The sequence below is a fragment of the Haemaphysalis longicornis genome, unplaced genomic scaffold, assembly GCF_048455015.1.
Source record: "Haemaphysalis longicornis isolate Haplotype H1 unplaced genomic scaffold, Haemaphysalis longicornis Haplotype H1 scaffold_35, whole genome shotgun sequence".
Taxonomy (NCBI): Eukaryota; Metazoa; Arthropoda; class Arachnida; order Ixodida; family Ixodidae; genus Haemaphysalis; species Haemaphysalis longicornis.
Window position 1 is genome coordinate 591553 of NW_027526352.1, and position 143602 is coordinate 735154.

At 49.2% G+C, this 143602-nt stretch overlaps 2 protein-coding genes, 1 long non-coding RNA gene and 1 pseudogene across 7 annotated transcripts; 2 read left to right on the top strand and 2 right to left on the bottom strand.

Annotated features, from left to right (window-relative positions):
- Positions 1–14420: 14420 nt before the first annotated feature.
- On the bottom strand, positions 14421–91408 carry LOC144177961 (nuclear exosome regulator NRDE2-like). Its single transcript, XM_077705520.1, has 18 exons — positions 91128–91408; positions 88722–88785; positions 84628–84870; positions 79414–79581; positions 70177–70394; positions 61292–61505; positions 58286–58382; positions 56205–56454; positions 52004–52276; positions 43644–43918; positions 41080–41337; positions 39444–39584; positions 33397–33791; positions 31209–31403; positions 26447–26553; positions 21074–21192; positions 19210–19281; positions 14421–14772 (listed from the first exon to the last, which is right to left on the bottom strand). Exons 1-18 carry the CDS (start codon positions 91273–91275, stop codon positions 14560–14562), a joined length of 3450 nt encoding a protein of 1149 aa, XP_077561646.1. The 5' UTR covers positions 91276–91408; the 3' UTR covers positions 14421–14559.
- Positions 91409–97554: 6146 nt separating this feature from the next.
- Positions 97555–110701, top strand: LOC144177962 (uncharacterized). Of its 2 annotated transcripts, none has more exons than XR_013323891.1 (5): positions 97555–98530; positions 100875–100942; positions 101560–102055; positions 103483–103779; positions 110470–110701. It is a non-coding gene; the product is annotated as an uncharacterized LOC144177962 (long non-coding RNA). The 2 variants fall into 2 exon arrangements; XR_013323892.1 differs by having other exon boundaries at positions 103486–103779.
- Positions 110702–112755: 2054 nt separating this feature from the next.
- LOC144177963 (tubulin-specific chaperone C-like) lies at positions 112756–131203 on the top strand. 4 transcript variants are annotated; one of them, XM_077705522.1, is made up of 5 exons: positions 112756–112970; positions 113278–113338; positions 116656–116869; positions 123639–123829; positions 125476–131203. In XM_077705522.1, the coding sequence occupies exons 3-5, from the start codon at positions 116723–116725 to the stop codon at positions 126032–126034; spliced, it is 897 nt and encodes a 298-aa protein (XP_077561648.1). In that variant the 5' UTR covers positions 112756–112970; positions 113278–113338; positions 116656–116722; the 3' UTR covers positions 126035–131203. The 4 variants fall into 4 exon arrangements, with proteins under 4 accessions (XP_077561648.1, XP_077561650.1, XP_077561649.1 ...); XM_077705524.1 differs by having other exon boundaries at positions 116665–116869; XM_077705523.1 differs by lacking the exon at positions 112756–112970 and adding an exon at positions 112979–113099 and having other exon boundaries at positions 116665–116869.
- Positions 131204–142113: 10910 nt separating this feature from the next.
- The window catches only part of LOC144177949 (uncharacterized), a 2757-nt pseudogene continuing 1268 nt past the window's right edge, over positions 142114–143602 (bottom strand).

Consider the following 143602-nt stretch of genomic DNA (forward strand, 5'->3'; position numbering starts at 1 on the left):
GGCACAGCACGCATTATATTTTGCACTAGTGGTCATTATGGTTGATGGGGAGGTCAGTAGTCGGGCGATGATATCTGCTCGCAAGACGGCCAGGGAGCTAGGGTTGTAGTCTGGGTTTCGAGACTGTGCACTCTATGTTGAGTATTCTGAACCTGCGCCGAAAGCTGATTAAGTTGGGAGGCGATGGCTTGGAGTTGCTTTGGTATTGGGGCTGTAACATCACCAAGGCTGGCATTTAATGTTTCTCTGGTGACATACTGGGGGTTTGTCTCCATCCATGGTGTCTTCTTCTTGGTTCTCTATTTTGCGTTTCTTTTCGATTATTGGCTGTTGGTCTGGTGGGGGAATGCTTGGAGGTGGGGGTGTTTTTTTCTTCAGAAGTTACCTCTCTGACTGCAGAAATGGATTGTGTAAGAGTGTTAATGGTCTTAGTCTGTTCTGCCATGAACTTCTTGAGCGTTTGTATTTCTGTCCTTAGTGTTTGAATTTCTGCCTGGAGCTTGTTACACTCGATACATTGCTGAGAAGGGGATGGGGGGCGAGCAGCTGGAAAGATAACTGAAGCCCAGCTCACCTGGTTGTGCTTCTCTCCTTTCGCTAGCTGCTTGGCCGGTGGCTTGGATTTGGAGCGGGATCGGGACTATGACCGAGATCGAGACCTCAACTGGGAGCTGCAGCTGGACGAGTTCTTGAAATGAACCGGCGGGAATGGGACCTCGACCGGCCTTCACTTGGAGTTCTGCCGCGGGAGGGCGTCCGCTTCCTCAATGACGTCTTCATCACGGATCCGGAACGATGCTTCGAGATGCTCCTCCTCTGACTGGCATTGCACCTTGTTGATGAGCGAGATTGGCGGAAGCGCGAACCACCACCACGGAGTTCAGGGGAGGGAGAACGGGCCTGTCGGGAAAACTGCTGCTGATGCAGCTGAGGCTTTCTACGATTCACAGGCGGCAGATAGCGTTTGGCGCAAGACTTGTCCGCCGTCGGGTGGGTGCCCCCGCACAAGATACACTGGGGGTGGCATGCAGTCATGCGGGTCCGTTGTTAAAGGGACACTGAAGTGATATGTAAACATTGCGGGATTACTAGCGCAAATTGTAGTCCGGAGTCCCCAGGCCATGTTTCGACCATTCTAGGCGCGTTTACGCGATTTTATTTAGTAGAAAAACTAATTCAAAAATGCTGTCCTCCTCTCTTTACGCTCGCCCATTTTCTGTGGCGTTTTCGTGTGACGTCAGGAGGGGATGAGCTGGCAATTGGCTGCGTTACTGCACGGCTCCCCGGCCTTCAGACAGAGTCAGTCGGCCCAGCGTTTCGTCCGCCGGCCGCCGGCGGGTCGTCGCAATTCGTTCCCTCAGTTGAAACGAAGCCAGGACACGTTTGTGAATGGAAGAATGTGCCTTTCTTTACTTGGTTAGTTTGTACACTGTATCTAGCTCCAAGTCAAGGTCGCTTCACACAAGCGCGCGCTGCACAAGCGCACATGCGACGCTTCGCTGACTGGTACGCCAGTAGGAAAATATAAGGCCTCTTGAAGGCGGGAGAAGAGTCAGCGAAGTCAATATAGGTACTAAGAAAATAAAATCAACTGATATTTTTACCGTACAGCGTAAAACTAGGGCGCGGGAAGCACTTTTTTGCGCTGGGCGAACAAGCACAGCGGTCAGGAGCACGACTACGCATCTGCGAACGCTTTTCCGTCTACGAAATGCAATTGCTAGACGTGAGCTACTCTGGCAACTCGGGCGACGCTTACTGCACGAGCGCAGTACAACAAATAGTCACCTAAGCTGCTTGAAATGCCAAAACTAAATAAAAGTGTAAACCGGTTGTACAATATATACCCTATATTAGCAAGAACTTCGCATCTCGCTTCGTGGCTCAGTGGTCTGGTGTGCTAGGTATGTCACCGCAAGTGTTTTGCGAGTCGCGAGTTCGAATCCCCGCGGGTACGTGCTTTTTTTTTTTTGTAACTCAACTTTTTTGTTTTCCGCCGATGTTTTCTATATTGAGTTCACCTTTTTTTGGGCCGCAACGTTCATGGCTACACGAACTAGTTCACAAAACGCGCGCAGGCTGGCACTGGCGCGCTAGCGAGTTCTCGTTGGCGTGCTGTTGCCATAAGCACCGACTGCTTGCAGGCAGTGGGCGCAGGCCAGAATGAACAGACCCTTGGCCTGGTGCGAACACGCTTTTTACGATACAGGCATGAGGGAGGCAAGCTCCAAATATGGGGGAAAAGCGCATGACATTTGGGCGTCTGCGGGTACGCGGAGGGCGTTCATGCACTGCGTAGGTCTCGGCTAGTGAATGCTACGACTACAAGCCGTCCTGGGAGGCTTATCTTGTGCATTTTACAGCCGACAACATGGCAGAAGCGCGGTACGATGATTACTGAAATATTGAGAATGCCCATCCAACAACGCCATTGGTTATGTTTTACAGAACCGAAACCGAAACCGAAACTTGTTTGATTGCTAACCTTGGGCATCGTCCAATCACGGCGCCCCTCCTCCTAACGTCACAGCCTTAGTTGGTGCGGCCGCCGCAAACCGCGCATGGTAGTTTTTCTTCTTTCGCGCTTTGTAAAATAATTACCGATTTGTCAACCGGATAAACGATGAAAAGTGTGCTAATTTGAGCCGGTCTACGCAGTGCAAGCAAAAACGGGAGCTTGACAAATTCACTTCAGTGTCCCTTTAAAGAGAGCCCACATTTTCCGCACCTCGGCGATTTAGGGGCCATCCTCCCTGTGACCAGTCTCGTTGCATTTGCGGCAATAAGGAACCGTTCTTTTGTAGAGGTGGCAGCGAACCGGGATACCACTGTAGTTGACATAATAGGGAACGCGTTTGCCGCAGAATGTGATAACCATCGTTTCCGTGTTCCCAAGCCTTCTTCTACATGTTAGAACTTCATAACTTGGATCCTCGATGCGATTAAGGACTTTGTCGGGGGTTGTGTCAAGGTCGATGTTATGAATGACCCCTATACAGGAATTGTCTGGAGATGGCGCGTATGACGGAACCTCGTAGGAGTTCTCATCAATTGTTAATTTCTTGATCTCGCTTAGCTTCATGGCTGTAGTTTCACAAGGGGTACTCGCGACAAGGACGTTTTGGTCCCCGTCTATACGCGCATCTTGATGTTGACTGCTCCAACTGGCAGCTTTATTTATTAGCAATTTCTCTGGGCTCACCCTGGCAAGGCGGATACCATTTCTTGGTCGAAATGCCAGCTTCAGATCTTCCGCAGGGAGTGGAGGCTGTCGGGGCCTACGCGCTGCGGGCCGGCTTTTGCAAAGGGAGGGTTTCTCCGACGTTTGGGCCAACTGCTGTAGGCCTCCTACGCTGGAGTTGATGATGATGATGATGATTAGTGGCTTTCCCTTTGAATCGGGGCGTCGGTTGTCAGCAACCGACTTGCCTGTTTTATTACGTTTACTTGCCCTACTCCCAGCTAACCTATAGATTTGCTTCCTCCCTCCCATCTCTCCCTCTTTTCTGTTTTAAACTCATCGCCCCCACCCCCCCCTTATTTTCTCCCTTCGCTGTTCTAAATTCTCGTCCGCATGATTACTCCGCCTGCGTACCCATCCCTTCCTTACTTTTCCTCCACCACCACTCCAGTCGCCTCTTCGTCACCTTGACGACATTTGGCGACATTCAGCGACATTCAGCGCCCCTAGCGGCCGACGCCTCTGGGTAGTACCAGTGCCTCCTCTATAACTGGTAGTAGAAAAGCAGACGACCCTCGCCGCCCTCCATGTGTTTTCAATTACAAGCCAGAGTGAAAGTTGGTTGTGGCGCTTTGTGGCGTGTTTAAATGACTGCACACTGTATGAAATAGCCCTCAAAGTAGCTGCAGAGGCTAAACAAAATAATATCCGGTAAAAGAAGCCGATTTGTCGGCTTTCTTTTGAGCGAGCTGTCACGGTGGTCGCGGCGTGGGACAGTATCGCCAGGTCGGGTGGTTTAACTGTTTGACGACAGTTAGTTTTTTCTTCTTGCGTGCGGTCGACAAAGGAAAGTTCACGAGTAGCATAAACACGGAACGCTGCTCATCTTACATCCTGAGGTAACTGTAAAAGGTTGCTTCATCAGGAACATGCAAGCGAACGCAAGAATAGACCCTATGCAAAATGCGCCCCGCCATCTCACGTCGACTCCGGTAACTAGGTCCGCCATTTTGGTACGGTCGTTTGAAACCGAAACCAAGTAGGAAAACAGGCGGGCATTGACCGCTCTTGGTGATGGACTACAATGCCGGAGCATTGCTGCGTGCCGCAGTGCACGCAACGAGGAAATACCGGTCCAGATGGAGAAAAGGCACGTGAAGTTCCACGCTCTTGAACGAACATTCTGACGCGAACTATGCCGGCGCGAGCAACCTTTGTGCCACGCTGAGCGCGGTGCGCTGGGAGCGAATATTTGTCATTGGTTCGCTAAGCGTGGGATTTCGTAGTCGCTGTCCGGATGAAAAATACAGCTGCGTCGGAATTCCGTGGTTCAGCCTTTGTATTATAAATGAAGCCTGGGCGTGCGTCACCTATTTATGACTGACAGCGGCGCTCGAGCGGGGAAACAGTACCACACGTTGTCAAAATTAGGCTTTATTTCACTCATCCTTGTGGCTCTACGCCCGCTTCATTTCATTGTTAAATGGTACCGCTTAGCCCCTACACGAGCCTTTATCTTACCTAGGCCTGTAAACTTTTCTTGCCGCACTACGCCGTCACGGCGCGGTTGAAAATTTCCTCTGTGGCGGGCGCGCACGGTATCGGAGTATGTTGTTAGTTTTTTTTTTTCGGTGCATTTAGCCGCGTGTCGTTGCGGAAGTGGCGTACACTGTTTTATGATGATCTGACGTTGGAAAATTCGAGTTTCTGCACTTGGTTCCCGATTTGCCGGGCTGACAGGTTTGTTTTCGTCACGTTAACTTGTTGCCCATTGTCATTTCAGCCGCGGTGTATTTACTGTCGAATATTTTGCGACTAAAATACACACTCACTCCTCTAGTTTGTAACATACTGCATGCATGCCTCCGACGTAATTATAGTGCCCAATGATATAGGTAGCTGAGGCAATTTTCAAGTTTTCATAAAAAAAAAAAAAAAAAAAACGGCCACAGTTGCATCAGTCCGCCGCGCATCAGCTTGAGTGCTTTTGCTTTTTTTGTATCCACAGTGAAAATCCAAGTAAATTAGAATACTTCGCTGATTTATAGCGCGTGCAGTATAGCAAACTGTGGATATAAATGGAACAAAGGGAAGCATTCGCGCACCCCTGCATGCAGCGGTCTAGTAAACACGACGTTGCCCAGCCTCTGCGTGCTCGCGAGATGACCACGGCGTGATGTGGCTTGAATGCTTGCTGGTAGCTCATAGGTGACCCTTCAGGTGCCATGCCAGTCCTTGTTTATGTTACTGTGTGTGTGTGTGTGTGGGGGGGGGGGGGGGTGAGGCCAGCAAAACTGAGGCAAAAAACCGATTCCAAAGGCTACGAAGTTTTCTCCCGAGCGCTTGCACGGCACTTTATTGCTGCTCGCATTGCTCCTGCACTCGACGCGCGCCGAACAGACGCATTGGCAAGGGAAGGGAAGGGCCATTTTCTTGCGGGCTTCTCCAGTCAATGTCTTGGACACTCGCTGGCTTGATGCCCTGCTGTCTCAGACGTCCCCACTTGTGGCAGTTGTGCACGCAAGCTCCGGTGGCGCCTCTTTAAAACCTTGGGCTTGCAAGAGGACGAGTAGGTGCACAGCTGCCAGGATGTGACTGCATGCTCCACTGCAACCCGCCGGGCACTCGCACGCTGCCTCCACAATCTCCCCACTGTCCGTCTCAGAGGTGAGGCACACAACATAGGGCCGGTCAATTTTTCTCTGGGAGCGAAAGCAGCTGCTGACCACATGGATGAGGCCCAACCTGCAAGAACAGAGAGAGTAACAGTAAATAGCACTCAGGGAAGAACAGGACTAGTCCGCTACAGTTTATGCTAAAGGGACAGAGCAGAAAGCAGTGGCCGGAAGGAACAGACTCAAAATGACCAGATTTTGTGTCTTGCTTAACACTGTTGCAAGGGCAATAATCTACACCTCAAACAGCAATGATGTCAAAATTGTTTTTCAAGTTCGAGCGTGCAAGTATCGCTGCATGCTTTGTTAATGTACTTTCAAGAGAACCTCACCGTGGGTAATGATACCAGTACCCGCATATTCGTGTTCGTCATAACTTAAGCAAGCAATATTATGATTATCTGGAACTCACTTCCAAAACCTTTCGAGATAAACAGGTAAACATTCTGGCTATACCGATGACCCATCGAATTAAAAAAAAAATTTTTAGTTCAGTGAGTTTGAGCTAACCAGGTTTCACGGTATTATCTGTTCGGGCACACTCAAAACATGCGCTTTAGAAACTACCACAACCACCCCACTGCCAAAAAAGGACAAGCCAGACGCACAAACAGATTTTTGCGGCAGGACTTGCGCAATAAATAATGAAAACACACACAAAAAAGAAAATTCAAGGCGCATGTGCACTTTTGTAGTTGACTTCGCCGCAAAGCACGAATGCTTTGCGGGAAACGCGCGGGCGGACGACCGTCACGGAAAACGGCCGCAACCTTTCCGTAAACATCTTCGCCAAAAATCGTCCCGTAAATTCGATGTACAGCATTTGAAAATACCTAATCCACCCACTAACGGTACGGTCTGGCGATTGTCGCTTTCCTCTTTCAGGGTTACTGCAACAGGGTTCCCGCTACGCATTTACATGATAAACGGCGGTGAACAAAGTGCTATACAAATGCTCATACCGGTTAACTAGCGTCAAGGAAAAAACAAAGATTTACTTACTGCGAGTCGCACGTGTTTGTCCGCACCGATGAAGGCGAGCAATGCGGCTCGGTGGCTAGGCGGCATGCCCTGCTGCGCTGGGCTCGGATGGGTCTCCGGCGCGGCACCACGAGTGGTGTGAGTCCTCAGACACAGTCGGCAGCGCAGACGAGTCCTTCGTCCACAATCCGTGGTCGGGACCCGGAAAACGCAGTCCAGTTTGAGCCATACCGCGTTACCGTCACCAACTCTTCCACAGTAAACAATACGAGACTTCGCGATCGGCGCCCGTACCAATATGGCCGACGGTCTTGTTTACATCAGTGTTGCTAGATCACCAAGCAATTTCGCATAGGGTCTATTGCGCAGCCGACTCAGCTGACACTGCTGGCCTGGCGCCGCCTTTGAAACTAGTGGAAATTTTGTTTCGTATTTTCGCAAACTATATGATTCTTGCGTAAAGTTTTACGCCGCACGATTTACGAACGGCAGGGCACATGTATACTATAGGTGGGGCAATTGCGCCAATTAAATAAACAAATTAAGCGCTAGTAAAGGACGCAAAACACGCACCAAATCACACACCCGCTGCCTGCATGCACAGATGTGTACTTCTATAACATCACATAACACAGCCGCCCCGAATATTTATATACGATCACTGGCTGTGTTGGTTTTCTAGTGCATGGGTCGTCGAATCTGAAAGCCGACACGCCAGTTTTTACTTCAAATGGAGTTGGACAGCGAGACAAGAACAGAGAATTGGCGTCCTCCAGTTTAATTGCCCCCCCCCCCCCCCCCCCATCTTCACACTTCGCCAGATTATTGTCAAATATAATTAGAAATTCGCTGAATTTTTTCTCTGTGCATTCAAAGCTCCCTCCTCCCCCCCCCCCCCCCCCCCGATTTGCCGTCCAGCCCTCCGCCGTGTCGGCTGCATGGAACTCGGCCGTTGCTGACCCTCGTTCTAGGCTATTAAGTGCGAACTGGGGATTTATGCTGCAAGAGCGTAATTAAGTAAAGTGAGAGCAAACAAGGAAGGCGAGCGGCCTCTTAGTTCGCCCGAACACTTTGTTTTACGGCCACTAATTTCGGAATCGCAAAACAGATTTCACGCTTCTGACGGTCGCGGCATTTTGTCACTGATCAGACACGTAACAAAACGGCAAGCTAACGCTGCACCATGTATTCGTAACGGCAACGCAAACGAGCACTGTTTAATGAAAGTGCACGCATAGTGTGCAGCTACGCAAAAGAGCGGCGCACCGCAGGAGGCGAGCATGCGATCCGCCGGACTCGCTGGCTTTTTAAAGCGCGATCATTGCCGATTGCGTCACTATTCTTTTTTGATAGGCTTTTTTGAGAAGTCTTTGTCACCTAGAGTATTATTTTAAAACTAGAAATTTTACTTAAAATTTCACTTCGTACGACTATCGATCGGTGAACCTGCGAGTAGCAGACGCCGTCACGGTCCCGGCACTTTCGTCGGCGCTGTAAACGTGTTTAGCGCTGCAAAGCTTATTCCCCTAATGCCAAGTTGATCGCCAGAAGATATCGGATTCGTCGGGGATGGGCTGGTGTCTATGTCGCAAAACAATCGGGAGTATCGAGCTCATTTTGCTTCTGTCAACACGGGATCCTATGGGACCCGCGCAGCTTTGTACTACCCGGAAGCACTGCCCGGAAGCCGCTTGCGCAGCGCCCCCTGGGCAGCGCAGGAGGCCTGTTGAACGGTAAGGAGTCGCTGCTCTGAGGTCTCGGCGGCGCTTCGCGCGACGGGCGACGAGAATCCAGGTCGCAGTAGTTGTTGCGTCTTCCTCCGAAGGTGGGGTGGCGTCTTGGTTGTCGCGGGTTTCCATCTCTTAATCCTCCGAGCCGGCGTGTGATGACGGCTTCTTCGGAGACGACGCACGATGACGCAGTCGCCATCTGGTACGACGTGACTGTTCAGGTCCGGGATAAGCCACACCACTAGCGCGTCAGGCTTAGCGAGGCGGCCGCCGCTTCGGTAGTTCGAATGGCCGCAAGGTGCAAAACAATGCACTTACGGCATCGGGTTGGGTATCGACGGGCCCCTGGGGACTTGAGGAACACGCTAGCAGCGTTGTTTCAGAACAATATTTCCGCCAGAGTTTGATCCTTAAACCACAGCCGATGCAAAGCACCTTCGATCAGCTCGTCGTCTTCGTCGTCTCCCCCAAACTGACGACGTTGGGGCTCCCATCACGAAGCCGACACGCTGGCAGTGGTTGGCGCGCGCTGCTCTGGCGTGTGTACACGTCATGGTTTTGGGACTGACGTCATGCTGCCCGGGCGCGTGGGGACGGTGGGGACCTCGGCCGATCTGGGCGCGCGCGTCCAGAGCAGCAGCAGTACGGCAAGATTGGTGACGTCAGGTGCTACCTCCTGTCATGGTGGCCGCTCGGCGTTCGTTTTGTCGAAACCAAAACTAACACAAATAAACGATGCCAAAATGAATGTTTAGGCTGCGCTCCACCGTCTAATATATTCCAGTACTCCTTTAAAGGGGCCCTGAAAGGCGTTTTGAGCACACTAAATTGACTAGCGCAATCGTGAGCACACTAAATTGACTAGCGCAATCGTTAGATTGGGTCATCAACATCATCTGTGCCAAGTATTACTCTTTTACGCGCAGCGGAAAGCTCACACTTTTGATGCAAAGTTTGTCGCTTTTTTTTCACCCTTTCCTTCGTGTTTTTGGACGCTGCCATCTTCACATATCTACATCATCGATTCCCCGATGTTCGTCATGAGCTAGACATCCTGCTATTGGGCGGCTTTTTCACGCACTTCCGGCAAAGAGATGAGTCGTCTGCTCAGCGTCGGCTCGCCGGCTGATCTGCCAGCGGAGTGCCGGAGTGCTTGGACATTTTACGACAAACGAAACAAGTGTAAACAAACGCTTAACCGTTTGTATTGAATGCAACAGGGCCATAACACGACATTAATATTCTCTTACTTGAGTACGTACCATAAAGAAAGCGTTGAAGCCCCGTAGCACTTCTTTCTTGCAATCGCAGGGAACGCCCTGAGCCGAATGCCCGGGTTGGACGCATACATTTTATTCAACTTCCAAACAATCCAGAGATGCGTTTCGAACGAACGCAACGTCACAACATGCGTTGCAAGTCCGAACCGCGATTGACAGACGATGGGTTGCCTCCTCCTGCCCCTCGTAAATTCGGCACTCACCTCGCGCGCGGTTTGCGGGGACGAACAGCAAGTCACTTAACTCTGGCGCACAAGCCGAGATGGCTTTTAGCCACGCACACTGCACATACCCCATGCGAGGTTGAGTCGTACGACGCTTGAGAAAGATAATCCAGACCATGGGAAGCACTATCCACCCGCAAAAGCACAACGGCACAACGTCGCATTTCATCGCGAAACAAAGGCGTCCACAACACACACACCATCATCGCCTCCTGTAATGCCAAACGCATCTCGCACTTCCAAATGGGAGTGAGTAGTATGCCTGCAGTGCCCATATGCCGCGAGGTGGGGCCCCAAGCTGAACCGGGATCACGCAACCGTAACTGACTTCTAGAACGCTTTGTGGCTTAATTTTGTTGCCAGGGCAACCTATGTTTGATATTGTCAAAGAAATGGTACTCGCTCCAGCGCGAGGAAGCTCAGAGGAGCATGTTTTGCCAACGTTGCCGCTCTCCACCACGCGTCGCCCCAAGCTGAACTGGCGTTTTGTGCACGGGTTCTGTATCGGTTTAAAATGTCATTTTCACATGCCGCCGGCAGGAATTACCACCGCCAGAAAATAATACCCGGCACCAGCGGGGCCACATCTGATTTGGCGCTTTTTGGATAAACAGTGCGCTGTGCATCCAAGGCAGCGAGCGCAGGATCCTCCCCGTGCGGCTGCGAGTTCGCCGCCGATAAAAAGTCACGCGCCGCCGGTATGAACTTCAGCACCGTACACTGCGAAGGGGCAAGGCCAGGCCGCCGCACACATGGGGCCAGATTTTTCGTTCGCTTTTCCAGCCTTGAGCTGAGTGCGGGATTCATGGTGTCAACAAAGCTTGCCCGTAGCAGACGGCTGTGTGAGCAGCGCAATAGCGGAAGTACGTCACCGCCGAGGAGCGCAGCATCATGGGAGGGAAGGCTCGCTCGCCGTCAACAGCGGAGAGTAAGTTGAAAGGAGGAGGAAACGCGGCGCGACGATAATGCGCGGTTTTTGATTTCCGATTTCTCAGCTAATACTCATCGCTTCAACAAAATTCTTGCGGGAGGAGATTGCTAATACATTGCTTTATTTGGTTACATGTACATCCACGCATCGGCGGAAGGTATTTCAGGACCCCTTTAAGGCCACACTGACAAACAGACAAAGAAATGCCATGGGTGAGAGGTTTGCATTGTAATGAGAGAAATGTACCAGAATGCTTTACCGAGCCATGCAAGAAGAGCAACCGTCAACATCTTGCGATTTCCAGCACGCGCGAGCAAGGTGGTGAGAACGTGCCATCAACAATTTCGTAAACATCGCTACTATAACTGTCACGAGCATAAAGCAACCATTTCAGTAGCAGGAATCCCAACAGATTGCAAACCCGCCAAAAAGGGGCGCTCACCTGAGTCGGCCGACGGTAAACGCTTAGACCACCAGTATTTCTTTCTCTATGCGTGGACGCCCACAGCTTACTGCAAAGCCGTAGCGCCAGAGAACGCTGGAGCCCTTGAACAATGATTGAGCAGGCGACAATCATCGCGGGTTAATGAACTCTTGCATCGACTGCGAAAGCTGAACGCGACTACTTGCATCGATGTGGAGCGTAGGCAGCACTCGGAGAGTAGTTGTCATATTTGACGTTACCTCACATCATCTTGAAAACAGGCGCGGAGAAGACGTTGACCAAGAAAAGAAATACACAGGACGATGCGCTACTAGCAACTGGCAACATTTATTAAGAAGGAGAAATATACAGGGCAGCCGACCAACATAACCCAACTGATCACTGAGATTATCAATAAAAAATACCCCAGACATAAATAATACACCCTATCAAGCATATGTTGTGTGTTATCCCCGCAAGTGTCGTCCCAGAAATGCCAATTCTGCATCATGCAGACTGACCGAAGGATGACTCGCGCACATCGACCCGTCCTGGCTGATTTTCCAAGCTTCCATAATCTCCCTTTGCGTCCTGCCCGTGCCTAAACAACACGCTTTTTTTTTTTCGAAAATGGGTTTACACCCCTGAACCTGGCACTCTTTACAGTGCGGAGCCGGGTGTGTGTAAGGTCTGCCCAACAGCGAACTCTGATGTTCCCGTAGCCGTATGCTCAGGCATCTTCCTGTTTGCTCGATGTAGACCTTGCCACAAGCTAGCGGCAGATGATACACAACTGATTGAATGCAAGCAATGAACTGCATTCCGTGTTTCACATGGCAGCCTCTTTTTTCGTTCCGCCCCGACGTATCGATGTGTCTGCCAATGGCGGAGCATATCTGGCCTACTTTATTCTTCTCGGCAGAAAACACAATGTTCACGCCGTATCAGGAACCCACTCTCTTAATGCCATGACAGGGCCAATGAACATACAGAATTTTTTTCCACTATTTTTTTTTCTTGTGGGGCAGGTTTTGAAACAACCATGTCATTGGCTTGCCTTATGGCACGTCTAATTTTTTCGCACGTGACTGCAATAGCGCCACCCGGAAACTCCGCCTCCTTGAGTCTTTTAACTTGCCAATCAAAACTAGTGCCCATCAAGTGCGCGCATGACTTGTTGAGTGCTGGCCACGGGCATGCCCATGCTATGCTATCCTTAAACAGCCGGGAGTGTTCTGAGCGACAGTTAAGAAGCGGCTTTGCTCTTCTCGGGGTATGCATCCAAGGTATGTGGTCTTTTTCGAAAGACAGGCACACGTCCAAAAATTGCACCTTCCTTCCCTTTGGCACTTCAAACGTGAAAGTCAGTCCCAGCCCGTTCTTTGAAAAAAAAAAATCCCGAGCGCTTTCTCACACGTCTGATCAAAGTTACGGGATTGAACTGACATCCTCATACCTATTCACCTCACGCGCTGAAATAGTGAGTAAATTCCTGCCCTGATGGGCAGGTCTGGGCACGCGTGTTCATTTGCGCTGGGCATGGCTAATGAACAGGCAGCAAAAGTTACCTGGGGCTTTGGAAAAGCAATGATCGTATTGTAAAAGATCATTTAAATGCCCTGAACCATTGTAAAAATGAAGTTACAGCAAGATTTATTAGTCAAAGACTGCTTAGAACTTAATGCAGGAGGGACAAAAAAAATGTTTCATTTGTCAATCCTTTTAGCTTCATTAGCTTCAAGATGAAAACACAGGCATGTGGGTGTAGTCAAGGAGGCGAGGAATGTTGCTCGCTGCTATGAAGATGCCCATGACGGAACGCGACTGCAGCAGCAGATTTCCCTCCAGCACTTAATAGTATGAAACTCTATGGGACTTGAACGGCCAGCCAGAGACACGGACTCCTGGACTGGTCGACCTCCAGGGATACGGAGTCGTGTTAAAGGAGCCATGAAGAGAAAACACAAGTTTGCTTCATCCGAAAAATTGCCTCGTTAGAATCATACTGTGACGGGGCAATCCCTGTTCGCGCCAAACATGCGGTGGGCGCCGCGCCGCTGATAGAAGACTACGAGAACGACAACGCTTGGCCCCAGGCTCGCGCTGCTGCCTAATCCAGTGCTTGCCAGCTTATTCTGACTTATAAATAGCTTCACCTTACGCGTATTTGCCACGTAACAATACTGACACCACTTGTAACAGACTCTTCGCTCAAATAAGCTATACATATAATTAGGAAAAAAGGGAATGGCCACGCGACCAACTCGCTCATCTCCCGCAACAGAACCTATGATGTCATACCAGCCAGCTGTGCAATTGGTGGACGCCGGCAAAAGCACTCAAATTAGGCAGAGCTTATCAGCTTGCCAAACCAGCTATTTGCGGTTACATTTAGGGCACATTCTTTTTAAAGCCCTAAAAATGGTGGGACAAACAAAGGAAGTCACGAAAGCACATGTAAACATACAAGTACTGATGCATAATGCTGTTGGTACTGCGCGCACTATGCTTGGTTTAGCTGCACAGTACTGCGGGGCTTTGGGGTTGTCCCAGACGACACTGGCCGATTGACGCAAGTAGCGGTGTCTTACCTGACCGTATTTGTCGAGCGAGCACTACGCTTCACGAAATGATTACTTTCTCCCTGAACAAAAACAAGCCATGTTTAAATACAGTCAAAAACAAACCAAAGGCATAAAACGGCTTGCCACGGTTTGGTGGCGCCACCTAGGTTCACTAAAGGTAAAAAAGGCTTCCCAATCGGCTGCAGAGCGGTCGGTTCCTGTGATGCCATTGCAGGCCACGAAAACGCACGATTTAGCAGGAAAATCAAAATTTTAACTTACATTAATTAATTTCTCAGTGAATAAAACATCGTTTGCATTCGGACAAGCACTGGGGGCACTATAAAACACGAAATCTTTCTAATAATGCAAACTTGTATTTCGTCTTCATGGCTCCTTTAAGTTTCAAAAAACGTTCATTCAAGTCAACTCAAGAAACTGCTCCGTTATTTTATTACAGAGTGAACAAGTATTCACACGTACATGCCCAACTTCCAGGGAACACACAGAAGCACAAAACCGAGTTCGATATCTACAGCACTCCGTCCCTTGGAGCGAGGTGGTGGGGGCTAACTCGGAGTCTCCTCTGCCTCTGTCTCAGCCTCTGCCTGGGGCACACAGTCTGAGCTGCCCTCCTCCTCTCCCTCTGCGCAAGACGCGTGTTCTCGTAGCAGCTGCAGCTCCTCGAGGGGAGCCCTGAGGCGGATGCCCTTTTCCACCATCATGTCCACCACTTCCTGCAGGCACTCTGGGAAGTGGCGCACACCGTCCACGTACAGCACCTGCACACGGCACGCGATGAGAACGCCGAGAGTCGAGCAGCACAATTCAATACAATAAGGGAACAATACAGTAAGGTGCAATACAGTAAGGTCCCTGAACATTCTCCCTGAAGAAAAAAGTGTATGACAGCTGCATCTTACCGGTACTCACCTACGAGGCAGAAACTTGGAGGCTCACTAAGAGGGTTCAACTTAAATTGAGAATGACTCAGCGGGCAATGGAGCGTAAAATGATAGGTGTAACTTTAAGGGACAAGAAGAGAGCGGAGTGGGTCAGGGAACAAACGCGTGTTAAGGACATATTAGCAGAAATCGAGAAGAAGAAATGGACGTGGGCAGGGCATGTAATGCAAAGGCAAGATAACCGTTGGTCATTGAGGGTAACCGAGTGGATGCCTAGAGAAGGCAAGTGTGGCAGGGGGCGGCAGAAAGTTAGATGGCCAGATGAGATCAAGAGCTTTGCAGGGATAAATTGGTCGCAGTTGGCACAGGACCGGGTTAATTGGAGAATAATTGGAGAGGCCTTTGCCCTGCAGTGGGCGTAGATAGGCTGGTGATGATAATAATGATGATGACAGTAAGGTAACAAATCAGGCCACATTTTGTTTTCAGGGTCACAATAAATACGTTGCGCATTCATTGTCTTCGTGGAAGAAAACTGACTTTCATAAACAAAGCACTGAACAGTTTGCCACCACCAACTATTTAATTAATCGCCTTTCCTACAGCTTCATACTCCAGCTTTTCAACCTACCTCGTATGATTTCCCATGACTGACACCCCAATATTATGTCCAGCATCCTTATTTGTTATAACTGCGCCTTTCATAGTACAACTGTTTTCCGTACTGTGCAAATTTTCCAGGGTGTACAAACCAAATGAGGCTAGCAGTATACAAAAAGCTCTACTTGGCCCATAGTATTTGTGAGAGAGCGAGCTTTACCCGCCCAAAAGTAGCGAGCTTGGGCTCTCTCTGCCGCGATAATCGGCCAGATTTTGTTTCCTGGCGGCTTCTTTGGCCACCTGGACAAGGCATACTTGCTTCAGAGGACTGGAGCTGCAGAGCAGGGTTTCTTAGTGTTCTAGATGTTTAATGTCTATCGGGGGTTGGGGGTCTTGTTCGGTGTTTTTTTTTTCTGGCATTTCTGCATAATGTGCATGAGGTCCACGCAATGGCTGCAGTGTTTGCATTTATCTGACAAGACTTCTGAACGCAAGTGACTACAGGCCATTGTGTTTGGGTAGGTACTGGTTTGGAGTTGTCTCTATGCCTGAGCCTGTGTAGCATTGAGTGTGCGGTGGGGAGTGGAAATTTGCAGAAGCAAGGTTCACAATAGTCTGTTATCTTTTTGTACCTGCCGCAGTGGCTCAGTGGCTAAGGCGTTGCGCTGCTGAGCACGAGGTCGCGGGTTTGATTCCCGGCCGCAGCAGCAGCTTTTCTGATGGAGGCGAAAAGCAAAAACGCCCGTGTGTACGAGATTTCGGCTGACGTTAAAGATCCCCATGTGGTCAAAATTAATCCGAAGCCCTCCACTACGGCGTGCCTCATCGCCTGCGCTGCAGCGGCGCGTTAAAACCCTACAATCAATCAATTAATCTCTTTGTACAATTTGGGCGTGTCAAACTTTTGTGAGCGCTCTGCTCCCACGGCAGGCGGGTTTACTGCTGCTCAGGTGACATCTCGCAAGCAGCTCTGTGGGCCTGTTCGTTACTTGAGATGTAAACACGTAATCAATCAGCAATGTGTCGAGCTTCTCAACCTGTCATCGATGTTACTGTAACAGCAGTGGCCTGTGGCCCAAATCTCGCACACACCACCCTGAACCAGTTCATGGCTCGGCTGTCGTTTCACTGCAATGTGGAGCCCCATGTCTTCCCTAGATTATGGCAAAAAAGTGAACTCCACTGCTTCAACATCTATGTCAGCATCTGTGAATAGGCAGTCAATTTTATGGCATACAGCCAACCTGAGGCAGCAGTTTTATAGCCACTGTGATTCACAGTACTGCAATTGTGATCACTGCTAAAGAAAGTCAATTAGGGCAATGACCAAGTGACATTGGAATTTTCCAGAAATAAACTCCACTTGAAGCAATGTACTCTGAGGCCATAATAATCGGAGTCAACCAGCAATTTTAGACACGCTTTCACATTTAATCTCCCGTCACCCGCTTGGTTGAAACAGAAGGGAATGCCAATTCTACGATATTCTTGTGACCGCAAATTTCTTTCGCTACCGTGTGAAAGGGTTCTGAAGTCAGGACATCGTACAATCAGAACAGCACAGCTCTCATTTTTCTCCCTGTGATTCACAACCAAAGCTGTAGTGAAGTAATCATTCTGCTCTGGTGCCCAGCAGTCAAGCAGAAGTCAGGGCTGCAGTGCGCAAAACACACAGTGCGCTTATACTCTAGCAATGCACCTCTAGTAGCTAGACTGTGGCTGTGGCTAAGTACATGGCTTCACCATGCGGCTTCAACCACTTTGGCGTCACTGCCCTCTTGCTGTCTGCTTCACAACCGCTTTAGCAAGTGACCTTGTCTCTGCTCTGTGCTCTGATGTGCCCTCGTAGTAGCCGTCTAAGGTTTTTTCTTCACCTTCTCAAAAGCACACTACACCGCACACATTTGCGCAGTGATGAACGATCCACAAGCTGTAACCAACTCTTAAAGAAATCGTAAAGCGGAATACAGGAACCCAGCCCTGCCAATCCTGCTGCAGCAAACGCACCACACTTCCCATCTCCACTTCACTGCTCTGCACATCTCGCAGCAGGCGTGAAAACAGAATTGCGAATGCACAGAAGCAGCGGACACAAGCGTGGCCAACAGAGCCAGCCCTGACTATCTCACTCTTAACTGTCCGAACGCAAAACCTGCACAAGGAACCTTCCTTCTGCCGAGATGAGAGAGACAATTTTCGAAGGCGGTTCTCGGCCCAGCACAAAAATGTGGACACACGGAACTATCAAATGCCGCCTGAGCATCTGAATTGTCATTTGCACTGGCCTGCTGATACGAATATAGACGCTTAAAATGATCTGCTCGTCGAGTGTGACGAAACTAATTGAAAAGCGATGTTTGTTCATTTCAATGCCTTCTCTCTTTTGCACGGGGCTCTCACAATACTACATTGAACTGGTGCCTTCTAAACAATGTCGGTCCCCACGCCGGCCCCCATTAGGACTAACTGTCCGGTGTTGCCGACACAGGGATGCCGCCTCGGCAACAAAGGCTGCGTTCCAATTCGCGAACAGCTTGGTAGACAGCCTACGAAGAAGTCTAACTAGACGTCTGAAGGAATAAAATTGGAACGGCACCGCAGTCCCAAATGCAACACCAGCGCAGATGACAGCGTCGTAGCAGACATGTTGATATGCACAACCCGCAAGTTTCGTAACTCATATTACCTTTGCTATTACAAACATTATGTAATTTAAAAATTAAACAAAGTCATTTTTATCACTAGTAAATTATGCTACATATTTCAATAAAATAACAAGTGCTTTTGTTTCAGCATTAATACGCAAAAAGGTGGCGCTGGCGTCGCTTGTTAGTTTAAACAGGAAGGTAGCCTGCATCGTTGCTGACTACGATGCTGTCTTCTCGAAGCAGTCTTCGTTGACTGCTTCGTTCGAATTGGAACGGGGCTTAACATGGCGGACTGTCCGCGAAGACGGCAACGAAGCTGTCTAAACGGTAAATTGGAACGCACCCAAAGTGTGCGTGCCCCAGCACACACACAGCGTGCGCTTTTCCATGGGCGATCACAGCACACGGAGCTCCAGCCCTGCTAGCGACCCGCTTCCCTACCGACACCCTTCTCCCCCTCTGTAGAGCCTTCTCTCCCAACCGAGGTGACGTCGGAACGCGGGATTGTTCTGCTTGGGGCTCTTCTAAGGAACACTGGAACCACGCGTGTCAGACAAAAGAGTCTCTGCTCCTTGACCTCAAGATGAGGAGGCTCCCCTCAGGAGACAGACCGAGTCGACAGCCACAAACGGCTTAACGGGCTCGCAGAGACTCCGTCTCCTGCCCGAGCTCGGAACAGCCTGTGCAGCGCGTGTTCCATATTACGACAGAGCAATAAAGCAAGCTTTGTCAAAATCGCCTGGCTCCCAGTGCATCCTTGGCATCTCCCAGTGAGTTGAACAAACCCTCAACAGTGTCCCTCTAATGCCGCGGTGGGGTTGCGGCTTCAGTTCTGGTGTACTAGCCTGCTAGAAGGTAATACGGTCCATTTCGGGCCGCGACCCCCACAAGAAATACTTTCCGAACGTGCTCAGACTCTTTTTCTTTTGGAACCGTAACAACGTCTTTGCTCACAATTGAGGAATGAATACAACAATTTCTTGTTTTTTTACACCAGGGATACGTAAAGGATCCTCCTGAGCACTGCTAGGGAAATTAAAAAAAAAAAAGGGAACAGTTCCCTCACCTTTGCCCAGGGGCAGCTCTGAAGTCCCCTGTAGAAAACAGCCTTGGCAGAATCCCTGGTGCCAAACCGAACCTGGAAGGAAACGAAAAACACACATTTGCACGGACAGCTTACGCTCTTCATTTGTTGCACCATCAAAGGCTACGACACAAACACACTTTGAACTACGCACGCTTGCCAAACAATACCCCTCATTCCCAGAAACAGGAGCTCTCAGGAACACTTTGTTGCTTTTTGGAACACAATCTCGAGCTTTCGGCCTCCAGAAAAGGTGAGTATGCAGATAACAAAACCAGTGGGCATTCCCAATGCAACGTAGACACAGCAAGACTGCAACAAAAGCACTTCTCGGTCGATTGAATGCAACGGAATTTCTCAGCTAGCCAAAAACTCAGCGGAAACCAAATGATAATTTCTGGAAAAGCCCAAATGAAATCCATATTTGCAATTCCTGCTCCATATGATTGCCGTCCTTCTTTTGTGTGGGCAACAGTGCAAGTACCGCAGCCGCAAACAGGCCAATAGAAATAAAAACATCTTGGCTAAGTGGGTTCAAAATTTTTTCACTCATCGGCATTATTGTCATGAAAATTGGCAGACACATACATTGCAGCAGCGTGATGGCGGCCTAGAGCTCGTCGAACCTTTAGACGAAGCAACAACTTGGCGCTGATGATAAAAATGCCTGCATTGCCAGAGTTTTGCAACAAGCCTGGGTTGACATCTCAAAAGGCTTGACTGAAAAGCATGGCTTTTGGCTGCCTATTTGGGAGCGCCTAATAATTTTAAAATATGGAATACGTGCATTGGAATCGAAGTGAAGAACAAACAGAGAGCAATACACCAACTCTCAAATGCTAATAAATAGCAGGTCCTCTCAGCACAACTTGTGGTAAAGGTTCTTCCAATTTCAATTTCAGTAAAGCATTTTGTACCGCTATACAAGTTCAGTTAGAAGACATATGCTGGTGATTGCAAGAGGGTCTATTCAGATACATGAAACAGCGACAGAAGTCTTACATTAGTGGTGCAATCATCTACGCGACTTGCGTAGCCTTCAACCGCCATTCTGGAAAAATTTGGGTATTTTCTAAAACTTCTAGGTGCAGAAGCTCCTCACTTACTTGAACAACTTTGCACACACTTACTCATCATGGCGCTCTTCGATTTACAGTCTCGGACTCACCGCGGATAGTCCGCGGGTAGTCCAAGGATTCCTTGAACCATAGGGATACATGGGAAAATCGAATGCTGGACTGCTTCTCGGGGAGTCCGCGGTGAGTCTGAGACTGTAAATCGAAGAGCCCCAATGTGTGACACGCTTTCTTGCATCAAGTAAAACTGAAAATTCGATAGGACAGAGAAATTTCAGCTTTAATTTTTTACTCCTCAGCAAACTGAGCACAGTTTACTGCCAATAAAAAGCCAGAAGAGCTTTGAAAGCTGTGACCTCATAGTTGAAACAACCAATAGAAACACTAAATTTAGTTCCACCCAATGTGAAATCTGCTGAAACGACAGAGCTGTGCTCCTCTCGTGTCGGCTGCTCGCCTGGAAATGGCAGCACCGTTACCACGCAAATTCTGTGATTCGTGCATACGAATCAGCAGCTAAACGTCTGCGGCGTAAAGGCTACCTCCCCTCTTCCTAAGAACCTGCCCCTGTGAGACCACTGCGCCCTCTATCAGTGGACCTGGGAAGCTGCCCCTATCCCCGCGTGACGCACGACCTACAGCAGACGGACAAAAGGGCTCAACCTACCACAGCTCCGCTGTTAGAGCAGTTTTGATTCTCCCCTTCAGTTAGGGTGACACCACATTCCTGCATAGCTACAACTGTTCCAGCCACAAACTGCGCCCCTCACCTCCAGGTCGATGTAGAGCCTCCACAGGAGAGGGCAGCGCCGGTGACAGACTGACTCCACGGCACGCTCCAGGATGCGCCGCATGTGGTTTCGGCAGCTGGGGAGGGTGAAGCCGGCCTCTGTATCATCAAACAAAAATGCGGCAACAAGACCGTGCTGCTACTTCGCACACCGGGGGTCTTCGGTCATACTGAACTGTGGGTTGCCTTCCCAATGATCTGCAACTGACCCCAAACCCTAATGCAAGCTACGAGTATTGTGTTTTCCCTGTAAATGCCTGAAACTACTCAACGGCAGAAGCTACAATGGTTCAGAATGGTGAACCCTCTCTGGTGTTTGGTCCACAGCCATGTGGCAAAAGCTTTCCCATCAGAAAAAGGTGCCAAATGCTTTGTAGATGAAGAATAAGGTCATTCATTTGTGGCAACCAGGACAGAGAGGATCGACGGCAGCTTCCAGAAAGCAGAATTACTTTTACAATTTTCCAACCCAATCTTCGGAGACCCTGAAAAACAATTTCGTGAATTCTTTTCTTGCAGTTTTAGGAAAGCTTTTGCACAAGTCATCAGTTATGTAGTTTTTTTTTTTTTTTTCTTGAGCCAGCCACTGAAGGTTAACCCAAAAATTTTAAACAAGTTTTTGTACTAGAGACTGTAAAGTGCACAGTTTGATTCAAAATCATCGCTGGCTTCACATTCACTTCGAGAGCGAGAAGCTGCCATTCACACATGCCCAGCGGTATACCGTATTTACACGATTGTAGGTCGAACCTTTTTTTCAAATTTGACAATCCAATGTTGGCGGGTCAACTTAGAATCGAAATCGAACCGTCTACCGCTAGTAACGGCAAGAGAAACGAGAAATCGGGGGTGCTACGAGGTGGGGACAGCTTTGCACCCTCGTTCCCATGGTTATGGTCGAAACTGTGAACCGCATGGGGCGTTTTCTGCTCGCGAAAATGCGCCGCGCTGGCGCTGCTGCAAATGCCACCCGCATGCTGCGCGCTAAGCGAACGGCGGCGGCAACATGGCAGCGTCACCAGCCATGAAGAGGTGCGCGTAGCTCCAGCGACCGCTTCTGACCGCTCTTTAAGATATCACCGAAGGCACAAACGAAGGCGTTTGTGCAAGAAAGGAGCTGATGATGTGGTTGAAAACGACACTATAAAGCATCATCCGCGCCGCTAGGGAAAAGCCAATCAAATATCTGCCACCGTGGTAAGCCTAAACATCTCCAGCAGCGCCAGCCGGCTGTCCCGAGCGCTTTCAAACTGTTGCCATGAAGAACGCGCCTCCCCACTGGGGCAAGTCGTCAGGCTCCTCCCACTGCCGCGCTCGTCACGCGTCATACCGACGTAGAACTAGAAGCTGCCATGTGCGCGGAATCGGCGACGCGGGCGTGAAAAAGTCGCCCGCGCAACACCGATGCGCACGAATCGCGTGCAGAAACGCGTCAAGAAGCGTTTTATTTGTCCCTAATAAACAAAATGAGTATTAGCGAATCCCTTGATTCTTTGAGCGGCGCTAACGTAGCCCCAATCAAACAACATGGCGGCCGCTTCCGTCAGCCGCCATGTTGTTTGTTTGGGTATCGCGCGGCAGTGGCTGCTGCGGGTTGCTTCGATGGTTGTCATCTCGCAGCGAATGTGTTCTTCCTGCTCAACGCACAGCACATGGTTATTCCGGGTGCTTATACAAAAGCTTTTATTTTTTAGCATCTACCACGCATACCGCGAGCGCACGGCTCTTGTGGGAGCATCGATCATTGATGGTAGAGCCGCTGTGGGGGTTGCCGGAAGAGCTTTTCTTTGTGATACGACTTTCTAGGCAGTACTTTTTTTTTTTTTTTTTTGAGAGAGAGAGAGAGAGAGAGAGAGAGAGAGAGAGAGAGAGAGAGAGAGAGAGAGAGAGAGAGAGAGAGAGAGAGAGAGAGAGAGATGCAACTTTTGGGGGTCGACCTACATTCGGGTCGACTTGCAATCGTGTAAATACGGTAGTTCACGAGTTAAAAGGGCAAATGAATTCAACCGGAAGTGACATCACCTCTCACGTCATCGAACCTGTGTCGCCACTTGTACACCTCCCCTCCCTGCCTGGCGACCCATCGCAAAGCAGGATACCGAGGACACCAATCGGGATATCCCTCCCTGCACATGTGGTTGGATGTGTGGTATGCCTCTAGAGCGGCTTGTTCCTGTCTCTCCTCCGCACTTGTTTTGTTACTCTGATAAGGCGCCTAAAACAATGTTCTAACGGGGACGTCCCTGTGACAGGTGGGCTCGCTGCCTGCAGGGTCACAGCAAGGAGGGGCGCATTCTGCTCCACCACCTGAAACGGCTGCCCGACACAGATGCTAGCCCCCTCTCCCAGGGGACACCCCCCCCAAACCGCAGCGGCTCAGTGGCTGCATGGCGTGCGCAGCTGCTGAGCCGGAACTCGGGGACCGGCCACCCGGCTACGGCAAGGGCGAAATTCACCCATCACTGGGTCAATGCATGCGTGCTCGTGTGCTCAGTGCGTGTAGTGCACGTTAAAGACCCCACCCTGCATGTTGGTGGCGAAATTGCTCCCCAGTGGAGGCACCAGCCGCCCAGTGCGGCAACTGTAACCAATTAGGCAAAATTCCAGTTTTGGCGACGCTGGATACTTGGATTCGGCAAAATTTTTTGCACTCCTGTGCAAGAGTTTTCTTCAAGCGGAAACGTTAGCATGTGTAGACATTTTACGCTTCGGGAAACGGTCCCGATTCCAGGGAACAACACAAGCCCCGGCTGCTTGTTGCACTGTTTCAATTGTTACACTGATGACGTACCTAAGCCGTAATACTATACTGGGGTTATTTCGCAGATTTTTGCAACAATTAGCAGGGACTGTATTACCCATTGTAGGGGGGCCGCAAGCCGCCGCCAGTGCTGGGCTTGTATGCGCACTACTGCCGACGTTTCGACGCGATTATGTGCCTGCTGTTCTTCCTGTTACCTTTTCTTAAACGTATCTGAACGCATCAATGCCACCAGGTAAATAGTCGGAACGGGATCCAGTGTCGACAACGAATGAGAGCTGTTTACTTTGGAACGCACGCGTAGTTTACTTGGGAGGGCGGGCCTACCTTACAAAAAGCAGCGCATTTAATGTGTTCTCACACCGCGTGATAACGCATTGTGTTAACCTCATTGCCCAATTATATGCATACTTATGATGCCTCGAAGCGGTATGTCCTAGCTGGCAAATGTTGAAAGACGATGCTCATGCGCCATGCTCCCGATGCGAGCAGCTACTGCTAGATCTGCTCGACAACGTGTTTATATTTGTGCCTGCCAAAGGGCGATTACGTTTATGCGGTAGGTGAGCTTTCTATTTTGGTAGTGCCGCAAATAGGGGGAGGAAGGTGAACAGAATGAAACACGACTGGGTAGTAGAGGAGCAATCACATTGGTTTATATCCGGCTCGCCTCTCGTGCGCTGCTACCCAAGTATTCAAATGCAGTGAATGGTCAAGCCAGAAGTTTTATTCCAGACCTTTCAATTGAGTTTACACCCAAATGCGCAGTTGTTTTGTACACATGTTTGTGAGTGCCGATCGCTTTCTTGACGCGGGGACTTTCGATGGTGCGGTTATCAGTGATGCCAATTGAGCGGATTTTCGCTAAATCTGGCGGATTTCATTTTATTCTGACGGGGAACAAATTAGTCTAGCGGCTAGCGGATTTTCTGACGGGCCATTTTCATACATAGTGGATTTCTGGCGGATACCGTATTTACACGATTGTAGGTCGACCCTTTTTTTCAAATTTGACAATCCAATGTTGGCGGGTCGACTTAGAATCGAAATCGAACCGTCTACCGCTAGTAACGGCAAGAGAAACGAGAAAAAATCGGGGGTGCTACGAGGTGGGGACAGCTTTGCACCCTCGTTCCCATGGTTATGGTCTAAAGTGTGAACCGCATGGAGCGTTTTCTGCTCGCGAAAATGCGCCGCTGACACTGCAGCGATTGGCGCATTTTCGCCGCCATGTTGCCGCCGCGTGCGCTACGCGATTGGCAGCGGCAACATGGCGGCGTCACCAGCCGCGAAGAGGTGCGCGTAGCTCCAGCGACCACTTCTAACCACTCTGTAAGATATCACTGAAGGCACAAATGAAGGCGTTTGCGCAGGATAGGAGCTGATAATATGGTCGAAAACAACACTATAAAGCATCATCCGCGCCGCTAGGGAAAGCGCCAATCAAATATCCGCCACCGTGGTAAGCCTAAACGTCTCCGGCGGCGCCAGCCGGCCGTCCCAAGCGCTTTCAAACATCCGGCTTGAAGAGCGCGCCTCCCCATTGGGGCAAGTCGTCAGGCTCCTCCCACTGCCGCGCCCGACGCGCGCGAATCGCATGAAAAAACGCTCTATGAGGTTTGGCCTTTAGAAGCAGTAGAAGCTGCCGCGCGCGCGGAGTCGTTGACGCGGGCGTCAAAAAGTCGCCCGCGCAACGCCGACGCGCACGAATCGCGTGCAAAAACGCGTCAAGCGTTTTATTCGTATAAAAAAAACAAACAAAATGAGCATTAGCGAATCCCTTGATTCAATGCGCGGCGCTAACGTAGCCGCCATGTTTGTTTTGGTATCGCGCAGCAGTGGCCGCTGCCGGTTGCTTCGACAGTTGTCATCTCGCAGCGAATGTATTCTTCCCACTCAACCTACAGCGCATTGTTATTCCGGGTGCTTATACAAAAGCTTTTCTTTTTTAACATCTACCACGCATACTGTGAGCGCACGGCTCTTGTGGAGAGCCGCGGTGTGGGTTAACAGAAGCGCTTTTCTTTGTGATACGATTTTCTACGCGGCGCTCGCAATTTTTTGTTTTTGAGAGATGTAATTTTTGGGGGTCGACCTACATTCGAGTCGACTTACAATCGTGTAAATACGGTACATATCCTTCACCTGGAAGGCTGTAAGCGCACAGGCATTGTGAGAAACAAGGACATACACAAGAGCACAAAAAGATGCACAAAAACTCCACAAGGAAGAGCTTCAAGTCACAAGTGAAAGATAAGGAAATCTGTGAAACTCCCCAACTCTCTCTGGAATGACACCATGGCAATAATCGCCACCTACACCCTCCGTCCTTTAAAAGAGTCCAGAGAAAGAAGAAAATTAGAAGCCCCACCACAGGTTCACTGGCATATCACACCTACGACCTTTTTAACTTTCAGGTCCCAAACTTGGGATAAAAGGTACACACGTGTAGCCACCTGCTGACAGTAGCTTCCCCCTTGCATCAAAACTAGGTTTCACCCGAACTAATCCTGTCCCACGGGCACTTGATCACGGTGTGTACACGAGACATCCGTGACACAAGGGTCGTCGTCTGTGGTTCCCGACACCCACCAGGCGTGCGGTACTGGGCCAGCAGGCGGGCCCTCCTCAGCTCAAAGCAGAGGGCCACCAGCCAGGCCAGGGGGGCGCGCTCCTGCTGCACCAGGCTGTCCAGGTACCTGTCGAGGGAGTCGCGTGCGCTGGTAACGCGTTCAAAGCACTGCGGCAGCAGAGTGGTTAATAGAGTGAATGCACTGTATACGTGGTATTCGTTGAAAAGTGTAGCTGTCAATTTCTTCGCTTGGCAACACTGAAAATGGCCACAGACATGGCCAATGTGCCACGGACATGGCGCGGCTTGGACCACTGCGCCCGCACTCCGAAGAAAAACAACACCGGCGTGCGTCGTCTGCTCCGTTTCAATCCGATTCTCAACGGCGGCATCAACAGAGATGTTATTAATCGCACTCACATTGGACTCGAGGCAATACTTTGCGTTCCGTGAAATAGAGTTTGTAACGTGCAACACAGTCATGCGCTTAGCATGGACAAGTACTGCCATCCTGCGGAGCCCAACGTAATGAGTGACGGCGCACTCACACGGTTGCCTGCATGCGCGCCTCGCCAGTGAATACAAGCAATAAAAGCGGCAATCATTTTGCGCAAGCAACTAATTCGGACATCAATGCAGGCACACTGCGCTTAATGCTTGCCTCCGTCTGCTTTTTCTCAAGTAGTTTGCTTTTTGGTCACTCCGCTGTTTCATAAGCAGATCAATCCCAACATATGACAGAAACAAATCATGTCACATTAAGAATAATAGGAGTGTTGGTTATGAGGTTTAATGCGCTGACACTACACCGGTGATGAGGGCCTATGTAGTGGAGGGCTCCGGAATAATTTTGAACCCGTGGAGATCTTAACGCGCACCGGAATCTCGAACACACGGGCGGTTTCGCTTTTCGCCTCCACCAGAAACGCGGCCGCCGCAGCCAGGAATCAGCAACACAACGAGAACAATCGCAGTAGCGCACTCTTAGTGCCGGCGATGGAAGCAGCCCCTGTGACCAGGCACAAGGGCTTCCATCATTGTTCTTGGCAAGTTGTGCCTGAATCAACACAGAACACTAACTGAGCCATTGCGCTGCTTCCTCAACAGAGCAAGCCTGTGATGCAAACTCCCTCTGATGAAACATCATTTGAGACCACTGAGAATTGTTTTCAGCCATGAGACAGGTATATTAGGCGAAGTTTGCTTGTCACTCAGCTTGTCCAGGTCGGGCACTCTTTCCTGATAACACTGCCCACAAACACACACATGCACAGTAGTAGCGCCTTGGTGCTGCTCCTGCAAATCGTGTTGTCTGAATTGTTCCACCTGTTTTGTAGGCAGTGCCTGGCCCCCAGAGCACGTGCCAATCTAGCCCCGTGGTTAAAGAGCAATGTCCGTTTCTTGTTCTGGCCACAGGAATTGCACGGCTATCTTGTTCCATAGGGCAGAGTGCACCAATCCGTTCATTACTGACGTAGACTGTTCTTGGTTGGATCAACAGTTCTCTCTATCTGACTGGATCTGACCGTTAGAGGGCCGAGCTCACAGATGAATGCAGGCGAACCGAACGCTGCAACGTTCCATTTGTCAATGCTTAAAATGTCAACATCACTTTGATTCACTGCTGCTTCAGCGTTTCTTATTTGGATAGTTCATTGCAGAGTACTGTTGCACAACTTCTGTACAAGGGTTACAATACACCCGATGGTCCCTCCATGCGAGGAAGAAAAAGGGTAGGGACAGAGAAAGAAAGAAGAGAGTGTACATGTTCTCACGTGTGCATGTGTGTATATTCTCGCCAAAGAAGTGGGCTCTGGTGACAACTGAACGAGGGGCATTACAACATCATCCCCATCATCGTCATCAGCCCGTTTCTGTCCCCTGCTGGAGGAGGAAGACCTCTCCCAAAGATACGTTCAGCCATTCCCACTGTGAGTTTGCCGATTCCTTTCTGTGGCCACAGTTTTCTTAGTTGATCCCTCCAGCAAGCCCTTGTTCCACCGCTATTTCATTCCCAGCTGTACAGTTAGGTGGATGATTCCCCGCCACCATTGTTCTCACACGTGACATGTCCTGCCAAAGACCCCCCCCCCCCTCCCCCCCTTCCTCTTGATTTGAACCAGAACGTCTTTTGCACGAGTATATACAGTAGAATCTCGATGATACGATTCTGGGTGATACGAATTTCGGGATGATACGAATTTCCGAAAAGTCCCGGCGAAATTGCATTGTTTGCAATGGGAAAAATTGCGGCTGTTACGAACGGACCTGCGCGGCCCGGCGGATGATACGAACGAGCCGGCGAGGCGCCCGACTTCCGAACAAGCAAGTGACGGCTCTCTCTCCCCATTTGTCACACTCTTTTTCCTCCAGAAATGGCCGGGCTGTTGTTTTCTGCTCGCGAAAACGCGCCCCGCACGCCCCATGCGTGGCGCGAAACCTCTCGCACGCTGCGCGCGCCGCGGCCGGCGGCGGCAACATGGCGGCGGCTTCGGCCGCGAAGTGGCACGGCCGCTTGAGCGACTGCTTCTAGCCGCTCTTTAAAATGCCGCTCAAGGCAGACACGAAGTTTCTTGTGCAGTAAAGGAGCTGATAACGTTGGCGAAAACGGTACTATAAAACACCATCCGCGCCGCTAGTGAAAGCGCCCATAAAATATCTGCCGGAGCGCTAAGCCTAAACATCTCTGGCGGAGCCAGCGGGCTGTCTCGAGCGTTTCGCAAGTCGTCAGCGTCTTTTTCGGACCGAGGTAGGAGATACCGCGGGCGCGAAATCGTCAATGTGGCCGTGAAAATACAGCGCGCGCAAAGCCGAGGCGTGCGAATCGCGTGCAAAAACGCACCATGCGGTTCACGCTTGACTGTTGCGGCGTGTAGCGAGCTTGGACACCGGGAGTGAGGAGACAAGCGCGAAGCTAGGCGAAGCGTTACGCGCGCCAGAAAGGACTGCTTTGTGACGTGGGGGTTTAAAAAAAGCAGAAAAAATCACGGATTTGTTCACGCCAAAGTAAGAAAAGAAATAAACGAAAACTTTTTTCAGCGCTCAATTTTTTGGTCTGTGTTGGTTCATACGAATTTCGGATGATACGAATATTTTTCGCGGTCCCGCGAGATTCGTATCATCGAGATTCTACTGTAGATGGTATTCACTGAAAAGCTTAGTGGGCGATTTGCTCGCTTGGCAACACCGGAAACTGCCACGACTGTGCCTGCGCATTGCGCCCACACCTTGCAGGAGACAAAAAAAACACTGGCATGCATTGCCTGTCCCTTTTGACTTGTCAGCCCAATTCTTAGCCGTAGCATCAACAAATGTATTATGAATCGCACTCAAATTATGTGGTTGCACTCTCCTTGCTCTTCAGAACTTCGCACCACCAAAGAATGAAGTCGCGGCTGCAAGCGAAAACGTCACAACGCGAAAAGAGGCCCACGCTGCAGTCCCCTGTGGCCACGGATGTCGACAAAAGTGTTCGAGTACAAAAAACAAATAACGTATTTTAAGAAAAGCTTCAACCATACGCCGATTTAGATACGATGGTAGTGTAGCCGCTAGTGCATGCTAGCCCATCTCCCGAGCCATGCCATGCTTGCACTTAGTAGTTGTCACAAGCACTGCCGATTCGCAAGCGCCCTTTGAACAAATCACTTGCGTCTGGGCTCCGCACAGCAAAATTTTCGCCAACCATATTCCATTTATTGTCCTTGAACAGGTCAGAGACCTTGAAGGGGCAACTGGCTTGCGCTAGCATACACGTGCGACTAAGTCCATCATGATGCAGTTGCACGCATACGGACTTTAAAGTTTTTACCGCTCCACCTCGTCGAGTGACGATTTCAACCATGTCTGGTAATAGGTAGATTGTAAGGTGCTGCACGGAACAGTACGTGGCGTCGAGATATTACTATGCATTTAGTGGGGCACAGTTCCAAACATGAAACAGCTCTTCTGTCGTGTACCGTATAAACCGGAATATAGGTCGAGTTTTTTTCCAAAAAAATCCGGCGACAACAAAAAGACCTATACGGGCCGGTTGCGACCGTGTCAAGCTGGGTGTCCTTCTCTGGGCAGTCGCTGCCCGACGACATGGTTACACGAGCGTTCAGGAAGTGCTCCATCAGCAACGCGCCTGATGGCATGGAAGATGACAGTGCGAAGCAGTCATCCTCGGACGACTCTGAGAGCTCGGACGAGTGACTTCGGCAGGCATAGTGAGTGGCAGTGACGGACGGGCGTCGAAAATAAATATAGACATTGGGAGTGCGCTTCTGTGCCGAATTATTTTTTTTGTCAACATTTCCCACCTCAAGGTAGGGGGTCGACCTATATACCGGGTCGACCTATAATCCGGTTTATACGGTGCTGTGCTCTGTCGGGCGCCATCACGGACAAGTACTGCCATCTTGTGCCCGACGTAGCCAGCGACACATGATTTGGCAGCGTCGTCTCAACAACACAGACATTTGCCAACGCACACATGTGGTTGCCCGCATGCGCGTTGCGTCAGTGAATACAACCTATATACAGTGGAATCTCGTTAAACCATATCCGCATAAGTCGTAGTTTATTTTTATACGCGGTTAAAGCCGAACCTCCGACTCAGTTTTCCTTTGGCGTAATGCATTCAGATAAACCGTACTGCTGGTTAGTGCGCGCTTTCTTCGTGTCCCCGTCAGGTACGGTTTCACGAAGTTTCACTGTATGCATATACATGTACTTAATTCAAAACCAGGATGTCTTCACTCCCCCGAGTATACGTACACGAATACACATAGTACTTGCCTGCGCACTCGCAGGGCCCCCAGTGACCCTGTGGAGAGGGACACCCACTGCCAGAGGAAGGCTGCGCTGCTGGGAACATCCTCTAATGCCCTCAGCAGGGCCTTGTTAAGGGCCCCGCGGTCGGTAGACTGGCACTGCCGGTCTCGGAATGTGCACACTCGCACATAGGCCGTGTGCACCACTCCTCGTGAGGACCTGCACATGGGGGAGTTGGGGACATCAGTTGTCGCCAGACCGGCGATGCACGCTGCCGAGTGGATGCAAACATTTCCTGATGGCTCGTGCACTTACTTTTTCCCCCTTTCCCCTCTCTGAATCCCCTCTCCTCCGTAGAATGAACGAGGAGCAATCAGACCCTTTTGCTCTGCCAATCTGTGCAAAACGTCCGCTTGACCTTGGTTGAGCTTGAAGGTCAATGGGACGTCATGCATTTTCCACGCTTGTACCTGGAGGAACGTGGTTTGACTGCAACAACTCGTAGGCTCTGCTATGCAACACACGGCAAGCACTAACCATTGACTAGGAACAGGAAATGGGTGTACATGATCATGCGTGGGTTTTCAGCACACCAGTGCTACCATATAGGCGTGAACAGGTTCCTAAGGGTGTGCTTAACTGTCCTCATATTACTGAAGGCTGAAACCTGGTGACACCTATCGAACACTTTCATACTGCTGCAACGATATGCGTTTCTATCTCAGCTCTCGTTTCTTCACCCTTTGGCAGAAGAACATTGACTGGTGATACCTGATCACACAAGAACCAAAGCTCCTTATAGCTGGGACGCCCGTTTCACTCGCATGCCATGAGCCATACCTGCACTAGGCAAATTATCGCTTCCTTGCATGCAACGTGCCAATGAACTGTTGCAATAACACAATCGGCTTTCACTCTAGAGTGACGGCGCCAATTCCCATACAAAATCCTGCACACCTAGTTTTCCTTTGAAAACACTTGATTTTATTGAAAGCAATCTGCATCTGCATTTTGGCATGAATTCCAATTTTTTGTGCATGTTCTCTGCTTTTTACAGCTGTGGCTATTTCCTTCACCAGACAGCAACAATCTCCTCAGTGGGGCACCTAATGCTTTGGATATCAAAACAGGCAGTGACCCTTGAGCATGCCAGCTGTACTACAGAACGGAGTTCTTCATTATTGCCGCGAGCCATGCACTGGGTTTGTTCATTTGTGTTTTGTTTTTTTTGCCGGCTGCGCCGGTCTGTGTTATCTCCATGCCAAGTGATGCGTGTGTTCCCTTCTTTATCTTTATGTCGCACGTGTTCTCTCTTTTGATAGGGAGAGCGTTTTGTGACGTCAACAGCCAAGAACAATCTTTGTTGTACAGTGTTCTGGATGTAAATCGACGGTTCGAGAAACACCCGCACCCAAAGATAAATGCCCGTACAGCAGACGCTGCAACATACGATTCACCGTCACTTGCCTGCACACGTCACTTTGAGTTGTTAGGGGAGCACAAGTTTGCTCCAATAAACTTGTTTTCCTTGAAGACAACTTCGTCATCTTTGGCTTCGTGACAAGAGGCACCACTTCAACGCCACTTTGGAATCAGGGCTGCGCGATCCCTTTTGCTTCGTTGAGGGTGCGGTACAATTCTAATCGCATGGCACCTAGGGGACAAAAACCCGACTCTGCTAAACATTTACTTTTATTAGCACAACCTAATAAAATAAACAAAGCTTTCTCTTCCAATTAGGGAACCCTAAATTAGGTGATATTCACTTACGTTATCCCGGTTGTTTCTTTTGTGACTCGCGGCAGCAACCCCCATCAAAATGGTGTCGTGTTGTGTCCTTTCGCAATCCCTGTCTAGTCTTTGCGCTCAATGGTATGAACCATGGAATACCAGCTAGGCCAATCGATCATGTTACTACGCAAATCATGCTGCAGCAGCAGTGACAAGCACTTGGGTACTGCTTCAACTTTCTGTCGAGAGATGGCAGGCTAATCAACTGAATTGCCGCACGCTCGCCCCCTGCTTGGCCCAGGGCAGGGGGCCCAACTGGAGACCAGTTTTTGATTGATCTGTTGGGCCTACGGGGAGTTTCACAACTGGTGCATACTGAGAACTCTGAAAAAATGCTGCCCCCAAGGTTGCCACGGCCCAATTTCCCTCAACCTTCACTTTTACGAGCGCCACTACAGACTACAGCAAACCGCCGGCTCACTTTGCATCTCCAGGACAGGCGTCAATCCATTCCTGGGCCAAAGCCGAAGCCGCCTCGAAGCCCGAGACGAAGTACTTGGTCCACAGGGCCACGTCCACCACACCCGCAGTCCGGCCGTCCACATCTGCGCATCGGGCGTCCACGGCAGCCGAGGCCCTGAGCAGCGCGGATGGCTGCAGGGGGCTGGAGAGGACCTCCCGGAACTTGCGGCCGGAGTTGTACCAGGACAGCACCCGCAGGACACTGTCCTTGCTGGGGGGAGGGGGCCTCGCTGTGGCCTCAGGAGTGTGCCCTTCCTCGTGGGGCCTCAGGACACCCAGGGACAGATTGAGGTACGTGGCCAGCAGCAGCCACATGTCACCGCGACATTCGGCCAAGGCCTTCGGGTGCGACACCTGTGCAAGACGACACGCGAACAAAGACGGAACGAAATGTTGTTTAACTTGAAAGCATGACCCTTTGGTGAGTCACCCAGTCCCAATTCATCCTGGAAAGACCGTTTTAAAACCAAAAGAAAAGAAAAAAAAAAACAATGTTAACATTGAAAACAATAAAAACAGCTTTCCCATTTTGCAGTACACAAAATTACCAGTAACGTACAGGCGCCACCACTCAAAAGATAGTGATCAGCAATGTGTTAACTGCACGTTACCATTCAAGGGATGCGATTGACTAGAAGTAGAGGGCCCCCTGGATTTATTGATTGTAGGGTTTAATGCGCCGACGCAGCTCAGGCGATGAGGCACGCCATAGTGGAGGGCTCCAGATTGATTTTGACCACCTGGCGATGTTTAACGTGCGCCGAAATCTCGTACACACGGGCGTTTTTGCTTCTCGCCTCCATCAGAAAAGCGGCCGCCGCGGCCGGGAATCGAACCCGCAACCTCGTGCTCAGCAGCGCAACGCCTTAGCCACTGAGCCACCGCGGCGGGTAGAGGGCACCCCTCAATGACACAAGCATGTTTCCTGGCAACGGCTCAGGTCTGATGCCGGCCACGACGCAGACAGGATCCTGAGAGTGCGTGGAGAGCCAGACACTTTGTCTTCTTCACAGCACCTCCAAGGTAACAAGTGACACAGTTTAGCAGCAGCTGTGTCACTGTGAAGATTACTCAAAGCAACCTCCACTGGAACAAACGAGAGGTGGGAATTGTTTCCGTGACCTCGTTGCTCACCAGAACAAAGAATTCAGGGAAGCTTCCACTCACGCGCAAGACTTGAATGGCGAAGCTGTTGTAGGTGCGCATTGCGAGACACAGAGTCACCTTGCATTATTATTGTTTATTTACACAGTTGCGGGACTAGTAATGGTTGTCACATGCATCGAAGAAGTCGTCGTCGTCTTTGCGGCAAGCGGTGGATGCAAAGTCATCCTCAGCATAGTAGGCTTTGACCTGCTGCCATCAACTCGAGGCAGTGGTGCCGGGATCTGCAAGTCGTCTCAGGAAGGACTGGCACACTCATAGCCGTGTCTCCAATCATCCATAATGGCTTCTAGAGAACGGGGCGGCCGCGGTAACCTCTCCAAAGCAGGGCGTCTGTTCATCTTTAGCACTTGACAACAGCGCTGGTACGAAGCTGCGGTTCCTTCGCCCCACGGTATATACCTCGTGGCGAGTTCCCTCTAGGGGAATGTGGCGCTACCACTAAGGTGGAGGGGCTGCACGGTTCATTCCTGGTTGTGGTAGGAGGGCTGCAACGAGCACTTGGCATTTCCCTGACATTTTTTTCCTGCAGTGGCAAACTTTCCGCCAGTAACAACAGCTCGGATGTTAAAAAAAACTCCGGGATGCATCCAATGGGCTTCCGTTTCGTGTTTTCAAAATGGATGTGTCCTTATTTCAATGCACATTGACCTACCCCTGCTCACTCTTTTCTTCCGGCTTAGCAGTAAGCTTGTTTTGCACGTGTTCTTCACTGATTTCAAGCGAAATTTCCCAATGCCCAGAACAAGTAAGAACCCTGTCGCTACACCAGTCCTGTCGCCTCTTGGAGCTTTGTAACCGCAAAGCGATATTTGCAGCTATGCAAAGCTACCCACATCAAAACCTTTGTCTGATGAGGTGATTGATACGTTCTTCAAAAAACAAAAAAATTTCCTTGTTCTTCCAAGAACAAGGAAACTTCCAAGAACCTTGTTCATGGGGGAACAAGGTTCTTTCAAGAACAAGTCAGTGTCGAAAGACAACAGACACCACTTGCGTTCCCTGCCGATCGCTGAGCCACCTCAAGACGAATACAAGTGGAGTTAAGGGCTGCTGACAGAAAGGAGACAAGAAGGCACTACTCATAAAATGAGAAAAATTAAAAGCTGAAAAATGCGCAAGACACGCATCTTAAAAAGATGACAAAAGGTGCCCAGGATGTCTGCAATTGTCTCCGTTGTTTCGGTCCCTTCCAAAACGGTTCACTTCAAGCGTTAATTTCAATAGACAAGCACCCTAGTTTACAATAAAGTGTCATGCTCTGACCCTAACTACACAACTGAAGGCGAACGTATGCCCAGAGAGATGAACTCAGAGCTTCACTGTTAGTTCAAAATGACAGAAACCCTGACAAGCCGTTTGCTGTGCAGTCAAACTGTGTACGAAGCTAAAAGCCCAGGGACCCTGGGCTCATTTTTTTTTTTTTTTTTTTTGAGAAACATGCCTCGTACGCTTTTGCATGCATCCCCTTTCATCACATTATGACCATCTGCCTTTAAGACTTATGAGCACTTTAGGTTGTTTTTACATGGCCTTGTGCCTTTTCACTAGGCCAGTGAAGAAGGAAGTTGGCAGCAAGAGATTTCACATTTGCCTCTCATTTGTTTCTGTCAAAGGAACCCCGCAACACTTACCATCGACTACTCGGAATATATTTTAAGGGGGCTGACTGGTCTTAGAGCTGTTTTTTTTATTTACCAACCAATTTTAATGAAACTGCACCGCGTTATAAAGTTTTTTGTGCTGATTTCAAATCTGCCATTAGATTTTTTGTAAGTTGATTATATTTCGAGTTAATTAATGATTAAGTGCCATTATTTTGGGTCACAGTTACCAAATAACCACTCCATACAGAATGGCAGTTACCACGTGGCTAGGCAGACAAATGACTAAAGAATACAACAAAGGAAGAACTTTTTTGATTCAGCTATTTTTGGTCATTTTACAACACAGGGAATTTCGCTTCTCCCGCGCTTTGCCAGAAATGGCTTGCAGGTGGTGCCAATTGAACACAATAATAATTTTCCAAAGCCTCCATTTGAAAAATTTGTTTCCAACATTGTATTCTCCACACCATTCGGTATCAGAAACAAAAATAATTAAAGTTGTACCTGCTCTGGGTGCCAAGATATCTGAGGATGAAATGCTAGCTTTGCATTGCAAGAAAAGTGCCGTTTCACCATCAAATTCTGCGCTAACTGAGCTGTAGAGTGCACTTTAAAATGCTCTATTATAATATAATAACAACATAATATGGTGCCTTTTGATGAGGAGAAATTTACAGACTGATAGAAATATGGCCGTGGAGGCCAGAAATGCCATTTCTGAGAAAACGCTTTTTTTGACCATTTTTCGGCCCCAAAGACCCAACTGCCCCCTTAAGGCAAAGTCTATTGTCCCAGCAATCTCCTCCTGCAAGAATTATCAAAATCTGTTCATTATCACCGAAACTGCGCGCGATGAGAAATCGCGCATAACTGTTCCCTCTGAACTAGACCGCGGACGACGCGACGAAAGCTGCGGGCTCTCTCCCGGAGAGGGGGGCGGCTCACGGAGTCTTCTCCGGCGGCCTTCGATATATGACAGGCCGGGGAGTTTTCCCCTTTTCTCCGAAACGTGGGGGGGTCTATTTCTGGTGTGGTGCCACAAAAACGCAGGCACGGCTGCCTGCTCGCAAGCACGCGCTCAGGCTGGTAGGACGTCTTTGAAGCAATAAACGTTTGTTGTCATGTGATCTGGCTCAAAGGGGAGTATTGAGCTCGTCACTCAAACTCCACGTGCACTAAAAACACAAAAGAAACGTCAAAACTGTGCGTACAGGTTCAGGCATAGAAGAGGTTGGTACACAGCGCCGACGACAGCGGATCGTCACAGGAAATGCGAGAAATAAGCCGCTAAGTTGACCAGCCACAGCCAATAGGCAGCCATGGCCTCAATGACGTTGTTTAGGCCATGCCAGGTGTGCATAATGAGGAAAACTGAAGGGAGCACGGTTGGTTTTTCCGCGTCTTTCACGGCAATTTGCACGCTCACCGCTTCACGTGCACGGGTAATATTTAGCTCAGGTATTCCTGGCAGTGCAATCTAAACGTCAGGCAGGTTTACTTGCACTGCTCAAAGAGTGTTGCAGGGTCCCTTTAACCATCGCTCGTCACATACTAGGTTTTCTCCTCCTAACATGAAAACACTTGCGTTGTTGTCCACATACTGTCAAACCCCGCAACAACCAATCCGCTGGGGAATGCTAACAAATTCGCTTTTGTGGGAATTTCATTGCCGCGAGAACGAAAGATAAATGACAACAACATCGCCTGCAGACCAAAAATTCATTTCCGAAAGTCAGTTATATTACTCTGCGAGCCTTACCTTGTAAAAACTCCCCAGCTATAAGAAGTGCTTCATTGCTAGCCGTGTGCATCTAAGAATGACTGAAATGTGTCACAAGCATCCAAAACATCATTCGGGTTCGCCTTCTCTGCACGTTCTTCTCCCAGCAAAGTCCAGCCTCTTCTGCTGACGGACTTGCCAGACAGTGGCACCTCGTCGTTCCAATGCTGTTCACAAAACTAGGTGAGCACTGCTTTGTTGACATCCAGAAAGGCCACAGTCGTCTCTGTTCGCTTTTCAAAATGGTGGTTCCAAATTTTCATTGGCGCTATCCTCCCGTCTTCCACTTGGGCAGTGATGGCTGCCTTATCTTGCAGCGGTAAAATCTTCCGCTTTCGGGCTGGCAGAGGCATCGTATCGAGAGCAAACGTGCCACTGTCGCGGGTTCAAATTCCACTTTCGACGCAGTCTCCGCACGTGAAATGTAAACAAACAAACGAAACTGAAATCGAAAAAGGAGTTGCCAATAAATATGCCAGACGGCAATCGTTGTCTGCAAGGCGGTGTTTTGAGTTTTCGTGGGAGATTTAAAGTCATTCGAACTCCACGTCCAATGGCCTATGGCACCATAATGAAAAAGTTAACATCCTTCGAAAGCTACTTTGTTAATGGAGCAGATGAGTCTTCGGGGCCGAAAAATGGCCAAAAAATTGTTTTCTGAAAAATGGCCTTTTCATCATTAACGGGCATTTTTTCTATCAGTCTGCAAATTTCCTCATCAAAGGGCACCGTATTGTATTGTAAATAGCATTTTAAAGTGCGCTCTACAGCTCAGTTCATGCAGAATTTGATGGTGAAACGGCACTTTTCTTGCAATGCTAAGCTAACATTCCGCCCTCGGATATCTCGACATGCACAGGAAGTACAACTGTAATTTTTTTGCTTCTGATACCTAAATTTGTATAGAATACAATGTTGGAAACAAATTTTTCAAATGAAGGCTCCAGAAAATTATTATTGTGTCAACTGACACCACCTGTGAGCCATTTCTGGCAGAGCGCGGGAGCAGTCAAGTTCAGTGTGCTGTCAAATGACAAAAAAACAGCTAAATCAAAAAAGTCCTGTCAATGTTCTATTCTTTAGTCATTTGTCTGCGTAGCCATGGGGTAATTGCCATCCTGTACGGAGTGGTTATTTTGTAATTGTGACCCGAAATAATGGCAATTAGTCATTAATTATCTAAAATAATAATCCACTTGCACAAAATCTCATTGCATATTTGAAATCAGCTCAAGAAACTCCATAATGCTGTGCAGTTTCACTAAAATTGGTTGGTAAATAAAAACGGACTGGCTTTAGGACCAGTTTGCCGACTTAATTAAGGATGTTCGACCCATTGTCCCTCCTTCCTTGCGCCTAGCTTATTTGACAGGCCTTTGCTGGAGCTCAGCCGGCTCCTTCCCAGCATCACAGGCGACGCGCTAGCTTGTACCGCCACAGAGCAGCAGAGCTCACCGTGTCCAGGGCCTTCTCGTAGACGGCCAGGGCCTCTTGCGGAAGGCCCAGGTCGACCAGCAGCAGGCCATACTGGGTCCACAGGTCCAGGCAGCGTTCGCGGCCGGGGTCGGCCAGCCACGTCCTCGCACACTTCTTGCGCTGCACACGAGAACTTCGTTGCAGCAACAGAGGGCAGCACGCAATTTGTGACGCTGTTGCGGACATGCAGGGCGCAAAATCTGAACCACAGATGAAGGAGGGCGACAGGGACAAGCGCTTGCCATCCTGCTTCGTCTCTCGTTCCGATTTCGTACTTTGCGCGTGTGGAATGCAGTACTGACTCGCCCAAAAAGTCCACCTTCATCAGTTGCGCTTTGTGACCAGGGTTGTGACAGTTATTAAGGGGGGTACACAGGTCTTAAAAATGTTTAGTGCAAAAACCAAAGATGGTACACAAGACCATCTTTGGTTTGTTTGTGTACCGTCTTTGGTTTTTGCGCTAAACATTTTTAAGAACCGTGAACCAACTAGCCCCACAACAAGTTTTGTTAAAATACACTGGTCTTGAAGAAAAAAAAATTGCCGAAAAATCCCATTGTCTGCATTAATTTTATTTCCAGTCTACACATTCGAAACAATGTACCTGCAAAATATTATAGCTAAGTATTTACAAATCTGTCGCCCTTTGAAGTCGCCTAAATGACCATTTTTGCCTACACTTCCAAACTTCGTGCCCTGTTTTCTGAGAACCATTTTTTTCCCTGCAATGTCAACTGATGGGTACAATATCTTTGGATGCACTGGTTAGATCTGTATCATTTTTGCTGCATTTGAAAACTTATGAACTGAACAGTGCAATGAAACCACAAAAAGGTAGAGTATCTTTTTGCTAGCACAATTTTTTACGCAGTTCCTTTTAAAAAATCTTTGGTAATTCACAGCAATTGCAGAAACAATGCTGGAATTACTGCAGTGGTATAGCCGCACTCCCTGGTCCTTCTAGTGCCCAAAGGGATAAAAAAGTATTCGAGTATTCCATAGGTAGACAATGAAAAAAATTGCCCCAAATGGAATGGCATGACATGTTGACCAACTCCGAAATTACACCAGACAGATGAAAACTGACTGCTCATTTGTGCTCATGGTGTTAGAACACATGTAATGTGTTAATCTCGGACACATAGGCTAAAAAACAACAAGAATGCCCTCAAGGCCAGTGTCCCCCGTTAAAGGCCTTGGCTGCTCCCATGATCCAGCCACACCAACCAGCATGGCGATCAATTCTTTTGGGAACGTTGTAGCTGATTGCATGGACACAGCCCACCATGTACTGCAATCAACCCCCCAGTTCCAGTCAGGTCTTCAAAAGGCACTCCCAAATCACACATCCCAGCACTGAGGAACAAAAGTCACGGTAACTTGGCCACAGCAAAGTCCGGGGAAAAACTAGTCATTCACAGCCACTCATCCGCCGTATCACAAACAATTCAGAGGGGAGCGCCTGTGGCTATCTTTTCACATTTATCGCTACACTGAATGCCGCAACAAGGCTTAGCTGTCTTTGCAATTCAAAACATCCCTCAACTGGCTTCCTAACAAAACAGGTCATCCACAACAAACTCCGAAAGACATCCTGCGAGGAGACTGCACCCACCTTGCGGGCATCCCAGCCAGTGGCAAGCCGCAACAGCCGCATGGCCAGCATGGCCAGCTCGTCTCCCAGGCCGCCATCCGAGAAGTGCGGCTTGGCTTGGCTCAGAACCTCGTGGGCAAAGTCGGCCGTGCCCTGGCGCACCTCCCAGCCGGAGGGGAACTCCAGCGCTTCGCTCAACTGCGTGGCCATCTGGAGGTCGACGCCCGGAAGCCGCTCGAAGCAGTCGGCTTCGGCCAGGCTCGAGCCCGTCTGGCTTTTCTGCGGGGCAGCGGAAAAGCAGTTCAGCGAGGCTTCACTGGAATGCTCTTCCTCATGTGAAAGTGGAACACAGGCTGTTGCAAAGTTTTCACCAAAAAATTATGGTGATTCCTCTGTCATAGGAATCGGTGAAACACGAAAGTGAAATGTGCAGCAAAATCTGCAGCTGAGCATGGTTTCCAGGTCAGAAGCTGTTTTGTGGGTGTGCTTGGCGAGCGACATCCTGCTGGCAGGTCGCTTCGGAAAAGGTGTGCTGGCGTCATTCCCATGACGGATATGCCATCGGTGATATGTTGGTTTATCCCGGCATAAAAATTGCATATAAAAATAAAATTGTAGACCTACACGATAAATATGTGCCATCATGGTCACTAACCCCAAGACGTAGTAAAAATCATCATCATCATCATCATCATAATTTTGTGAAACACTGTGCCAAGTTGGCTTTCCTGCGGCACATCTTGGCGTGACATCAGACGCTATCAGCAAAGCCCTGAAAGGTTCCCCATAAAACAACTTTCTTCGAGTCAATGAAAAAAAGATAATGATCGCACAAACCGCAATGTGGGAATCGTTGGATCTATGCTAACCCGCTCCTTCCTTTGTAACTTTCGTTACCATGCCTATTCAATTAAGTCACCAGTGATCACTGCTTTAAATTGCCAATTTCAACGTGCTGGACTTGTTTCTCGTGCACCTAGTGCAGCCAAGTGGTTAGTATAGCCACTGCACTTTTAGAATCAGCTTAAATTTTCCCATTCCAGTGACGCTGGGATTTTCGGAGGCATTTTTTGCGAAAGGGGGGCGTGGCTGATTGATTGATTGATTGTAGGGTTTAACGCGCTAACGCAATGCAGGCGCTGAGGCTCGCCGTAGTGGAGGGCTCCGGATTAATTTTGACCACCTGGGGATCTTTAACGTGCGCCGAAATCTCGTACACACATGTGTTTTTGCTTTTTGCCTCCACCAGAAAAGCAATCGCCGCGGCCCGGAATCGAACCCGCGACCTCGTGCTCAGCAGCACAACACCTTAGCCACTGAGCCACTGCGGCGGGTAGGGGGCGTGGCTGCTACACTTGACAAAAAGGCATGCGGTTCGTGGTTATGCGGCAATACCACCAAGTTTTCTTGTTCAAAAGGCTCCCAGCCAATAGAGTACCAAATTATGCTGTCAGCTTTGTAATCTGACTGCATTGAAAGGCGATAAGTACTTGAAAATGACCCCCGTTATTCACTAGTGAGCTTCAGTCCGGAGAAAGAGTATGGTAGCTTTATTCGGCCACAGCTTATTTCTGGAGGTCCCCCCCCCCCCCCCCTGTGTCTGACAAGCGGACCTGGCATAATCAGCCAGTTTTCAGAAGTTTCGGTATGCCGTGATCGTCCAACCGTTGCCGAAACTGCTGAAAACTGGCTGATTATGTCGGTCCACTTGTTAGACACAGGGGGGGGGGGGGGGACCTCCAGAAATAAGCTGTGGCCGAATAAAGCTACCATACTCTTTCTCCGGACTGAAGCTCACTAGTGAATAACGGGGGTCATTTTCAAGTACTTATCGCCTTTCAATGCAGTCAGATTACAATACTCCAAAGTAAATCCTTAAAAAGCCGTTAAAAGTGTGTCATGGTTGCCAACATTCCTTCCCGCAGGCCACGTATGGCTGGTAGATGTAAAAATTCCGATTTGAAAAGTTCCAGGGCAAGGTTGTTTTCAGTGATGCCCTTTCATTTAGGATAGAGAAAACATACTTGACAAAAATTGGCTGTCTGCCCTTTTAACGTGCGTTGAAATCTCAACACATCAAAGTTTCCGCTTTTCGCCTCCATCTTAAAAGCAGCAGCCATCGCGGCTGTGAATTGAACCTGCACTGTCCTCGGGTTCAACCAAGGTACAGTGTGCTAAAAGAGAGAGGTGTATCGTACGTTCGGGGCTGGTTAAAAGGGTCCCTTCTGCGATGAAAATTTCTGCTGATGAACTCCTGTTGGAAGCAGCGCCCCTGGTGGCCGCTGCTCACCTGTTGGTTGCATAAGTTTTCTTTGCTAAAATAATCCTTATGTATTGTCCTAAAGAGTCTTGTTTCTTCATTTCATTAAATAAAGTTCTATAAAACTTGTCAAATAATTGCTTAATTTGATTAACTCATAGGTGGCGCTGGCTGCAACAGGAGTTCTCTGGGGAATGCCTGTGCGACGTGCAGTTTTTTTAACGCAAAAGCCATTGGTGCTCTCCATTGGTCTTTCCCCCGAACAACACACCTTTACCTTCTAGCACACTGTAACCACGGCGAGTCGGGGGGAAATTCCGCTCACCTCGGGGTCCACCCCCGTGAGGAGGGACACCCACACCCGGAAGAGCTGCAGCCTGGCGGCGGGCTCCCTGAGGCGGAACAGGGCGGGCCCCACGTCCTCGAAGAGCACCATGCGCTCGGGGTCCTCCGAGGTCACCTCCTCGGACGAGAGGTCCGGCCGGTAGGGGCGCCACTGGCACAGGTCGCGCAGGCTCTCCAGCCGCAGCCACGTCTCCGCCAGGCTCGCCCCCCGCTGCGCCACGATCTCGTCCTCCTGGGCCTGGCAGTCGCCGTCGTCTGCACGCAGGAAAGCAAGGGCACCCCAACTTGTTTCTTTAGCGCAGAAGCCTTCCTATATGGACACTCACAGAGGAAACTCGTCTGTCCATCTGTGGCACTTCGTGTGTTACACTCTCGCCCCGTACGGAAAGGCTATTTACAGAGGAAGACTTCATACTCTTGATGTTCAACACCTTACACTGACCTGGAGAAAGAAAAGAAAATGGCCGCATTTCCAGTCCACGGATGATGGTGACGGTGCGGAGTACGGGGACTCGAAATGACATCCAAGTTGTGCCCCGAGTGACACCCGATTTGCACCCCGCCCATCATTCGATTTGAGCCGTGAGTTGCACCTTGTGCGCACGGATGGACACGGAAGGACACTGGGAGATCCTAATGCACTCAGCGCCGTTACAGATGAGGGAGTAAGCCGTTTGACTTTCACGTACTAACTCACGGTCTTAGCCCAATGGGTAAGACAACTGACACTAACTCTGTCTGTCTACCAGATACAGGCTGAAATCCTGTCACTGCCTGCGTGACTTTTTGCGATTGTAAATGCTATGCGCACGCGGACAGACATTGTGAGGTCCTAAGGTGCTCGCACCTAAAAAGAAAAAGGCCCCGCATCTAACTGCTTCGCTGCAACTGTCGTCTTTCGACGACAGTTGCAGTCAGCCCTGCCACATAAATCTCTCCCCACTCCCTGCTCCCATCCCTTTCACTCTTGCTCTCCTGTCTCCGTCTTCCCGAGACAAACGCAACGAAGGTTTCCGGAATTTATTTTTACTGCGCCCACGCTGTTGCTACGCCACCTGTCGGGAACTGCTGTTACTGTTGCAAGCCACAAGACCAATTCTACAGTGCCAGCCCTGTTTGTATTTTGGGGTCAAAATATTGTATTGAAAGTGTTTTTTTGTATAGTTTGCTATAGCAGAGATTACACCTGTATCTATTCTTGATCTTAAAATTGCTGCCACTGCCAGTTATTCATTTAAAATCTGCTCCAAATACCTACGCCTGTTTCCTTTTTGCCCACCAATGTTCTCAAGTACAGGGTATGCTACCACGCTTAATGGTTTGGAATCACTTTGCCTACATAGCCATTTCATTCAAGTGTTCCCTTTAACTTTTGGCCAGAACTACAATCTAGGGACAGACCGACAGACCAAAATTCCCACATGTAAGCAGCCAAAGAAAGACATGCTCATAGTGGTGATTGCATAGCACCCTATACGCCTCGAGCGCGGCCTGTAGGGGCGCCACTGAAATCCCCCTAGCGGCCCGTTTTGAAAGCAGGCGCGGGAGTCCGCGCCCCGCTCCCCAGTGCCGCCGCTGCTTTTGCGGCACGTTCACGACTGAGATTTACCGTTTGTGGGCGTTTGAAATTCATGTTTGTGTGGAGCAGTCACTCTGTTTGCAAATGGGGTGTGTTTACGAGAGTGTAAATGTTTCCGACGCGATCTTAGTGTGGTATTTTCGGTCTGTATAAGCGCCAGGTGTGTGTCACAGAGCAGCGTCGCGGAATCGGCGTATGATGGAGCCGATTGTAGTTACACTGACCTGAATTTACTAGCCGTGTCTCCGTAACCACCGGTTCCTCAGATGTTCATGCTACGGCTATACACTACGATTTAAATCGGTTTTGTGCGCTTACATAATCAGCGGAGCACTCATACCTGACACCACACCAGTTATGTTTGCCAATATTATACCTCAGATATTGATCACCACCATTTACAAGCCAGTCTGTGTTAATTTCGGGAATATTCAACAAACGTACGATGGACAATGCATAATTATATTCGGGGATCAGCACACGACAGAGTCGTCTTGTCGTGAGGTGCGCGCCCGCAGACCTTCCTTTGCTACATATATCCTCTGCGAGCAGCGCGGAGACGGGCTTACAATATAATCCGCGTCCGAGACTAAATGCTTCGTCGAAATATCGTCATATGGCACAGGGAGCCTGCAGAATAAACCAGAAACTGAAATCAGAGGGCGTTATCACATACCACACTCTTCCAACGACACATTTCATCGCTTGTTGAATAGCCTACCCTGTATACTTCCAAAAATGCGTCCGCCGTACGATCAGCTCTTCGTTGAAGTAGAAAAACAAAAGGAAAGTGAACGCGAGATTTATGTGTGGGATTACTAAAACGTTCATTGCTTGATTCCGCTCCGCATTTGTACACGGCGTCCCCCTCCCCGCCCCCCCCCCCCCCCCCCCAACCGATTTCTCGCGAAATAGCAGTGCATTTCGCGTATAGTTGGTCTAGTGAAACCTACCTGGCTTAAGTTTAGACGAACGTCTTTAGCATGCCAGAAGCTGCATTGTTTTTTTTTTTCCGTTAGAGCTATTATGTTTCTAAATTCCGCATTGGCACAGCATTTATTTTTCTGTGGTTTCATTTCCTTGGTTCTTGCTATATGGCGTGTGTGGGCACATATTTAACGACGCACAGGCTTGGAAAATACTTTACATTTTCGCATGGTTTATATTCTTATAAAAGGCATAAGTTATTGTCCGGTATTGGGTAATCACATCCCCGAAACATATTTTTCTGCGGCGTATATATGCGAAACGAAGCCGCATTCGTTGTCCACGCTGCAAAATGAAGCCATTTGCCAGTATCTCTCACTGTGCCAGTATCAGGTCTAAACGAGGCGTCAGTAGAATTCATTTGTGCCTGATGTTTTGGAGGTGACATGGGTGATATGTTGCTGCCGTCGCCGACGCCCAGAAGAGCGGCGACGAAGCGCGCAGAACCGCGTCCCCGGGTCGCTCTTGCAGGCGATCGCATACTCTGCGAAGACGCAGCTGCTTTTTAAGTGACCTAAACGTACTCTTTGCCTATATTCCTCACCATAACAAGTTTTTTTACGGCGTGGAAAGGCGAAAAGAAGCGAAATAGAACCAAAACACTGCACGAGCCCCTATCAGTCACGCAGCGCAAATCCCGTCAACGCCGCGGAGAAGCGGCGGCAGGCGGCGCAGCGATCGCGAAGCTCGAGGCGTATACCGATACGCAGGGTCTTGTGGAGGTATCTAATAAAAGGCCCTTTTGCCTTCAAACACTGCTTTGTGGCACCCAACTGAGGACATCAACATCTCAGTTAAGAACATCCATCCCACTCTGCTTCATCAAGCAGAGTGTGTTCAAGCTCTCATGTGGTGTGACTGCACCAATACATCTGCGTTGTGCCGTGTGTTTCGTGGGCCCAAAGAAGGGAAGTTTTCCGGTGTCGGAAAAGAAGTTTTGGAGGGCCTTGATGGCACGGAAGACGATGCGCTGTGGGCCGACAATAAATACGAAGCACCTCCAATTGCAACTGGGGGGCCACTAGGATGTTGTGAATGAAAAAATTCATTACATAGTTACCGTAGTGTTTTTGCTAGAATGGTAAGACTCTTCTTCTCTTACCATCCTGATTGTATGAAACTTCAACTTTTAAATACATGTCGCAACTTTTTCCCGCGTACTGAACCCTCCCCCAAATTCATGGCTAATTTTCTGGAAAAAAAAAAATAAACATAAAATAAGGTGAGTTCATTACGCAAGTAAATACAGCACGTTCTTAAAGGCGGCAGACTTTCTTGGGCAACTTAAACACAAAAATTTTGGTCTGTCTGTCTCTCTCTCCATTCAGCCACTCAGGAAAAACTTAAAAGAATTCTGTAAAGAGAAGTTCGTCAAGCAAAACATTTCCAAACCACCCAATATGGTAACATACCGTATTTTTGCGCGTATAACCCGCACCAAAACTGAAAATTTCACGCGTGAAGTAGAAGTGCAGATTATATGCGAGGTATTTCCTGTGGTGCTGCTTCACTGCAATGCGCATAGGGCCGTGATGCTCCTACAGCAGTACTAGCAACTAAGCCTCTGTTACCCCACTGACAGTGCTTATTTTGCACCCATAGGTCCACAATATACTAACATGGAAAAATTTATGCGGCAAGTCCTCTACTTACGTATTCAGCTAGGTAAGTTCTTCTGCATAAGCAAATGTGTAATGTTGCTTGAGTAGTAGCTTTAGTCCATTTTTTTATATATGAAATACGCGGGCAATACGCGGGGATATATTTTTTTTTCTACGTCGACGGAAAGTGGCGGTGCGGGTTATACGCGCGAAAATACGGTAATTCAAACTTGTTGACATCGTTGAGCAACAAGACAACATTAGGAATGCTCAAGGCAAAGCATCAATGCATAAGCAGTATCAGCAGTGCCATCTCAATTGGAGCTGAACCTCGTTATAAGAAACACTGATGTAAGAGACAAATGGGTATAAGAGACACTATTGACCCACATGGTTGGCTGCCCTATCTTTCCCATTAAATCGACCTCTTTTATAACAGACATCGGATGTAGAAGATTGGTTATAAGGGACAAGTCATCCTTGAACTGTAATTAATAATCTCACTTGTAACAGACATTTTAACTTCAGACGCAGTGCCACCAGTCACTAATTGCAGTTGCTTCCATCCTGGAAGCACAGGTGGACGACAGACTCCTGCAGTCGCTATTTATTATAACTTCAGCAAACACACAGTGGTTCAGTCAGCTGTGAAATGACGATGAGAAGCGCTGCCAATGGAAATGCAACTGACAGAAGTGGTTGAAGCTTACTGCCGTCCATTGAATGGAGCGCGATCACACATGCGGGTTCTCCCACTCGCATAGCTCCCAATCAAGAAGCATCGCAGATGTTGAGTCCTGCAAGCATAATGAATAGCCCGAGCCCACAGCGGAAGAAGCTGTGCGCTCTGGCTATTCATCAGGCTTGTGAACTCAACATGTACGATTCATCTTCCACAAACGAGGAAAGAAAAAAAAGCTTGCAGAATCGGTTGTAAAATACAGTGTAAATACAGTCATGAAGCAAACAAGATTCGGAACTGTTTCATAAATTCTGGGGGCCGAACATAAATTAGAATGGATCTTTTGCAACATGCTGTAGCGTTCTTTTGAGCTTATTTTAGTCATATGGTGCCCACATTGAACTAGGGTCTGATTAGTAAGTGAAAAAATGGTTCCCTGCTTATAAGAGACATCTGATATAAGAGACAGAAACTGCGCCCCGGTACGTGTCTCTTATAAAGGGGTTCAACTGTACATGTGTGGTCGAAATTTGCGACAGCAAACAAAAAAATATGCGTTGAAACGATTGTTTTGACTCGTAAATACTACAGGCGGCTAACACCCTAGCCTAGACCTCGTGGGGGCATTCCAAGAAGTTGAAAAGTACAGAAAGGTTCCAGGAGACAGCCTGCAAGGAGTGGAATGCGAGAGGAGTGAGTTGAATTCAGCAGACATTCTCTTGCGTTCGCTGTGGGAGAAGGTGGGAGCTACATGGCAGGGGCGGAAAATGTCGACAAAAGCGACAGCGTAGAGAACCCATCCCCCCACACCTTAGCATTCTAGGATGAAGGACACGTCTGTCTCACAGTGACAAAAGAATGTCACAGTGACAAAAAGAACCTCACCGAAAAGAATGTGTAAAACCAGTGACAAAAAACAGGGGAACCCTGTGTAGATGCGACGCATCGTTGGGTTCACTTGGTGTTTCTGTTGGATTGATTCTGAAATCGCGTGAAACGTGTCGGGAACGCGTATGATTATTATGTTTTATGATTATTATTATGTTTTACTGGCCAATCTTGGTCAATCTCTCTAAGTGGTATGCTTGGGGCTTCGCTGTCGCAACGACCTTTACTCCATCATTGTTGCTGTAAGTGGGAGCTTCTTTTCTTTTATTGCAAGTAGAGGTGTGCGAATATTCGAAACTTCGAATATTCAATTTGAATTTTTTGGTATTCGATTCGATTCGAACGACACTTTTATTGTTCGAAATATTCGAACCACCCAAAACTAAAAAAAAAAAAAAATTCAGAGCGTGTCTGCATCGGTGTTTATTTACAGTGGACTCTCGATGATACGATTCTGGGGGTGCGAATTTCAGCATGATACGAATTTCCGCAAAGTCCCGGTGAAATTGCATCGTTTGCAATGGGAAAAATTTCGGCTGTTACGAACGGACCTGCGCGGCCCGGCGGAAGATACGAACGAGCCGGCGAGGCACCCAACTGCCGAACGAGCAAGTGACGGCTCTCGCTCCCCTGTTTGTCACTCTTTCTCCAGAAACGGCCGGGCTGTTGTTTTCTGCTCGCGAAAGCGCTCTGCGCACGCCCAACGCGCTGACACCGCCGCGAAACCACCCCCACGCTGCGCGCGGCGCGGCCGGCGGCGTCAACATGGCGTCAGCTCCAGCCGCGAAGTGGCGCGGGCGCTCGAGCGACCGCTTCTAACCGCTCTTTAAAATGCGGCTCGAGGCACATACGAAGTTGCTTGTGCGGTAAAGGAGCTGATAATGCATGCGAAAACGGTACTATAAAACATCATCCGCGCCGCTAGTGAAAGCGGCCATAAAATATTTGCCGGGGTGCTAAGCCTAACCATCTCCGGCGGAGCCAAGCCGGCTGTCTCGATCTTATCGCAAGTAGTCAGGCTCCTCCATTCTGCCGCGCGCGTCGTGCGTCATTTTCTGACCGAGGTAGGCGCTACCGCGGGCGCGAAATCGTCGATGTGGGCGTGAAAATACAGCGCTCGCAGAGCCGAGGCGAGCGAATCGCGTGCAAAAACGCACCATGCGGTTCATGCTTGGCTGTTGCGGCGTGTAGCGAGCTTGGGCACAGCGAGTGAGGAGACGAGCGCGAAGCTTTACGTGCTCCAGAAAGGACTGCTTTGCGACACGGGGGTTAAAAAAAGCAGAAAAAATCACGAATTTCTTCACGCGAAAGTAGGAAAAGAAATAAACGAAAACTTTTTTCAGCGCTAAATTTTTTGGTCTGTGTTGGTTCATACGAATTTCGGATGTTACGAATATTTTTCGCGGTCCCGCGAGATTAGTATCGTCGAGATTTTACTGTATCAGCGCGCGGCAATGTGCACGGGCTCGGGCATCTGGTAAAGTGGTGACGAGCAGGAGGTTGTCACTGCTCCCCGAACATGTCAAGCAGTTAACCTTTCTCCAGGTTAACATTTAAGTGAGTGCAGACCTTAACCTGTTGAGTGCAATGGTATTGTGTAATTCCTAATTTTACTTTGTGTGATTTGTTGTGCAATAAAGTTGCAGTTTTTGTGTCTCTAGATGGTGAAAACATTAATTTTACAAAAAACAATAAGTATTCGTATTCGAAAAATATTCGAAAAATATTCGATTCGATTCGAACGTTGTTTTTATTATTCGAATTCGCTTCGAAATTAAAAAATTGATATTCGCACACCCCTAATTGCAAGTGTTAATCATTGCCCCATCATGCGTTGTACCAGTAGCTTCTTGACGTAGTTTGAGTGAGTCAAGGATATAAGGCGCGTTCGTAGCATCTGATTCTGTCTCGGTTTTGTGGCGCACTTGCTTTTTTGGAAGAGCACCATGTACCTCGCGTTCCGCCCACAGGGTCGTGGGATCGAAACCGGGCGCCGCTAACTATTATTTTTTTTTATAACGTAGGGGGAGGGGTGTGGACGGACAACGCCGTATGGAGGGACAAGGCGAGTGAATGAGCTGCAGTCGCATCTAAAACAAGAAAGAGAGATAGTGAAATAGGGTACCCTGTAAGTCACTGCACATTGAACTATACTAGTACTGCGTTGTGTTCTTTGTTTTAATCACCTCCCCGCCTTATGCAGTGTTCATGAAGGCCCTTAGGGTACTAAGATGAAAAAAATTAAGCCCAGATACATGCAGTGTGGAATCTGCTTATTAAGCGGCGGAGCTGTCGCTCTCGTGTGTCATTTCGAACATCAGCGGGCACTCACCCAAAAAACGGCAGCACTGTCGCCATGCAAATTCTACGGTTTGCGCAAAGGAGTCTGCAGCTGAACGTCAGCAATGGGAGGTAGGGAAACCCGACCCTGCGAAACCACTGCACTCTCAATCGGCAAGTCTGGGAGCCTGCTCCTACCTTTACGGCCTCCGGCACACTTTCCAAAAGGTGTGACATACAACAGCTAATAAAGTAAAAATAAAACAACACTGCACCCGCACTCCCCTCCGAAGCCCAGAGGGACAAGAGCCACCGCTGCTCACCCCTCTGCCCGCCCTGGCTGGCCGCCTCCGCCGCCGCCTGCTCGGCACTGAGCTGCATGAGGTGCGCCCAGCCACGGGCACCCGCGTCCCCGAAGCGGGCCACCCCGCTGTCCCAGAAGGGCTCGAGCAGGGCCAGGGCGCTGTCCAGCGAGGCTTCCCCTTGCAGCTGGGGCGGGCAGCGCAGGCTGAGCTCGGCCAGGGCCTGGCAGGTGGCCACCGCCCGCTCCCACTGGCCGGCCTGGCACAGGAACACGCCGTACTGACGGCACACCTCTGGGGAGGGAGGAGCGAAAGGTTCGGGCTTGAGCTGAGGCACCGCAGACGCTGATCCCAGCCTGGCTTGCACTTTAGCACGCCCCAAAGATTCAACACACGATGCACTTGTGGGTAGTGCGAGGGATGAAGAAAGGAACAGCAAGGGGAGAGGGGGAGGCCCTGGCATCACTTGGGGTACCACAGTGCGAGGGATGAGGAAAGGAACAGCAAGGGTGAGAGCGGAAGGCCTTGGCATCACTTAGGGTACCACACACCATAAGGTTTCGTACTAATATATGCCAAAGGGAAATCTGTAGCTGCAATCATGCACTGTCATGGGCACCGCCATAGCAACTAGACGCGTTCCTCTCATTTTGGCTTGGGTTGCCACATGCCTTATTTTTGCTCCTCAGGCCACAATATTAAAAAAGGGTTACTTTTTTTTATTTACCATATACTGCGAACGATTTAAGGCTCAAAGAGGAAAGGTGCCGCATGTTCAAAGGTCAATCGAGGGTACAACAAAGTTACAACAAAATTGTTAATAAAAAAAAAAGAAAAACATATTTTCTTGCTCATTTTATATGCAGTTTCTAATCAATCTCTGACAAAAAATAATAGTTTGCACCTCTGCTCTTGTACTGATAAAGCAACTCTAAGTAATCTTTTACAACACCACTGGTCATTTTTTTTTTTTGCAGCCACAGGCAACTTTTGGGCTTGATGGCGCGCCATCCAATATGTATTCCTAGCAGCACAGCCAGTATGCACTAAACTCCAGATGTATGCATTGGTATTAATTATTTCCTTAAAAAATTCAATCTGTCATATGCTGCGACAGTAACGCACATTTTTAACGCTGTAAACACGTTTTTATTCCGAACTCAGGTCTGTTTGCATGATTACTAGAAGTGCATGGGAAACGTTGCGCAAAAAAGACGATATGGCTCACTCACACCGCGACACACGTCTACTGTAACATATCGTACTTTGCTTATCCCTGACATGGCATGTCCGGTCACTTTTAGGAATGAATCTAGTGCTGCAGGCATTAATTACAACTGCTTGCATTCAATCGTAGCCGGCTGCACAGTCAGGCGATGTTCCAGTGGCAATGCAGTGCGCGCCGCAGCTTTTGTCGCGCCGACTGTTTCTTTCCCAAGGGTAGCGAGCCTACTGTGAAACAAAGCAATGACTAAGAGCGTAAAACTCGCAAATCAGACTAAAACTTCACTTCACAAACCGCTATCACAAGCGCACACACCACGGTAAAGTAACACGCACCACGAAGTGTTTGATGACTTCTGCCTTTTGAGTCACGCAACTTCCCGTTATCTGGCTCGTGATCTCAGGCATTTCCATCGTGACAACGTCTGTGTTGAGTACCACAGCAGATAAAATGACTGAGCAGAAACTTGGCCGGGTGAAGCAGCGAAAATGAACTCAGAAACGCGCACTACGCAGTTCAGGCAGCCGCTATCTTGTGTTGCCACAGTGATGCCCAAACGGGGAGGGGGGGGGGGGGGGTCGCTTCAGCGCGCCTCAACCGGAGGGCCAATTGCACTTCAGCATCTACCGTATTTACTCGCGTAATTCTCGCACTCGTGTAATCCTCGCACCCCTAATGTGAGCCACCAAAACTTGAATTTTTTGGTTCCTCGCATAATCCTCGCACCCCCAACTTTGCAGCGGCGAAAGTTGCTTGCTCGCGAAACCCGCATGGTGCACGCGCTCTCCAATGCGCGCCCTCCCCCACTGCCTCTCCGTTTGGCGGAGAGCCAGGGAGAGCGCTGTGTATCCAAGGCCATCCAGGCGCCCTAACAACCTGCATGGCTACTCCCTAACAGGCGCCTTAACACGCTACTCACACTGTCCTTGAGCCGGTTTCGCGCGTGTTTCGCGTGCGCGCAACTAGACGGTGTTCGCGCAGCCCGCTGTCGTGTCGTCGTCGTGGTCCCGCCGTTGAGCGGCAGCAGTCAGTGAGTCACCCGCGTCAGTGGTGGATAGCTCGCTGCCGTTTTGAGAACTTTTTTAAGTGCGAATGCACTTCTTAAGCGACCCTGAACCTGCGTCCACCGGCGATGTCCGCATAGCATACCCACGTGGGGGATTGGCCAGGAATCTCCTCGTCTTCCTTGGCAACGGGGGGAGATGGGCACGCGCTGCCTGGCCGCTGACATGGCACATACCCAAGTGGGGGATTGGCCAGGAATCTCCTCGTCTTCCTTGGCAACGGGGGGAGATGGGCGCGCGCTACCTGGCCGCTGACATGGCACATACCCACGTGGGGGATTGGCCAGGAATCGGGCGTGAGAAGGGCTAATGCACCCGCTTAAAGGAGTACTGACACGAAATTTCAAAGCTGAGATCTGCTCTAGCAATCAAGTACAACGACAACACAAATAGGTGTCTGTGAATAAATGCATCTTTCTTTCTTTGTAGTTGTGTGTGTGTGTGTGATCTCTCCTTCGCGAACATTACCGAACCGCGCAAATTCAACTCGTGCATTCGCACTTTCACATTCTTCCCCTCGGGGAAATGCGGGGAATTTTATCTAATTATTTTGTGCTTGGTGCCACTTCGCCATGGGGAGGAACGCCAGCTACACCGCCGCTATCAAATTGAAAGCGAAAGAGTACGCGATCGAACACGGCAACCGTGCCGCAGGCAGGCACTTCGGCGTCACCGACTTCAACGTGCGTTACTGGAGCGTGCACCATGCACACACATACGACGACGAGATAGGGCGCGCGCCAGAAAGCAAAGGCGGCAATTTCATGATCGCTGATCGACGGGAGATTGTTTACGTTGTAAATAATAAAATAAAAAGAAATAGCTGCTGTTGGCAACACTGAGCTTACCTATACAAAAACGACCGCTACATTTAGTGGGATTGGCATAAGGCGCATTGGCAACACTGTGCACCGGATTTTTTTTTTTTCCCCGCATAATTCTCGCACCCCTAACTTTGCATTGACTTTTCCGAAAAAAAAGTGCGAGGATTATGCGAGTAAATACGGTATTTCTGGCTTCATTTGTATGTCTTTTTTTTCTGCCGTACATGCATTTGTGAATGAGCAAAGGTGAACGAGATAAGTGGAACTGGAAAGAGGATCGCTCGGTCAACCTAATGGTAGCAAAATGGCCGCGCCTGGTGGCACCGTTGCGAAGATACAGCTGTCCAAATACAGTGTAACCCCACTGATATGACCGCCGGTTTTAGGATGACCCGCTTCTTATGATGGATCACCGTGGTCCCAGCAAACTCCCCATAAAAAGTGCATTAAAACCAAGATTACACAACAGTCACGTGCACGAGGTCCGCTTCATACGACAGACCCTAGCGGGGATAAAGCGGCGCTTTTCACATCTTTTACACCACTTCGCCACCTCGTCTTGACGTCTTTTTATTCTTAGCCCCCGTTTTATGTGCTTGATGTGCAAAGGTCGGCCGGCAAGCCAGACCACTTGGTAAACAGACGCAAGCAAGTAGGGGGGCCCTGGCGGGCGGAAGTTAACCTTCGACAGCCCTACGCGGCAGCAGAACACCAACCTCGAGAAGTCAAAGTCCAGGTGGCCGGCGGACTGCGAATCTGAGACTCCCGTCGCGCTGGCGAACGCGAAAACGCATACGGCACAACCCTACGGTGATGACTGGCACGGCTAGTTGGTAACACAGTAAAATAAGAGCGTCCCTGCTCAGCTAAGGGGTTCTTTTGATACTGGTTGGTTTTGGCTAGTTGGCAGAGGAATAGGATGGGAACTGCCTCATCTACCGAGGCTGTTCCTCTCGACATTAACCCACTGGGCTAGGCTAGTCAGTAGCGACGTAAGATGGCAGCGCCCCCCCCCCCCCCCCCCCCCATCCAGTGAAGATGTTCCCCTCAACATTGGCCCACCTCGCGGGGTGGGCTAGTCGGTAACGAGGCCAGATGGCACCACCCACCGAGGATGTTCCTCTCGACGTCCAGCGGCTGGCGCCTGGTGGCCCGCCGGCCCTCGAGCATGTCCCGGAAGCAGGCCAGGGCGCGCAGGTACCCCCGGCTGGCCACCCCGGCCTCGAAGCCCGACAGGGTGGTCTCGGCCTGCAGGAAGCGGGCGTGCTCCACCCAGAGCCGCGCGTTGCCCGGGTGCACCCGCAGCAGCTCCTCCCAGGCCGCAGACGCTCGCTTCTCCTCCCCGGCCTCCAGCAGCACCTGGGCACGGGGGGAACGGTACACTACAAGCGTCGCTCGAGGGGGACTCCCCTATTGTAGCGCAAGCTACACTGGCCGAGGTTGAGCAGTTTCGCGTGGACCTTGAAGGGCCGTGCTGCACACGCGCAAAGATCTTTGGATTGGATTGGGGCTTGGATTGAATTTGGATTGGATTGGATTAAGTTGGATTGTACTGGATTCGCCGGTCTGCGCATTCCAGAGGAGTGACGTCATAGCTGCGGCAGACGCACTGGTGCACGCGCATGCCCGGCTGTGCTCCTCTGTTGCGGAGTAGCCAAGTCTGACGACGCAATGGAGCCGCTTGATAGCCGTTTCGAGTGGCTCCTGGAGAGCCGTGCTGTGCATGCGCGAGGAGCAGTGACTGGACAGGACTGCACTGCACTGGACTGGACTGGATTGGATTGGATTCAACTGGATTGGAAATTGTTTTAGAAGCAGTAAGCATGATAATCAGCTATTCCTAGACAACCAGGAAGCCTAAGAATAACCAGCTGAACCTTAGCTCACGCTACATATATCCCGGCATAGCCAAGCTAAGCCACTGCTAATTTTTAACGTTCCTATAAGACTCATGACCCACGGGCTGAAAAACCATTGTCACCAATACAAAAGGTTTCACAGGTCCATTAAAGTGCTCCAAATGGCCTGGCGTGCTGATTTTAGAAATATGCCGCTTCTGTATTGAAATAAAGAAACAAATGTCTCACTTATTGGACAGCTAGCACCCCCCAGTTAAAATTGTATGAACCAATATGCGTTTCTTGTTCATTTTTTATCTCAGTAAAGTGATATATTTCTAAAAGAAGCAAACTATGCTTTTGGCAACATTTGTATGGATTTGTAACACTTTTCGTATCATTACACGATGCCTTTTAAGCCTGTGGGTAATGAATCAGTGAATCCCGTAAGAATGTCATCACGTCAGTCCCCATTAACTCTTTTTTTTTGAGGCGGAAAAACAGCCGATTTTGAGCATTTCCACAAAACTTTTTTTTCTCTCGAGCTAGTGGACACATTTAGCAGTGCTATGCATAAAATTGTAGCGTATAGATTGCTCTTCCAAACACACAACTGCAGTATTGTGAAAGGTACAATTATTTACAGCTTATTGGCCGAATAGTAACTAGAAAAGAATGCAGAAAAAAAGTACAGACACAATATACAGGCAATTGTACTGAGCCTCCTAAAAATTATTTTAGACATTTCAAGATATACAAATTGTTTCTATGTTCCTTGGCAATACACAAAAGAATAGACATTACAGCGTTCGCTACAAACCTGTAATCTCTACGTTTTCCAACACTATGAACCCTGGTGAGTGCAGTAAGAGAATCAGTTTTTCGATGCACCGCTTCGAACTAATTTTACAGCTCATTAAATTCAGTGTTGAAATGGGCACTCAAAATGGTTCCTCGCCACTGGTGCCACCAAAGTTCAATGAGCTACAACATTGGTTCAAAGCAGTGCATCAAAAAACAGATTCTCTTATTGGACTCACCAGGGTTCATGGTACTGGAAAACGTAGAGATTACAGGTTTTTAGTTAACATTGTTTTGTCTATTGTTCCTCAAAAATGACAAATGACCTCTATAATTACCTCGGGAACTGATTGACTGACTCAAAAGACGATGCCATATTCGAAATCAGTGGGGAAACAAGCAGCAAGCCTGGCAAGTTTCACAGCGTTTACTTCAAAATTAAAGGATGCTGTTTTAAGAGCAGTGTCCACACCCCCTTTACTGACACTCCCAAAACGGCCAGAAGATCACAGTTACCACATAACATGCAGACCAAAGCACATCCCACGCACCTGAATCTTGTTCAAGTGGAGGGGCACCGATCCCTTGGTCTTCAGGAGCCCCTGCTCCAAGACCTGCAGCTTTTTCTCCCGGATTGCCTTGGCTCGGCTTTGCACGCAAACAGGGAAAAAAAAAAGAAGACAACAGGAGGCACTGTCAACGACAACGTCAACTGTGGCTTTGGTTTGCAGTAAAGATGCAGCGCACTCGAGCACTGAAAAATAGGCTGCCACTTAGCGTACAACACTGAGGCATGGGCAGTTCTAACAGCTAAGTGTGAAAATAGAGGTTTAAAGACCGCGCAGTGAAAACCATACGTCTGTGCAAAGCCATTCAGAAAGCCCCGTGGAGTAAAGAAAAAAAAAAAAAGGAATAGCGAAAGATTGAAAGTAAAGACAAAGGTCGCAAAATAATTTGGGGCTTCACTTTCCGATGAATTTCAGTCATCATGCAAGACAAACGCAAGCTTCAACAATTCAGCCACACCAGACAATATGAAAGCAGCCACTTTTGCTGTCAGTTTCGTTGTCTATAAGAACAGTTCAGATATAAATGATTTTGAGGTTCTCTGAACGAGGAAAAATGCGTCACAATTGCAGACACCAATCACTCATCCCTGCAACATCTGTACAGATTTAAAAAAAAACAGAAAAAAACTCTCTCCACAAACCCAGGCAGACAGCCAAGCATGCTTGGGCAAGTCAACAACATCTTTAAAAGTTATTCAACAGTTAAGAGCTTCAGTCAAGCAGGTAGACACTGGAGCTACAATCACAAAGAGATCTATCTGTCCGCTGCTTGCATACTAAAACTTGCCGGCACTAGAGCTAGAATTATAGCTAGATCTGCAACTAAAGGAACTAGAATGACAAACTCCGAAAACACTGGCAGCAACAGGCCCCTTCTATTTGCCACTCTGGACTGCTCTACAGAAGCTCCGTGTTTTACGTGCACGTGGAATTTCTATGGCGAAAGCTCTTTTGCACTGTCCAAAAGCTGCTCTGCATGCAGCCTGTAAGTAATCCCAGACAAATAAATCTTTCGAAGCTGCTTTTCTTATGCTAAAGGAGCCGCGAAGACAAAATACAAGTTTGTTTTGTTCGGAAGATTTTGTGTTTTAGAGTGTCCCCAGCACTTATGAGGCAGCAAATAATGCCGTATTCACTGAGAAATTAACCAATTTAGGTTAAAATTTTGATTCTCCCGCCAAATCGTGTTTTGGTGACATCCAGAATGAAGACATAATGACGCGTACACAAAATAACTTCCACTGCGTCATTCGGCTCTGCAGCCTCTCTTGCCGTCAAACCACCCCGATGGCGCTAGCATGCTCAGCACTCCGCCGTTGCTTTGTTTTTGACCTTATTTACACCTGGCTTGTTTTTGTTACAGTAGAAAGTAATCATTTCGTGAAACAGGGGGTATGCTTGACAAACAGGGTCACGTAAGGCAACGTCGCTTACGCCAATCAGCTAGCGTCGTACAGAACAATCCCAAAGCTCCGCAGTGTTGTGCAGCTAAACCAAGCATAGTGTGCGCAGTACCAAAAGCAGTGCGCATCGGTACTTCTATGTTTATGTGTATTTTCGTAACTTTTGCTGTTTACCGCACCATTCTTACTGCTGTAAAATGGATATGCACTACATTTAGGCGCAAATAGCTCGTTTGGCAAGCTTATGAGCTCTGCCTAATTCGCATTTGCTTTTGCCGGCCTCCGCCAATTGCACAGCTGGTATGACATCACAGGTTCTGTTGCGGAAAATGAGCGAGTGGGTCGCATGGCCATTCCCTTTTTTTCCTAGTTATGTAGCTTATTTGAGCGAAGTTTACGTTAAAAGTGGTGTCGGCATGATTCTAACGAGGCTGTCTTTTGAATGAACCAGGCTTGCATTTTGTCTTCATGGCTCCTTTAATACAACAAAATGAAGTGGTTGTTCGAGACAGCACTGTCGTTTTCTTGGTGCCACAGGAGACACCTCTTGAGCCGGTTGGCAGGCCATGCGAGGGGCGTTGGCAGGATTTGTTTTGAGGGGGGGAAAACCCACTACATCGTGGGGGAAAGGAGGCAATTGTTCGGCTGTGGTCGGTTCTGCCGACACCGTTGCCATAGTCCCTCGAAATGTGGCTCGTCTGCTGTCTGGGCCAGTTTTGCATTGCAACAGTGTCCTGCTGTGGCGATGAAAGCACGTCAAAAAAAAAAACAGCACACTAGTCCACCCTCTTAGTGCAGCTTGCAGTGCACTCACTGCATTTGCCATTAGGGCCTTTTTATGGATAAAATTTCCGTTATAATAATTTTTTATTGCGAATTTTTTTCGTTTGCTAACTTTTTCTCACCGGAATTATTTTTTTTCTAGCAATTATAAGTGGGAAAGTGGTGCCGTCTGCTTGCCCGCTGCTTTTATCCGTGGTCATCTGCACTTGGCACTGGGCAGACGATCAGAGGCGCCAAGAGTGCCGTTCACAGCTGAAAAATTCTAAAGAACTTGTTCAGACCCAAAAAAGCATGGAACGTAATAATATTGTCACAAAAAGGCATCAAAACAACTACCCTATTTAGTTTTTGCAAAAAGTGTCAATTCACTCAGAGGGCGCTGCAGTCGCCTGGTGTGCCGTCTTCCCGAAGCTTTCATCGTCAAAAGGACCTCGCCGAAGGCCTCGGACGGCAGACTAGCGAAATTTCCAGCTACAACAGTAGAACTTCGTTGATACGTTTAAAAAAAAGAAATGTGAGAGAAAAGTGTTCTACCCAGGAAAACGTGCAATCCGGTACGAAACGTACTACGGGGCATTTTGTATATTCGCAATTGAGAGCGTACTAACTGGGAAATCGCACGAACCGAGAACGTATCTACGGCGTTATACCGCATACCCTTGCTAATCCGTGCAAGACGGCATGCTTGCTGAAGCGCTGCTAGCCTAGACACTACTACAGAACATTGGTACGAAACTGCCAGCCGGCCTCTCCCTCAGGAGGTTGCCGTCCAAAGACGGCAACGAGTGCAGCAGACACCGACCCGAGGGTGCGCCGCATGCCGGAGGCCTCCTCCAGGGCGGCCACAAACTCGTCCTGGAAGGCGGTCAGCTCCAGCCAGGCCTGCTCGTCCTCGGGAGACGCCTGCAGCCTCGTAGACAGGGCGCGCTGCTTGGCGGCCGCCTCGGGGCACAGCAGCTCCAACGGCCGACTCGAGTCGACTTCCCCTCCTTCTGGCCGGGAAGAAGCGCCCAGCCCTGCATGGTCAAGCCGCCATGTGATGCAGTGAAGTCCAGAGCTGTTTGATGCAGGGACTTCCGAAACTCCGCATCAAAAAACGCACCCCCCTAACTTTGTATCATGCATACGGTGGCGCCACCATATGCACTTCTTTTAATTTTAAAGTGAACTCTGTGAAACTTGTCAGCCTTGCTGCTTTTTCCTCACTGATTTCAAATGTGGCATCATTTTTTGAGTCGGTCAATTAGCTCCCAAGAAAATTAGAGATAATTAGTTTTTTTTTGGTCAAACAGTAGACGGAACAGTGTTGGTCATAAAACTGTAATCTGGTGAGTGCAATAAGAGAATCGCTTTTTGATGCATCACTAGGAACTAATATTGCAGCTCATTAAACTTTGGTGGCACCAGTTGCAAGGAACCGTTTTGAGTGCCCATTTCAAACACCAAAGTTTAACGAGCTCTAAAATTAGTTCCTAGCGATACATCAAAAAACCTATTCTCTTATTGCACTCACCAAGGTTCATAGTATTGGAAAATATAAAGATTACAGCTTTACGACCAACACTGTTCCATGTATTGCTCCTCCAAAAATGACTAATTATCTTATCTTTAATTACCGTGGCCATCACCTGCACTATCCAAAAAACACAATAAATATTCAAACTGACATTTAACGTAAAACTTTACTTCAAAGGTGCAGATTTCTTTATTGTTGTACTTTCAGTGGTTACTCATTGCCTTTTTAACTCCACTTATTATGTTCCGATCGCTTCTGCGTCTGCACAACTGCCTCGACCAATTGGCAGTTGTGTGGGCACATCGGTCCGACCTGAGGTACTAAATTTGCAATCGTCGCTCTGCCGACAGGAACTGATACGTCAAAGCTAATCCAGTAGTTGATCCAGTGGTTCTAAGTTATCTTTTCAAGTTTGTGGAAAGCTGTCGAGGCGAGTTTCTAACTATTTTTTTTCTCCGTCAGAAGACCGCAGATGACGCGCAGCAGAGGACAGTGCACAAGCGACGACGCATCTCAGTGAGCACATGGTCGCATTTGTTTTAAATGCAGAGCATTTCAGTAACTCACGATGTCACCGGCGTTGGCGTCCGTAGTCCGCACCGCACCCCTCCCTACTATATAAAAAGAAAATACTATTCCGGCGCCCGGTTTCGATCCCTCGACCCTGCGGGCAGAACGCAATGTACATGGTGCGCTTCCCACAACGCCACAAAGCCGACACGGAATCGGACGCTACCAACGCGCCTTATATCGTTGACTCATTCAAATTACTGCTGACGAGCGCTTTCTCGTCAGCAGTTGCCACAAGTGCAACAACATTAACGTAACGCAAACTACTTAATGTCGTGCGCCCCCGGAAATGCTCTGCATTTGATTGTGCCCCTCGCGAGGGGGATGTTTATACAGGAACTCCTACTACTAGCGAACTCCTGACGCCCTCTTTCTGCCATTGTAGAGACTATGAGGCGGTCTTCGAAGGGCGCCAAATTTGAATTCTACAAAATCGATTTCTTCTGGCATTTTTTTTAACTACTCTGGCTCCGAACACATATGAAACACTTGCATGGTTGAACCCAATGGGCTCCTTGAGCGCAAAAAATGCATGTACGCCCCCAAAATACCATTTTCCCCCTCAGTCGTAGAGCGGCGAGGCACGTTGTATATTCTGTTTTCTCACCAAAAGATGGCGCCACTGTACGGAAAAATCCAAAACAGTGGACCAATCCTACGGCCGCTTTTTGATCTATGGGACCCACGGGGAGTTTTGCAACTTCTCTATCAAGTAACTCCGGTGAAATCCCCCTAGTCAGCTGATCGTAATAAAACGGCCCCTTTCCTGCTCACCGGCCTTTCTGCGTGCTGCCACTTGCAGTGCCGTCCGCCGAGCAGCAGCCATTCACAAAAACTATGCGAAGCATTTGTAAGGTTTGGGCAGCTTTCGCAAGGTGGCCGCTTTATGCCTCCGTGCTTAGCCCCCCTGGGAAGCTTAGCTTCTCAGCTGATCCGTGGCATGGCCAGCAGACAGGCCCCAGGCACCCCCAGCGCTCCCACTGGAAAGCGGCTGACACGGCAGCAGGCGATGTTGCACAGGTGGCGGTGCTCCTGCACGCGAACAATCCTAAACTATGGAGGTGTTGCCTGGGATCCACATATCATCATCATCATCATCCCCACCAGCCTATCTACGCCCACTGCAGGGCAAAGGCCTCTCCCATCAATCTCCAACTACCCTGGTCGTGGGCTAACTGTGACCAATTTATCCCCTCAAACTTCTTGATCTCCTCTGCCCATCTAACTTTCTGCCGCCCCCTGCAACGCTTGCCTTCTCTAGGGATCCACTCTGTTACTATTAATGACCAGCGGTTGCCTTGCCTTCACATTACATGCTTTGCCCAAGTCCATTTCTTCTTAATTTCTACTAATATGTCCTTAACACGCGTTTGTTCCCTCACCCACTCCGCTTTCTTCTTGTCCCTTAATGTGACACTATCATCTTCCACTTTCTTCTTCAGGGACAATGGTAGGCTGCTATTCATTATCTGAGAATGTCTGCCATATGCACCCCACCCCATTCTGATCCTTCTAATTATCTCTGCCTCATGGTTGGGATCTGGGGTCACAACTTGGCCTAAGTACAGTTAAACCTCGTTATAACGAGACTGGCTGTAACGAAATAATGGATATAACGAGCAAATCGCAATTCCCCTTGAAAGTCCCCATAGAAACCAATGTATTTAAAACCTCGTTTTAACGAGGTAAAATTTCCCCGTTACGGGATATAACGAACAAATTTCGTGGAGAAATCAAATTTTGAGCTAATTTTACAACAGTGCGCAACGCGGATTTGAGACAGTGCATGACGCGGCAACTGTATTAGCAGTTCAAAACTCCTGCCACGCGCGCGAAGCTGGCTGGCGCGCCATGCGGACGCTGCACCCGCGAAGCCCCCACCCTCCTCTCGCTGCGCACGGCATGCAGACAATGGGGCCCTTCGATTTACAGTGTCCGACTCACTGCGGGCTCCCCGAGAAGCAGTCCGACGTTTGATTTTCCCACGTATCCCTATGGCTTCGGGGAATCCGCGGACTATCCGCGGTGAGCCCGAGAAAAACCCCAATGCACACGGCGCGCGCGGTTGCGTCGCCTTCCTCCCCCTCCCCCCCCCCTCTTTTCTCTCCTCCCCTGTTCGTATCGCCGACGTCGCTGCGTAGTATGGCGTAGTTGTGTGTGCGTGGGTTTTGGCAGTCTTCAGCCTTGTCTTTTATCGTACTGCCGGCGTGATTCCAACAATGCGAGTGCAACAGGCGGGAAGCGAAAGCGGAAGACTATCACGCTTGAACAGAAGACGGCTATGATAAAAGCCGTCACATCGGGCGCGGAGGAAGGTAAGGTGCACTCCGTGGTAAGGTGGCAAGAGACACGTGTAGACGAGTACGCTGTCCACCATCCTGAGCAACCGAGAGTCCATCGTCAGCGCTGTTGCATATGGCTTGAAAAGAAGCGCTAAGGACGGCGTCAGAGGCACTAGATGTGGTGGAAGTGCTGCGTCGCTACTTCGGCACGCATGAGGGCGGCGAAGGTGAACGTAGCGGCCGCAGCTGAGGGAGTCATCGCTCACATCAGGAAGCTGCATCAATGTCCAATTACGGACTTCTTCGTAGCCAAGTCTGTTTGAAATACCAGTTTTGAACTGCAATAAAGTAGGTTCGTGACTTTTCCTTTTTACCTCTGGAATGTATTTTACTGACTATCGCCGTGCAGAAGATGCTATTTCGCCCGCTTTTTGTTGTAGGTCTGTACAATGCATAATATTTGCAGTAAATGTCGGCTACGGCTATAACGAAATATTGGCTATAACGAGCAAATCGCGGCACCCCTTCAATTTCGTTATAACGAGGTTTAACTGTAGATATATTCGCTTACCACTTCCACTGCCTCGCCACCTATCTCAAACTGTTGTGCTTTCCCGAGGTTATTGATCATTACTTTGGTTTTCTGCAGATTAATTTTCAGGCCCACGGTTCTACTCTGTTCGCCCAGTGCGGAAAGCATTCTTTGCAATTCGTCCCCCGAGTTGCTTAGCAAGGCAACGTCATCAGCAAATCTGAGGTTACTGCGGTATTCTCCATTAACCCTTACTCCCACCTGTTCCCACTCCAATGTTCTGAATACTTCTTGTAAACATGCTGCGAATAACATACATAGTTGCCATTAACTCTAAAAGATGGGGAACAAGCCTCCCAAAAAAGAGAACAAACTTGGCTGGAGGGCGTCCCGGCTGAAATGAATGGGAAGAAGAGGACTGGGGCTGGGCACGTGTGGCAGAGGAGCGGCCACCCATGGACCGACAGGGTGGCTGCCGAGAAGGACAGCACTACGAGAAGGGGAAGGCCATCGACTTAGTCGAGGGACACGCCAGGAGAAATCAGGGGCAAAGAGTGGAACAGGGGATGGCAAGACTAAAGGAGCACACAGAGGCTCCTGTCCTGTGGGAGACACAAGCTAGGTGAGGACGATGATGGTGGCGATGGCTGCAACATCAGATGCCCCTGAGTGCGTTCAGAGCTGCACACTCTGTCGCCCACGATTACGACTCTCAGCATGGCGTTTCAGCCATCAAGCGCGTCCACTGTAGAAGTCGGGAAGAGAGGACGCCTATGCAGCAACCCAAGTCACGCTGCCGGATATACTTCTAATTAGGGCAAATTCAGCAAAAGTGCGTGCCTTCATACCCCGCACTCTAAAGCTGCACACTGCGACCACAGTTGTCAAGCCTGTACACGTTCTTCTGCACAATGTTTATCGAAACTTGTAGCCTTTGCTTTTTGTTTTCAATGTCACAGCTCAAATTAGGAAAGAATAAGATGACCTTGGGCTGGCCATGTAGTGAGAAGAAGTGACAGCCAGTGGGCCCCCATAGGGTAAGAGAGTGGATCTCGAGAGACAGGTCTTGCAGAAGAAGGCCAATAACACCAAGGAGGGACTAAATAAGAAAATTCGGAGGTAAGGAATGGAATTACAGCCCAAGCGGATGGAGCTCAAGTGTAGAGGCCTTTCGCCCTGACGGATCTTGCCAGCTGATGATGACTGTGGCAAGGGTGGTTATGATGACGATGAAGAAACTGAATCCGCATTAACTGACTGATGCTTGATGCCACCCACATAGTATCAGGGTGGCATGCATAGTATCCCTTGCCAAAGTAGGCTACCATACGTACCTTGGGGTGCACTAGTATTTTCACTCACTGAAATTGGAAGTTGCCTTTCCTCGAGGCAGTTGGGGCTTTACAGAGTGGCCCCGGTTTTTTGTGTGTGCTGGCTCTACCGTGCTTCCCCAAAGCTATGCAGAAAAGCCAAGCACGTAGCAACCAGTGATAATCTCAATCACAATCCCAAAATTCTGGTTAGAAGTGCACAATGAAGAGGAAATTTTCCTTCTGGGCTTTCCTTTTTACAAGGAAAAGTTTGCTCCAACTGCAGCGCTTGATTCCTTAAGCACCTAGCTAAGCACGGGCTTTGAGTGGCTCCAACAAGACGACAGAGCCTTGCAGTCAGAAAAGCAGTTAGCATGCCAGAAGGCTGAGGGTGCAGTGCCTCAATTCTGTCAATTGCACTTTCCTGCGAGCAAAGTTGCACTATTACGCAATGCCGCTTCTGTGCGGGACAAAACGTAAAAGTTACTTTTTAAATAATTTCTGACACTTTTCTCTTAAAGGAGCCGCGAAGACAAAATACAAGTTGGGTTTATTAGAAAGACTGCTTAGTCCCGATAACAATGATACCAATATCTTCGCAATCTTCGAACAAATAACGGAGATATTAAAGAAAACGTGTGAAACAGTCGCGACCCCCATAGCCAATTTCCCTCAACTTTTCTAAGACGTCACGGAACCTTGTTTGTGCGATGGGCGGCCGCCTAACTGACTTGTCGCGACGACACATGACTGGACGCCTGTAATGGGGCCTCTAGTTCCATTTGACCGCATCACTTGAATGCTAACGTGCAGTTAACGCACTGAAAATTATGTTTTATTGTTGGCCCGGATGACGTCATTCTTGCTCATAACGTCACTGTGGCGCAAAATTTGAAAGTTTTTAAATACTTCTTGCTTTTTTTTCGTTAAAAAAACATCTTTTGTGGCTGTAATGGAGCTGAGTGTGATACTGAATCCTAGTTCTTTCAAATTAAACGAAGTTGTATTTTCTCTTCATGGCTCCGATGCATCAAAAAAACCCGATTCTTATTGCACTCGCCAGGGTTCATAGTATAGGAAAATATAAAGATTACAGTTTTATGACATACACTGTTCCGTCTATCTCTCCTCATGGCTAATTAATTATCGTACGAGCTAATTGACGTACTAAAAATACAATGGTATATTTGAAATCAGTGGGAAAAAAGCAGCAAGACTGACTTTAAAATTGAAAGAAGTTGTTTTAAGACCAGTGTCCCCCCTTAGCGAGAAAATCGAGCACAGCTTCCTGCAAGAAATGTCTTCTGTCTCCTGCCTGTGGGGAGTCACAATGGCTGCAACGTCAGCAGGCATGATTAGGAGCACACGTGCTGTGGTTGGTTGGCGCCACAAGGCCAAAGGCAAGTAGGGCACTTAAGTGGTTAAAAAGGGTCGTCCCTGGAGGGAAACTACAACTGCGTCCCACTTGAAAGAACTAGCCTCCGATAGCTCCGCTCGAGCCACAAAACAACTGGTTTTTCTAACCCTAACGACACAAGATGTTTGAACAAACAGCGCAAGGATGCGGACCTTGGTTAGATTCATTCCTTCTACGCCGTTCCTCTGTCCGTTCTTCACAATCCTTTAACGTGCATCTCCCAGTTAGTTCACACCGGCGTTTGTACCGTCTTTGTTCCGTTCTGTCGTCCGCGTCCGTGCACTGCTTGTTCAAATGATGTGTAGCCAACTAGCCCAAACCCAAGCCTTAATTAGACACAAGACGTACTGAAAAGCTCAAATTTACAGCTACACCGACGTTATACAGCCCAGGTCCACAAACGTGGCCATCAGCACTGTAGCACCCATTAGCGGATAAGTGATACGGTCACGCGAAAGTAGAGGCCCCCTTGCAACTGCCCAGTCTTGTTTCTTGGCAATGGCCTATTAGGTCGGTGGCCTCCGCTCGCACAAACAGGATTCTCTGACATCGCGGAGCGATTGGCAGAAAGTGGCACGGTTCCTCTCTGTTCACCTGTTTTCCTAAGCAACTCCACTATTTGTTTGAACCTCAGGATAAAAATGGTCTCGCTGTTGTTGGGACAAAGCCACCCTTCCGAGGAGTGAAACTTTCCTTTTGCCTTCGTGGCCTCATTTGACGGGGGACGCTGCTCTTAAAACAGTTCCTTTTAATTTTTAAGTAAACTCTGTAAAACTTGCCGGCCTTGCTGCTTTTTTCCCCACTGATTTCGAATATAGCACTGTATTTTGAGTGAGTCAATAAGTTTTTAAAATAATCCGAGATAATTGGTCATATTTGCACGAACAACAGACAAAACAGTGCTATTCATAAAACTGTAATCTTTAGATTTCTCAATAGTATGAACCCGGGTGAATGCAATGAGAGGATCGGGTTTTTGATGCACCGCTTGGAACTAATCGTTCAGCTCATTAAACTTGGGCACTCGAAATGGTTCCTCGCCACTGGTGCCACCAAAGTTTAACGAGCTGCAACGTTAGGTCCAAGCGGTGCATCAAAAACCCGATTCTGTTATTGCACTCACCAGGATTCATAGTGTAGAGATTACAGTGTTATGGCCAACACTGTTTTGTCTATTGCGCCTCCAGAAATGACCAATTATCTCTTATGATCTCGGGAACTAGTTGACCGACTCAAAAAATAATGGCAAATCAGTGGGGAAAAAGTAGCAAGAGTGGAAAGTTTCACAGAGTTTACTTGCAAATTAAAAAGAGCTCTTTTAAGAGCAGTGTCCCCTGTTAGGGGGCACATGGGTTTTGGGGACCAAAAAATTGCCCAAAGAAGCATTTTTTACGTATCACTGTTCCCTTGATTTGCAAAGTTTTTCCTCCAAAAACTCCACACGTGAAACAGTACCAGGTACTTATAAAAGCCATAGAGACCGGATTTCAACAATGGAATAAATAATTATTTTTCCATAACTGCCCCCGTTTTCGCCACAAGTCGTATCGCAGCGATACAAAGTTCTCGAGAGGTACATCCCAGCATGTAGTGCAGCTAGGAAGATCATTTCTTTTGCGCTGTGAAGCTCAGTGTTTAAACCATGCCATATGGGAAGGAACTTTTGCATTTTCGTAGTTGTCTAATTAGCGTTACTTTTAATTGGTTACCAGACGCAGTTCAAACCTACAAGTTAGAATTGATGTAACCTTGTACGTGATTGCAAAACGAAAAAAACTGCTTCCCACATTTCATTATCCACAACCTCTGGTATCTATTCATGTCTTGCTGGCAATGTTTTGTTGAATAGTTTTTTTCCTATTGTTCTTAAGAACAATCAAGGAAAATTTTTAATTAACTCGGAAACTAGTTACCTCACATCGAAACTAATTAGATATTTGAAATCAGGTAAAGAAACTGAACAAGCCCATGAAGTTTCGTCAAAATTGGTTGGAAAGCAAAAAAAAAAGTATCCTTATTAAGAAGGCCACCACAAGGGGAGAAGACAGAGGGCCGCTCACCCTGCAGGTAGCTTCGGGTGGAGGCGTCATGGATGCGCAACGGGTCGACCCCTTCGTCGCCCGGGGTCCTCGTCAAGGGCAGGAGGTCACGCACGGGCACGTACGCGAGGTCCCGCTCGCTCTGGGCGAACACCAGCCGGGGCTGTGCAAGGTTGGCTGACACGCACGGGGCCTTCCACGCCTTCGGGTGCCAGTAGCGCCGGAACTGCCGCTTCTTCCTGCACGCAGACGTGGCACGCAGCGCTCGACTCGGGTAAATTTCCCATCAGACAGTCTGTTGCAATGCTTCTGCAGTCGAACCCGATCATGTCAAACCCGCTTACATCGAATTGTCCCTCTATATCGAACTATTTCTGGACACGGTTCTTTCTTTACTCTTTATTCAGAGATTACCCCACATTGCCCAAAGGCACTACAGCAAGAGGGTTACATCATGGACATAAACAAATATCCATTTTTACAGCACACTTGCGCCTCAGACAACCTGTCCCACTCTTTAAAGGGACCCTGCAACATTTGCCATCGACTACTAGTAATGTATTTTGAGATAAAGTCTATTGTCCCAGAAATCTCCTCCCGCAAGAATTATGAAAATCCGTTCACAATTAACGAAACTACGCGCGATGAGAAATCACGCATAATCGTTCCCTCTCAACTCGACCGCGGGCAACCCGACGAAAGCTGTGCGCTCTCTCCCGGAGAGGGGGGCGGCTCGTGGCGTTCTCTTCGGCGGCCTTCGATATATCACATGCCGGGTAGTTTTCTCTTTTTCTCCGCAACGCGGAGGGGCCTATTTCCGGTCTGGTGCCACAAAAAAGCAGGCATGGGTGCCTGCTCGCAAGTGCGCGCTCGGGCTGGTAGGGCGTTTTTGAAGCAATAAACGTTTGTAGTCGAGTGGTCCCGTTGAAAGGGAAGTATTGAGCTCATCACTGAAACTCCGCGCGCACTCAAAACACATAAGAAACGGCAAAACTGTGCCTACAGGTTCAGGCATAGAAGAGTTTCTTACACAGCGATGACGACGACGGAAATGGGAGAATCTACCCGCGAAGTTGACCAGTGACAGCCGATCGGGCAGCCATGGCCTATGTGACGTCCCTCAGGCCATGCATAATGAGGACAACTGAAGGGAGAGCGGTTTGTTTTTCTGCGTCTTTCACCGCTTCACGTGCACGTGTAATATTTGGCTCAGGTATTCCTGGCAGTGTAATCTAAACGTTGCGCAGGTTTACTTGCACTGCTCAAAGAGTGTTGCAGGGTCCCTTTAATGGTTCTTACAAAAAATGACTTAGCGAGTAGGTCTGTCCTGGTACACCATTCCCTTATTTTGAAAACATGGTCAGTTCTATGTGAACGGTAATGAGGTTCTTTGTAGTATTTTTCTTTGTTAATTACTGTTTTATTGCGAAGCATCTGAAAAAAGAATTTTCACCCCAATTTTCGTCGTCGCGAGGAAAGCAGCTCCCACCCAAGTTCGTTTTTCATCTGAGCGCAACTATCTCCCCTCTTGCACCGTCCCAAGACGAAACCAGCCGCCCGGTTTTGAATTTTCTCAAGTCCGTCAGACAGTGTGACTTTGGAGGGATCCCATACGGCACAGGCATAGCCTAGTATAGATCTAAGACATGTCAAGTAAGCCGTCTTCTTTAGGTTTTGCTCATATTCTCATTTACAATGAGAATATACAGCAAAAAGTACACTTACACCGAACAAACATACCAGCAACAACTGATACCGTATTTCTGCGCGTATAACCCGCACCAAAAATGCGAAAATTTCTGTGGCAAAGTAGGGGTGTGGATAATACGCGCGGGTTTTTCTTTTAGTGGAGCTTCATGGCAATGCGCGTTATGCCGTGAAGCTCCTATGCAGCAACACTGGCTAAGCCTTCCATGGCAGCGATTGCGCAAAACATACAAGGACAAGGAAGAAAAAACAAGGACGAGCGCGCTCTTACTTAAACAAAGTTTTATTAGTGAATTGTGACTTTCGCCTTGCAGGCAGTGTATTCTACTTGCCAAACATACACTTGTTCTGTCCGCATTATATGCGATGTGTTGCTTGGGCAGTAGCTTTGGTGCAGCCTTTCCTGTATCAAATGTGTGCGCAATGCGGGAGGATTTGTTTTTTGTTTTCCAGCGGGCCGAAAGTGGGTGTGCGGATTATACGCAGGGGCGGGTTGTAGGCACAAAAATACGGTATATGGAACGCAAAATGCCGCCAAAGTGCCCCTCCCCGCAAGTTGGCTTTCCCTCAGGGCGGGGGAGAAATTCTGCCGGCACACCCCTCAAAGTGGTTTAGTTTGGCCCCTCACGGGCAGCAGGCGATGATGATTGATGATAATTGTTGGAGTTTTTTGGCGCAAGGCCGGCTGGGGCAAAGAGCGCCAAACAAAAGTATCTAAAAGAAAATAGAGGCTACTAAAGCCAGAATAAAGCCAGTAGGCGGCCATTTCCCTCCCTCACCTCCCTCTCCCTATTGTGACTGCGCCATTGTGCTGAGTAGGGCGGGACGTTGCCACACCCCCCTTGCAAAAATGGATCTTGGCGCGCCCGCCATGCTTTTTAAAGACGATAGTCTTTCTTGGGCTACTTAAACCCAGAAGTTTTGGTCTGGCTGTCTGTCTGTGACTTGATTCAGCCACCCGGCCAGAGTGAAACGAGGTCTGAGCAATAGTCTGATATACTCACAGCCAAATCTAAATGTCTAAGCCCGGTTTAAATGTTCATACTTGTCAACATTGGTGAAGAAGAACAAGACATTACGCAAATATGAGACAAGAAATTAGTACACAAGGGATATATACTGTGTTCGTTTATAAAAAAAATCATAGATGCTTCATTTTTGGGAAATAAAATGCTACAACCACTTCTGAAAAAAAAATCACACTGTCGCCTGCTGTTGGCCGCGCCACTATAGCTTCTTGCGGCATTTTAAGAAATCAAGTGGCAACAGTTACGAAAGGTTCCACTCGATAGGTTCTGCATTCTGCTTGGAATGCACGTGGAGTAGGGCAACATGGTTCTATAAATGTTGAAGTAGGGTGCCTCGATTCATGCACATCTCCAACATATGGCAGCACTGGCATTGAGGCATCCGGCCTGGAGCAGTGGAACGCGGTAAATTTAAAATGATTTAAGCAAATCTTTGGCATCTTTACCTTGGGAGGAGCGCGACAGAATATTAACAGCATGAGAGCTGAGCGGGAAAGTGAAGGGAGGAATTTACTCACGAAATGTCGACAAAGAGTAACATCTTTTGTCGACATTTGCAATGAAAGGAGCAGATACGCGGCCAATTTTTTTTGTTGCTATTCCTCACGTTTGCAGCGTTCCCACATTGCGGGGTTTTCCGAAAGTGTGAATGTGGTGGCTAGTGCCAGTGTCACTCAAAAAAGGCTGATTTAGTGGCTCCAGCTAGCATGAAGTGGCCAAATCTGCGTTTCATCACGAAGATGGCAATCGTAAATCGAACTTGGTCAGAATTCAGACGTCCCCGTCATGCACGAGATTCCTGAGAACATCTTCTGGAAGTAGGTTCTGGGCAGGTGTTACGAAAGAAACCACCCGCTTCAAATCTGCCGGCTTGTGCGTGCCGGTTGTGGGGATCCGCTAGATCCCCTTTCCTCCTCCCGCGAGCGCGACCTTCGAACAAGCGCACTTTCCCGTGCCGCTTGGGAGGTCACCTCGTGGGCCGATGCACCGGCGGGCACCAACTGTCCCACCGCCACTGTCGCTCTTCCTCACCCGGGAACCTGCCTCCTCTCCCCCGCGCCTTATAAGCGCGGTGCGCCCGCGGCGCGCCCGCACCGCGGGTCTATCTCTTGCTCTTGGCTCGGGCGCTCGGAAAGGAGATGGAGGATAGAGTGTAGGGAACGTGGGGGATCGCGGCTCACCCGCACCCTCGCCGCCACCCGTCCGGACCAGGACCCCAGACCCCAATCGGACGTGCAAGGTAGGCTAGTCCAACCTCGCCAGCAGCCCCCGTGTCACCTCAGCCGTCACGGCCCGCTTGAGGCTCGGCCTTGAGGCGCGCGTTCATACAGTGCAGTTCTTAGCCCTGTCAGGGCGATAGTATGCGCTGCACCACTCGGCCGATAAACCTCCTGGTTCGCCCTGGTCCTTTGGAGCCTGTCGTCGCCTTCGTCGGTGAGTCGAACCCGTTGCAGCGTCTCCCTCGTAGACGCCGCGAACCTCGCTGGGGCATTTTGGATGGGTCATTTCCGGGCGTGGGGCAACAAACACCCTGTATCCCACTTTGGCCCGCCAGGGCCCATCTTGCCCACACGGTGATGGGTGAAAATCACGGGTGCAACGAAGCCACCACGAAAGTTACCAAAGAGTGGAGCGAGCTGTCAAGAATTCCAGACACCATTGCCAGATCAAGTCAGTGAGTTTGTGAGCGTGGATGGTGGTGTCACCACCATAGGAGAGTCTGGAAGACTACATTGTTGACGTCGTACCGAGCGCAAGTGAAAGCGTGTGCAATGAGGAGGAAAGCAACGACCATTCTTCGGCCACAACATCCGAAGTGATTGGTGCACTCGCACTAGTCTGGCGCTCCTTAGCAACTGTGAATGATTGCGGCCTCAGCTCCGACCCTTTAGACAGTGTGGAGAAGTGTGCACTGCCTCATGCAGTGAGGTTGCTCAAGTAGAACATTCAGGACTGTTTCGTGCGAAAGCGAGGCAGTTTCACCAAATAAAGTGTTTTTACGAATGCTACGTGCTTCTATGACGCCCAATTCCTTAGCTTGCTTATGTCCGCATTATCCTCTACATCGAACTGATCGGCGTTTTTTCGTGAGTTCGATGTAACCGCGTTTGCCTGTATTAGACCAAATTTAAAATGACTGCAACTGCTTTCTGTGGGGTGCATGTCATCCGGCTCCCATGAAAGCCAGCGTTTGATATAGCAGGGTGATCACAGGGAACTTCTAAAGAAGTTGAGGGACATCACTTAATTTGGCGCTAACTTCACTGAAATGTGGAGGGTGGTGCAATGTAGAGTTCAAACGTCACCCTTCTGTTTGTACTCAAACAGCTTTGTTCCTGATTCCATGCAAAATGTAAAAAATTGCCCTAAGGAGTAGGAACGATGGCATTTTGTTAGTGTTTTGCTAGCTGGGGACAAGTTTGTAGATAATGCTGTTCATCTCACCTACGGTTAAAACGCACGATGCCCTGCATGCCTCACTGTCACGGTTGGAAACATTCATTTGGGCAGGTGCACATCGAAAAATTCCAGCTTCAAACGTTCTACGGCCACATCAGGTAAACCACCTTGCTCCTGGGTGTCTTAAGGGATGCCCATTCAAAAAATTGGGATAGAGAGAGAGTATATCATCATCATCATCATCATCCTCTCTACACCCACTGCAGGGCAAAGGCCTCTCCCATAGATCTCCATTTATCCCGGTCCTGTGCTAACTGCACCCAACTTATCATCGTTGATCTCCTCTGCCCATCTAACTTTTTCCGCCACCCCCTGCAACGCTTGCCTTCTCTAGGTACCCACTCTGTTACCCTTAATGACCAACGGTTATTTTGCCTTCACATTACATGCCCTGCCCACGTCCATTTCTTCTTAATTCCTACTAATATGTCCTCAAAATGCGTTTCTTCCCTGACCCGCTCCGCTCTCTTCTTGTCCCTTAATGTTACATCTTCCGTTCCATTGCCCGCTGAGTCGTCCTGAATTGAAGTTGAGCCCTCTTAGTGAGCCTCCAAGTTCCTGCCCCATAGGTGAGTACTGGTAAGATGCACCTGTCATACACTTTCTTCTTCAGGGACAACGGTAGGCTGGCATTCATTATCTGAGAATGCCTGCCGAATGCACTACACCCCATTCTTATCCTTCTAATTCTCTGCCTAACGGTTTGGATCTGGGGTCACAACTTGGCCTAAGTAGATATACTATTCGCTTACCACTTCCACTGCCTTGCCACCTATCTCAAACCGCTGTGCTGTCCCGAGGTTATTGATCTTACTTTAGAGCCTATACTGCTCACAAACTGGCTGGCTCTCCCTTTTTCGTGCTTGTGGATTTGCTCCCTGACACTGTTGGCGACCAAATCTTCTACAGGACTGCTTTTAGAGATGAAGCACCAAAGTGACGTAAAAACCATCCACTAAAGAGGAGTGAGCCCTGAAATTGCTCCCACGGCAAGTCCCAAAGTCATCTCCCACATGGGCGTGCTGTGGCGCGAGCTTTCCCCCCACTACATATTAGTTACCGCCCCACGCTACCCATGTGCTTCCGAAGTGCCTCATCGTGGCCCATGATTGGGGCTATGCCGTGTTTTCGCGTCATGCTTGCAAAGTCCTCAGTTCTGAGTTTCGAGGTACCATATAGTCACTGCCTATGGTTGCAGCACTGCAACTTCAGTGCAAGTCATTTCTTTTTTTTTGTCAAATGCATATTGTGCCCACTCCGGATTCCGGGAGTACCGCCAATGCAAGTTTAAAAGTGCGTTCTCCGGGTTGAAAAAAACCGTCATACAGTGTAGACCATTTATAACGTAACCGCTGTGGGGCTAACGTACGGGATAGCAGAGGACCCCGGCTAGCTTTGCTAGAGAACGCTACGCGCCGTACACTAGCCCTGCGGAATCCGAAGACTCACGCACGGGTTCGGGTACTCACATGCGGTAGACAGGCTCCGGCAATCCAAAGTAACGCTTTATTGCCTGGCAGATACAGTGCATACACCAGACAACACGACTATCGCTCGCGGGGAGACAGTGGCTCCTGTCGCTCGCTCTAGCCGCTGGGCTCAGACCTCGATATCCGTCATCACGGCCGCGGGAGCAGGGGAGGCATCCCGAGGCGACCGATCAGGGCAGAATCTCTCGGCAGAGTCCCCGCGGACCATTCGCGGGGACTCTGGCACCCGCGAATAGGCACCCTTTAGTTCGTGCGCACCTGATAACCACAACTGACCTTGCTTGATGCATCTCGGAAGATAGCGACAGTCTCCCCATCCGCGCGCGGCAAGTTTATTTTTATTAATCGTGAACCGCATGGCCCGTTTTCGCGCACGAATCGTCCACATCAGCGTTGCGCATGAGGTTTTTTTTTTTTTTTTTTTTTTTCGTGCTCGTGTCGACGATTCCGCGCTCGCGGTGGCTTCTTCGCGTGGCAGTGGGAGGAGCCTGACGACTTGCACCAATGGGGAGACGCGCACCTAATGGCGGGAGATTCGAAGCGCTCCGAGCCGGCTAGCCGCGCCAGAGATGTTTAGGCTTACCACCGCGGTATTTTTTGATGGGCGCTTTCACAAGCAGCGTGGATGGCAGTATATATTCCACTTTTTGCCCACATTATTAGCTCCTTTCTTGCATGAGCATCTTCGCTTGCGCCCCGTGCGGCATTTTAGCGAGCGGTTAGAAACGGTCGCTGGAACTTACTGGAACTGCCTGCACCGCTTCACGGCCAGTGCCGACGCCATGTTGCCGCCTCTTACCGCGCCGCCCACACCACGCCAGTTGTATCCGCGCTGGCGTGCACTGCACGTTTTCGTGATACCAAATCTACCACGCGGTTCACGCTTTAGAACGTTGTTGCTGATAAGCCACCGCTCTTTCCCTTTCCGAACATTCGAGCCGCGCGAAGCCGAAGATTTCCGTTGCCCTGATAAGCAGCCGCCTTCGGCATCGTGAACACAAGGTGGGGTAAAAAAAAAAACAAAAAATCCCGCTGGCGGTCTTATCACGTCTTGCGGCATCTGTTCATAGACGCTAAAAACGCAGCCATGGTCTCAAAACAAACACAACGGAAGTTAAAGCCGCGCTCGCCGTTTGTGAGACTGCGCTTTTGCCCTGCAGCAGCGGCTGATGTTAAAAATAACACGAAATATAGACCGTGCCTTCGTTTTTAAGTGCTGTGCGTTTCAATGATGATAAATATAGGTTGACTTGAGAAATAGGTGGCGATGTGGTTGAATTCGCGCGTGTTTTGGTTATAGTGCGGTACCGCTTATAGTGCGGATTTTTGCGGCTCCCGCGACATACGTTATAAGCGGTCTACACTGTATCTCCCGAACATGTGAAGCAGCTTCTGCTTTTGCACAAAAACCTATGAAAAATCGGGGCCTGTAAAAAAAAATTTACATTCGATATTGGATTCGATATTTGACTTTCTTTCTGAATTCGATTCGATTCGATATCCGATTCGAAAGGTACTATTCCGTATCCGCTCACCCCTAGTCGAAATTCTGACAACACGATATTATGAAGAGAACTCGCATGCACTCCCGCAAGTTCCACGGGATGCCGCTTCCATGCAGTCCCGGACACTCTGCGCACAGTGCTTGTAAAACACCAGAACGGTATATGCAACATTCAAGTAACTCCGCAGTCGCACAGCAATGTGGAAGACGAGAAAATGTCCCGTACACTGTAACAGTGATCCATAAAAGGCATACCCTCCTAACGAGTGATGGAGCACAACAGAGGCAGAACACTGCAGGGGGAAAGAAGGGGGCGCGGTAAGGGAGGCAGCGTTAACCGATGCCACCAGGGCCTCCGTTCTTCATGCAATCAATCCCCTTCGCCAAGACCCCGTGCGTGTTGTCTGCACACAGCTGAATCTTTTGGTGGCTGCGTGTCCTGTATCCTAACAGGTGACTGCAGGCGTGGCGACAAAGACTTCAGCTCAAGAGCACTTTCCAGCAGATCGGTGAGATGTTGGATACACCCAACAGATAATGGAAATACAGTTTGATGCAAGTGGAGCAGTTCCTGTACTTTCACAAAAGGTTTTCAAGCTTTTAATTTGGGTGTTCGTTGCAATTAAACCTTGTTCTAACGAGACAGCCTAAAGCCAATCAGGGATATAACGAGTACACGGTAATTCCACATGAAGGACCTTGCAGAAACCCATGAATTTAAAAACTTGTTTCCGCAAGGTAAAATTTATTAAAGGGCGCAAACAATTTTGTTAACCCTCCGCTGCTGAGAATCGCCATGCTAAGCCATTGCGGTGAGTGAGAACTGCACGCGCAGACAGCTTCTTGGACTAAACTACATTTACACATCGAACAAAAGAGGCATCAGGGCAGCTCCCTTGGGTACACTCTTGCACAACTGCATGCCCCCTTCCAACGAAACTGCACGCGCAGACGGCTTCTTGGAATAAACTTCATTTCAAAGATTGAACAAAAGAGGCGCCAGAGCAGCTCCCTTGGGTACACCCTTGCCCAACCGCATGCCCCCTTCCAACGAATGCGGGATACTGACCGTGGTTCGAAGGAGCAGCCGGGGGGCAGGGTGTCGCAGCGCCATCCCCTGGGGTAGACTGCCAGCTCGGTGAAGGGGGGGCTGTCGAAGGCCAGCAGCGTCTTGTCTGGCCGGGGGTCGACCGAGAAGCGCTCCTCCCCAGCAAAGCCCAGCAGGAATCGGAAACGCCTGCACCAGGGGAGGACCACCAGGTTTTGTTGCCGGCCGTGCGTGACAAAGAAAAGCAGGGCTGCACTGGTGCAACTCCAGGGGGAAACAACTGGCGTGAAAAGTGACCTGGCGTACGCAGCCTGAATTCACTGATGGAAACGCCCCACCTACACTGACCACCCCTCACTTGTGCGGGAATGTTTCGTGGCTGACGAAGAAAAAGAAAGAAACGAAATAAAAACACAAGAGGGCAGCAGGAGTAGAGAGAAGTGCAGTGATGCAAGCTAATCCATTTATACACCTTTCAGATTGCGCCCATAAATGAATGCACTCGCCCACAGTCTCAACAAGACACCCTCGTCAAGATACAGCAGGCTTTTGCTGCCCGTGCCCTGTAACTGCCTCACTCCTTCCACGGTGGATGCAAAGGAAGTTTGATCAATGCAATTTTGCAGTGCTCCCATTCATGGGCTACCTGTGTCTTTTTCACCTTTTGGTGTTTCTTCTGCTGGGAACAACTTCATTGTGAATCATTCTTAGAGTGTTCGGATTTACCTCACCTGTTTCACACCATTGTACCATTGTTAAAAGAGCATGTGCCTGTGTGTGTGCATGCATGTGTATATAAAGTCGAACACGGATATATCGAACTCCAAAGGGATCGCGAAATAGTTCGATATATGAAAAATTCGATATAAAAATATGGGCTGTGAGACCTCACCTGTGGCATACGACCACTTACCGATCGGGGCATTCAAGAATGACAACTAATTCCGCACTAACGACGCAACAGGTTGCTTTATTTTCGTGAAAGGAAATCACTGATCTTGGCCTGCTTCTTCGTCCAGTACATGGAATTAAAGACGCTGGTCTCGATCTTTTCGAGGCTATCCAGGTGTGACAGCCCAGTTCCTCCCATGTTGCCGCAACTACGTAGAATCAAGCTGAACGCAGCCGCCAGTTCACCGGCGGAGTACGATGTGTAGCCGCATCCTCGTCCGGACGATCTTCGCCACTCGAGCTATCAGCCTGGGTTCCTGCAACCGCAGCTACGATATCCTTGTCACCGACGATCGCAACAGCCTAAACATTGCTGTAAGCGTTCACGAAGTCGTCGGCAGACAGTCCGGCTGGAACAGCAGCCAAGAAAAGGGACGACAGCTCGCGAAACGTGTCGTCCATGCCCTATTCGTCGTCGTCGCCGTCTTCGCAAGCTTCCGAAAGCTCGGCCGTCACGAAACCTGCCTTCCGGAAGCAGTTGGCCACGCTCTGCTTTACGCTTTTCCAGGAACCCGTCATCATGTGTATGGCCCCCAGCTGGTCAACTTTAAGCTCGGTGCCCAAGCGGAGGTTCATCAAAAGCCTATCGAGGAGTCGCCTCCTGTACCCAACCTTGAACGACTTAGTCGAGCGGTCGAGCGGCTGCAGCCTGGCTGTTGTGTTCGGAGGCAGAAACTTGAGCTCGATGTTGTCGAGCTTGCAGGTGGTTTGGTTGGCCGAGCAGTTATCCATGAGCAGGCAAGCATGACGCTCCGACGCCCCGGCTTCTGTCCTTGTCGGGTTTCGGCGAAGGCACTAAGCGACCGCGGAAATCGGGGGTGCAGCGACTGCCGAAGAGCACCTTCCAGCTCGTGCGGTGTTCGATATACCCAATGTCGGGAAAAATACCGTTCGATATAAACGTACGAATTCCTATACTTTTACACAGAATTTTCAAGGGGATAATTCATGAGTTTGATATAGAAAATAATTCGATATACCCGTGTTCGATATATCCGTGTTCGACTGTATATATACATATATATGCACACACAGTAATTGCTCGTTACAACGAAATCCCTTTATTCGAAATATCGCTTTTTTCGAAATTTCTTCTGGTCCCAACCCATAAGCATGCATTTTAAATGGCTTTACTCAAAGCGCACGAAGAGCTTGACCCACTTACAGCGAAATAGCGAGTGTGGGCGTTGCCGAGTGCCGGCGACCCAGCGGCGAATCAGGCTGCAAAATGGCGGGTCAAGGGACGTTGGTGCTTCCCCGGTGAATTTTTCGGACCGGTCATGCTCGATTGGCGCCATCCGACTTAAGCCAAACAGTCGGAGTGCGTGGTAGGGTCACTGAATTTCATTCCTAGACGCTGATCAATGGCGCTGACCTGACGGTGCGCGAACGCCGACACTGGAACCGCAGAGTTAGCAGTTTCGTCGACAAGGGGGCGCCGAAAAACACTTGTTTCGTAAACTTTATGCCCGTACACTTTGGGAAACAATTGCCCAGTGGTCAAGCAAATTCCCTTGTGCAAAACCGGTCAGTTTTCAGTGTTTCGCTGTGTACCCACAACCGTCTTATAGCTAGACTGTTCGCCGCTAAGAATCGGCAAGTGGTCTTATAACTGACAATTGTTCGAGCCATGGTAAGATTGACAACCTCACGGCGATTGCTTTGGAATTTTCCCCTGCAAACAGAACTGCAATACTGCAACTGATGGATCAGGGCTAGAGCCCCTAGCTTTCCGCGATTCCGCAATTCCGCGAAAAATCGCGGAATTAAAATGTTTTCGCGGAATTCCAAAACAACCGTTAAAAGTGTGGCGCTACATCCCCAAAACAATATATATTCAGTGAAATATGGCGGAAAAGTAATAGCAAAATGGTTTCTATTGTCTGCAACATTTCTACTGTTGAAAATTTAAATTTGCATTTGCGTATTCCTACCTTATCAAATAATAAAAGTGGCTAGGTGGCGCAGCCTCCACCCGAATCAAGGGGCTTAGCCCTAGCCACAGAAAGAGAACATTGCACACGACAAGGCCGGTCAGATTGCAAACAAATGAAGGGTGCAATGAGTAAAGTGGCTAGCAAGGTGCTAGTATACTTGGAGAACTCTGACACTTGGAAGTTCTTCAAGAGTGTGAGGTGCTTGGATCCCCAGCAAGTTGGTTGTCTCTCAGAAGAGATCAGAGTTTGGGGCCGTTCCTGAATTTATAGCCCTAGCTGCTGAATGGCAAGTGTACATGGAGTCTGCCCAAGACCTCAAGTCTAGTGACAGGGATTTGGCACAATTTCTTTCTAAACAAGAAAAGCCAGGTGAAGATTTTGATGTCCTGGCTTTCTGGGCTGGGATGGAACACCTGACTCCAACACTTTCTTCCATTGCCCTTAAATACCTGTCGGTCATTCAGTCGCTACGGTGGCATCGTGCCTCACAAGCGTCATTCTCTTGGTGAAGAAAGCACAAAGCATCACCAGATGCTCAGGCACAACAGCTTCCTTCAGTTGTAAATAAAATCTAGCACGTTAGGAGTCTGAAGTGTCTAATAAATGAACTGTTACATATACCTTATGCTGTTTCAATGTTGTCGCGAAATTTTGCAGATTCCCCTATCTAGAATCGCAGAATTTGAAATGTTCCACCGCAAAAAGTAAGGGGCTCTAATCAGGGCATCATTGAAACCACCCTGGAGCTGTACCACAAGGCTCTTTTGAGGCGCATGCTCACAGCGTATGACACCAGCAAGAGATACAGCATTGATTCGCTTGGCGTGCTGCATTTGCTAAACATTTCATGGAAAGAACTTGCACCTTCGAAGGTGTAACCACCCACTTTGCGCGCGCCGGCTTTTCCCGCACCCTTGTCAGCGACCCTGACAATGACCACCTTAATGAGGACTGGACTTCTGCACGAGGCTGTTCATAAAATTGCTGGCCAAGAGGTAGAAGGTGACTTCGAGACGTTTGCTTTGGCCGACACTGCAGCTCCCGTGGTCGCCCAACGTCGGATGTGGAGATAATTGACACTGTTTGGCCCCAATGAGGACAAACAGCCGGTGGACGAAGAGCCACGTCAGAGTCCTTCAATGCTTTTCTGGTCATGAAACTTCGCCATCACGCTATGGGAGAGCTTTGTACGCTGCCGCGCCGCAGCACTGGTGTTGATCGAAGGGCAGCCGGGGGCGTGGTCAGAGCGCGTTTGGCAGGGAACGGACCACGGAGTAAGAAAACAGACGCTTATCAGCAGTGTGCTTTCGCTTTACGTGTCGTGGGCCACTCAAATGGACTTATCATTTGGTGAGTGGCGAAAAAATTTGGTGCGAACAGGCATGCTGCTACTGCGTTCCTGCCTGCTGGTCTGGCTAAGAGCAGCGGCGGCCGCCCGATGCCCTCCGATCTGCGGTGGCGCCCCTCGCGGTAGTCTTTGTCCCCGTACGAAACTTGGCCAGGAGTTTCATGACCAGAGAAGCATTCAAGGACTCTGGCCACGTGAAGAGCCAAGTATGGTGCAGACATGGGAGTGCTTACGCCTGCTGCGAAAAAAAATTCAATGCATGGGCAGCGATCACAGCCTCATGGAATTCATGGTCAAATGGGAGCAGGGGTTGCTTGTACCCAGCAAGAACTTGAAACAGCCAAAGCTCACAGCCTTTATAGCGCCTGAACAAAGTTTTGCCTCACTGACTACATTGTGTTTTGATTCGTCGCAGTCGTGGCGCAATTAAAGCTCAGCTGATTTAGATTTTCTCGCATGGTTGCTTGCATCGAAATACCGTTTATAATGAAAATTTTTGCTGCCCTGCTGACTTCGTTATAACGAGGGATTACTGTATGTGTATGTATGTAGGAGCAGTAGAACTTTGCGAGATGGTAGAGAACACAAGAGAAGAAAAACTTCGCACAAGGTAAAAGCACGATTGTTGCAAACGTTTCAGCAAAGAGACACAAGCAAGTCTCTTTGGTGAAATGTTGGCAACAATCGTGCTTTTACCTTGTGCGAAGTTTTTCCTTTTCTTGTTTTTCTTGTGTGTGTGTGTGTATATATATCTATATATACATATATATATACACACACACGCACACAGACGTACATACATACACACATATATATCCACATTCTTTGATTTGCTACCATACAAACTCATCTAATGTGTATTCTTAATTAAAAAACGCTGGTGAATGGCTGTTGCCAAGTGCAACCTTGCCTAAATTTTCAAACGTTCTCCCACATTTCAAAGTGCTCGCCAGTTGCAGCAGTGCCACCAAGCCCTGCATTCCTGATGCACATCCCCACCTCTTCCCGCCGGCCGCGACCGTGGGCAGGGCGGCCTCCGCTTCCTCTCTTCTCCTCCGCTCGGCCTTCCTGTGCTCTTTCCGGCGCGCCCGCTCAGCCCGCCGGTCGCGTTCCACGGCGGCCAACAAGCTCTCTTCTCCGCTACCCTCGGCCGACTCCAGCGACCCATCCGGCCCCTGCGCATCATCGCCTCCGTCGTCGTCGTCTTCCTCGGAGGACTGCTCCAGCTCCTCCGGCTGCTTCCTGCAAGGCAGCGACCAAGGGTGCGGCTGTACTACAAGAAGGACAGGGAAACGGAGGAAGCTCAAACTAACGCGTAAGACTCGATGGTAGTGAAGCTGAACACAGCCTTCACGACCATCACGACGGTTTAAGTCCACGGTTGCAACCGATTTGCTTCTTCTTCGCTGCCGCAAGGACCTTTACTCCATCTTTGTTGCTATGACGGCGAAGAAGCGCATCAAACAAGGAAAAATATCAGATAACGATTGGCCCCTAACACGTCTTCAACTCTAAGCTGAGCTTCATCTACTGTTCCTAATTACGTAGTTCAAAGTTCGGTTGTAAACATTGTGCAATTCCCGTCTGCTGTTAACACGTGCGCTTCTAGGGGAGGGAAGCAGACAGCCGAGAATGGAACACTTTCCCTTCCAAGTTTCACTCAACTCATTACCAAGAAAATCTGCTCAGTCGCAAATTACAAACACATGTGCTTTGCTCCACGTACAGATGCATGGACTGAGGAAAGAAACTTCCCAGCTTCGCAGCGCATCCTTCTCCGCCGAGTGGAGGGGTTGATGAATTTCTCTGCTGCGACACCGTGTTTGCCCCTCCTCATTCGCTCTCGCTTCTTTGTCTTCTGGCGTGAGTTTTCTCGACAGGCCGACGGGCGACATTTCCCACCCCAGTTTCCCTCCAATCGGAGCATGCACCATTCCCAGCATGCACCTGTTCTACTCCAGTGCAGCCAGGTGCACCTGTCTGGCGGTGCAACTTTAGCCCCACACTGGAACACTGAGCTAACCCTTGTTCTGCCGCCGGCAACGTGCTGAGGTCGCGTGATGTTAATCGGCTCCAAGAAGAAGGATGCATTCAAATTTGGACTTCGAATATTGATTCAAATAGTGTGTGGGCCGGGATCAATTTAAAACAACCAGGTCTCTTTAATGTGGGACGAACGCTTGGGCGTCGTTCATGTTGGCGTCCATCAGAGCAGCAGACACGGCCAAAAAGAATTTAACCCACGACTTCAAGCTCAGTGGTGCATTGCTTGAGAAACTGAGAAGCAGCTAAAGATCCCCAGAACTCTTTTTTCCCCTTGTTCTGTAACAATTACCTGAAGAGATAGCCTGTTTCTGTTCATTTCTTCTTCCTTTTAGAGAAAGACGCTAGCCAAAATCTACAATGCCGCCAATTCTGTACACAACAGTCATTCCAGATGACTTTACACGTAACCTGTCATTGAGACAGCTCAACTGAACCGCACTCCCTTCTCAGTTACTGTGTGACTGTGTGTTGAGGAGGTGACTGTGTGTTGGGTGCCAGGCCACTCTGGCATTCTCGGAAATGAACTGGCGGATGAAATTGCCGCCAATGCTGCACTGGGAAACACAGTACACATGGCAACACTACCTTACACAGACCTCAAGCCACACATTAGACAACAACTCCGTAAAACTTAGCAAGCAGACTGGAGTGAACAGACAGACAACAAACTACACGTAATAAAACCACACTTGGGATCATACACTACTGACACACACAACGGACACATTGAAGTTAGACCCGCCGCGGTGGCTCAGTGGCTAAGGCGTTGCGCTGCTGAGCATGAGGTCGCTGGTTCGATTCCCGGCCGCGGCGGCCGCTTTTCTGATGGAGGCGAAAAGCAAAAACGCCCGTGTGTACGAGATTTCGGCGCACGTTAAAGATCCCCAGGTGGTCAAAATTAATCCGGAGCCCTCCACTGCGGCGCGCCTTATCGCCTGCGTTGCGTCGGCGCGTTAACCCCTACAATCAATCAATCAATCACATTGAAGTTAGCTTAGCTAGGGTACGGATAGGCCACACACATGTAACACACTCGCACCTGCTTACTGGATCTCCAAGGCCCCAGTGTAGCAGGTGTGGGGAGGGCCTATCCGTGATACACATCCTCATTCAATGCAAGGCACTCGACATTACACGACGCAAATACTTCAGAGAACTCTACAGACAACATATTCCATTACATCCGTCATATTTTTTAGGAGACAATGCCATGTTTTCTGTTCAGCGCACCCTTTAAGTTTCTATCAGAAGTTCACTTCTTACAGCTCATCTCATACCACCCATAGTTTTACCCCTGGTCCTATACACCAGCCACCTTATTTATCTTTTAACCACTCTTGGTCTTCATCCTGGCCCTGTACACCAGTCGTGCTCATAGTCTCTAATTGATTTTATTCGTGTTCCCTCTAACCAATTTTAGTCCTCACCCATTCATCAAAACACTTTATTGGCGCTCTTTGCCCTAGTTGGCCTTGCACCATTAACATTCAAACATCATCATCATCATTGGTTGCATCTGCAATGCCCTGTGCCTGGTGGGAAGCACTTATTAAAATGTTGACCGTACCCGAAGTACCCAAGCCACCCATCGGACAAGACGAGTAAAGAGAAAAAAAACAGACCACTGCAATGAAAGAGCTCCGCCATTACTAATTGACCGCAGCTGAAACCGGAGGCTCAGGTAATTTCTGCGCATAAACTCTTGCATGCAAGGGCTGAAAAAAAATCATGAAATGCGAACAGTCGTCGCCGTAGCTTCTTTAAAAGGGCCGTGCAGACAATAACCAAATATGTTTTATTCAAGAGATTTCGTGCTTAAAAGTGCACCCAGCGCTTGTTCCGTAGCAAACGATGCCGTATTCACTGAGAAATTAATCAATTATAATTTTTATTCTTCCGCCAAATCGTACGCCATGAAGTAACAGGGACAGGTATTCAAATGAACTTCCAGTGCGTCATTACGCTCTGCAGCCTTGCTTACCATCAGTCCTCCCAGATGGCGCTACCATACTGAGCTGCAGACCGTTGTCCATCGTTGCTTTGCTTTTGACCGTATCTGCACCTGGTTTGTTTTTTTTACGGTAGGTAGTAATCGCTTTGTGAAACATGGGGTATCCTCGACAAACATGGTCACGTAAGACAACGTCGCTTACGCTAATCGGCCAGTGTCGTGCAAGATGACACCAAAGCAGTGGACCAATGCGCAGCTAAACCAAGCATAGTGCACCCAGTACAAACAGCATTGCGAATTGGTGCTTCTATGTATACGTGTAGTTCCATAACTTTCCTTGTTTACGCCAGCATTCTTACTGCTGGAAGATGGATATGCACTATGTTTAAGCGCAAATCGCTCGTTCGTCTAGTTTGTAAGCTCTACCTAATTTTCGTCTGCTTCTTCCAGCCTCCGCCAATCGCAGAGTAGTCCGGTATGACATCATAGGTTCTGTTGCGGGAAATTAGCTAGTGGGTCGCATGGTCATTGTATTTTTCCCTAATTATGTAGCTTATTTGAGTGAAGTCTGTGTCAGAAGTGGCGTCAGCATGATTCTCACGAAGCAATCTTTCGAATGAACCAAACTTGTGTTTCGTCTGCATGGCCCCTCTAATGGAGACACAGCTACAAGTCTCGACTCCCACATCGCAATTAAAATGCACCAAATGCAAAAGAGGCTTCCGATTCCCACTAGCGTCACTACATAAAGGCTTTTTGAGTATCGGCACCCTTTTCTCTCATTATTATGTGCCGCCAGGATTTTCGTTGGTAAGTCGGCGCCAAGTGATATTTGTTTACATATGTGCGCAGCCATTTTGTTTCTGGGCCCCTCTCTCCCTCTCTCTGTTGTGTGGACGCTTGAGCGGCCGGCCGCACACTGCCCGTCACAACCGGCGGCGCTTTCGTTGGGAGAGATGGCAACACTGCAAGCCAGAAATAAAACGGCCCCCAGAAGCTTCCAGGTGCACGAAGTGGCAGTACCCTTAAGCGCAGCTTATTTAGTTGTGCTAATTCCCACAGTTGGCTGCGCGGCTGAAAATAATGCGTCCCTTACCTGAGCAGGTCTTGAAGAGACGGGTCGTAGCTGGCATTGCACAACCAGTCGGGAAGCTTCGAGGCTGGGTGGAGAAAGGAGGAAGAAGTATCCACCACTCGTCTCTCAAGTACAACAAAAATGTCCACATTCGATACTACCCTAAAAGATGCGTATGCCAAAAACGCAGAGTTGAAACATTTTTTCCCATCTACACATGAAGAATTGGCAGTGGGGGTCGAACCCGAAATAAGCCACACTTTAGTTTTCTCGCAAGAGAAGGAATACGGCTGTTTTGGAACTGTCATTGTGATAATATGTGTCGAGCGGTAAGAATAGTCCATAGATAAGTGAGGGTTGCTGCTTGGTTGGTGTGTCGGTGTATGTCATTGGCTGGTTTGAGCGTGTGATGGCTAGAAAGGGAAAGTCCTTGCATCTATAAGCAGTGGTGTGTTGTCAATAAAGAGACGAGTTGAAAGTCAGTGCGTGTCCTGTTTGTTTTTTGCCTACTCCTGTCCCCTCTGTTTCCCATCATGCAAGTCAACCTTCTCCCACCAATTAGCTGCTCTGCTCCAGTTCCTGCCAGCTCCTGGCACGACTCTGAAGGTGTTAAGCAGCAGTACTGCGTCCTTGCAGTACCGGGGTTTTTGGATCTTGGCATTTCGGTGGTCTACCACCAGGGGGGCTGTGACGAGGTTATAAAGGGCGACGGCTGCTACGGGCAATGCAGAGAGACGTGCACTCGTTGTGAGGGTAACGTAAGGGCAAAGCAAGGGGTTATTCAAGATGGCGTCACCTTTCATAACTTCGTCACAGCCCCTTGGTGGTAGACCAAGCGCTGAGATCCAAAAACCCCAATACTACAGTCCTGTACGCATTTCGAATTCAATGCATCAAAAAGAAAATCTGATTCGGGGAAGCGACTGCACACACGAGTTAGTGCAGAACTAGTTTCCGCACCACCATATTCATTACCGGTGATTCCTTTCCAGCTCCATAGCATCCATCGTGTCACGGACTGCACTTTCTTTAACAGCACAAATCTGGCAACATTAAACAAGTTAGGTGCCAAATTTTCGGACAGAGCTTAAGATGCCTTAACGAAGTGCTGTAATTACGGCACACCCAGCGTAAGGCTCACTCCTGCTGACCTGATCAATGAGGAACCAGCACAAACAACTTTGTTTGCACTATCCCGTGGAGAAACACGTAGCAGAACGCATTTCAATTGACGAAGACCACTAGCGCGCTACGATAGTGGGTCTGCACATTTCAACATGGAATGAAGGTAGTGTGAACAACGTTGACTCGACTTCAAGCGAGGGGACCTCACGACCGTACCCGGCGTCCGTCAAACTGGTACAGTGGTAATCTCGCTAAGGGTGAACACGGGAGCGCATGGCCGCCGGTAATATCAGCGCAGCCTACCGTGCCCAGCGCAAACCATCATGCATGCGCAGTGCGAGCCGTGCGATATTTTGCTTTCAGCACGCGCATCGCGTCATCGGAGCGTCTGCTCATCGTCTGCTATGTTGCGTCTCGTCTGCTAATGGTACCTTGCTTTGATCCGCGATTCCTGGATTCTTGCATGAAAACGTCCAAATATAAAAATGTAAAGGATGATATTTTTCTCCCGTATATTGAATGAAGGTCGTAGCGCCTGCGCTACCTTTGAGCGACCACCTACAAAGCCTTGAATTGCGTGCTTCTACGTGCATTTAAAATACTTTTGTAAGCACTTGCAAAAATAAAGTGCTGTTAAAATCAGCGTGATCTTTTGATTGAGTCTGTTTGAAACAAGTGGGCGAGTTACGCTGCTGTGCCAAAACCATTGTATTGGAGCTAAATAACGAATTACCGCTCACACGGAAACATTTTTTTATGTGGATTCTAGTTTCCACTCATTCATACAGTGGCTGACAGCTCCACCGCTACACGCGCGATAAACATATCAGACGACGCGCAGACGCTCCGATGACGCAGTGCGCACGCTGAAAGCATAGTCTCGCTCGGCACGCACAGCGCATGCGTGATGGTTCGCGCTGGGCACGGTAGGCTGATCTGATAGTACCGGCGGCCACGCGCTCCCGTGTTCACCCTTAGCGAGATCACCACTGCAAGTAAACCATGATGCGCAAGCAGGCTGCTTGAGATTGCGGGCAACGTTACGAGCATGCTGGCTACAGCATAGTTTTAAGCACAAGCAAACGTCTGCAATGCTGCGCATTACTTGGGCGCATTGCGTATTACTTGGGCGCATTGCCGAGGACCTTGCCGAGAACGTAATCGTTACGATTTGTGCAAGAATGGGAGCAAACCGACAGCGATCATTTCGGTTACGCAAAAACAATAGCTTGGTCGGCTTAGCTGTATGAGCTGCGATGTTACAGCAACTACTCCTGTACAAATAACGACGAAGAGACCAACTTTCTGGAGATGCGGCGTCTTCGGAAGGCGGTTGCTGCTCCGATGTTGAAGGAGCGAAAGCCGGGAACAGTGCTGGCTTGGCAGCGTTCTCCGATGACGACAGCTTCGGAACGGCGTACGCTGGAAACAGGGAAGGAGCCTGCGCCATCGCCGCTTTTCTATCAAAGCTGACGGGGCGAAAATTGGGTGTAAAAGTTTCTAAAACATCAGCCGCAAGCAAACGGCACTTGCAAAGATGCGCGCCGCCATGATGAACGCTCTAAGCGCCCACTAGTGTGACGCCCACTACTAAAGAAAAGCTGCTCGTGCTCTTGAAAACTTTTGTAGCTAAAAAAACTTAACAAAAAAGCGTTTATACGTAAAAAAAAAACTTGCTTATAAGACTGACGGTTCCGAAAATTTAATGCAACTTTACGCAATCCCCGTATGCCCATGTGTATCGTCTGCTCCAGAGATGTCTGCTCAGGTAGATGAGAGAGAGAGAGAGAGAGAGAATAACCTTTATTTCGTTCCAGCATGCGGGATTCCCACCGGCCGCGCAGGGCGCGGGGTTCACCCTATCTAGCAACCACCTTTACCTCGGTGGCACCCGGGCCTAGACCTCGGGGCTAGGTTGCCGGCCTCCTATTGCTACTCGGAGTGTCCCCCTTTCGCTTTTGGAGGGCCAGCGCAGCCTCGAGCTGCCGGACGGCCCGTAATTGTTCTTCGGGATGCCCCGACCCCACACAGTGTTTCACAGGCGGCGGCAGCACGCTGTCCGTCGCCCCCCTTTTGCCACACCCCCACAGCACATGGGCCAGCGTGGCCCTGTCCAGGTTGCACAGGCTACACGTGTCGTTTTCATAGAGTTCCGGACACATGTGTTTTGCCAACGCGGGGGTGAGAACGTTTTCAGTTTGTAGCTGCCTGAGTAGTACCCCCTCCCGCCGAGTGAGATCTCGGTGTGGTGGGGGGAATACCCGGCGGCGTTCGCGATACCATTCGAGGATTTCCCTGTAGCTGGTGAGTTGCTGGTTTTCGTCTTCCAGGCTCGTAGTCGTCTCCCTTGCAACACCGGCGGCATAGTTCGCCACTTCCCGGCACTTTGCGAGATCACGGGCCGCGGCGTTTGCCACCTCGTTGCAGTTCACTGTATGTTCGTACACGTCCCATCCCGCATGGGCTGGGAACCATTTCAGTGTCACAGATGATGCTGGCACTGAGTCCCTTAATAAACTCGCAGCCGCCCCGCACACGGCTCCGCGCCCGAAATTTCGTATCGCGTTCTTACTGTCACTCAGTATCGTCCTGACTCCCCCGGTTTTCAGGGCCAGAGCTCTCGCGACCTCTTCGCCCTGGCCCGCACCAACGGCGCGGACACTGCACGCGTTGATCACCGTCTTTCTTGTCGCCGAAACCACCACTGCGACGAACGCCTTCTCCCCCGGGGTCCTGGCGGTGTCCACGAAGACCGTCCCGTCCTCGCTTCCGTGCAGTTTGAGCAGCGCCCTGGCTCTCGCTGCTCTTCTGGGTTCATCGTTCGTCGGGTCCATGTTACGGGGTAACGGGTACACGATCAGCTTTCTCAATGTTTGCTCGTCTATAGCCGCGTTTACATGAATGCGACAAGTGGCGCATCGCATCGCATCAATTTTCGAGCGCATCGCATCCATGTAAACGGGGCTAATGCGCTAGGAAAGCGCGTCGCATAAATGCGCCAGACCGGGGTGGATTGAGACGCGTAAGTCGACTTTCGAAGTGCATGTAAACGCGAGCGCATCGCATTAGAAATTATGTCGACAAGAAAAGTAAGCCCTGCAAACGCAGCTTTGCAATGAAAAACGTCAAAATAGAGTGTAAGACACCAGAAAATGCGAGTCGTGAAAAAAGAACAGAACCAGCCGTTCCGGAAGCTTCGGAAGCGCCAGAAACGCTGCTTTACCTTCGATGCGCGACACCGTATGGCGCCACCATCGCACCAGGGGTAATACGCTACATGTAAACGCTAGCGCATCGCATTACTTGTAATGCGCTAGGAAATCTGACGCGCTGCTATCGCATTCTGTCGCATTCATGTAAACGCGGCTTATTGGTGTCGTGGTGTAGTCGCCATCCCTCGGGGACTTTAGGCCGACTCGCTCTAATATTCTTCTCCCAGCAGCCGTGTCTCCTAGGCGCGTTAGCTGGGCTGTGCGTTGGGCCTCGCTGATCTCCGAGAGCGTATTATGAACTCCCAGAGATAGCAAGGCCGACGTCTTCGTGCCATTGAGGAGGCCCAGGGCTCCGGTGTATGCCTTCCGGATGGCCGCATCGATGCGCGCCTCTTCTCTGGCAGTCCACTTGTGGAAGGCGCCTACGTACGCCGCGTGGCTGATGGCGAAAGCCTGCAGCAGTCGTACGAGGCTAGCCTCTCTGGCGCCACGAGCTCTAGTCGCAATTCTTCTTACTAGCCTCGTGGCGATGCCAATCTTTGTTACCACTTGGTTGGCTGCCGTGCCGTTGGTGCGGTGGGCGTCAATGTGCATCCCCAACACCCGGATCTTGTCCACGTGAGGGATGGGCATGCCGTCCCCGGTGCTGATTGTAATGTTTCGTTCCGCTTCTGCAGCGGCTTTTTTTCGTTGTCTTCCCGGTGGGGGGATGATCATAAGTTGGGATTTCTGCGGAGCGCATTTCAGTCCGGTGCCCTCCAGTGTCTTCTCGATAGTATTTACAGCTTGCTGCAGGCCGGCTTCTATATCGCCGTCGCTGCCGCCCGTGGCCCATATTGTAATATCGTCTGCGTCAGGCCCGTAGCCAGGAATTTCTTTCGGGGGGGGCCCACTCGCTCTAGGCCTTGACTATTTCAAGAAAGTACCCATTTTCAGTAATTATTTTCCGTAAAATAGCAGTATATAAATTATTTGAGTTTTTAAGTACTATTCTACTTTTTTATATCTTTAGTTTGGAAAGTAATCTACCAAATAGTACAATATTTTCATACGGACAATATGTCTCAACAAATACCGCTAATAAAAATAAAACTACGTTACTCTGGGCCAAAAATAAAACTACGAATAGCCGAAATATTTTTTGTACGTTTTTATTTCTGCATATAACAGGTTAAAACTACTGCGGCAGAAATAAAGTGGGTTGACGTGGTGGAAGACGGGGACCGTGTCCACTCCTTTGAGGTGGGGCGGTATTGAGGCGGCTCGGCGAAGAAGCGGTTAGGTCCTTCTTCCTTAAAGCACTGAAGAAAGGCCTGCCAGAGCCGAAGTGCGTACGATGGGCCGATGTGCGATCGCGGAGCAAACTCGACATAAGAAATTCTGATGCATTGTATATGCGTTCTATTACGCTTTCGCACTTATGTAAAATTGCACAAATCTAGAAATCTTACCTTCGGAAGCTTGTTGAAGTAGTTCATCAATGTTGAACCTTGCCGCTTGTTTTTTGTGCTCATAATGAGGAACGCAGAGAACACCACACAAAGGAGGGCAAACACGCGATATATTCCGTCCCAAACACGGGCTGAACTGCAGTGCGTCTTGGCCTCCATTGCAAAGGACCTCGCCACTGAATTTGAGCCGGGGGCGCCCATGAAACACAAGTTGTCTTGAAGACGTCTTGAAACAGCCTGAAACAGCTACAATCGTCTACCTCTACGTGAAGACATCTTGCAAACGTTTACCGCTAGCAGTTTCGAGAAGTTTACTTGTAAATGTGTAAAAGATGTCTTGCTGAGAACAACACAAGCATATGCTACACCAAGAGGTTTTAAAAATGTCGCTTGAGAGAGGTTTATCTGGAGACATGGTAAAGAAGTGTTACCCGAGCCTATTTGTTTGTTACGCGTCTTGACACTTTGAAAACCACTCATGATAAATTTACTAGAAATGCTTTCCTTGACATTTGCGCTTAAATACGTCTGAACACGCCCCATCTCAAAACAAATTTAAGCACACACATGCTCTACACTTCTATAGTAAAAAATCCCGACATCCATTCAGCAAGAAATCACCTCCATTTTTTATCTCTACTATGCTTTTTTAAAAACATCCAAGCCAGATTCTTTTTGTGATCCATTTTACCCGCCGTGGATCTTCAAATCTGCCGATTCAATGAAATCACTGCGGCTATTTTTTAGGTTTAGGCCTCGATTGTTGTAAATATTGTGCTGCTAAAACCACATTACTTTTATTTGCACTATCTCTGGTCCTCCTCGCAATTCATGAATTGCACCGTATGCGGTACTGCGAGGGCTGGGCGTGGAGGCTGGGGCATTCAGGTGGCATGGCGAGGCGAATGGGAGTTATTTAAAGGAACGCATTTATTTGAACATTATACAACACGATTGACCACACCGGAGGCGGGCACAAATGAAGCACAAACAAGCAAGCATGTCCCAGACCTCGAATGGGCCTGGAGCTGCGTGGCGTGATGGCACTGAAGATGATGCTAGTGATCCCCCAATGACTACAGCACATGTGGCTGGCTGCTCGCACCCCGCCCCACCAGTTTGGTTGACCACGTCTCGTGGACAGTAATATCCGCATTGTCCACAACAGGCACAACACTCATACACGCGGGGGAAACACTGCCGCACGCTTCACTCGTGCACCAAGTCATCTAGGTGGCTAGACAGCCAATAAGCGCATTGTACCGTTTAGCTGTGGCTGCACTGACTGCAGAGGTGAGTCTACACTGTCCTGCTTCCTTGCACTGGCAGTTTCATGCACACTGAAGCATGGTAAGGGCCTCAGCCTTGGCTTCGAGGTTCGTGAAAGGCGTGCCAGTTGTCCTTGGACAGGAGGTTGCCGACACCCTCTCAGTCTCATGGAGCTGCATGTGGCACACAGTATGCCACAATTGCTACGCAGGAAGTCCTTGCTCGTCTTGTAGCCAAGTGCTGAATGGTCGGTGCTGCTGTAAAAACTTTCAGTCATGGGCTTTGTCCAGCTGAAGTACATCGATGCCACTCACGAAGTGGTCAGCCAGGTGCGGCACAAGTTGTCCTTAATCTCTTATGGTACCACAGATGGCTCGAGTTGGGCGTTGGCTGCTGCACAGCTCGCACCTGGTTGGCGCTGTTGACGGGCTTGGAACCTGTAGGTGGCTGGCTCACGAGCGTTCTTCCCTTTTTCTGTCCATGGACAAAGTTTTCGGCATGCTGGGCTTGCTGTTGGCTGGGCTGAAAGTAGTTGGCAGGTGGTTCACCGACGGTATGACCTCTTTCTGGCTGTTGAAGGAATTCTGTATGTGCTTGACTTCCTTTGTGAGAACTGGCCTGACAGAACTTGGTTTCGCCACCCACCCGTGTCGAGCATACGGCATCCGGGAGGCTCAGAAGGAAGCGGAGGGGCCACAGACGCCGTACTGTTTGAAGGGAAGCTCCTGGCCTTTACTCGTTTTAAATTCGCACAGAAGCTGTAGAGTTAGCGGCTGCTTGGCTGCGATGAGCAAGGCACGGATGATGGCTTTGATTGTAGCTCATTACATTCCCCTTTAAAGCCATGGTTCATTAAGGCCCCTGAGTTTTCAGGAACTGCTTGCCTTCTCCATCGTACCGGTATGAGCGCCATGACTGAAAGTTTTTACAGCAGCACCGACGCTAGTGATCCCCCAATGACTACAGCACATGTGGCTGGCTGCTCGCACCCCGCCCCACCAGTTTGGTTGACCACGTCTCGTGGACAGTAATATCCGCACATTGTCCACAACAGGCACAACACTCATACACGCGGAGCTTCATGTCAGTGATATGGTCAAGATCATCGCTGTGGCAAGCAAAAACAGCTCTGTGTTCGGCCAATGTACCTTTTATAACTGCGTGCTGGCTGGGAGTGGGCTGGCTGCGAAGCGGGACGATGGAATATTGGGATGATGGCGCGCGAACACCGCGTCGGATGCGACGGTGTCATGCGACAGGGGCACTTCGTGAGGGCAATGTTTGGGCTACTAACACTTGCCATGGCGGCTGCTCTGGCAAAGGCAACGGATCATGTTGCAGGCAGTCTTTGGCACTGTGTCTGGCAAGGTTAAGTACCGTGGCTGGGTCTAGCGTCAAAGGCACCGCGGCGGACGACGCAGAAGCCTTCGGTTCAACCGGGGGGCTAGCTTCATGCTGCTGCCGCATGTCGGCTTCCAGTCGCCGAATTATCTCTTCTTTGAAACCGGCAGTGTCCAGCTGTCGCCGTGCCAATTCTTTCCGTAGAGGTCGATGAATAGGCGCGACATTGTCACTGAGACGAGCCGCTCCCACACAATGCCCGGCATGATATGCCGCCGAGCCGGATACACGCAGGCGGTCACACACAAAACACAATCTTGCTGGAGCGTCCGCCAGCAAGCAAGCGCAGACGCGCACAAGGAGGCAAGCGAGTGAACGGTGCAAAACGCTTGGGCGAGGAAGACAAAATGGCGGACTGGTCCAACGGCGAAGGCCGGCTTAGTTACAGCGTTGGCGTACTTGCGTGGCTGCGTGGTTGCGCATAGGCTCGGGCATCGACTGCGCAAGATGTGAGGGCTGGCGTGAAGGCTGGAACATTGAAGAGGCATGGCGAGGCGAATCGGACTGCAATGTTTTGTGCAACTGTGAAGTTGAACCACGCGCACTAACGAGCGCGTCCCAGACCTCCATTGGGCTGGAGCTGCGCTGCGTCGGCGTAATGGCACTAAAGGTGGCGCTAGTGATTAGCTAGTGATTATGGCCTAGGCTGGCGTTCACAATGCACACATCAAGCAGCATCTTCCGGAGCTAAAAAAATGAACAGCTATGCACCCAACTGGGAACATTCGGGATAGCGAAAGTTATTTTCTACCAAAAAGGCTCGCTAGCGTTCAGCGAAGCAGACGACCCTATTCCACCTTTCTGGAAAATAACTCGTTGCTTTCTTGCTCCACACGGTGCCGAAGATAAGCAGAGTGCCCGATAACGCATGGGCAAAGTACCGAAGACTTAAAGAAGCATTTTGACAGGCGCAACTCCAATTGATTCAATCCAAAATTGTAGAACCAAACCGCTGCAAACTTCAAAAAGCGCGCGCTGAGCGGTTACTCAAAAAAACAGATAAAAAGCCGTTAAAAATTGCAATAAAGAAGTAATTTGTTGCATTTAAAAAAAACTTGGCTTATAAAACGTTTTTTGCTTTTTATTAAGCGGAAATATTTTACTTTTTAGTTAATGCATTTGTGGTAGTAGTTTTTAGCACCACCAGGGGTTCCTCTGTCGCTTCAATTCAAATTTCAAACACAACAACCGTTGGTCGCGTTTGTCGTTCTTGCGTTTGTAAGGTTGTTTGCGCAAGAAAAAATGCTTTTGAGAGAGTAAATAGGTAAATGGTGTTTTAAATGCATCTCCAAAATACCTTGCTCAAGCCTTCGTATGCGTGAAGACTGCCACGGTTCCCCAAGCGTCCGGAAACGACTCGGCACGAACAAAGGTGAGTAGCTACTAGCGTGATAAGTAGTAGCAGAGTTTCTTGCGGTCGTCGTTAATGAGCTATCACTGCACAGTACCGTAGTTTGGCGAATTCTGTGCGCAGCACACGCCGGTGCCCAGCACCACAATTTGTGAAGAAGTACACGCTTGGGCTTGCAAACTTTTGGCATTACCTTTCTCGTTAAAGAAAACTGTTGAAATGGTACAAGCAGTACAACGAATGCACAGGCTATCAGCCGGGCTCGCGCTGAGCCTTTATGGACTAGTGATGCACAAAACTTTTCATAAATTTCGGTGATGTCACACCACAACGATGGAGTGCAATGTAAATACCCTATTAAGGCAAAATGGGGGGGAGCAACTGTACTTTTTTATAGTTGGCGCCTTTCATGCTGTAACCCCGTTTTTCTTGTTTTTCGCTCACATTCTCAGATTATATATGACGCACTGGCCGAGAAGAAATAATAGTAAAAGAAAGCGTCTGAGAAAACGTTGACCAGACAGAGTAGTAGTTTCTTCCAGGCTCCACTCATTGTCTGTTGTGACTGCTACCAAGATGACACTTACAAAAAAAAAGCAAGAAGTTTGTAGTAAGTCCGCATGCACGCAATGTTTCTCACAGATTCCGGAAAATAGCCAGTAGATAACGCATGCAGGGGTGAGACAGCTGCGCATATTGCGCCTTTCTGATACAATTCCATTTTCCTGCGCCAAGCTGCTCCAAAAGCACGAAAATGGCGAAAATTGCGCCAAACTGCTCCAGAAGAGCCTCAACGGCACGGATTTTGATGCTCATGTCAGTTTCGGCGGGGACAAAAGCCTCCCGCATCCCGCGGTCACCGCTTTTATCTTCGGTCAGTCGCAAACACAGAAATGGCACCAATAGAAAGACTGAAACGAAGCAAGCGATAGCTTCTAAAACTCGATTCGCTTTCCGTCCGGGTTCGCAGAAACGGCCTTGTCGATTAGGCATCGCTGTGGCAACAAACATGGCCGCCGCCTGATCTGGCTGCTACCAACGCGCTCAGTGCGTATCGCCGATATTTTCCCTGGTTTATTTTACGCTATCAGCTGAGTTCCAGTCTATTCATTCTATCTGTTGTGGCTCTGAACAGTGACGTTAACTCAATAATATGGTTTGAGATTGGTGCCAGATTACGGGAAGTTGGGCGGCTCGAAAAAAAGTTCATTGAAATGTGTGGCCTACGACTTCGGCGTGGTTTGTCCTTCAGTGCGAAACGCGGTGCGCGCGTCTATAATCGGGTTCGTGAAGTTAATTTTTTGGCGTGTTGTGCTGTTGTAAAATGTTGAGGTGTTGCTGTGCTTCGAAGCGCGATCGCGAGCCTCGGGGATGGAACGGTCGACACGAAAGTTGCGGGTTGTGCTGCGGCGCCGCGACCTGTTCAGGCAGCGCCCAATAGCTGCAGGACTACACGGTTGCCATAGAACGCGACTATAACACTTGATGTATGCAAATTGAAATTTAATACCAAAATCTAGGTGGCTAAACATTAACGCTACTCAAATGACCATAGGGTGAACCTGCGCCCCGGGGACTGAAACGGGTAGGCTGGTTGGGCTATGCGACCGTTAGCTGGAAGCTGCTCAACTGTTGCCGTGACTACAGTCGTTCGTACAACACAGCCTGGGATTACAAAAACAATAATTTTAGCATTAAAACAGCAAAAAAACGCCACAATTGCGGAGCCCTTAAATTTGATAAGAGTTCTAGCAGTCCGTCTGTTCCGTCGTGTACGTAGTTAACGTGCTCACCGGGACTCGTCTAGGCACTTGGGCATTCGTAGCCGTAGGGGGATTAGTTGCCCGCGCCTCCTCGCCCTTCCGCGCGCGCAGGCGCAGACCGGTCCCGTCAACCCGGTAACAAAGTAACCAACAGAACAGACGGACTGCTAAAACTCTCTCATGTTAACGGCAGTTTTGCTGTCAGTGTTGCGTGCAGGCGCAACACAATATCACCAGTTAGGAAAAAGGTAGTGCAGTTAGTACTTTGTGATACTCTTAAAAATTCTTTCAGGTCAGGCTGTTTAAGTGTTCGGTGTATTCAAAACTCATTGAAATGTGCACTTGACCCTGCAAATTACTGAAATAATGATTTTTTAAGCTCACAAGACGATGTATTAAATATCCCTAACTGCTCCAAATCAAGATTCTTCTGCTCCAAAATCGAAATTTTGCTGCTCCGAAAACTGCTCCCAAATCTGTTTGGGCTGTCTCACCCCTGCGCATGTGACTACAGAGACTGAATCAGAAATCGTTTGTAAGGTCCCTTTGATGTGATAAAATCCTACATAGGTCAATGCGTTTAAGAGCACAGTTTAGTTCAGGGCGCCTTTTCAAGCCCTGGATGTCAACAAAGCTGCCAAGGAGGTGTCGCTGATCAACCTGTCCATGTGTGAGTAGGCCAAGCCGCGCTTGCACAGGGTCAATTAGGACGTTTCTCATTTACAGAAGGTAACCACTTTTTGTGTATAGCTGATGTTGCAATTGGAATTTTCCTTGCAGACCCATGATGTGTTTACAGTGCAATTAACCGGTTATGCTGGGTGCATCAGGTTTTGGCAGGACGTGGTATGCAATTTGTGTGCACTAAATGAGAGAGAAGCTGTGCAATTTGTGCTCACTGCCCTTCATGTTACCGCTTTGCATAGAGCTGCCCTTGTGTCTAGTTTTCTTGTCTTCAGGTTTCACCTAGGAATATTTATAACTACGTTCATTGGGTTGTCCTAGGTTGTTATATGTACTCTAGAGTGGGTTAAAGTGGCGTCAAAATGATGTTAGGGCAGGAGATGACAAAGGCTTCAATTTCAGCGTCGTACCTGGGAGATCAAGTGATTGCTGTTTAGCCAGCTGCAAGGCAATTCGACGGGCTTGCAAACCTCAGAGCTTTGTCACTTGTGGCTTAGCAATGTTTATCACACCATTATATCCTATTTCCTAAGGTAAATGCGTGTTTTCCCCTTCCGAACTGCTATTTGCACCTATTGGTCCAGTAATCATAAAATGTCCCAGGTGGTGGCCTCTGGATGGGAGGGCCCTGGTTGGTCTCCTGCTCTGGTGGCCGAGGTGCAACTGGAAATCCTGGACAAGCGCAGCAAACAACGGACGGCCCCACTGTGGGCAGCTCAGCGGGCCTGGGCCATCGTCCGAGATGACCTGAAGGGCCACACCCTGGCCTATTCGGGCGGCTCTGTGCGGCAGCGACAGGGCTCTGCCTCAGCAGGCGCCGTGCTAGGGGAGGTCACCCGGCAGGCGCTGCTGTAGTGCGCTGTATCCTCAGCCACAGCCGAGCTGGTGGGTGTCAGCCTGTACCTGACCCCAGCGCTGTGCCCTGCAATGCTACTCCCGGGTGGCCCTGCTGCACATCCGGAGGGCGACTTGTGCTCACTCGTGGTGCATGGAGTGCTGTATCGGGGCGCCTGGCTGCGGCCGCAGTGGGAGCCCAGACACAGGGAGCTCAAGAGCAACGAACCAGTGATGTGATATCTGCGCCGAACCGTGCCGAAAGGTAAATCCTGCTACATCCTTCTTCATTTCAAGCAATCTGCGCCAATCTTGTGCCGAAGCTTCGTTTCGCCGGGTTCCCGCAATGTGTTGGCTCTGGTGGGAGGAGTCCTTTACGCCATGGGCGTTGAAGGCATCTTTTACGTAAAATGAAGTGGAAGGAAGTTTTTACATAAAATGTGCTGAGTGCCTTCTGCACGACTGCCTTTCATTTTGCAGAGCCTGCTCTTCTTAAGCCCACAGCTGAGGAAAGAAAAGTCCTCTAGAGCTCATTTTAGGGTTCTGCAAGTGATCTAACCCTGCGATGAATTGACTTTGATGGATGAATACATGCTCGTCCAGCTTGAACATGTTGATCAGATCCGTCTACACGAATTAACGAGTATTGGCAGCAGAGTTTTGAGAAGAAGGAGGCTAACAACAAAACCAAATTCCCTCTCTTGGCTTGGCTAGTGAAGGCATTGCTGTGCATTCCACATAGAAAAGCGGTTGGGGAAATGGGCTTCAATAAGAACTGCCGGCACCTTAATGAAAGGGATCAGTGTGCGATACAAACTGTGCATGGCATTAGGCACATTGTTTCGTTCTTCAAGCGCTTTGACGGAGATGCAAGTCGCTTCAATGTGACACCAGAGGTTTTGAGAGCAGTACAAACATCGAGCAAAGACTGCCAAGAGCGCATTGCGGCTGAAAAGCTCAGGCAGCTAAGCAGTGGTGTCTTGACCCAGCCAAGGCTGGTCCTAGTCATGATGCCCGAGACAGGCTCCAGCAAGAAGTGGAGACCACAAAAATAACATGGTGGCGAATACGGAGCATCTAATTAGCCTCGACATAAAGTCCAAGAGCTTCAGGTATGTTGAAAGTGGGCAGTCTCTTTTAGCTGAGGGTAAAGCTAGAATGGTGGCAGCACTGGACAAAATGGCACAAAAAACAACTTTGGACCTGTCACGATAGTTCCACTTTCATGCATATTTAACCAGAGAAACGTGGGTTTAGCACAAGTGTCTGTTTTGTTTCGTTACATTTTCTGCTTACTTAAACAAGCTCAAAGGTGTTTTCAGGGAATCTAGTCATATTCTGTTTTATTGCCATGTAGTCGTTTTAGCTTCAGGATGTTGTTTTCGTGTACATCAAACTGTCCACATTAAGTGACTGTGTTTCGAAGTTCTGTAGCCTGCCGAATTGAATGCTACCCCGATAGTCGTTTTTTAAATGAAAGTCAAGTTCCTTCATGATCTGTTGGCTCATGTGTATGCACACATCGCATGAACTCTTTTGGTGCTTGTCCTGAGGCATTTCATAGTCACTGCTAAAAGACGTCTGTGCGGCAGAAACTCGTCTGTACCGAAGGCATTTTACTTGTTTAAACATTTCTGTGTGCCCAGGATGCTGCTTTTGGGGCTCCTCTTAGTTGTTTTCCTCCCCTTCCAGCAGCTCTCAGCCGTCCTGTGCCCCATGTGGGTTCCAAGCAGAGAAACACCACCTGGAGGTGGCTGACAGCCCTGCCTGCTGGCCATGGAGAGTGGCCAGATTTAACAACAGGGAGGTGAGCTGCTGGCCGCACGGTGGAATCTTCGGCTGCTGGACCAGCTGCTGTTGCTGCCGGGCTGTGCCAGGGAGCGGGACAAAGTCCACAAGGTCCTGGGCTCCTACCTGGATGCCTCAGGAGTCATCCCCACGCTTCGCCTCCCAGCCCGGTTGATTTGGAACAACATTGAGGAACTGAGGGTTTGTTTGTTTTTGTTATCTTCTCTTGTGCATGTGTGTGTGCGTCTTTTTTATTACCCCTTTTTAAGCGTCACTGAAGTGATTTGTAAATATTGCAGGAATACTAGTGCGAATTGTAGTCTGGAGTCTCTAGGCCATATTTTCACCACTCGCGGCATTTACGTGAATTTATTCGGTAGAAATAATCAATTCAAAAATGCGGCCTTCCTCCGCATCCTTCTTGCTGATTTCCTGACATTTTGTGTGACATCAAAACAAGATGGTTTGGCTGCACTACTGTGCGGCTCGCCGACCCTCCGACAGAGTCAGTCGGTCCAGCGTATAGTCTTCTGGCCGCCAGCGGGTCGTCTTAATTTGTTTGCTCAGTTGAAACTAAGCCATGACTCGTTTGTGCCTGGAAATATCTGCCTTTAGTTTGTTAGTTTGTAGACTGTATTCTGCTTTAACTCGCTCCACACATGCGACGCTCCGCTGACTGGTACGCTAGTAGAAAAAAATCAAAGGCCAATTGAAGGTGGGAGAAGCTTTATCAAAGTTAATAAATGTACAAAAAAGAAAACTGCACATAAAACAAGGACACAAGAGAAGACAAATAGACACATAGGGGGCAGACTAGCAAGTGATTTTTTATTTTAGTGAAAAACACATCATGAAGGAAACTGCGGTAACCTAGGGCACAGAACAAAGGTAAACAACCAAAACCACAGCCAAAAGACTGAGCGCAACACGGGGGGCAAAGAACCCTACACTAGGCATGTGCAATCGCTTCGCACATAAACAAACAAGGTGAGGGCCGGGGTAGTCCAAGGACACTAAAAATCACCCCCAAGAGTCCTGCTACGATACGCGATCTCGGTGCTTAGTAGGGACACTGACGGTGAACTGACGCAATCTTCGCCTTTATTTCAGAATCGCGTACGCTTCAAAAATCTCCTTGCTGCACACACCCCTGTAACGCTTTGTCACTTCACATGCTTTGAGGCGTGGCGCACAGCCTTTGCAGTCTTTACAGTTGGTGGCCAGGTTGCTGCCAGTAAAAGTGCGGAGGCTGTCGGCGTGTACCCTCAGTAAATCATTAATGCATCGGCCCATTTGGCCAATGTACGATCACCCACAAGACAAGGGTGTTTCGTAGACGACGCAGCTTGACAGTTAAAAAAGCAAGGCCAAAACGGTGGCTAGTTGGTTATACATCTTCTTGAACCGCGCTGTTCTAAAACTTAGACAAGGGAAGAGCACGCAAGGACGGGGAAAAGCGCGAGTCCCGTCCTTGTGTGCTCTTCCCTTGTCTAAGTTTTAAAACCGCGCGGTTCAAGAAGAGTTAACAAAGCGCTTCTCGTGTCTTTTCCGGCACCCCGCATGTCTATTTTCTTCAGAGTTTACACACTTACACAACTTGTGTAGCTTGTTAGGTGCCGAAAAAACAACACGAACCTCCACCTTTTCCTTAGCTTTCTTGATCCTGTACCCAACATTGTGGACGTAAGATAAAACGGCCATCTTGTTGCCCTTGTCCCGTTCGCACCTCGTCTTCTTGGGGCGTGACTCGACAAGAAGCTTCTTGCCAACTGCCAAGATAAGGTCGCAAGGAAACCCTGCTTCTTTCAGTCGCTCCACCTGTGAACAGAAACTCGCCTCAGCTTGGTGTGTGCACGAGCGCTGCAGCGCATTCCCGAGAGCTGACGTGAAGTGAAGCAGTCCTTTTTGGATCGAGGGGAATAGATCCAACACACATGGTCACAGTTCACCTTGGGCTCCATATCCAAAAACTGCATCAATCCCCCGACCGGTGCTTCTATTGTTTACGAAAAGACATTGAGGGTGGAGCGAAAGAGTTCAAAACACTTCTTCAACTTGATGTGTAGTGCCCTCTGGATTGAGCTGCTACAGCACTAGGAAGTCGTCAACGAAGCGGAAAATCTTAATGACGTTAGTGCGGAGCAACGGAAGCAACTGACGAAGTTGTCGAAACGTGCGAGTAGGAGGTGCCTGAATATTGGGGCAAGACACGACCCTATACATACGCCGTCCTTAGGAACATAGGAACGACTACACACCCCTTGAATTGGCTCGGCTGGTTGGGCCGCTGGCACCGTCGCAGAGTCACAACCGCCGGTTGTGCCGAATCTTTCATACGGAGGCCCGAAGGATTTGGCACAACCGGCGGTTGTGACTCTGCGACGGTGCCAGCGGCCCAACCAGCTGAGCCAATGGACCTCTCCCGGGGTACGTCACGCGGCGGCCGTGACGTCACGGAAATCGCACGTGCTGGGTGTGGCCGGGAGGGTGGTTGGCAAAACATTCGGACCGGCGCGCGGCGCGTATGCAGTGAGGCTGCATTAGACGCCCGCAAAAGTGGAATTTTTGTTTATGTATTGGCTTTTCTGATGCCGGTGGGCTGCTGTGCTCTCGGCTACCCAAATTTTGCGAACAAAATCAGCGGCATCAGACTTTTCGGAGTCCCCACAGAGGTAAATTCGGCGTGCGTTGTGGATGCGCGCTATGTGCCGAAGAGGCTGGCAGCCAAAGCAGAGTCTGCTCTTACTCGTAGCAACATTTCGCATTCTCGAACTTCAGCTGTTCTCCAAAGCGCAGTCATACCGTCTACATTGGCAGTCCGCGCTGATTCGTGCAATGAAATGATACTGTTTATGAACCATCTGCGATCATGCATCACCAGCAGAAATTTTCTCAAGTGAAATAAGGGGGGGGAGGAGGGGCCAGACGGAAATTTTCTTGCTGCGAAATATTGTCATGTTTTGAGGAGGTAGAGCATTAAAAACACAATGAATGCCTAACCTGCTTAGGCGACGCGAAATAAATGTTTCGACAAGGGATCCGCGATAGCCGCCTGCCGCCAGATCGACAACGACAAGTGTGATCTTATGGGGGGATCTGTTCAAGACGAACGAAATTCATTTCTTGTAAGTGCAATAAATTTTTACTTTGATCAATTATATTTTGCCTTGAGGATGCCGGAAAACTGAGATGCTTGCCGTGCTCACAATCGTGCCTTCGGGGCGAGATCGGCCGCTGACGCGACTCGAAAAATGTACGTTTGCCCTTAGCGAACAGACTCAGTGAATGTATTCATTTGTTGCGGCCTCCCGACGCTGGCGTATGCAGCGGGCGTACATGGACACTAACTTTAACTACCATGAAATAATGACTACCGAAAATATTTCAGTGCACTGTCGCAAGATATACGCACTAACCATATGTGGCTGCTATGTTACTCTCACAATGACGATGAACCATTTCGAGATTTCACTGGGGTAAAGGTAAAAAAACAATCGGTCAATCTCGTAGAGAACGACATCATCGCGATATTTTTATTGGAATAATTTTTGCCTTTTGCTCTTCATATTTTTGTTTCGTTGCTGCTTATTTTACTATTTAATCCTTTCATGCTTTACCTTTCCTTTTTCCCCTTGACATGAAATCGTGTGTACGCCACTGTCTCCGGGCGACGCAAAGAGACCAGAGCTGCCTGAGGCACCGCGCTTAGCTTAAGCGGACCTCGAAAGCAACAATAAATTAGCTTTCCTTGGTATGTGTCCGAACACAGAGAATCTTTTAAAAAACATTTTGGGATGCGTCGCAACAGCACCAACCTTCAGAATGACTCGTTTAGGCTGTTCTGCCTCCCACTGATTATCCGAAAGCGTCGCGTTCAGTTGACCGTACGGTAAACAAAAGTGTTGCTGAGGTTGTAGATGCGGAAAGCTACATGGAGGTGCGACGGCCACAGCTAGGATAGCTAGACCCCCACCTGCAATGTGGGAAGCCAGTGACGGCCCGAACCAATGGCACATCGTTCCTTTCGGGCGCTGCGCGGCCAGGCCGTGCCGTCGGCGCAAGAGCTTTCTGCCAACCGCCACCTCACTTCGCGGCCGCCAGCAGGCGCCACCCGTCGCGCACGTGCGCTTAGTGACGTCACGTTGTTTACATACAGGGAGAGGTCCATTCAAGGGGTGTGTAGTCGTTCCTAAGGACAGCGTACGTATAGGGTCGTGTCTTGCCCCAATATTCAGTGACCTCGTACTCGCACGTTTCCACAACTTCGTCAGTTGCTTCCGTTGCTCTGCACTAATGTCATTAAGATTTTCCGCTTCGTTGACGACTTCCTAGTGCTGTAGCAGCTCAATTCAGAGGGCACTACACATCAAGTTGAAGAAGTGTTTTGAACTCTTTCGTTCCACCCTCAATGTCTTTTCGTAAACAATAGAAGCACCGGTCGGGGGATTGATGCAGTTTTTGTATATGGAGCCCAAGGTGAACTGTGACCATGTGTGTTGGATCTATTCCCCTCGATCCAAAAAGGACTGCTTCACTTCACGTCAGCTCTCGGGAATGCGCTGCAACGCTCGTGCACACACCAAGCTGAGGCGAGTTTCTGTTCACAGGTGGAGCGACTGAAGGAAGCAGGGTTTCCTTGCGACCTTATCTTGGCAGTTGGCGAGGAGCTTCTTGTCGAGTCATGCACCAAGAAGACGAGGTGTGAACGGGGCAAGGGCGACAAGATGGCCGTTTTACCTTACGTTCATAATGTTGGGCACAGGATCAAGAAAGCTAGGATAAAGGTGGGGGTTAGTGTTGTTTTTTCGGCACCTAACAAGCTACACAAGTTGTGTAAGCATGTAAACACCGAAGAAAAGAGACATGCGGGGTGCTGGAAAAGACATGAGAAGCGCTTTTTTAACTGTCAAGCATGCGTTGTCTACGAAACCCCCTTGTCCAGTGGATGATCGCACATTGGCTAAACGGGCCGATGCATTAATGATCGACTGAGGGTACACGCCGACAGCCTCCGCACTTTTACTGGCAGCAACCTGGCCACCCACTGTAAAGAACTGCAAAGGCTGTGCGCCACGCCTCGAAGCACGCGAATTTACAAAGCATTACAGGGGTGCGCGCAGGAGGGAGATTTTTGCAGTACGCGATTCTGAAAAAAAAGGCGAAGATTGCGTCAGTTCACCGTCGGTGTCTCTACTAAGCACCGAGATTGCGTTTCGTGACTGGACTTTTGAGTGTGATTTGGTTGTTCATCTTAGTCCTGTGCCCTAGGTTATCGCACATGTGTAGATCGCAGTTTCCTTCATGATGTGTTTTTCACTCAAATAAAAATCACTTGCTAGTCTGCGCCCTGTGTGTCTAGTCGTCTTCTCTTGTGTCTTCGTTTTAATCGCAGTTTTCTTTTTCGGAATGTACCAACTAGCCCAAGCTTGCATTCTATTCTACTTAATATAGGTACTAAGGAAATAAGGTCAACTGAAACTTACCATACAGGGAAAAATCAGGGTGCATGAAGCGCTTTTTTGAGCTGGGTGAATTAGCACAGCAGTCACCAGCACGATCACACATCTATGAACGCTTTTCTGCTAAAGGAATGCAGTCACTAAAGGTGAGGTATTTGTGAAAATTTGAGGGATGCTTACTGCAGAAGCGCTATTCAAGAAATAGTCATCTGGGCTGCTTGGAATGCCGAACCTAGATAAAAATGTGAACTGGGTATACATTATATACATTATACTTATGCCCTTGCCAACAATGGCTTATGGTGGAGTGATCTGGAGCACTAGGTATATTGTTATGCAATTCGCAAGCTCAAATCCCATAGCACTAAGTGGTTTATTTGTTTTTGGGCGGTATTTTCTATGCTAAATTCACAATTTTGGCGCTGTTTCTGTAAATCTGGCAAAACTTTGTCGTTTCTGTAAACCTAGCAAAACTTAAGGGTGTGCAAATTATGCGAGTAAATACGGTATTTTACAGAACCGAAACAAACTGGTTTGAATTCTAATCTTGGACATTGTCCAATTACATTGTATGAACGTCACTGCTTTAGTTGCTGTGGCTGCCTAAGACTGCGCATGGCAGTTTTCCCCCTTTCAGGCCTCATAAAATAAATACCGCCTTATCGACAGGATAAACGATGAAAAGTGTGTTTATTTGAGCCATTATACGCAGTTCAAACAAAAAAGACAGGAGCTTGCAAATTCACTTCGGTGTCCTTTTAATAAACCCCTACAACCCGCCGTCAGTGGCTAAGGCGTTCAGCTGAGCCTGAGGTCGCAGGTTCGCTTCTCAATTGTGGCGGCCGCTTTTCTGATGGAGGTCGAAAGCAAAAACGCCCTTGTGCTCGAGATCCCGTGCAGGTGGTCAAAATGTTAATCTGGGGCCCTCCACTCCTCATCGCCTGTGTAGCGTCGGCGCGTAAAACATAATACCCCCTCGTGCCTTTGTCTCCTCTCTATCTGCCTGTCATGCCCTCCCCCACTCCCCACACGAGTGGACATACTGGTGTCCATCCCTAGGTGTGACAATTTACAGCTGCTGGTGCACATTCCTTTCTGCCTTCCTGGAAATTCATTCATTTTGGTAAAGGATAAAAATTACTGCAGCCTTAATTCTTATACTTGCTTTCTGGCACCTATACCCATCAATAATACAGTCGAACCCCACTACAACGAACTCCGCTTCAACGAAATTTCCGTTTCGATGAAAAATTTCCAATTCCCCATCAGTTAGTCAGAGAAGTCAGTGCAACACAGTCCTCGCCCCAACGAACCATTTGTCTAGCTTGCTTTCGCATCAACGAAATTTAATAAGTAGCTGTCTGTCTGATACCTTTCACTGCTCACTACTGGTACACATTGTAAGTGACGCAGTGCCTTGTGTTCTACCCAGGCATCCTGCTGGCACGGGCAACACGGCTGGAGGCAAGAAGCAAGGACACTCAGATTCATGGGAACCTGCCAGACTGCTGATGACTGCCACATGAAGCTATCATCCCTGTTTACAAGTATATAGCGGGTTGACGGTTACCTTTTTTTGTGAGAGCTTTCTCCTGTAATTCCTTCTACTTTAATGCATATACCTAATGTTGCACTACAAATAAAGCTTGGTTTTCAAAAGATTACAGGTTGATTTTATCATTTTGTACACAGGACACAAAACATGTGAAATGAGACCTAGCTGGCATCAAGCAACTCTATTCTTAAGAGTTTATGCGAAAACCCCCTATTTATGTTGTGCTAACATCACCTTCAGTTGTGCTGCCCGCTTGATGCTTTCTCTGTTCACACAGGCCAGTTGTGGATGTTGCTGCCAGCTGTCAACAATTAACACACCCAGTGGTTGCTTCCAGAACACTCAGCAATGACCAGCCCTTCTCCGATTAAGTATCTTTTAAACTGCGTGCCAGTTTAAGCAAAGATATTTATTCGGAGAACAGCGGGCAGTCGAGTCGGTGTTCCAAAAGCAGCTGCTGGGTGCGTCAGTTGTGGGGACAGCTCGTAGCGATATTTCAGGCTAGCCTGTGTGTACAGAGAAAGAATTTAGTGGGTGCCACGAAGGAACCCCCGAGTAAACGTGGATAACGTAATTCCTGAAACCTCTTGAACAGGTCTTAAAACTCCTTGAAAAGAAGTTGTATAGACGTCAACAAGAAGGTGCTGAGACATCCTAGAAGTCCTGTAGATGTCTTGCAAGCACCCAGATAGACGGCTATAAGCGTTGCGTTAGCACAGCTACAAGACTTCTTCAGGACGGCTTTTATAAATAACTTCTTCGCCAAGATGTCTCTAAGCAGTTCGAATCGTCTTGTGTAGATGTCTTTTAGATTTACAATAGCCCTTTTTGCGTTTCATGGGCAGTGTCGCTCCGTGTCGCAGATTTTGCTTGGTGGGGGCGCAGAGAGAGAGAGAGAGAACAACATTGTTTAAACTCAGGGATCAAGGGAATGGGGAGGGGCGGGCCAGAAGGCCGCCGCGATTGCCAGGGCCGGGGTGGTCACTGTTGTGAACCGGGGTAGCATGGTCGAAGTTGACCGCCGTTGGTGTCGTGCCGGAGCACTCATGAGGACCAAGTTGAGAGAGAAACAAAACTTTATGTAGAAGTATTTACATTCTTGACCAGCGTGAACAGGCAGTGCCGTAGTTCCGTCCACTTTCTCCCGCTGTTATTAGGAACGCACCAATCACAAAAATCCATGGCGCTCATATTCTCGCCCACACTCTCACACAGAGGGGGCACGTTTCCCTCTCGCACATGTGAAGGTCTGGTTGACTCCGGTGAGGCAATCTGCCTAAGGTCGAAGCCCTTCGGACCACCGATGTTGAAGCGTCGGGAGGACATCTGGGACCCCTTCTGGTATACTGGCAATGGCGGCTCATTGAACAACGGCCTTTACAGAGTCATCAGCCACACTGCAAAGTGCTGGAGAACGATGCGCGGCACGTCCCCAAAGAAGCAGACAGGAACGTCAAGCCTGCCGCCAAAAGTGAGGCGCCGCATGAAGCCTTTGTCGCCACCTCTTCGGAACGTTTCCTGTCATTAAGGGGGCATTCGGGGGCGGTTGGGTGGCCGAGAGGGCCGCCGAAAGCGGATTATGTCCAGCAGCCGCGGCACGGGTCGAAAACGCGTCATTGTGTAGACGACGGGATGTTCCTCGCCGATGAGTGGGGTGAGGGGAGGGGGCACTCGGTCGACAGCAGACTTGGGTGGTCGACCCCAGGACGGCGAAGACGGCTTTCGCGACATCACGTAGACCTGGCTTGATGCCTCCGGGTCGCGCAGCGCCTGCTGCCAGATGGATTGGGAGGCAAGGAGTCTGCTGCGCCCTCGCACAGAGTGAAGTGCTCGTCGAGGGCGCCACAGGCTGGGCATGTTTGGGGGTGAAATTAATGGTGTGGGTCATGGAGGTGGTCCCTAGCGGGACAGCCGCAGTGGCAGCAAAGTCGGTATCGCAGCCGCCCTACTCTGTTTATCAGGCGCCGACTGTCGTATGCGGCTTCCTGTACTCTTTTCTGATGCTCCGTGTTGCTTACGCGGCGTAGGACACGGGCACGGAAAGATATGCTCAGTTTTGCACATGGTCATCTGCTGTAGACAAATTTCTTGATGCAGCGGGGTGCGGAAATCCCTGCTGCTGAAGAACACCCTCCCCCCCTCCCCTCATAAAAATTTCGGGGGGGGGGGGGCCGGGCCCCTAGGGCCCCCCCTCTAGCTACGGGCCTGGTCTGCGTATATGCAGTGACGGATTTTCGGGCCGAGCTTGTCTAACTCTCGGGCGACGTCTATCATTATTAAGTTAAAGAGTAGAGGGGAAATCACGGACCCCTGTGGGGTCCGTGATGACAGGGTGCCGAATGTTAAGGGACCGTCGTCGGTGGTTTGATTCGTTTACGGTTAGCGAATTTTGATGTGCTTTATTAGTCTAGAGCGAAAACTCCAGTAATTCCAAAGACAACTACCGTGAGTGCAACACCTAGCGGTGACTGAGCCAAACTGGGTGACAGTTTTCGGCGATTCTCCGTGTGAGTCAGCAATGGTGGTCACCTCTAATGTCTTGTCTAGTGCCTAGGAAGAGTAGCTGTGGGCGCTGCAACTACAATTTGCGTGGGAAGAGTTAAAAAAGGGTTGAAATATATATCTCTCAAGTGTCAGCGCGGGCTTGGTTTGGTGACCGAAGCTCGTACAAGTGTGCGTTTTCAGGACGCAGTGATTTTCAACGGTCGCTGGGTTGCCCCCATCTGCCTGCATCGGTTATCTCAGCGTAAGTGGCAAATGCTTCTGTCACTCTGCCGGGTGTTTCAAACGGCGCGCCCCGCCCCCCCTCTCTGGGAGAGAGCGCGCAGCTTTCGTCTTGCTCTCCGTGGTTAAGCTAACTAGTGTGACTCCGGCACGCACACGACCATTTTCTCGCGCGAAACTCGGGGACGAAAACGGACAAAACACTGAGCAGCGCTGTTTCGCGTGTTTCGCATTTCCATGTCGGCGTGCGTGTTGGGAGTCGTGTTTAATGGTTACTACTTTGCATTGCTCGTGGTTTGTTCTTCTGCCGCAGTTGATCACTCCGAATGTTTGGGCGAAGCCTTTGTTGGTGTTGCCAGAAATTATGCTGCATTCGTAAACGCGACTAGCTAGACGCGGCAGAGGATCCGTTGACGTCCCTGGTTAGTTACGTCAGCATTGCTCAAAAATGGTCTAGGTGAATCAAGTAACCTGAAGTGATGTTTACTATAATTGAACCACGATTTGCCAAGTTGAAGAAATCCATGTCCCAGCCGAAAAAAACCCACTGGAAGTCCAATTGGACCTGTCCGAAACACCATTGAACCAGTTGGAACCAACTGCACTTTCAGTTGCTTCGGTGGTGTTTTGGACAGGGCCTTAGGACTTCCACTGATTTTTTTTTTTTTTTTTGGCTATACATAGCAGTTTTCTTCTTTATTTTTTTTTTCTCTGTTCTCTGATTACATAGGTAAGAATGCATCATCCCAGTTTTTTTTTAAATTATTTTCCATCACGCAATCAGTTTCGGAAACAGCCTGATTGTCATGCTGCACATATCAATTACGCACTGTCCTTGCTTGTGTCTGGTTCCCCGACCCAACGGGCACCAACTTACTGGGGTGCATCAAATGTGAGAAGTCCCGATAACACAACAGCCCCCCACCCATGCACCGATGAGGCCTTCCCTCGGGGCGTTTAAAGTCGTTGCTCCAGAAGTCAAATAGGCGAATTCAAGAACAACAGAGCACACAGCCTTTGGTTCTTGCTGCTGTGCTATGTGGATGTCAGGTTTAGACGCCCACGTGCAGGCTTCTCAGGGTCGCAACTTGCCTCTTGCCTGCAGCAGTGCAGTGGTGTTGAAATGCTCCACTAAAAAAAAATATACAGTAGCCTGACCGTTTGTTCAGACTAAAATTGGACTCGCTGAATTTTTCGGACTTTTACGAGGACCCGCCAGTTCTCCCATAGGACTGCTCTTTTATTCGCACTATTTTTCATTCCCCTCCAGGTTCGAAAAATCGGTTGGATACTGCATTTGCATCATCGCCTGATCCACTGAGCTTGCATCTAATCGTGGCCCATGCTCTCAGATGTGTAGAATAGCAGCGGTGCACGCAGAGCTTTCAAGCCTGCAACTTGCAGGTGGCAGCCAATGCTGTGTGCTTCGTTTTTCGTACTTCTTTGTATCCCGGCCCCCTTGTGCCTTTGCAGTGTGAAAATGGCCGCCTGTGCGCATGGCAGCCCTGACAGAGACAGCCAAGGCTAAATGCAGTCTCTGCTTCAAAGACCAAAGATACTGGGCATTGAACATTTACCACGGTCCTGTGAATTGCTTGAATCTCTGCACAGCCAGCATGCCCAAGGCACAGTGACCTCCTCCCAGGGGTGGACCGACCCTCCTCGCTCTCTCCTCAGCCTGTGAGACTAGCTGTGTTGCCTGTCAGCAGTAGCCGGGATCCCCTCTTCCCCACTTGGGCTGATCCGTCTCAACCACCCCAGTCATCTGAGGAACATGATAGCATGCTTAGATGAGCAGCCATTTGGATGCAGACTCTTGCTGGCAGGCAGTGGTGTGTGTTCTCCACTTCTAATCGTGCGCAATGTTCAAGGATGGCACCTCTTGAAGGATGGCGGGGAAATGGTACTTGAAGAACTGGCAAACCTGTACATGCAATGCCTAATGACCGCGAGTGTACCGGAATCTTGGAAGAACGCGAACATCATCCTAATCCATAAGAAAGGTGACATGAAGGACTTGAAAAATTACAGGCCGATCAGCTTACTGTCAGTCGTCTACAAGGTACTTACCAAGGTAATCGCTAACAGAATTTCTGCAACCTTAGATTTCAGTCAACCTAAAGAACAAGCAGGGTTCCGTAAAAGGTTATTCAACAATGAGCCATATTCACACGATCAATGAGGTCATAGAGAAGTGCGCTGAGTATACTGAGCCCCTATATATAGCCTTCACAGATTATGAGAAAGCATTTTACTCGGTCGAAACCCTAGCAGTCATTCAGGCATTACGGAACCAGCGTGTAGACGAGCATTATGTAAGAATACTAGAGGATATCTATAATGGGTCTACAGCTACCATCATCCTCCATAAGGAGAGCAGTAAAATCCCTATAAGAAAGGGCGTCAGACAAGGAGACACAATCTCTCCAATGTTATTCACAACATGTTTACAAGAAGTATTCAGAACGTTGGATTGGGAACAGGTTTAATGTAGAATACCTCAGTAACCTCAGATTTGCTGATGACGTTGCCTTGCTATGTAACTAGGGGGAGAAATTACAAAGCATGCCTTCCACACTGGATGAACAGAGTAGAGCCGTTGGCCTGAAAATTAATATGCAGAAAACCAAAGTAATGATCAATAACCTCGGGACAGCAAAGAAGTTTGAGATAAGTGGCGAGGCAGTGGAAGTGGTAAGCGAATATATATACTTAAGCCAAGTTGTGACCCTGGATCCCAACCATGAGGCAGAGATAATTAGAAGGATCAGAATGGGCTGGGGTGCATATGGCAGACATTCTCAGATAATGAAATGCAGCCTACCATTGTCGCTGAAGAAGAAAGTGTATGACAGCTGCATCTTACCGGTACTCACCTACGGGGCAGATACTTGGAGGCTCACTAAGAGGGTTCAACTTAAATTGAGAACGACTCAGCCGGCAATGGAGCGGAAGATGATAGGCGTAACATTAAGGGATAAGTAGAAAGCGGAGTGCTTCAGGGAACAAACGCGTGTTAAGGACATATTAGTATAAATTAAGAAGAAGAAATGGACGTGGGCAGGGCATGTGATGCGAAGGCAAGGCAACCGCTGGTCATTAAGGGTAACAGAGTGGATCCCTAGAGAAGGCAAGCGTTGCAGAGGGCGGCAGAAAGTTAGGTGGGCAGAGGAGATCAAGAAGTTTGCGGGGATAAATTGGTCGCAGTTGACACAGGACCGGGGTAATTGGAGAATAATGGGAGAGGCCTTTGCCCTGCAGTGGGCGTAGATAGGCTGGTGATGATGATGTTCAAGGGATGTAAACCACTGTGGCAGTGACTTCTTCCTTCCTTCGGTGTGTTTCCAGGCAGCAGGGAGGCCAGTGCCGACGACCGCGGGACCTGGGGTGTCCGGGAGAGCGAGCCATGGGTGGCACAGCGGAGGCCGGGGGTGCCGTGACCCGGGACGGCCTCCTGAACCAGTTCGGGCAGGCACGGGGGCAGCTGCAGAGGCTGCTGGAAGAGTCCAGCCCCGAGTTGGCGGAGGCGGAAAGGCAGCTGCACGAGCTGCAGGTCAGCATTGAGTTGCAACCCCGCCGACACAAACCACTGGTCCTTCCAGCACGTTGGTGTAGTGCTTCAAAGCACCACACCAAGCCCAAGCGTCGTGCATGCTCTGGGTTGGGGTGTCGTTGTGTAGGACATTCGCTGTTGTTCGTTCTGCTTGGCATATGCTCGCTTGGGGATTGGCCAGGATCGGGAGCGTTGAGGGGTAGTGTGCCCACTTGACAAAACTATACTTTCGAAAACAAATGAATTGGGTGAAGAACAAGCGCACAAGAACTTGAGAATTGCTAGAAGAAAAGGTTGCACGTGCGATGAGGTGGACAGAAATGCAAAGGTAAATTTTTTTTTTTTTGCACCACACGAATAAACTCACGGAAAGTAGCTAAGAGGTTAGGGGCCTGGTCTCAGAAATGTACCAAATCTGCACGATTCTAAAACGCCCCCCAATTTACAGGTAAATTTACTCGCAAAAATTTGTAAAGAATTTTTTTTTTTGGCGCTCATTTTACTAAAAGAACGTGACACCACATACATGGCCGAATGAATTTTATTTGACACAGGCACCTGTGGCAGCAAAAATTTTTTGGAGCTTATGAGCTCCCTTGTCCACATCCTGCTGGCATTGAAACATCATAACGGAACATTGAAAGCCTTTGCTTTGACCTTCGTAATTTCAAGTGTGATGGGCACTTCGTTCAGTCGCTGCTCGAAGCTTTGCAAGAAAATTCCCCTCTGCTTTGTTTACGCCTACAGTAGTATCATGCCTCTGGCACACCCAATGGGTGTTGTTCCGCTCGGTTGTCCTTGTTGTTGACCAGTAAAGTTACCTTGCACATCAAGGACGCGTCATGGTGGTTTCTACTGAGAGCCATAACACCTCACGCGAGGTGCTGATTGCAGCAGTAACAACATGCGCAACAGCTGGCAGTGGTATGCCCATCCAGCAATGGTACGCCAAAATTCACTTGCGTGATGTCAGCATATTGAGTGGATTAGGTTCAGTTGGATTTGGGGAAGGGTTACCGTATTTACCCGATTGTAACGCGCACTTTTTTTCCGGAAGAATAGCCCGAAAAATCGCATGCGCGTTAGAATCGGATACGAAACCGAAACTGCCGAAAAAGCAGAAATTTTGTCCCACCCATCACCATCTCAAGATGGTGCCAAACCTTTTAGCAACGATTTTTCAGACGCAGGAAGCATAGGCACCTAGGCTTTTGTATCGGCATTCTCACAAATCGTCAAATCACTCCACTTGCGCGCTTGATAACACCAATGGCAGAAGCGGCTCTCACGTGTTCAAAACGAGCGGTCGGCTGAAGCGTGCGGCTCTGGAGAAGCTTGCGTAATGGGCGTGCGAGGCGTGGGCCACGATCCCATTGACCATGGTTGAACGTTCGTTCAGAAGTGTGGCATCGCGAACGCGCTTGAAGGCACCGAGGACGAGATGTGGTCAGCGGAGGGCGACGAGGAGTGAGATTACTTTGGGAAATAAATCGCCCATTTCTCTCGCATTCGTTTGTGTGGGTCGCAAAGTTCCGTAGACGTTACAATCGGAGGTGCAAGTTTTTTCGGTTTTTTTTGCCAGGAAAATGGGTGTGCATTAGAATCGGGTAAGTGCGGTAGTGTCCATGGCGGTGCTGGTGACCACTTCAAAGCCAGTTTCAGTTTTGAGGCCGATTGTGACGCCCACACAAGTTTGAAGGCTATGTTTAGCGAGAAAAGGTGCGTGCTTAAATCATGCTAATGCTGTATGCTTAGATGGCTGTAACCACATTTCTGTGAGTGAATCCCAACGGTACGTCCCAGTTGTAAGCGCGAGTTGTTTGGGAGTGGTTTTCGTTTCCAGAAGCTAAATATATCCTGTCTGCAGGGCCGCTGAGCGAAGGCTAAAACCTTGAATATTCATTCAGAATGCAGCATTAGAAGTACGAGCGTCAGCATTTAGCACACGTAAATGTTGTTACACAAATACAATAGCAAAGTGGCGCTGTTCTGCCTGCAGAAGAATGATTCATGGAGAGAGGGGAACCCGCCGCAGTGGCTAAGGCGTTGCGCTGCTGAGCACGAGGTCGCGGGTTTGATTCCTGGCCAGGGCGGCCGCTTTTCTGATGGAAGCGAAAAGCAAAAGCGCCCATGGGTATGAGACTTTGGCGCACACTAAACATCCCCGGGTGATCAAAAGTAATCCGGAGCCCTCCACTACGGCGCGCCTCATCGCCTGTGTTGCGTCGGCGCGTTAAACCCCACAATCAATCAATAAATCATGATTCATGAAGAATGCAGGAAAAGGCAAGCCTTCTTGTGCATGGGAGGGCTGCGCAAAGATGCTGAAAGGGAAATATTCCAGAACGAAGACTACATGCATTGGAAGCCAGAAATACAGAGTGCAAATGCTGCACATGCTAGCTTGTGTGCTAGCCTGGGCGACATAGCCTTTGCCGCAACTGCCTGCAAGACTTCCGTTGCCTCTGACGCTTCCTGCCGTCTCACTGCACTTGGCAAAAAAGTTGTGGGGAAATGGGAGGCACGACTTCCCGCATCATTTGTGGCTTTTGCAAGAAAGTAGCCACCTTTTCTAACTGAAGCGCGTAACTTAATGTTGATATTAAAACAAAAGTAAAGGTGCACGAATATCACAGTAGGCAGTGCGAATCGAACACGAGTGGTAACAAGACTGTGATCAGAAGGAAATAATTTTTGAATACGAATATTTTAGCTTTAGTGTGTGTAGCATTCCAAATGCATAGGCGATAAAAAGAAAACGATAACTTCGAATGAACAACCTTTACTAAAAATTAAAAATAAAAGGTGCAGACAAGGTGGAAAAATGGGGAATAGGAGGATTTCGTGTGCCTATATGGAACAATGAAATGCAGGTTTTCGAGCCAATTTTGTCACGATCTTTCGCGAAGGATGAATGTATCTTACAATTATTCTGCTACCAACAGCGCTTGCAGATGCACCCTGCTGCCCTTACCTGCATGCCGAAGCGATGCACGCAGGGCTGTGCCATGATATTTGAACACCATAAGTGAACGTTGCGCGCCCTAAGCATTTGTATGGCTGGAACTGTCAGTGTGAGGAGGCGACTAGTGGAGACGAAATACTTTCATATTTCCCTAGGCCGAACTTTATATTGCGGTAGGTCCTAAAGGAACTGCTGAATAGCCGCTGAAGCAGACAGCGGAAAGACCAGTGGTTTGTCTAGCAGCAAGAGCATGCTGTGGTGCATCATCATCATCATCATCATCCTCTCTACGCCCACTGCAGGGCAAAGGCCTCTCCCATAGATCTCCATTTATCCCGGTCCTGTGCTAACTGCAGCGAATTTATTGTCGTTGATTTCATCTGCCCATCTAACTTTCCGCCGCCCCCTGCAACACTTGCCTTCTCTAGGGATCCACTTTGTTACCCTCAATGGCCAACAGTTATCTTGCCATCGCATTACATGCCCTGCTCACGTCCATTTCTTATTCTTAATTTCTACTAATATGTCTTTAACACCAGTTTGCTCCCTGACCCACTCCGCTCTCATCTTGTCCCTTAATGTTACACCTATCATTTTCCGCTCCATTGCCTGCTGAGTCGTTCTCAATTAAAGTTGAACCCTCTTAGTGAGCCTCCATGTTTCTGCCCCGTAGGTGAGTACCGGTAAGATGCAGCTGTCATACACTTTCTTCTTCAGCGACAATGGTAGGCTGCTATTCATTATCTGAGAATGTCTGCCATATGCACCCCACCCCATTCTGATCCTTCTAATTATCTCTGCCTCATGGTTGGGATCTGGGGTCACAACTTGGCCTAAGTACATATATTCTTTTACCACTTTCCACTGCCTCGCCACCTATCTCAAACTGCTGTGCTGTCCCGAGGTTATTGATCATTACTTAAGTTTTCTGCATATTAATTTTCAGGCCCATGGTTCTACTCTGTTCGCCCAGTGCGGAAAGCATGCTTTGCAATTCGTCCCCCGAGTTACTTAGCAAGGCAACGTCATCAGCAAATCTGAGGTTACTGAGGTATTCTGCATTAACCCTTATTCCCACCTGTTCCCAATCCAACGTTCTGAATACTTCTTGTAAGCATGCTGTGAATAGCATTGGAGAGATTGTGTCTCCTTGTCTGACACCCTTCATTGCTCGATGAGTCGTCCTCAATTTAAGTTGAATCCATTTAGTGAGACTTCGAGTTTCTGCCCCATAGGTGAGTACCGGTAAGATGCAGCTGTCATGCACTTTTTTCTTGAGGGACAATGGTAGGCTGCCGTTCATTATCTGAGAATGCCTGCCGAATGCACTCCACCCCATTCTTATCCTTAGAATTATCTCTGCCTCATGGTGGCATAGCACCTGCCGCGGTGGCTCAGTGGCTAAGGTGTTGCGCTGCTGAGCACGAGGTCGCGGGTTCGGTTCCCGGCCGCCGCGGCTGCTTTTCTGATGGAGGCGAAAAGCAAAAACGCCCGTGTGTTTGAGACTTCGGCGCACGTTAAACATCCCCAGGTGGTCAAAGTTAATCCGGAGCCCTCCACTACGGCGCGCCTCATCGCCTGCGTTGCGTCGGCACGTTAAACCCTACAATCAATCAATCAATCAATCATGGTGGTATAGCGTACAGCCAACACTGTGTAAGAATGCCCATTTGCAGGGCCATCTGCAGCTTCCCCCCAAAATGGGCTCTTTAAGGGAACCGCCGAATCAACCGAGTTCTACCTTCACAGCCTGTGGCCTGTACCCCTACAGGTTGGGGACCGTGACTTCCAAGCAGGGCTTTGGTGTCATACCTAGTGATGCAAGCTGTTGGTCAGAGACTCCCACTAAAGGTGCATTTACTTGCAACAGGGAAAATGTTTCACTGGGATGCTATGCATGCGTTGGTTTCCACTTATTGCGTGTGTGGATAGATTAGCGTACTTTCGCACCCAAGAGCCAGTGTTTTGTGTTTTCTTCCCGGTGCGACGTTATGGCCAGTGTTTTTCTCGCCCAGCTTGGAGGGCTTCCCAAGTGACGTTTTACCTGGTGTCCTTCACATCTAAGGACACACACACACACACCACCAGGTGCTCCTTTATGTGTGGTCGGGGCAGTGTAATGGCACGCCCATTGTGGTGGTGGGTGATTTCAACGTGGCCGTCTCACTGCCCGATGCAATTCCACTGCCCTCCTCCGTCGTCGAGTGGTTTCGGTGGGTGTGTTACACAGACAGTGCGATGCCTACGACGTGGCAGGGAAAAGCACAGCCCCGTGCCAGTCCCCTGGAGTAAAACTCTAGCCCTCCCAAGTTTCATTCAGCTCACTAGCTAGGAAGTATTCTCCATCAAACTACAAACAAATGCATTTTGTTTCGTACACTCCGCTCACTACACCCAGCGTCCCTGTTCATGCTTCTTTGGAGAATGTGAGGGTGCTGAATGTTTATTTGCATTTTTCCCAGGATTTAGCGTGTAGAACGAATGTGGTAAATGGAAGGAGGTTGTCCTGCAGTGCAAGCCTCACAGCCACCCTCCCGTTCGTGTCATAACTGAATACGACGTGTATGTACCGATGTCACAGCCTGCCAGTGTCCCCGACGCACGACATGCTGCCTGGGCATCCTACGTACCAGCATTGTTTACATGAAATGCATTCCATCAAAAGTTGCTAGAACAGCTATGCATTTGTTGACATCACCTGAAGCCATTAGAGCATTGCTTTGCTGTAGCAGAAGTTTCTGTGTATTGGGTGCTACGTGAATTCCACGCCCCTGCTGTGCCCTTGAAGGAGCCATGAAGAGAAAATACAACTTCGTTTAATTTGAAAAAACTAGGATTCAGTATCACACTCAGCTCCATTACAGCACAAAAGATGTTTTTTTTAATCAAAACAAAGGAAGAAGTATCTAAAAACTCAAATTTTGCACCACAGTGACGTATTATGAGCAAGAATGACGTGATACGGGCCAACAATAAAACGTAATTTTCAGTGCGTTAACGGCACATTAGCATTCAAGTGATGCGGTCAAATGGAACTAGAGGCCCCATTACAGACGTCCAGTCATGTGTCGTCGCGACAGGTCAGTTAGGCGGCCACCAATCGCACAAACAAGGTTCCGTGACGTCATAGAAAAGTTGCGGGAAATTGGCTAGGGGTCGCGACTGCTTCACACATTTTCTTTGATGTCTCCGTTATTTGTACGAAGATTGCGATGATATTGGTATCAGTGTTATCGGGACTAAGCAGTCTTTCTAATAAACCCAACTTGTATTTTGTCTTCATGGTTCCTTTAAAGGGATACTGAACTGGAATTTTTTCCCATCTGTTCGAACTAATGCATCTTTAGGAAGTTGTTCGCACCCATTCTGGCGGCAGAGCATATTGTTTTGTACCCAGAATTTCGTAACTTTCCCATTTCCTGCCTTTTCCGCAGCAATGACATTGGGAAGGAAATCACTTCTTGGGTGTGGCCAGTGGGCAGCTTCTAACCCACAAGCATTCCACTATCCAGGCGATGCAATCCAACGGGCATTGAAGAACCCCCTGTATCTTGGAAACTCACTATTGGCGACGTCATACGCAGTCAGCCTGGAAGCGGATGGGGGGGTACGACATGTCTCTTGATTGGCGTGTTACTACCTCCCTTACTGATTGAAATTTTGGGGCGAAACTTGCGACAATGAAATCGGCTTGTGAAATGCCGGCTCTAACCACCATTTCTTCAAAAACGCTTCCGCATTTTCACTGTTTGTGATCCCCAAGTTATCCCTTGACCCGTGTCCCTCCTCTCTGCCTCCTCGCAGCTGATGGTGCGGGAAGTGGCCTGCCACCTTCCCCCGGCCAACGTGCGCATGGTGCAGGAGCAGTTTGGCACCCTGCGGGCTCGGGTGGACGACGTCCGTGAGAGGCTGAGGCCGCGCCAGCGCTTTGCCTTCCGGGCAGGCCGCCAGAGGCCGGCCTCCGGCAAGGGGCAGCAGGAGGAGGACAGCACCAGGTGGGGGGCACCCTGCGTTCCACTCTACTTTGGTGGTGGCTGTACTGTTTGTTGCTGGGCTCTCCTAAAGGTGCCACCAAGACAAAGTACAAGATTGGGTCACTAGAAAGACTGCTTTGCCTTGATGAGAGTAATGCCAGCTTCATATTAAGCAAACTTGAAACGAATGATTGGTTGGTATTAGGGGAAACAAATGAGACAGCGGCGACTCCCCGGCCAATCTCTGGTGAATTCTCTACGATGTCGTAAAATCTTCTTTTGTGCATTTCGCTACTGCTGCCCTAAGCCACTGCCAAGAAGCCTGATGGGACGATGGCAGTGGAGCCTCTCCCCCCGTTTCAATGTACCGCTGCAAGGCTAACACACAGTTGACACTCTTATAACCACGTTTTCAGTGCTCAATGATATTACGCCACTCCTGCACATATCACGTCACTCCAGTGCAAAATTTGAGTTCTTCCACATTGATCATAATTTTTTTCGCTTTAAAAAAAATGCCGTGCATGGCTTCAACGGGGTCAAGTGAGTTACCAAGGGCTTGAAATTGAACAGAGTTGTATTTTGTCGTTATAGCCTCCTGGAGCAGGTTTTATTCGAGTGACGGGAAATACAGAGTGCTTCAAAGATACCTTGTACATGTGGCCTTGTTTGTGCGTGGTTCGGTTACAATGAGGCTCCACTCAAGATGTGGGATTGTTGCAGGCACTGCATCCTACTCTGTGTTGCAAATGTTGCGTGCATAACGTACTCCACCTATCTGAAAATGTTATTACAGTAGACTCTTGATGAAGGGAACTTCAAGGGACCAGAAAAATTAGTTCCGTTTAACGGGAGTTCCGTTAGTACTGAGAGAGATGTTCTAAGGTGAAAATTTATGTGGCTACGCAGTCGTAATGGCATTTCATGGAACTCTAAGCACTAGAAGGTGAATGCACGTGAATGTTTTTTAGAAAGCAAAAACTTCTAGAGGCATAGGCACAGCATTCACAAAGTTGATTTGATTTGGCAACAATGAGTCGCTGTGCACTACAAAATGTGTCAATTATTTTTGTTTGAGTCCTTGCAACTGCATCTTCACAGAGGCTAGAGGCCTCAACTTTGCGAGTGCTTACGAGCAGATGGCAACGTGGTAATGAAGGACGAATAGCACGACGATGGCACGGACGAGACGACAGGAGGTGAGCCCTGTAGCCTCGGTGTCTAGAATCGAGACCGAACGACTGGAACAAGAACTGCGATGTTGCATTCGTTGCGCTAACATGGCCAACCACTTACGAGACGAGGCTTACGAGGCCAACAAGGCTAAAAAAAGCATGGAGGAAGAAAAAAAAAAAAAAAGAACGAAACAGCCGGGACCGTAGAAAGCTGATTCTCATGCCAGTGGATTTCACAAGAAGTTCCATTTCTGGTTCCGTTTACACGGTGATGCGGAAATTTTAGTTGCGATTACCGAGAGTTTTTTTTACGTTATCTGAATACAAAACCAACCAAATTCCAGGCAACTGTTCCGTTTAAGTGGTAATTCCGTTTAAGCGATTTCCGTTTATCGATATTCTACTGTAATTGGTTTTTGAGGGTGTCGAAATTCACGCCCTAGTCATGGTTTGGCGGTTTGTCACTGCACACTCTTTCCCCCCCACACGCAGTGCCCAGCACCAAGCGGAAGCCAAAGGAGCTGTGAACGCTGCCCTGAAGAACACGGCCACCGACGCCACTACGGTGGGCTTCCGCGACCGTTCAGGCGAGGCTCTCGAGCTGGAAGGGGTGGAGGGCAAGGACGTCGAGCTGGACTCCCTGGTCGACTGCGAGGTGTCCATTCGCAGCTGCCTGGCCACCCTGTTTGCCCGGCGGCTGCGCAACTGCCGAATCCGCTGTGGCCCCGTCGCCGCCTCGGTGTTCGTGGAAGGGTGCGAGGGGTGCACGGTGCGCGTGGCCTGCCAGCAGCTGCGGGTGCATGACACCCGGCGCTGCGAGTTCCTCGTCCACATCCAGGCACGCTCCATCATCGAGGACTCGACGGAGCTCGTGTTCGGACCGTACGACTGCGTGTACGAGGGCAGCGAAAGGGACTGGCAGGCTTCGGGGTTGAACAGGGCTGGAGTGAACAACTGGGCCCTGGTGGACGATTTCAACTGGCTGGCCGCTGACCGGCCGTCGCCCAACTGGCGGACCGTCGGCCAGACGGCGGTCGACGTCAAGCAGTAGATTTCTTTCATTTATTTATGACGTTATTGTAGTACTTCACCACTAATCTTAATAAGCTCGTTTTTCTAAGACGTGCCTTCTTGACCTGTCTAGCAGAGTTGTTCAATACAAAGAGTTGCAAAATTCCACTTCCGTCATTGAAGCTGGTAGGCAAGTGAATTTATGCAGTACCTAAGGAAAGAGAAATGAGCGTTGCTAAACATTACTACTGATTAACATAACATAATAGAATACAGCTTGCTTTTCAAATTGGGCAGCTTTAATCTGGTGTACGTGGATTAACTGGTTCCCAGTACTGTGAACCCATTTTGTGACTGACCTCACTCTCCATAGAAGACAAGGCGGGTTGTGCTAGTATTCCTTACTTATGTGTGGAGCACAATGAGGATTGAAATGGGATCACGACGACCCCCACACTGCTGTGATGTAATCAAGTTCATACCTGCTAGCTCTTGAACACCATGTTTGTGTAATGCTGTGATGAATTGACATCTCAGTATGCTTTGTGTGCAAAAGTGTGCCAGTGCACTTTAGGCAGGGAGCACCACTGTCAGTTTTAATGAGACTTTGCCGTTGGCCACACTAGGCTTAGGACACTCGTTCAAAATTACTGTAAAGGTAACAGTTCTCAAAAACTTAAAGGAGCCATGAAGAGAAAACACAAGTTTGTTTCATTCAAAAGATTGCCTCGTTAGAATCATACTGACACCATTTTCAACATAAGCTTCCCTCAAATGAGCTACATAACTAGGAAAAAAGGGAATGGCCATGCGACCCGCTCGCTCATTTCCCGCAACAGAACCCATGATGTCACATGTGACAGCTCTGAGATTGGCGGAGGGCGGAAAAAGCAAACGCAAATTAGGCAGAGCTTAAAAGCTTGCCGAACGAGCTATTTGCGCCTAAATTTAGGGCACATTCTCTTAAAAGCTGTAAGAATGGTGGAACAAACAGTGCAAGTTACGAAGGCACATGTAAACATAGAAGCACCGATGCGTACTGCTATTGGTACTGCGCGCACTATGCTTGTTTAGCTGCACAGAACTGCGGGGCTTTGGGTTTGTCTCAGACGAGACTGGCCGATTGATTGACGCAATGGTGTCTTACGTAATCATACTTGTGGAGCGAGCACTGTTTCACGAAACAGTTTTCTCCCAGAACAAAAACAACCCAGATTTAAAGGGGTCCTGAAATGCCTTCCGCCGATGCATGGATGTACATGTAACCAAATAAAGCAATGTATTAGCAATCTCCTCCTGCAAGAATTTTGTTAAAGCGATGAGTATTAGCTGAGAAATCGTAAATCAAAAACCGCGAATTATCGTCGCGCCGTATTTCCTCCTCCTTTCAACTGTTTCTTCGCTGTTGGCCTCCCCTCCCATGATGCTCCGCTCCTCAGCGGTGACGTACTTCCGCTATTGCGCTCCCACAGACTGCCGTCTGCTACGGGCCAGCTCTTTCGGCTTTTTCGTCTCTGTAGACACCATGGACACAGGCTGGAAAAGCGAACGAATGACCTGGCCGCATGTGTGCGGCCTGGCCTTGCCCTTTCGCGGTGTACGTAGTTGCAGGGCTGCAGTTGGTATCGGCGGCGAACTCCAGCCGCGTGGGGAGAATCGGTCGCTCGTTCCCTTTGGTGCACCGCGCACTGTTTATCCAAAAAGCGCGGTCTCAGATGTGGCCCCGCTGGTGCCGGGTGTTATTTTGCGGTGGTTGTAATTCCTACTACCGGCGGCATGTGAAAAAAGACATTTTCAACCGACACAGAACCCGTGCACAAAACGCGCCGGATCGGATCGCTTTATCAGCGGCGATGAACGTGAAGGCGAAGAGCAAACCAACGCTGCACTCGATCAGCGAGACCCCGTGTTCTGACAAGCTGCACCCATGTGTTGCATTCAACACTGACGGGAAAGCGTTTGTTTGCACTTGTTTGGATAGTCGTTAAATGTCCAAACACTCCGGCACTCCGCTAGCAGATCAGCCGGCGAGACATTTCGGAAAACATTTGACAGATGGCGCCGTATGCACTAGTGTGTCGCTAGGCAAAACTGATGAGACGCTCTACTAAAACTCCCATCGCGGTGTCACGTAGCGGGACGCAAAAATTTAGCGTTTAGCGTATGCAAAGGCCACAAACGCTGTACTAAAACTCTATTAGCAGCAAAATAGCGTGCGTAAGTGAAACAGCTTGCGTTTACAAAGCTGCACGCCGAGCGCGTACGTTTCAAACCTAGTGACATCGTTTAAATACACTGGCAAGCACAGTGTAACGTAGTCAGATATCAACCGTATGCTCAGGCGACAAGCAAGAGCTTGTTTTATGTGGGGCGGAGATTGCGCATAAAGGCCCGTTCGCACTTGCGACGAAAGCGAGTGAGCGGCAGGAATTCCATCGCTTTGTCGCGCGACGATCGTTTTTGTCGAATGGTCGGGACAAATTTTGGTTGCGCGACAGAATTCCCGTCGCTTTCGCTCGCTTTCGTCGCAAGCGGGAATGGAAAGTTCTGCCGCTGCCGTCTGCTACGCAGCTCGGAGGTAACCGCGCGATCTGCTCGGGCCGGATGAACGCGCACACTCCCGCACGGCAGCGCCCCAAGCGGCAGACGGCCGCGTACATCGCTCCCGGCGCCCGCCTGGAGCCCGCCCTCGGCACACTAGCCAGTATATTTCAGGCACTATAATGGAGGAAAGATTTTTTGCTTCCGATGAACCTAGTTCTTTGCCCCTGTGTTTTTAAATACGTGAAGTGGTTAGCACGTCGTCCTCACGCAGCTCTGTATCGTCGTAGCATCGCTGATTGTCCGAACGAAGCTTGCAGCTAAGCCAATGCAGCGACCGAAGCTGTGTGTGTGTGTGTGCATCGCCTCCTGTGTGTTGTGGACGCGTTCGTTTCGCGATGAAATGCGACATTGTACTTCTGCGGGTGGATAGTGCTTCCCATGGTCTGGATTATCTTTCTCGAACGACGTACCACTCAACCTCGCATGGGGTATGAGCAGTGTGCCTGGCTAAAAGCCTTCTCGCTTGCGCGCCAGAGTTGTGACTTGCTGCTCGTCCCCGCAAACCGGGTGTGAGGTGAGTGCCGTATTTACGACGGGCAGGAGGAGGCAACTCATCGTCTGTCAATCGCGGTTCAGACTTGCAACGCATGTTGTGACGTTGCGTTCGTTCGAAACGCATCTCTGGATTGTTTTGAAGTTGAATAAAATGTACGCGTCAAACCCGGGCATTCGGCTCAGGGCGTTCTCTGCGATTGCACCAAAGAAGTGCCACGGTACTTTCTTTATGGTACGTACTCACGTAAGATAAAATCCACGTCGTGTTATGGCCGTGTTGCATTCAATACAAACGGTTAAGCGTTTGTTTACACTTGTTTCGTTTGTCGTAAAATGTCAAAGCACTCCGGCACTCCGCTGGCAGATCAGCCGGCGAGCCGACGCTGAGCAGACGACTCATCTCTTTGCCGGAAGTGCGTGAAAAAGCCGCCCAATAGCAGGATGTCTAGCTCATGACGAACATCTGGGAATCGATGATGTAGACATGTGAAGATGGCGGCGTCCAAAAACACGAAGGAAAGGGTGAGAAAAAAGCGACAAACTTTGCAACAAAAGTGTGAGCTTTCCGCTGCGCGTAAAAGAGTAATACTTGGCACAGGTGACGTTGGCGACCCAATCTAGCGATTGCGCTAGTTCATTTAGTGTGCTCAAAATGCCTTTCAGGGCCCCTTTAAATACGGTCAAAAAAAAAAAACCAAAGGCAAAAAATGGTATGCCACGGTATGGTGCCGCCATCTAGGTTCAGTAACGTAAACAAACGCGAGAGTACCTCGATGCCAGGATACCAGCGCTGCCGTACAGGGTGGAGACACCCTTTGAACAATACCGTGCGGCTGCAATTGGGTCAACATGCTCAATGCGTTGTTCTTTTCGTTTCCCACGAGACCCAGCAACACGAAACAGATAAGATGATTCAAACTTCGCCAGTTAACCGCGTTGTGGCAATAATTTTAGCGGGGTTTTGATGCAGTGACTTGCTTCAGCAGCGAGCAAGCGAACCAAAATGGCGGCGCCAGCGTATACGTGTCTCCGCCCTGTACGGCGGACGCGTGAATCAAGGGACCCTAGGCTGCAGAGCGGTCGGTTCCTGTGATGTCATTGCAGACCACGAAAACACGCGATTTAGCGGGAAAATCAAATTTTAACTGAAATTGATTAAATTCTCAGTGAATAAAGCATCGTTTCCATTCAGGCAAGCGTTGGAGGAACTATAAAACACGAAATCTTTCGAATAACACAAAATTGTATTTTGTCTTCATGGCTCAACAACCGTAGCTAAAACTTTGGTTTCTGCTACTCAAGCTCGAGGGTCACTGAAGCAGTAGGTGTGTGCAACCACTTCTGCTCGAGGTTGGTGAGTAAGGTATCAATATTGCAGCTATACACAGTACCCATTCCTCTTGTCACATATTACAAACAGCGCGTCAACGATATTTCTTCAGTCACAATTACACCATTTAAATCCTGATACCGTGTTCCATTGAGGAGGCAAACAAAAAGGGAACAGCAGACACAGTGCACTTGTCCTGAAGATTTCATATTACGCGCTGGATCATCCTTCACCATGCAATGCATCTTAACGACCGTGGTCTAAAGAGTAGCGTATAACAAGTAGCCGTCGCTTTAAACACGTTTGCCCATAGAAATCATCTCGCTTCTGTGGCAGAGCAAATACCACTAGAGGTCTGTAGTTTGGTACCGGTAAGGAAGCAAGTGTTCTTTTTGGTTCAGTTCAACTCTCCTCAAAGATCCATCCATCTGTTCCACAGGAACACAAGCTGCTGCATACCAAGTGCTAACCAGACTACCATAAGCTCGAGCATCATAAGGGAATTTAAAGCTTCCATGGTGCTAAAGCTTGTTTTTACGTAAAGCAAATGCTACGGAACTGTAATGTGCACGTCAAAATCCAAAGAGGGCTGCCAGAGGGGCAATCTCGGTTTTGTTTACAATTCCGGTGTGCCCGTTGACAGTCAGGTGTGGACCACGTATGTGCTGCATTGTGTGTGTAGGTATAACTAAAAGGTGGTTTTATTCGTTGCTGGTTTGTATGCCACATATCAATCACCGTAAGGAACTTGCCGTATGAAAATAAAAATATGTCGCCAAACTCCTTCTGCTCGAGGGGGGAGGGAAACGGGGATGGATGGTTCCAGGAGACGCCTGCGAAGCCGCACAGCCCTTACTGTACCAGAATGGCCACCCACAGCTGATTGTCTTTTTTCTGCTCTTCCCTGCCACCTTTATTTCAAAGAATGCGAAATTAAGTGCGGAGAACGTCCCGGCCCAGTTTCAACAATACCAACTGTCCGAATAAACATTTCCATCACCACCAAAGTACGCAACGTGACAGCTCAATATTTGTCCACCAAAATTGATTTGGTGGACAAAAATAATCACTATAGTTTTTTGCCGCTGTTTAAAAGTCGTAGAAGGAAAGCTAGTGCTATCAAGTAATGGCTTTTTGCTCTATAGCTGCTTCACATCTATGGACAGCAACATTGGTAAAGACATCGAACTCGTCAGAAGCTTTGCCTTGTGCACGTTTTTGGACATAGCGTTTTACTTCTCTATCGGCGAGCAATACGTCTCCGTTCGATGGGAGCAACTGTTGCTTGTTTGCCAGAGTGGAACCAACAGAGGCATCAGAGGGTCAACCTAACTATTTAAAAGGCCCCGTCGTCGAAGTGCTTGTCCTTGTGAGGTCAGGTCATGTCTTTATTGATATCGGAGTTCAGCCTCTTTGACTAGTAGACCTGAGAGAGAAGTCGAGCTCCAAGATGGAGGTGGAGGAAGGTTTTGGGAGCCCAGTTATGGTTCTCATTGTGGCCCGTTAGAGGATGTGTAAGGCCTGCATCTGTTTCCTGGTGAAGTTGCATGCAGGAAGGCCATACGTGAATCGTCCCAAGTCCACTGCTAAGACCACCAAACTTGTTTGATATGCCAGTAATAGGGTGGAGAGTCTGCCGCAGTGTTTTGCGGGGGATGCCTACTGCAGCTGCTGACCTGGGCGCCTGAGAATTTTATTATGCCATTTTGTGACATCAGAGTCATCGTCATCATCACCAGCCTATCTATGCCCACTGCAGGGCAAAGGCCTCTCCCATTATTCCCCAATTACCCCGGTCCTGTGCCAGCTGTGAACAATTTATCCCCGCAAACTTCTTGATCTCCTCTGCCCATCTAACTTTCTGCCACTCCCTGCCACGCTTGCCTTCTCTAGAGATCCACTCTGTTACCCGTAATGACCAATGGTTATCTTGCCTTTGCATTACATGCCCTGCCCACGTCCATTTCTTCTTCTTAATTTCTACTAATATGTCCTTAACACGTGTTTGTTCCCTGACCCACTCCGCTGTCTTCTTTTCCCTTAACGTTACGCCTATCATCTTCCGTTCCATTGCTCGCTGAGTCGTCCTCAATGTAAGTTGAACCCTCTTAGTGAGCCTCCAAGTTTCTGCCCCGTAGGTGAGTACCAGTGAGATGCAGCTGTCATACACTTTCTTCATCGGGTGCAATGATAGGCTGCCATTCATTATCGGAGAATGCCTGCCGAATGCACTCCACCCCATTCTGATCCTTCTAATTATCTGTGCCTCACGGTTGGCATCCCGGGTCACAACTTGGCCTAAGTAGATGTATTGTTCGGACATCATAATATCCAGTTGAACGCGTGCGACGCTTTGTTTATCCTCGCATATTTTGTCGAAGAGCCCTGGCATCTTACTGCTGGAGGAGCGTTTTGCTTTCGAATGGCTTTAGTTTAGAGTGGCAACCCCATTCGCCGCTTCTCGTTTATGCCACCGTGTAATGAGGGCGCTGCCCATGACGGTGAATTTCGGTGGTTGTTATTCCCCTACCTTCACTACTGTTTACAGGCGGGGCGACCACCCCTCGCTAGCAAGTACTGCCGGGTTTAAGCTCGCATTGTGGGAGGCCTCGTGAAGGAATCGTTTTGAAATGATGAACGCCAACTCCAGACACTGGGATTGTCGCTTATGCTTGCGTCCTGGAACGTCTCGTAAAACATGTAGATTGCACATAACGACGCCACCGCACTTTTTGATCGATCGCTGTCAGCGTCATCCGCGCTGCTCGAGATAAGAGCTGCAGATTTCCACTGCTCAACCAACCCACCAATACGACAATACAGTGACGTCAGTGCAAGCTATCACACCTCCGAAAAACACGTCTGCAAACTTTGTTCTCGGGTACACGAAGCACGGTAGAGCAGTTCGACACTGCTGTAACGGCTGCCAAGCACCGGCAGCAACTGGGTGACCTGCGGCCCTCGACCCCTCGACTGCGAGCGATACCCTCTCCATGCCCCCCTCCGTCCCCCTCTCCCCTAACACACACACACACTGGGCCTGTTCGATTTACGGGCGTTCTGGCAGCCCGCGGGCTGCCAGAAGCTTGGTCTCGGGCAGGATGTTGCGTCATGATTACGTTGTTCAAGCGCTTCGGGGTACACCGGAAGCCGGGACCGAGCCTAGCTGCGACGAGCGCTGCGGAGCAACTTTTTTTCGGTCGTCTGCTCAGTTTCAGCGGCACAATGTCGGGCGACGCTAGAAGTGCGCTCGCTGCTCTCCCCTACTCGTTGTTTGCGGACCGCCGTCATCTTTAAGATGAAGAGTACGATTGCGAAGCCGACGTTTTCAATGTGTGCGTCATCCTCCCAATGGTTCAGCGGGAAGAACGGCACCGCGTACCCCTCTACGTGGAGAACGTTGGGCCGACCTACCTTGAGTTCGAGTTCAAGAGACTGTTTCGCCTTTCGCGACGTACAGTGGCAGCCCTGGTCGCCGAATTTCAACACTCCGAATGCTACCCCGAAGGCCTGCGAGGACGCCCCGAAATGCCTGCCCAGAAGACAGTTCTGATTGCCCTGTCGTACATCGCACAGTGTACCATATGTACATGATCGCGAATTCGACGTGAGCGAGTCATCTGTTCACGCCGCAGTCTACCGAGTCATCTGATTTGTTTATTTCTATCAGCGGGCGGGAAATATTTTGGCCCGACTGAGCAGTATTGGAGCTAAACAAGCGGGCGTTCCACACTCGTTCGTCGAGGAAGCGGAGGACTGCCGTACATGAACGGCGCGATTTATGGGTGCCGCATTTCTAGACCCTCGGAGTCCGAAGGGAGTTACGTACAATCGAAAGAAGTTTTACTCCATCGTATTCAAGGGATCTACAATGCGGACTATAGTGTTCATCGACGTGTTCGCCGGCTTTCCTGGCAGCGCCGACTACGCAAAGTGCTGCGGGAGAGCTTTTTTCATTTCCGAAGGAATAAAAAAACTTTCATTCATTGCGCGCGGACAACGAATGAACTCGCTTAGAGCCCCTTACATGAAGTTATAAACAGAGATATGCCTTCATCTAGAATTGCGGCGCCGTCCTCGCCCACGCGAGCTGAAATAAGCCCTCCATGCCGGCCAGAAGACGCACCGCAAATGACCGTTTAGGGGCGAATCATATGTCATCTCACTTCTCGTTCAAAAAAACGGGTGTTGCAATAAGAAAAATCAACTGAAATGTGCGCGAAAGTGATTTTTCAGATCAAATAAATAAACTCCAAACAATCAAATCCGAAATAACGAAAAATATTCGCAATTTTATTTTAAAACTGGCCGTGCCGCTCTCCTTTTGTCGTCTGCCAGCAGCGTCGTCTGCTATCTGCCAGATCGGTGCCCGCTCGCCGCCAGACCACGAACTCCCGGGCGGCTCTGGCAGCTTGCGGGGAGCCAGAAGTTGCCGACCCAGAAAAATCGAAGACGTTCTGGCGCCGCCGGAAGTGACGTTTCGGGCTGCCCGAGAAAAACGAATGACCGGCTCTCGCCTCTGGCAGCCCGCGGGCAGCCCCGGGCAGCCAGAAGTGGAAAATCGAACAGGCCCACTGTTGGGACTGGGCCGACTGGGCCATTCCAGCTCAGTCACCACTGTTGCGACGTTGCCCTGCTCAGTCCGCCATCGACGCGGCGCAGAGCAGAGCGATGAAGTTGTCGAGCCGACGGTGATTTTAGCTGCATTTATATGCAATATACGCAAAGGTAGCAAGAGCGTTACATGGCTGACACAAAGGCGATAGCACTTCTCAACTCAGTGCCTCCGATGAAATCACTGTTCTGTGATGAAATGCCGCCGCACAGCCGCTGCTTCAGGGCTGGTTTTATACCGCCAGGGTTCCGCCGCAGCCGCGTGCAGTTCGACTCTTTCCAATCAGGACTATCACTGGCCGCAGTTTGAAGGCGAAGTGATTGCGTCAGCCAAACCACGACATGAAAGGGAAGGCGACTCAGCGGCGCTGTCTCCAGGGTCTACTCGCTGCGTGTCTTTTTCGGGCCGGTCGTCCCAAGCATGATTTGGTGCGGCCGTCTCAATAGGCAAAGGAGAGTAGACTCGGAGGCGCCCGTCTGCCGCGGGCTGTTTGACCGAGACGTGAATCCGGCCCACCGTCGGCGCGCCGCCAGGTGCAGCAAATTTGTGTCGGGCGCTCTGGTTAACCGCACATGCACGCGCACTAAAATTAGTGATTAAGGTCATACCCGTGTGGGTTTTGACCGTGCTGTGAACGGAAATAGATACAACGACGCCGCGTAGCGCCCCTACTGTCCTGTCCCTTTCTCGCGGCGGGACCTCCCTCTTTGACTTTTCGCGTGGTAGCGGGTTTTCGTATTTCTGTTTATCTCTTACTTTGCGGGCTGGCGGCGGTTGCGAGTGGTACGGTTGCGCAATGTTCGCAGAATGCGAAACAGTGGCGGCAGCGCGCTTTCCAGCTGGTTTTAAAGACGATAGTCTTTCTTTGGCCACTTGAGCGCGACAATGTTGGCCTGTCAGTCTGTCTGGCTGTGTCCGTCATAAAGATAATTTAAAGATAATTTATTATTGCAACTTAATATCACGCCCCGCTGTATCCTTTCGCCGTTCAGTAGCTTTATGTACATAATATGCCCTCTCTACAACTGGCCAACTGCCGCGCGATTCAGCCGCTCGGCCAAAAGTTAAAATAATCCTTTATCGAGAGCTTCTTATTGGCAAAATATTCCCTCGCTACTAAAGCTGGTACCATGCTTCCGATTTATGAGAGTTGTTTAACAAAAATATAAAACATTAGAGATATTTGAACCCAAACATAAATACGAAAGTGATATGAAAGTGAAAGTCTCAGGCTACAGCACCCCGCGCGCTTCGAAGACACATGGAGTCTCGGGAGTTATTATTTGCAGACATGAATTATACACGGAACCGTAGCCATACAAGCTTGGCTAACAGCCGTGAGCTTTCTGACGCTACCGGCGTCGACAGTGCATTATTTATATGTACAGTGGAGAACGCAACGATTAAATCGTAGTCGCGCTTTCGAGCTATTGGCGGTGAGCGCGACCACGGGCGGCGCTGCGACGCGCGCCTCCGTGACGTCGGCTTAGGGATTCTCGCATTTGTCGTCTGCTTCACTCCGGCTCGCTCTCCCTGCTGTTTCTTTGCGGTCGGTTGACGTCTGATGCTTGTCCGCACCAGATTGGGCATGTGCGTAACTTATCACAATAATAGACATAAAATCGCATACACTAGCTCAAGGCGTGAGTTAAAGTGCAGTTTTGGATACCGCTACGGAAGAAACATTGCCGGCGTCGCCCCATTCCTTGCGAAGCCGGTCCTGTGCGGAGCGCGAAGAGTCGGAGCTAGGGGTCAGCTTCTGTATTAAGCAATCAGGGAACATCCAGCTGCTAATAACCGACAACAGCGAAATGGCAAGACCAAAACAAATACCAGGCCTTCGGTGCTGTCGGCTTTGGCAGAAGGCATTACGATTCCCGGTAATCGTATGTGAAGTAAGAGTTTTTGCAACCTTGCCGAACGCTCGAAAGTATTGTATTACATCACGTTACTTTGTTATGGCATGAAAGTATGCCGACATGCAATATGGGGCTGGAAGAACTGTAGTTCCGAATAACCCACTGTCTATAGGCGCGTGCCGGTTTTATACCACGCTCCTAACCAGTATGGAGGTTGATTGAGGAAAACTAGTCACGTCTACGGTAAAGATACAGTAACACTATGTTTGTTCAGACCGGCAGGGATATTTCAGTACATTCCCCCCAGCCATGTCTCCCCAGTATTCAGATTTGCGTTATAGGAAAACTGCACTCAAGACGAGGAGGAAGAGGAGGAGGGGGAAGAGCGGGAGGACGAGAAAACTGTAACAGTAAAATCGAGCTGATTAGTGGTCTGGGTCCTCAGTCCAGGACAAATGAGTAAGAGCGATTTCCTCCAAATAATAGATGGCCATTCCGGCTTGTTCTTTACCGGGTTTGTTCTTTACGCTTGAAAAAGTTGAAAAGAGCTCCTTGGAAATATTCATCGGTTTCGATTCTCGTAATATATATACACGTATACTATTTATTGCGCTCGTTAGCGAGTATATCAAGCCTTAAAAACCGCATACATGCCATGATAGTCCGGATTGATTCGTTATGATAACAATGGTTACGATATAAATTCGGAGCATCAAAGCCGCCTTCGAGTACTCTGGACAACGTTGCCTAGGGTGCGATCGCGGTGGCGTTGCAAAAACCTTCACATTGTATTTGCATGTGAACAAACAACGCACGCTGCGGATATGCGCTTTCTTGCAAGTAGCCATTACGGAAGCCAATTTGTGAAGGGAATGTATGCCATGCATACACCCTGAAGAAAACATCCTCACGATCTCTGTGAACCTCCCCAAACCTCCCCAAACCTACTAATAAGACGTTTGTGACGGTTATTAATAAATAAATTAATATTAAAATTAGTGCGTTGGGCACAGAAAAACACATTCATCTGATGCAAGTCAACAAGGAAAAAAATAGAAGACAGCTGCTTTATTTCCTGCTGTGCGATGCGCGTGTGCATAGCACTAGACTGTTGAGTTGTCATAAGAGCATTTCAAAAATACTGTAGGGAAGCCAACGCATTTTGAATACTTATCTGTGCGCTGAACCTCGCGAATAAGCTAGAAAGAACGGGTTGAACACGAGCTTATGGCCGGTCAGAAGCTTTTTTCAAGAAGAAAGTTGTTCTTTCTCTCCTCGTGTGCGGAAAACTTGTGGGGGATGCAGCTTGAAATTATTCAGATGTGTCAGAAGCTGGCAAAAATAACTGAATTACTAAAATACGCTTTTTAACGCACTAAAGCATCAAAGAAGGCGATTTAGAGCACAGGCACTGCTGCCCCACACAAGCGGAGTGTAGCAGACGACAGCGGCGCGAGTCCCTAAGCCGACGTCAGAGCCAGGGGGCGCCACTCAAACATCTCACCGCCAATTACGAAAACCGTACGTCATGAAAGTAAGAATTAAAAAAAAAACTCCACAGCGCGGCGTCAGAAATGCATCAGAAGGGCGATTTTTTTCCATTTTCGCTGAGCCACCTCGCTGGCGCGCCGGCACCCGGAGCGTGAGCGTGAAAGTAAAAAAATTCCCCCGCATTTCCCCGAGGGGGAGAATGTGAAAGTGCGAATGCACGGTTGTCGGCCCGCTTGCGGCGCTTGCGCTCGGCCTCCGCAGCCCACCGCCTCGCCGCCTTCTCTTCCATCTCTTCCATCGGGTTTGTAGTATCACGTGTACACCACGCAGTTATCAAGCCGCTATAACGCCGCTGAGTCGCCAACGCACGCCGCTGACGACGTAGTTTGAATGCGTTAAAGATATAAGGCGCGTTACTAACACTGATATCACCGTGGCGTCCGTGGCTTAGTCGGTAGCGCGTCGCTCTGCGGCCGCAAAGTCCTCGGATCGAAACCTGCGCCGGATGCTGTTTCTTTTAGATGCAGAGCATCTGATTCACTCGCCTTGTCCCTCCGGCGTCGTCGTCGTTGTTGTCGGCGTTGTCCACCCCTCTGCCATTCTCCTCGCCGCACGAGCTGCGCTCTCCGCCGCTCTCCGCCGCTCACCCCCTCTCCTCTCGGATAACGAACACTCTCTCGCGAGGGGCATTGGATTGGATTGGATTTGATTGGATTGGATTGGATTGGCTTGGATTCGGTTGGATTGGATTTGGATTGGATTGGATTAAAGTGGATTGTGTTGGATTGTGTTGCGTCATAGCCGCGGCAGACGCGCTGGGGCCGGCGCATGTGCAGTACCCTCTCTTCCGCGGTTTCCTCTCCTTCGGGCGCGCTGCGCATATAACCGGTGTGCCGTTCTCCGGCGAAGCAACATCCACGCTTGGCTCAAACACCTAGAGTCCACGCCGCTTTACAAGTACGCCAACGTCGTCATCGACTGGGACCAGCTTACGCAGTCCCCTCAACGTTATGTGCGCTATAAAACGCGTTCCCTTCGCCGCTCCGCCTATGCGTCGCATCTACACAGGGGTTCCCGCGAGGGGAGGTGGGAGTTTTTTAAATATAGAGGAGCACTGCGGACGCCGACGCCGCCGCCGCCGGCGGTGGGTGGTTTGGGGTCGCTTATAAAGTGCATTGCACTTAAAAGAAAGGGTGTGCAACCGACGGCACAAGGCGGCGAAAAATCCGCTTTTAAATGCAGAGCATTTGTTAGTCGCACGATGTCCGGCGTCGGCGTCGGCGCCGTCCACACGCTCACTGCGCATGCGCGTCGCGTCGAAGCGATAGCGAACACACTCTCGCGAGGGGCATTGGATTGGATTCGATTGGATTGGCTTGGATTGTATTGGATTAAAGTGGGTTGTGTTGCGTCATAGCCGCGGCACGTTGCGTCATATAGCCGCGGCAGACGCGCTGGGGCCGGCGCATGTGCAGTACTCTCTCTTCCGCGGTTTCCTCTCCTTCGGGCGCGCTGCGCATATAACCGGAGTGCCGTTCTCCGGCGAAGCAACATCCGCACTTGGCTCAAACACCTAGAGCCCACGCCGCTTTACAAGTACGCCAACGTCGTCATCGACTGGGACCGGCTTACGCAGTCCCCTCAACGTATATAAGCGGCGAAGCGCGCGTTCGGAATTCAGTCAAGGGCGTCTTTGCTTGGCTTTCGCTTGACGTGACGCTTTGCTTGACTCGAGTAGATGCGACGCATTTACTCGAGTTCCCCCCGTGGGAAGATGCGGGCGGCTTTTTTTTTTGTTTGCTTGTGTCGCTGCCCTCGGTTAACCCACGCCATTGAAACGATGCGCTAGAAAGTTTATGCGATGCGATGCGATGCGCCACTTGTCGCATTCATGTAAACGCGGCTAATGAGAGGCATCCCATTGCTGTTGCCCTCAGCTCCTTTCCTAGCACCGTGATAGCATCTCTGGAGAGAAAGAAAGAAGCGACGTGCCACCCTGACGCCTTTCTTTGCGCCCCGTTATAGGAACACGCAAGCCTTAGCCAAGAGGTAAATACATCAGGGAGGGAGAATTTGTGGCGGTTTCGCCGTGAAACTTGAAACTTCGCGTTGCGTATATAGCGCGAGGTATTGCAGTCGCCCGTTTCTCTTTCGTAATAAACCAAACCGTGACCGCAACACCGGCCCGATAAGAAAGCCAATCAAGTAATGAACGTAAAACCATAGCGGAGCTGATACACACATTGCATTGCAGCCCCTTGCAATCCGCGCGTGACGGGTCCCAGGTGAAAAAACAATTGGAAACAATTGAACTTACCATTTGGTCCAAATGGAAACAGTCTTTCCCAATTGGGCTAAATGGAATTGGCCTGGATGCCCATTTGGAAAACCAAATCCATTTGGGACAGAGAATACCAATTGGTCCAATTGTGGTCTCTCCAATTGGAAGACAGAAACCATTTGGTGGAGAGTAATACCAAACGGACCAATTGGAATCTTCACCAATTGGAAGAAAGCAACCATTTGGAAGGTAAGAAAACCAATTAGCCCAATTGGTGTCTTCACCAAGTGGAGGAAATTAACCAATTGGTAGGGAAGAAACCCACCTGGCCCAATTGGAAGGCAGCTACCAATACCAACAGCTAATAAAAAAAGACTGATAGATGCATTATGCAGCTCTGGCACATTGTTCCTTATTCCGAGACATAAAAACTGTTTAGTGTTTATGTAGATCACGGCTGCTTGCTGTTTGAGGCATGCTCGGTGATCAATGACCAGAAGCAGTTATGAGGAAATCAAAATTTATTTCCTAAACCCATTTTGTGCGTAATCATGTGATAAAAAAAGACAATACATACAAACATATCAGCCAGCTCTGTGGCTAAGGCATATTGTACAGCTTAGCATTACAATACGGGCTCAATCCCAGCCCCGGTGGCCGTTTTCCTGATGCGAGGCGAAAAACAATTCTCGTGTGTAGAGATTAGAACACACATTAACAATTCAAGGGCTCTAAATCAATCTGTAGCGCTCTAATACAGCATACGTCATAGCCCAGGTGTTGCTTCGGTGCGTTAAACACCATTATTGTACAAATTAGTGTCCATAACAGTAGGTTCGAGGTATGCACACATGCACAAAAGAAACTATATAGCCGATATTGTCGGCATGTGAAGTGAACAGAAGAATCACTAAACTGGTTTTCTAAACCACATTAAAAATAGCATACAAGTAATATGAGCACAATCAACTTTATAGAGGCAATGCACACATCCGAAGAGACTCCACGTAAACAGATAAAAATACAGACAATGTTTTGGTCGTCAAATTAAAAAATAGAACACTAAAATAAAATTTTATACAGGTGATGAAGCACATCTTAAGAAATGTTTAACAGATCAGAATATCAAACAAAGGGTGCTAAATAAGTGACAAAATTGTTTCGTGCAAAATCATGCAATCAGCAAAAAGTAAGATACAAACAAGAAACGCAAGAAATGTATCTCCATGAAAGTAGGTGCAAGGTATACGAAAAACTACACAGCTAGTGTCGCATTCTCCCAACCATGAATTAATTGATTGATTGATTGTGGGGTTTAACGCGCCGACGCAACGCAGGCGATGAGGCGCGCCGTAGTGGAGGGCTCCGGATTAATTTTGACCACCTGGGGATCTTTATCGTGCGCCGAAATCTCGTACACACGGGCGTTTTTGCTAACCATGAATTAAATGGATCAAAGGTACAATATACAAGGCTTTTAAAGCTGATTAAAAAAACGGTATGCAAGCAAAATCGACACACAACAACCTTTATACAAGCAAGGTAGCATGCCTGAAGAGATGACAAAGAGATACAATAAATGCACACCCACCAAGGTGGCTCAGTGGCTAAGACGTACTGCTAAGCACGAGGTCGTGGGTTCAATTTCCGGCTGTGGCGGCCGCTTTTCTGATGGAGGCGGAAAGCAAAACAGCCCGTGTGTACGAGATTTTGGCGCACGTTAAAGATCCCCAGCTGGTCAAAATTAATCCGGAGCCATCCACTACAGCGCCTCATCGTCTGCTTTGCGCCGGCGCGTTAAACCCTACAATCAATCAATCTACAGCAAATGCACAACATTTTAGAAGTTGGTCTGAACTTTACACAGCCCATTTCAAGAGGTGTTAAACAGATAAAAAAGATTAAATACAGGGTGCTGAATCGATCCCCATAAGCCACTACTCTAACCATGCATTTATCATTACATTGATGAATGCATTAGCATGCAAGAAACTCACATGGTGAGTGAGCTAGGTACAGGAGAAATGTGAACATTTTTGTCCACTTGGATTAAAACAGAAATGTTTGAAATTTCTGAAATTGGGAGCAAGTCATATGGCTGCTTCTTTTACAACCCTGAGTAAATGTGTCATTGTGACAAGACTGTTCTTCACAGGAGTGCACTTCAGGCGCTTCACTACGACATACCCCCTAATGTTGCTCTGGCAGATGATCTTCTCAATGATAGCATAGGAACCATCAGCAAGTTGAACAGCAGAGCTGTTAGTTTTCTTCCCTACAGCATACTTGCGGGTCGTGAACATCATTCCCTTAGTACGCATGCGAGCATACTGCACAGAGTTCTCGAGGTTGACATAATTGTCAGGAGGACAATATGGAACACCTCTTCCAAAAAAACGAACCCCTTCCACAGCATTTGTTTTCTGTGTCACCACAGTGTCAAGGGAAGCACAGTAGTCACGGGCTCTTTCCTCAGTTGTCACTTGAAGCAGGTTATCCACAACATTCTCGATTTCAGTGTACGGCAAATTTGGTGAGGAACACCCTTGACCGACTTCACAACACTTTTCAATTTTCCATTGCCTGCTTCAAAGGGATAGGCTGAATGGGCCCACAATGGCCCCCATTGACGCACACTCTTTACTATGTGCAGCAGCTGGTGCACGTTGAACGTCATGCAGACCTTGTCATACAGGTGTTCGGCCCGAACATGAAACTCAACAAGGAGCTCCTCGGCTCGTGCTATGTCCGAGGCACTGATGTCTCGCTTTATCAGAATGTGGACGGCCTCAACAAGACATGCCCAGTGTGCAATGCCAGCCCTGTCCAAAAGGCCTTCGAGTACCGGCACGCTATAGTAGAGGAGCCAGTTCTCGTATTCTTTCGCCTTCCACCACCTCCTGTCTTTAGCGATTCTCGGCATACGCTTCACT

What these genes read in the sequence shown, in the direction of transcription:
- LOC144177961 (XM_077705520.1), bottom strand. Translation starts at nt 91,275, where the DNA reads ATGGCGCAGGCTCCTTCCCTGTTTCCAGCGTACGCCGTTCCGAAGCTG. An exon ending in CACCCGAAGCTACCTGCAGG is followed by an intron (nt 61,506 to 70,176) that starts GTGAGCGGCCCT and finishes TTGACCATGCAG; the next exon opens with GGCTGGGCGCTTCTTCCCGG. An exon ending in CAGCCAGGGCGGGCAGAGGG is followed by an intron (nt 43,919 to 52,003) that starts GTGAGCAGCGGT and finishes TCCTGCGTGCAG; the next exon opens with ACGACGGCGACTGCCAGGCC.
- LOC144177963 (XM_077705522.1), top strand. Translation starts at nt 116,723, where the DNA reads ATGGGTGGCACAGCGGAGGCCGGGGGTGCCGTGACCCGGGACGGCCTC. An exon ending in GGCAGCTGCACGAGCTGCAG is followed by an intron (nt 116,870 to 123,638) that starts GTCAGCATTGAG and finishes GCCTCCTCGCAG; the next exon opens with CTGATGGTGCGGGAAGTGGC. An exon ending in CAGGAGGAGGACAGCACCAG is followed by an intron (nt 123,830 to 125,475) that starts GTGGGGGGCACC and finishes CCCCACACGCAG; the next exon opens with TGCCCAGCACCAAGCGGAAG.